The 138,675-nt window shown below is 39.2% G+C and overlaps 3 protein-coding genes across 10 annotated transcripts; 2 read left to right on the forward strand and 1 right to left on the reverse strand.

Annotated features, from left to right (window-relative positions):
• Positions 1-4,953: 4,953 nt before the first annotated feature.
• CCDC80 (coiled-coil domain containing 80) lies at positions 4,954-40,955 on the forward strand. The gene is made up of 8 exons (XM_077884329.1): positions 4,954-5,858; positions 6,278-8,118; positions 16,005-16,161; positions 28,170-28,306; positions 30,136-30,284; positions 36,724-36,827; positions 39,337-39,417; positions 40,452-40,955. Exons 2-8 carry the CDS (start codon positions 6,289-6,291, stop codon positions 40,796-40,798), a joined length of 2,805 nt encoding a protein of 934 aa, XP_077740455.1. The 5' UTR covers positions 4,954-5,858; positions 6,278-6,288; the 3' UTR covers positions 40,799-40,955.
• On the reverse strand, positions 36,561-72,564 carry SLC35A5 (solute carrier family 35 member A5). Of its 8 annotated transcripts, XR_013372489.1 has the most exons (10): positions 72,295-72,563; positions 71,115-71,263; positions 66,849-66,947; positions 65,435-65,568; positions 62,825-62,892; positions 54,677-55,457; positions 52,925-53,226; positions 45,545-45,651; positions 37,729-37,827; positions 36,561-36,884 (listed from the first exon to the last, which is right to left on the reverse strand). XR_013372489.1 is itself a non-coding variant. In XM_077884331.1 (7 exons), exons 2-7 carry the CDS (start codon positions 71,242-71,244, stop codon positions 53,158-53,160), a joined length of 1,278 nt encoding a protein of 425 aa, XP_077740457.1. In that variant the 5' UTR covers positions 71,245-71,263; positions 72,295-72,564; the 3' UTR covers positions 51,764-53,157. The 8 variants fall into 8 exon arrangements, 4 of the variants coding, with proteins under 4 accessions (XP_077740457.1, XP_077740456.1, XP_077740458.1 ...); XR_013372488.1 differs by lacking the exon at positions 37,729-37,827; XR_013372487.1 differs by lacking the exons at positions 36,561-36,884; positions 37,729-37,827 and adding an exon at positions 42,319-43,499.
• A 321-nt stretch (positions 72,565-72,885) lies between these two features.
• Positions 72,886-99,202, forward strand: ATG3 (autophagy related 3). Its single transcript, XM_077884334.1, has 12 exons — positions 72,886-73,081; positions 76,669-76,710; positions 80,613-80,662; positions 83,555-83,625; positions 84,927-85,034; positions 88,579-88,628; positions 90,854-90,935; positions 94,361-94,395; positions 94,645-94,800; positions 95,579-95,706; positions 97,241-97,309; positions 98,932-99,202. Exons 1-12 carry the CDS (start codon positions 73,010-73,012, stop codon positions 99,011-99,013), a joined length of 945 nt encoding a protein of 314 aa, XP_077740460.1. The 5' UTR covers positions 72,886-73,009; the 3' UTR covers positions 99,014-99,202.
• Positions 99,203-138,675: the final 39,473 nt, after the last annotated feature.

Here is a 138,675-nt window from a genome sequence, read left to right on the forward strand (position 1 = left end):
AAGCTGTGGGGCACCGGAAAACAGCATGTGCTCTCACCTTCCTCTCACCGCATCAGCTGGTCCTCTTCCATGTCCTCGGCTCCTCGTCTTTTAAATATTGTGCTTCAGGCCACAGGACTCTTCCTCTCCACGAGTACTCACTCCTTGAATGACTTCTTCCAGCCTCATGCTTTAAACAGCCTCCCAAATTTACAATTCCAGCCCCAATCCTCCTTGACGTCCAGACTCACATACCAATTGCCAGCTGGACCTCTGTACCACAGTGTCTAATAGGATTTTCAAACATAACATTTGATTGTTTCTTCCCCAAACTACTCCCATAAGTCTGTCTTGAAAATACATACCGAAGAGGATGACTTTTCTGTACCCATACTCCTGCAGCGGCCTAATTTAAGCGACCACACTTGCTCTAGTGTGCTTAAGTGTCACTTGCTCTAGTACAATGTCTTCCTAACTGGTCTCTCTGCTGCCATTCTCTATTCATCGTGTAGCACCCATAGTTATCGATTCAAATTGTGTATCAGTTCTGGCCACATCCTTGCTTAAAATCCTTGAAACACTGCTCTTCTGCAACACACTTGGGTAACAGAGTTTGCCTCAGTGACTGTGTACCTGCTATTCCCTCTGCTTAGAATGTTCTTCTCCTCCCCCAATACTTGGGTGTCTAGCTCCAGTAGCTTCACTTAAAACCATTATCCTTGACCCCTATCTAAAATGGCCCACCCTCCCTTCAGCAGTTTTTAATCCCTTCTCTTTAAAAAAAACCCTTCCAACCACTTATCTGAGTATAGGTATATGTATATTTTTTTATATTTTTGTTTCCTGTTTCCTACCACTGGAATAGAGTTTCCATGAGGTCAGGGAGTGTTTGTTCATTGCTATATCCCTTGTGACCAGAGCAATGCCTGGCACTGAATAAATATCTGTTGAATGAATGAACTGCCGTCCTGTTGGTTATCCCCTCCTTACGTAAGGTGGTATCCTGAGTGATGTGATCAAAATCCAGAGTGCAGGCTCAATACAGAGAAACAGCAAGTGAAAGATGGGGCAACCCTAGAAGAGCAAGTGCAGCAGACAGAACCAAGATGGGGACCAGGAAAATGAAGATGGAAGGACTGTCAGGTAATCCAGTGCCACCCAGTTTATCTCGGACTCTCGCAGACTCCAGTCCACTCTAGAGCCTATGAAACATACCAAGCAAGATTTTTCAGTGCCACATAGTAACTCCTCTTTCTGGGGAAAGCCTGCTCCAGGAATCTAAGGAGCAAACTCTCCAACAGGAATGGACTCTATGCATATTGGCTGCAGCCATAGTCAGCACTGAACTTTTTTTACAAGAAAGTTGGCAGTACTGCTGTGGAAATATAATTGATATTTGTTTAATTTCTCCAATGGGCTGTGAACTTCTAAGGGGAACAGACTTCCTAGTTCGGTACCGTTCCTGATACAAAGTTTGCACTATTGGCAAACATTCCAGAGAATGGCTGAAAGAAGGGGGAACAAATGGTTCAGTGATCTCTTCTTGGCTATACCCACAGGTGTGAAGAGCAGCATACTTAGAGTTTACCTCTTTAAACTAGACTGATAGAAATCTTTTGCATGCATTGAATGGCCAATAGTTAAGACTTTGAACATGGTACTATCTATCCCTTCCCAACACAGAACTAATGCTCCGAGCAGCAAACTGATATGCCCACAAATTTACATCTATTGCACAGACAGAATGGCAACCAATGTAGATCTAAACTTCAAATTATTGACCTTAAAGATTTACAATAAGCTATTAGGTTATTCGCATAATTTCTTAATCTCTGCTAGGGCAAGATCTTTCAATTTGTTCTAAGTTAGGAGTTCAAAATTCTCTTCATTAAATAACTTTCCACTTGGAATAAAAGGGGGCCCTTTATGGCTCCCTCAACAAGCTCTAAAGTAAAATAAATGAATAAAAAAGAATATTGATGGCTATTTCCCAATAGCTTTGGCCATTATCCTGTCAAGTATTCCTTACTTTTATTTATTTTTTAAAATAGACCTATTTATCAACTGTGGATTGAACACATGACCCTGTTGACTTTCCAGAAACAACCCCAGATTGTTTTTTCTTGGGGATTAGCCTTTCTCAGAGCCTCTCTGGGTTGGCAGTTTCCTGAATTAACACATTGCTGGCTTTCTCCTGGACCGTGTTGTTTATTTCTTTCATTATCTTACCCTGTGAATACTGAGAAAGAGGATAATTCTTTTTCATTCTGAAGGACATACATGTGGTCTTCATTCTTAAGAAGGAACGTTTGATTAAGGTCTGCAAATGAAAAGGAAAAGCACAAATCAGTATCTTCAATGTGCAATTCGATGTCTCTGCCACAAAGGTGTGATGAAATGGCTCTGTTATTTTCCAGAGTCTTCATCCCAGGGTGCCGAGCCTTAGGCCAGTGTGTGACTGACCAGTTAGCACACCTCCTTCTGGATGCCTCTTTACATTTATTCCAACCACCAAATAATTACTGCTACCTTCATGTCGCTAAAGCCATTCTGTTTCACACACTCATTTCCTTTCCTTCCTCTAAATTACTGTGCAACCGGTGTCAGGCAGTTTCAACACAGTGAAATTCCCAAACTAGCATTTCTAAAATCTACTTTCAAATTTGATTCCTTTTACCTTTGTCTGACTCAACAGTCATCTCTTTGAAATCTCTTTTCTCAGCTAATGGGTTAATGTTTCTTTTTTAGGTTGAAGAAAAAAATGGAAAGATCTAAGTGGGAGGGTTTTTTTTTTTTTTTTTTTAATACAGAGCTCTTAAAAGTCTTGGACTAGAGCTTGAGAATCTTTAGAAACCACATATCATGATAGGATTCTCCAGAAAGGAATGGATGCTAACCTGCTTCCTAGTTACTTTTATTAAGTATGTGCTCCCTGGACTTCTGAGGTCTCAGGGAAGACTTTAGGTATTGAGGTGGAAAAATCCTGAACAGGTAGAGAAACCCCACATTGCCAGTCTGCCTGTGAGGGGGATGGGGACCTCTGGGGAGACGTGGAAGTGGTCTAGTCAGTCCCCTCCCACCTGTGTGTTTAGCGCGCCATCTAGTGAAGCTCGCAGAAGGGAGAAAGCCTGAGGGCCGCAGGAAGACACACTCAGCTCAAGGTTGGGCTGTCTTCCCCTCTGGGTCAAATCCTTTGGCAAAACTGTGTTTCAACTCTGCCAGTGCGCAGGTGATGAATGTTGTATGCATCGTTAGAAGGTTGGTGAAAGTCATGGGATACTTAAGAAGAAGGATAAAAGATATTAAGGACTTATTAAGAAAGGCAAAAAGTACTGCTATACAGTCATCCCAGAAAGTAGCACTCGAAAATTATAAGTACTCTGGCTAAGCAAACAAATAATACTTCTGTATGAATATGAGAAACACAAAAAAGGAATTGAAGGAAGGGAAAAAAGAGAAGGCATGGGGAGAAAATGAGAGAGGCATGATGCTTTCTAGGTAGTTCTAAACCTGGGTTCAAATTTCAGAGCTACCATTTGCCATTTGTGTGATGGTAGGCAATTTACTTAAACTTACTAAGCTTCAATACATTCATCTGTAAGGTGGGCATCATCCCACCTATCTTGTAGGGATGCTGTGAGGGATAGATAAAGGAAGGTATGAAAGCACCAAGCCCAGAGACCCAGGTGAAAATGCTCAACAAATGGTAGTGCTACTAAAGGGGAAAAGACAAAAGGAAAAGAGAAGAAAAGAGGTCTCAGCAAAGGATAGTGTGGAACACAGTATGATCTGAGAAAGGAAATAACATCTGGGACTGTCCAACTTTGCAGAAGGCATTGATTTGGTCAACTTAACAGGTGAATCCCATGAAAGGGGATGTCGTCTCTGACTCCAGTGGACAGAAGGCCTCCGTCTGAGGTCCACCTTTGTTACTGCTCACAAGGGTCAGAAAGGGCTCCACAGGAGAGCCCTTCTTGTCACATCTCGTCTCGGTGAGCTGAGAAGACTACACTCAACACCCTACAGGTCTTTAGCTCAGTGCTGGGAGCTTATGTGAAGGAAAGGTGAATGTGACCAGTCAGAGATGGGGCCGATCAAGGGGTAGCAATTAGGAATCAGTATTTAGCCGGTAAGGGTAGCCACTTACATGGCCTAGCTTGAAGAAGCCTTCTGAGAATCCTGGGTTGCCACTGTCTGTGCCAGTTAATACCAACTGAATGATGCTCTTTGAGACTGGAAGAAGTATCTGTGTGCCCTGAGAATATTGAGATCATCACCAGATGAGAGATCAGATCTCTCATCACCAAAAGCTGAATGCCCTTGGCAGAGCCAGGAGGTGGATACACAGAGCTGCCTCAGTCTCTCTTTTGGAACCTGATCTGGTGACTTCAAAGGATGGCCTAAAATCCTCCAGACTCCTGAAACCTCTGGAGAGCACAATCAATCCTGTGCTACACTCCCACAGCAGCCTCCCTCCCCAGTCCCATCCTCCGAGGAAGCTCCTAGCCTAGCATCTCTAGCCAGAGCCCAGAACTGGAGATCATAATGCCCTTCCCTTGATGTAATGCCAACCACAAGCTCAGGGGAACAGCAGCCATTGCCTGCCATTTCTAACCTTTTCCCAGCTTCCTTCCATGCCAAGGAGAAAACGAGGAACAAGAACTCAGTAATATGATCCCCAATTAACATAAAATAAAAACAACCCAGTCATGTTTTCCATGGGCTTTTCCAACCTCAAACTAAACACATAAAAGGAGGAGAAAGAGATAAAAATATACACATGGAACTATAAATATATATGCTGTCCGCGGATGTACAGCCAAGCACCCTGACCCAAATGAGTATCTGTCTCTAGGAAAACTGAGCAGCCAGATGCAGAAATCTGAGAATTTTCCGTTTCCAAAGTGCAGTGTGATTCCAGACAGGAAGGGAAAGTATCCTGATTCCTTGGCATGGAAGGGGTTAAGTCCTCAGCCATCCTATCCTAAAGTGATTTATGATGATGTGTAGCCTTTCAAAACTTTCCCCCACCCCAAAGCACAGCCCTCTCCTTCCCCACGGAGTCCACTCTCAACGTGCTGAAGTGGGAAGGAGGTGGTGTTTTGCTGATCTGTTAAATTCTTAGCGAAGTTTCCTTGATTTCCAGCGGCTGCTGTTGTTGGGAGTTTGGTTTGGATCAAAACTGAGGTTGTCCTGGCATTTCTGGGACCGAGTCCAGGCAAGAGGAAGAAGAAAAAGAAGGAGAAGGAAAAGAAGAGGAAAGAAAGAAAGAAAAAAAAAAAGGTGGAGAGACGTAAAGGAGGGGACAAGCGCAGGAAAAGAAAAAAAAAGTCCTTTTTCAACATCACATTCCTGTGTTTTCCCTCAGCCTGGAAAACATATTAATCCCAGTGCTTTCACGCTCGGAAACAAAGGGACTCAGCCAGACTGTGGGGGAAAGGGTGATAAGAAGGATCCTGGAACTCTAAAGAGAGAGAGAGGAAGATTGAGGAGTAGCTGGGACTCCACTCTCAGGGGCCCCTGCGTCGCCGGCACAGGGGACTGGCACACACAGCCACTCGGGACGAGCAGAAACTACAGACAAATGGAGATGCAAAGCCTCGCAAGGACAGCTCCTTTCCCCTCATCCTACTTGTCAAGAAGGTGAAAAGACAGCCAGGGGAAAGAGGAAAGCAGCTCGGCCGGGGTCAGGACAGGCGGTGGCCGGTGGCGCCTTTGGGAGCCGGAGCTGCCCGCACCCCCCTTTGTGCTGCTGAGCCTGAGCCGGGCTGCGGAGAAGGAGGCTTGGGAGGAAGAGGATCTCATGTAGGAGACCGTCCTGGGACCACGCCTGGGATTGCCTTTTAAACCCTCTGCATTCCATCTCCATGAGCCACAACGTAAGTGTGCAGTCCCTTCTGTCCTTGGGGTGCTTGCTTGTGTCTTTGTCGCTCATTTGAAGGCACGAACTAGGAGTGTTGTGATTCGTGTGCCCAGTGTGCCTTTGCCCTGGAGCATCCGAGCGCCGGCCCTGCCCGGCTGGCCTTCCTGCTTCCTGCGACTGTCCCTGTGGAGCGCTACAGATTACCTGGGTTTGAAAGCAACAGGCTGTCACCCTTCTTGCCAGCGCCTGACCTCCCTGCCTCGCCTCTCACCGCCCCTTCCCCCCACCCCCCACCCCTTGGCCAAGACAGAGAAAGAGAAAATGCCCAGTTCTGTTTGCAATTAAATGATTTTTCTTTTTCTTCTCTCTCTCTCTCTCTTTTTCTCTCCATTCTCCCTCTTCCTCCCCGCCTTCCGACCCTGCTGCCTTTCAAAGCGGATTGCACAATGACATGGACAACGGCACTCAGCTTTGCCATGCTGGTGGCAGTGTGGCTGGTGTGCGGCTCCGAACCCCACCTCCCTGCCGCGAAGAGGGGGAGCCACGGGGCGCGGGGAGCACCCCTGGTGTCCCCAGCCCCCAGAAGGCCGGCCCGGCTTCTGAGGCACGCGGGGAGGTCCCGGGGGATCGGGAGAGGCGCCCTGGAGGAGCCGAGCCTCCCGCCCCCCCTAAGGAGGAGGGGTGTGCCGGTGCCCAGGGCGGCGCCCCCCGCGCCCCCCGCGCCCCCCGCGCCGCCGCGCATCAGCGGGGCCCCCGCGAGGCCTAAGCAGAGACCAGGGGCCCCCAGGTCTCCCCGGGACATGATCCGAGACGAGGGGACCTCGGCTCGCTCGAGGCCCTTGCGTTGGCCCGCGGGGTCCGGCTCGCCCAACGTCCTGGCCAGCTTTGCGGGCAAGAGCAGGGTGTGGGTCATCTCGGCCCCTCACGCCTCCGAGGGCTACTACCGGCTCATGATGAGCCTGCTGAAGGACGACGTGTACTGCGAGCTGGCGGAGAGGCACATCCAGCAGATCGTGCTGTTCCACCGCGCGGGCGACGAGGGGGGCAAGGTGCGCAGGATCGGCAGCGACGGCCGCGTGCGGGAGCAGCGCCTGGAGCCGGGCCTCGTGCCCAAGCTGATGAGCTTCCTGCAGCTGGAGCACGGCAAGTTCGGCATGGTGCTGCTGCGCAAGACGCTGCAGGTGGAGGAGCGCTACCCGTACCCCGTCCGGCTGGAGGCCCTGTACGAGCTCATCGACCAGGGCCCCGTCCGCAGGCTGGAGAAGATCCGGCAGAAGGGCTTCGTGCAGAAATGCAAGGCCTCCGGGGTCGAGGGCCAGGTGCTGCAGGAGGACGGCAGCGACGGCGGCGGCGGAGCGGGCAAGCAGGGCCGCGCGCCGGGGCCGCCCTCCAGGGCCGGCCGGCCCACCGCGCCCCCCGCCCCCGCCCCGACCCCGACCCCGACCCCGACCCCCAGGGCCGCCACCCCGCCTCCCGCCGCAGCCCCCGGCCGCCCCGCGAGCCCCACGGCCCCGCCCGCCACGCAGAGGCCCGGGACCCCCAGGGCGCCCCCGTCCTCCGCCGCCCCGCACGGCCTCTCCCCGCAGCCGCGGAGGGAGAGGCCGCAGGGCGCCCGCAGGCCCGGCAAGGCGGGCGGCTCGGAGAGCCTGGCCGCGCCCCCCCCCACGGCGCCCGGGCAGGGGCAGGGGCAGGGGCAGGGGCAGGGGCAGGAGCACGGGCAGGGGCACGGGCAGGGGCACGGGCAGGGGCAGGGGCAGGCCGCGCGCGCCCGGGACAACCGCACCGACCGGCGGGAGCACGGCCCCCGGGGCCCCGAGGGCGGGCCCGCGCACCCCAAGCCCGCCAAGGGCAAGGCCGCCCCGAAGAAAGGCCAGGACAGAACCGGGAGCAACGAGTACGAGAGTAAGTATGACCCCGGCAGGCCCGGCGCCTCTCAGCGGGACCCCGAGCTGCGGGGGGGCGACGGCCGCGCTCCCAAGGCCAAGGCCAGGGAGGCCAAAAAGCACGAGAAGCTCGAGAAGCTCGAGAAGCTCGAGAAGCCCGAGAAGGAGAAGAGGAAGAAGCTGAAAAGCGAGAAGGCAGACAAGTTGCTCAAGGCGAAGAAGGAAAAGGCTGAGAAAAAGAGCCGGCAGGAGAAGGAGAAGAGCAAGAAGAAAAAGGCAGGTAAAACGGAGCAGGAGGGCTACCTGACGCCCACGGCGCAGCACGTGGCGCACAGTCCCGGGAAGTCGGTGACCCACCTGCTGGGGTCCTTTGAAGGCAAGCGGAGGCTGCTCGTAAGTAATCTTCTCCCCAGCTTTGTTCTGTGGGCTGACGCAGGGCAGGGGCGTATGGGTGCTTTATTTATTTATTTATTTAAAAAAATTTTTTTTTTCTAAAATCATGTTGCTGGATGGCAGACTGTGGCTGAACCTGTGCCACGTCCGGGAGATCAGGAGGCTTGTCTTGAAAGGGCTGCCAGGCCAGAAGCTCCTCTTGGTTTGGTGCTCTGTGGCCCCAAGGTTGCAGACTCAGTGGCCACGGGCCCTTAGACCTAAGCGTAAGGAAGCACCTCTGCTGGGGTTCTTCCAAACCCGTCCTTACCCATCCCCCATCCTGAGCTCTCTCTTCCAACGGAGAGTTCTTATTTTATTTTATTTTATTTTATTTTATTTTATTTTATTTATGCATGAGAGACATAGAGAGAGAGAGGGAGAGAAGCAGAGACCCAGGCAGAGGGAGAAGCAGGCTCCATGCAGGGAGCCCCACGTGGGACTTGATCCCAGGTCTCCAGGATCAGGCCCTGGGCTGAAGGCGGGGCTAAACCGCTGAGCCACCCGGGCTGCCCCCCAACGGGGAGTTCTGAGTATAGCCTCCCTTTTACCAAGTTCAAAGAATAAAAGAAGAACAAAGGAGTTCCTAAAAGGGCAAGCGTTGACTAAGGTCACAACTTGGGCAAAGGATTTATCTCTTCGTGAGCTTTGGAACTAGAAGCATGCGCATGGGGAACTGGTCAAGGTTTTTCCTTTTTCTCCTGGTTAGGTCTATATGAGAGTGGAAGCCTCAAAGAGGAAAGTAAGGCAGCTTGGGTGGAGAGTGGGCATGTATGACTGGGAGCCGGGAAGGGCCCTTGTCGGTGTGACCCTCCCAGATACTTTAAAACCAGCTGGTTGAAGTCTTCTCCCCTCCAAGACTGCCTCTCCCATCACTGTCCAAGTAAGAGGCCAAAAAGACAGAATGGGGAACTGGGTTACTTGTCCAATCTCCAGTACGCTAGAGACAGAGGTCAGTTTGTCCTGTGTCTCTGTCAAATGAGTGTGTATGTGTGTGTGCGTGCGTGTGCACGTGCGTGCTTGCATGCAGGTGAAAGGAGATAAGCAAGTCTTGCTTTCACTTTGCCTTTCAGTGTTCCTGAAGCCACTGATACTGAGCAAGCCATAGGTCCATCTCAAGAGCTCTCTCTCTTTGGGTCATTACTTGCCTCCATCCAAAGAATGATAAAAGAATCTAGTCAAGCCCTGGGAAGCCTTTGGAAAGAAATCAATCCCATCCTAAATGTAAGGGCAGTTCTCATCAGCCACGTGAGAGTGGCTCCTTCTCCTCTCCATGTCTCCTTGTCCCCTCTTTTAGTGCCCTTCCAAGATCTTTACCCCTTCTTAATGCTGTCATTTTACTTACTCCAGGCTGTCAAGGGGGAGAAGGTGCAATACAATCATTGCAGAGAAAAGGATCAGTAAATTAATGTCACGCAGTGTGGGTCAGGAACGATTTTTTTCCGATACATGGGTGGGAAGGAGACATCTCATGCCACTGAGGACAGCATTTGTCCTACTAAAGGCACAAGGTGACCGCAGCCTGCATTATCCCCATCCAAAGAAATAGACACTCTTCTCTCAAGGCATCTCTCAAAGGGGCTTTTACTTTTTCCAGTCTGGTCTAAATTTGGATTAATGATCTGAGCAGAAAGGCGCTGGTGTCCATTGATCGTTAGCGGTCTCAAAAAATTTAAATTTGCATTTGAAATGTTACTCAGAGCAGAATCCCTGGTGGTGTTTATCATGGGTGGGGTATGTCCCAAAATTCTCTTATCAGGTCCACAATGATGTACCTGTGTATTAGAAAAAAACTCAAGTTTTCATTGATTCTACAGGTTTGTGTGTGTGTCTGCTGTTATGTATTTTTTTTTTTGTATATTTTACCCATTTTTAAACAGAGCTTTAAAGTATATAACGTAACTAGCAGAGGATAGGCTGTATGCTAGAGCAGTTTGACAGCTACTTGGTTATTTTCAGAGTACATAAATTTAAATGAGAATATTTTAGTCAGAGCCAAAGGAATCATTCATTTCAGAGGAGCATTCTATCCGGTACTTAAATGTTTGTTACAGAACCCCAGGGAGCCAACTGCTCTCTTTGTGGTGTGGGCAAACCTTACTAGTGTGCTGCTCCTGAGGACCTAGGACTTTGTCCAGGAGGCTAAAGCACATCACCCAAGCCTGGCCATTCAGGCAACGGGGCAGGTGAAGTGTTCCTCTGGGCAGCTTTTAAGCAGGGGGAAAATAATCATGGGTAAAATATCAGGATTGTAATTGTGCACCCATCTGGCAAATACTTCCATTGCCCCTGGTTTGTGAGTCAAAAGAAAGAGGTTTTCATACTCTTTCCCCGATATTAGTCATGCCTTTCTTTTCTCCCCTTTTGCTCTACTCCCTTAGTCAGGGATTTGAAAGCCCAGCTGGGTATTTTCTGCTTTAAGCAGTAACCCTGATCATAAATTTCTAGCAAATGAAATTCAAGCGACAGCCTCTGCTGATGTCATGTGAGGCAAAACAGAACCCAGCTGGGATTGCTCATTGCCATGAGCAAAGAGTGTTGCTCTTTGGGGCTGGCAAGAGAACCGGGTTTGTTATTAGGAAGAAAGTACCAATAGGAGGCAGTTCAGTCTTACCATCCCACATGTGCCCAGCTGATGATCATATCAGAAATGTGTTTTCTGGAAAGCTTATATCTAAAATGCGAATGGATTAGAAAAGACAAGATGAAATAAAAAAATGATACGATCTCAAAAGACGGAGAGAAAAGAAATCTATTTCACCAGGCAGAGAAGAGACTTGGGTTTCTGGGTGAAAGTGCTGGTTGGTGCCATGTATCTTTTTTCCACTCATTTTCCCCATGAAACATGCTGATGTTATTCAGGAAGTTTGGTGATTCAATTAATATTCACTAAGGCTTACCACTCTGCGAGCTGTAAAAAGACCCTGACAACATGCACCTCCAACTGGCCTCGGCCTACTCCGTGTGCTCAAACCGAAATGAGGTTAGATGCCAAGAAATCATGCAGGACTTTTAGCTCATCTTCCCAGTTTTTCAGTAACCTGATGCCCAAACTACAATATATCATACACTCCTAGGGCTTTACATTTATTTATATCATTCTTTGGATGTGAAAATATCGTGTAGCTGCTCCTTACCCCCTTTTTAGAGAAACAATGGCCACAGTGGTGAACAGCATCCGAGGGGCCTTTCAAGGAGCTGCAGGTAGAACCAGGTGTTCTATTCTGAGGCCAGAGGTCAGTCCTTCAAACCCTCTGCCTCTCAGTCTATAAATCAGAAAAGGGCACATCCCGCAAGGTGCTTTGCCGAAGCTGTGAGGTTTAACTGTCACAACAACCCTATGAGGAAGGACTTATTAACTCCACTGTACAATCAAGAAAAAAAGCTTAGAGAGTTTGAGAAGTTTCCCAAGGTGTGTAGCTAATACCTGGCAAAGTCAGAATTAGAACTCAGGTCTGTTTAATTTTAGTTCATACTCCAGCCACTCTCCTCATTCTGCCTTCCTATGGGTGTGAGCCTCCATGGTCATATGCCATAAAGTGGAGGGGAAACTGAGATACTATCCTGTTAGTTAATCAATGCAAATGTTTTAGAATTCACTTTTAACCTTAAATTACTCAGATAAATGGGAAGGTCTATCAATTGTCAACATTTTGTGCTAAGCAACAGTGTAGAGACTCTGTCCTTAATACCCAGCTGGTTCTCTTCACCTGAGCTCTCTGGCTTGTCCGGGGGTCAGTCGAGAACGACAGAATGAATCCCAGTTAACCCGACCCCTCAGACTGGTTGGTGCCAGTTCGGGGTTGACAACGGTACGGATATAGAAGAGGCATTTATCACTAAAACATTGGACTACGTGGAGTAGAGCTGAAAAGCCATCAGCTTGTGCCCTGAGATGTACCCACTTGTCATGAGCAAGAGGCCTCATAATGCAGAATTACAGACTCAATTTCAACTTTAAGCACACTGGAGACTGAATCTCCTGTAATTCAGTTGGGTTCATACATTTAAACTTACCTCAGAAATTTGGGTACTGGGAGAATAATCAACTTATTTGGTTTAATTTTAGAAAGGGGTATTAAGCTCTGCTTTACTAAGGCGTACTACTAGCTTGAATGATACTTTCAGAGTCCTGTAAAGATCTAGTGCTTTGAGCCTAACACAATGCTTAGAATAAGCTGAGACCTAAAATACCTTCCCTCTCGCATCTCCCCATTCTGGTTTGCTCCTTTCACTTATGCAGACTGGCTTCATTATATTCTGAGGCTCCTTGTGCCAACGCACCAGTTGGAACAGAAACGTAAAAAAGAACCACAACGCAGTTCTGAATTCATGATACGTGCCCTGATTTATCACCACCAAACTGGAAAGAGGCCAAGTGTCAGACAATAATGTTTAGTGAGAAGTGCGAGGATGCTCTTTTTACGAAGAGGGGACTGGACACGGTTACCATTTCAAACACCATTTGAAAGACTGCCAAACTCAACAATGAATGGGACGGAGGTGTCAGTACACAAGGAAAGAGTGGCTGAAATATGTTCCCCTGGTCAGCCTCTTCTACTGTCCCTGAGGCAAGCTAGAGAGTAGATTAAATGCAAAAGAGGGGTGGGTCCTTCAGCAGCTGGTTTGCAGGCGGCATCTGGCATCTAGACATTTCTAAGCAGGGGACCACCCCTCCTCTCCTCTGTCTGGAGTGATCTATGGAACCTGAGGAACAGAGGCCAGCATTTGAACAGCAATTGAAAGGAGCAAGTGGCCATTGTGGGCTAGGAAAGATGTTAAGGAGGATGCTGCATTTGAAGACTGCCTGTGTGCCATTAAGGTGGAGGGGAGGGGAGAGCGTCCTGGGTGGAAGAGGTAGGCGCCAAGGCAGAGGAAGGAATGAGAGTCAGCTCCTCAGAGGCAACACACACCTAGGGTGCTTGTGTGCACACAGCCTGTATATATTTCTCTTCTTTCTTTCTTTCTTTCTTTCTTTCTTTCTTTCTTTCTTTCTTTCTTTCTTTCTTTCTTTCTTTCTCTCTCTCTCTCTCTCTCTCTCTCTCTCTCTCTCTCTTTCTTTCTTTCTTTCTTTCTTTCTTTCTTTCTTTCTTTCTTCTTGATTCTCACTACTATTATCAGGGAAGTTGTTTCATCGTAAAGATGCAAAGGCCAAGCTTCATGAGGCTAAGTGGCCTGGTGGAGGCTAAAGCTAGCCAGCGTTGAACAAGGAACAAGTGCAGACCCTGCCACTTTGACTACAGTCCCCCTTTCTCTGTGCCACTCTGCCCAGATTCCTTTCATTTCATAACTGAGACCAATCTGGCCATGGAGTGACGAGGTCACGTAAGGGAGGAACAGGAGGAAAGGTTAGCAAGGGGGAGCCTGGGGCCAGGTTGTGGAGGGAGGAAATGAGTCATGCAAAATAAATGTCACCTCATGGGTAGGTTAAGGCATCCCTCAGCACAGGTCCTGAGGTGAAAATAAACATCAGGGCTCTTTATTTATTTATGTCGCTTCCCACTGGGTACCCAGTGGCCTCAGGCTACTGTGTTCAGAGGTTCTAAGAGAAGCTGCCAGGCGGGGTGGGGGGAAGGTCCTGTATTATTCTATGCTGTCTGAAATTCCCAGTTGTGCACAAGAGGGAGAAACAGACCAGAGGGAGCTTTGAGGAATCTTGTAATCCCGTCCTATCATGATCTGGCCACGGGCTGTAAAGGTCCATGGCAAAGTATGACAAGAATGAAATGGAATCTCTGTATGGCTTTGAAGTTACAAAGGCAGGTGATTATCAGTCATCTAGCACGTGGGCAGCTGTGCCCTACAGACTCCTCTAAATATATTCTAAATACAGGTATATCCTTCGCTTAGAGAAGCGAGTCCAAAATCATTACTAGTAAATCTTACCTTTGTTTCTATTTTGTGTTTTCACTTAAACATTCATTTATTTCAAAATAGTGCGTTTGTGAGCAAAGAAAGGCCAGAAGGAAAAACCTAAAACCAACCGAAAAGAAAGTTCCATCAAAACCTGGAAAAATATGTTCAAATGTCATAAAACCAATTAAACTGACAAAGAAAGCAAAAATACCATCACCATATCTTTTTATAGCCACTTCAAATCTCTCTTAAGGCTAAGTATGAATCCATGAATACATTTAGCGAAATATTATTTTTCCTCTTGGGAAATTGCATTTCTAAAATAAGCATGTTCTACCCACCTTGGTCCTCTGAACTGGCATGTAAACACAAACTCAAAAATAAACAAAATCATGGCTACTTAAATAAATAACAACCTGAGGGAAAAAAATAACTTCATCCCAGAAGAATCTTTGTTAATGTTCCATTCAAAAGTTATTGAACACATGATTTCCACGAGGGGTAGTATTTTGTCAAGCACACGGAATTTTTAAAAGAGAAAGCCTGCAGGCAACAATAAACACATCTCTGACAGAGAAGGATAAATAGCAGTATCAAGCTGGGAGCAGATTTACTAACCATTCTGATAAAGTCTTTGGAAGAGGTTAACTACATGGCACCTCCCCCTCCCCCCCCCAAAAAATGCCAAGCTAATAGCCACAAACTTCAGAAATATTTTGTAAGGTTTGATGGGTAAGTAGAAAAGTGGCTGATAAATTTGAATGTGGTCAGGTTTGAGAAAGTGTATAGAGAGGCTGGTCTCGAAGCCAAGTGATTAGTTAGCAGACAGTGAATCGACAGTGTTCATGCAGACAACAGCCTAGTGAACTATTTGGAGTCAGAGAGCTCAACAAAGACCTGGTGATCATCAGAATGAAATTTCACGTCCTTCCATCTCCAGGGTGAAGAGCACCATGCCCGCTCACTCGTGGCGTGTGGTACATAGTTATGGTTTCCGCCCATGAAAAACCTGGTAAAATTGGAGAAGGCTCATTAAAAGTCTACAAAAATAACCAAGGAAGTAGAAAAGCTTTTATATCCAGTTAGATGGAAACATTGAGACATTCTTAGGGCATTCAACAGGAGCCCTAAAAATGGAGGGTATCCTCCTTTTTATCCAAAATTACAAAATATGCTTTCCCAGATGGCTCTGGTAACTGCAGCATCTCTTTCTTTTGCTCTGTCTTTCCTCTTTTTTCCCCCAGAAGTCAGGGATTCAAAGTGAGCATGAAAGACACACAGGGGCTAGTTGATAAATGCCAGGTCTGAGTTATATATAGAAGGCTGAACTGAAAGAGTAAAATCCATCCTGTTAGGGGTCTCTAGCATCAAAGAGGTCTGCCACAAGCTCTGTACAGGCCCAGTGTGACAAAACATAGGACATAAAGCCATCCCAAAAATTTTCTGCAAGGTTGCCTAGAAAACACTCTTAAATCGTTGAATGTTCCATAGTGCCCGAGGCCTGGCTAGGAAGCTCTGTCAACCCCGTGGGACATGAAACAAAAGAGTAGTAACCATTGAATTCACAAATGTCTGAGCACCCAGTTAGGGTAATAAAGACCAAAGGAAGGTAGGGGGTTAGCACTTATGGAACAATGATTACATGTCAAGTACTCTGTAACGTTCACAACAGCCTTGCAAAATAAGTATTCCTGTGCCAAGTTCACAAATGAAAAACCTAGGATGGCTGAAGACTAGCAATAAAGATAACTAGTGGGAATAGATAACTCTAAGGTATCTGGAGCCATTAAAAAAAAAAAAAAAAAAGAAGGGGACCTTTCCACATGGCCTGTCTTGGCCCTCATTATGCTAACTGCCCAGTAGAACACCTTGGTTTAGTTGACTTTAGTGTCAGTCACTACCCAGCCCCCTATTCCAAATCATCCCTTTGGATTTTGCCTCTGCGGGCAACTATCATTGTGAACTAATGTTTGCTTGCCTCCACCCACCTCTAGCTGATCACGGCTCCGAAGGCTGAGAACAACATGTATGTGCAGCAGCGAGATGAGTATCTGGAAAGTTTCTGCAAGATGGCCACCAGGAAGATCTCTGTGATCACCATCTTCGGCCCTTTCAACAACAGCACCATGAAAATCGACCACTTCCAGCTAGGTTCTCTTAAATATTTTAATTGCATTATTGTTTTTCTCCTATTTAAGGTAGGGCAAACTTTATGGGAGAGGTCAGCGGGGAATGAAGAGGAAAATTCAGATATTCAGAGGGTTCTTTCCTTGTGGTAACAAAGGTCAGTTTACCTCCTATTTATGTAACTATTCTGGATGGTTTTGGTGTAAGATTTTTGGCACTTTAAAATGAAAAAACATGCAAGCATTCTATGATTTGAAAGTCAATAATGTGGAGAAAAATCAGAGAAGCAATACAGTTGGTGGGAGAGCCGGTAGGGTACGTAGACAGTTTCTTCTGGATGCGGAATCTTCTTGCCTGTGAATAATACCATCTGATCTTCCTGCTGCCTTCATGCTGCAGGTGACTCACTCACAGATGGGGACCTGCCAGACCCTTGGAAGCACTTGACTCTGGCAAGCCTGGGGAGGGCTGAGAAAGGCTATTTAGCTAAATGAAAAGTCACTGAAAATATGGACTATCCTGCACCCAAGTCTTTTGGAGAGCCAAAGAATTTGGCTCAATGTAGAGTTTTCACAATTTTTCATATTAATGGTGCGTGTGAGGCTCATGAGGCGTACAGCTCAGCACTGGGCAGCTAACTCCTTGCAGTTCTCATGGGAATGTTGCAAGAATTAACTGTGAATAGTTTGATCGCAGAGTCAGAAGCCGCAGATCTGACCCACCCAATTTCTTTTACAATCATTACATCTCTGGGGCTTTATGTTTAAAAAAAAAACCAAAAAAACAAAAAAACACAACTTTTTCCCTTCATGCATTCTCTACTTTTTAAACTTTTTATTTTAACTACAACGAAAGTCCTTCATACTTTACCAGTTGCATATCCTGCATATTTTTCATAAAGTACATCTCCTCTGAAAGAATATAAAACATATTTTCCCTATTAGTTAACATTTAACTTCAATATATATGACACATTATCTCACAGATTTTTCTGTCATGTGATCTTGATGTAATAGAATGCATAGCAGTCATAATTATGTCATGACAATGCCAATTTGATTTGAATATTGTCTGGCTTCTAAATAATATTTAAAAAAAACTTTTTTTTATATTTTAAAAATTGTACCTAAGGGGCATCTGGGTGGCTCAGATGGCTAAGCATCTGACTCTTGGTCTCAGCTCTGGTCTTATTCTCAGGGACATGAGTTCAGGCCTCATGTTGGGCTCCACATGGGGCATGGAGCCTACTTAAAAAAATTGTGGTTAAAACACATGATCCAACCTTTTCTTTCTTTCTTTCTTTCTTTCTTTCTTTCTTTCTTTCTTTCTTTCTTTCTTTCTTTCTTTCTCTTCTTTCTTTCTTTCTTTTTTTGAGGGAGAGAGACAGAGAGACAGGGAGAGATAGGGAGGGTCAGAGGGAGAAGGAGAGAGAGAGAGAGAGAGAAGCCTAAGTAGGCTCCATGCCCAGTACAGAGCCTGACACGGGGCTGGATCTCACAGCCCGGAGATCATGACCTGAGCTGAAATCAAGAGCTGGATGCCCAACCAACTGAGCCACCGAGGTGCCCTGAGCCTGACCTTCTTAACTGATTTTTAAGTGTACGATACAGTATTGGTAACGATAGGCACAATATTGAACAGCAGGTCTCTAGGTACATTACGACTCTGGGTCAGATTCAGATATGAAGTTTCAGTTATGCATTCTCTATTTTTATTAGCTCACTTTCCCCTGAGTTAGCTCCAAAGGAAAATAAATACCATCCTTTCCAATGCCCCATCATAAAACACTGCAAATCAGTGATTGGTTTGTGGACATTAATCCCTGTGCTGCATGTATGTTTGGGAGGGAAAGCAACAACAACAATGAAGCCCTTAACCATGACAACAATAATCATACAAACAGAAGACACAAAAGAAGTTCTAAAGTCAAACAGACTTTAGAAACAAATAATTCAAATCCACAGTCTCCACTTACTTGTTGTGTGACTTTGGGCAAGTTGCTTCCTAAGCCTCAGCCTAGAAGATAATTACATATATTTCATGGGCTACGGTAAGGATTTCGTAAGATAACACCTATGAATATCTGTCATATAAAAAATACTATTGTGTGGTCATCATCATCATCACCATTTTTTCTGGCAGGCTTCTGGAGATCAATGAGCTGTCACAGGGACTAGAACACCTATAGTTAAAAAGTACTTGCAGTTGCTTTCTGCTAATTACAGAATGTTGACGGGGAACCCCCACAACTGCCCTTCCAGGTGACAAGGTACATTACTACTCCGGGTCATAAAACCAAAGCCCAAAAAAGACTAATACTACAAAGACACATATTTAGTGTTTAACTGAGACTCAACCATTTGCTTCTGGATTTTCAAATAACAGCAAGAGCCAGTGAGCTTAATTGCAATCCAGATGACTAGAGAGGAAGTAGGTTTCCAATCCAGTGCAGAAACTGGTGCTGGCTGGCGATGAAAGGCCTCCTCCGCCAGGCGTTCCCGGTGTCAAATGTGTTGCCCACCAACCCTTACGCAAAGAATCCTCATTCCTTATTTCAGAGAAGTTTGGAAAAATCATTATATGTTCTACTTCAGCCTCTATGTGGTCCCAACTGTTATAAGCATCTGGTGCTGCCTTGGCAAATTTTTAGCATTAAACCTGCTGTTTGTTAGACATCTGGATTGAATATGAGCTGTAGAGGCACTGAGGGGATTTTTCCTGCCCTATTGGAAGTCAGGTATTGTGCGTTGGGTGTTTGCCTCTCCCTGGATGGCAGCTCGGACATGATCTGAGGGGACTTCTATTTTGTTCCTCATTTAATTCCTGGAAGGCCTTTTTTCCCTTGTGTTATGTCCCAGCTTACCCTCCTTATGGGAAAGGCCATAGTACTTTTCAGCCAAGACTGGGAGCCAGCCATGGGAAAACAGGAATTGGCGTGCAGCGCGGACTCAGTGAACCAAACTCTAGCCTTGACCGATTTTCAGCTGGAAATCTATCAGATGGCCTTACTTTCCTTAAAAATAAATCAAGCACTCTCTACTCTTCCAGACTTTTACTGGGCCTTAAAAACAGAAACCCACATCCAACTACACTGTGGGCTGTACTCACCAGCTGGTCCGTCCTGCTAAATGTATTTGAACTATAGATGATGGGCTTACAAATACCAGGAAATTTACCTTAAGATTTCGGTCATTAGCTTAATGAAAGTCACTCATGCCTGAGCAAATTGCAACCCAGAATAAGCCCATCTGGTTTTGCCATCCAAGATACCATTATATGTGAGAATTTAGAAAGACACAGCACATAACAGCATTCCCAATTGTTAGTGGTATTTAAAATATCAATTGGATAGAAAAAAAAATGGTGTGTAGGTAAAGAGGATGGATTATAGACAAAGTTTGCCAGGTAGGACAAAGTAGTTGGCTAAGGGCACTTTACTGGAAAATCTCAAAAGAGAAATGAGGGGAAAACATTGTGAGCATGTTTCTCTCTTAGCAAAACAGAGGGATAAAAAAATATTAGACACGGATATTCAATCATCAGCTTTTAAGGGCTAGAATATACAGGACATTTTTATGGGGCAAACGGAAGTCCTTTGATAGCTTCCTTTAAAGGAAGAAGAGTTTGAGAGTAATTGATGAAAAAAGGAGGTGGAAAGTTGATGGGGATGTGGCTAGACTGTAACAACAGGAGAGAAAGTGATTCCATAGTCATATGAATAAGGAATTCATGAGTAAATTTCTAAAATACCTTTTATAGGTGAGAACGATAGACTCCATTTCACCCTAATATTCTCTTTCTGTCTTTGATCTTGTTGAAGAGAATTGTTCTTTATGGACAAGCCGCACTGGCTCCATACCAATGCAGAAATGTCACTTTCCCTCAGGAGCACTGAAAAATTTGACCCTTTGCCCCAGCTCCTCCTTTTATCAGTGGTGACAATGTCTGGCAGCTGCCTTCTCTGGACTCTGTGCCCTTGTGCTGGGAGGGGAGGCTGGGTGAGTGATCAGATTTCCAGACACTGGCTGGGTGTCCCTCTCTGTTTATTCAGTCTCTGATTATCAATCACTGTGGCCCTGGAGGCTGGGGAGCCTGCCCCCAGCTTGTTCAGTCATCCCATTTCACTGCCCTCCTGCCTATCAAGAGTATCAGTGTCAAGATCAACCTCTGATGATCAGAGAATGTGGAAAGCACCTAATAAGTCAACCATACAAAACAAGTGCTTGAAGAATGTGGTGGAGGGAGATAGGCTCTTCCAATTGATTGCAGTCATTAGAGAAGATGTAAGTATCAGAAAATGTTGAAAAGTGGGTTGATTTATTGGAGGGGCCTTGAAAATGGAGAATTTTTTTGATAGTGACGACTCTATCAAAGTACTTTTTGTTTTTATTTTATTTCTTAAAGAGATGATGCATTTTTTTGTATCCCAAAGTCAAAACTACATAGAGAGGTACAAATAGACAAGCATTATGCCCATTCCTGACCCCAGGCCCTATTAATTTCTGCCCCATAGGTAGTTTATGATTCCTTATTGATAAACTTATATAAATACATATAAGCAGCTATATCCCCCCTTTTAGTACAAAATATAGTATTTATAATACTATGAACTTTGCTTTTTTTTTTTTTACCTAAAAAACATTTCCTGAAGACCTTTCCTTATGAACTATAGAAATTGTCAGATTCTACAACAGTTTATTTAAGCAGTCCTCTTGTTAATGGACACTCAGATTGTTTTCAATATTTTATTATAAACAATTTCACAGTTATTTACTGGGCCAAATGAAAAATGTATTTAGTTTTGTTAGATATCACCAGATTTCTCTCAACACAAGGTGTATCATACTGCCATCCCACCAGCAGTGTGTAAGAGTGTCTATTTCCCCAAACCTCTCCAAAGGAGTGTATAACCAAACTTGTGAATGTTTTTAGCCAATGCGATATTTGAAAAATGATATCTTAGTGCAGTATGTTGTTGGGTTGTATTTTTCTTTTTATGAGTATGATTGAACATCTTTTCACATGTTTAGGAGGAATTTATATTTTATTTTTAGTGTCCTTTGCCTATTTTTCTACTGGCTTGCTCTTTTAAAAAAAAAAAAAAAGATTATTTACTTGAAAGAGCATGAGTGGGAGGGGCGGAGGGAGAGAAAGAATCTCAAGCCGACTCCATGTCTAGTGAGGAACTCGATGCAGATCTCGATCTCACAACCTGAGATCATGACCTGAGCCAAACCAAGAGTTGGATGCTTAACCAACTGTGCCACCCAGGCACCCCAGGATTGTTCTTTTTAATCCCAATTTATAGGTACTCTTTATAAATTAGAATGAAAGTTCAGATTCTGGCCCTCTTCCCCATTCCAAGATACTGAGCCACTTTGGGGATAAGGTCCAGGAATTTATATTTTTAAAACGTTGCTCAAGTGGTTCTGATTTGTAGCTAGGTTAAGTGTAGAACAGAGGGAAAAAGAGGTTGGTACCAGATTTTAGAGGATTTCAAATACCAGGCCAGAGAATTCAAACTTTATTTGGTAAATCATGTGAAGTCATTAAAGATTTCTAAATGTATTTTTCAAATACATTTTTAAAAAAATTTAAGTTTTGGTAGAGTGAGTCTGTGGGACAGACAAGAACCTGGCAGGAGACTTTGTTCATAGATGAGTCAAGTTGCTCTTTCTAAGATCAAGTGAAAGCAGCAACTTTGTGATCAGGAATGGCCAGGCTAGTCCCATCTATAGATTTAATCCAGACATTCCTCTCACAAAGGGCTGGTAGGCAGGCAACCAACCCACTCAAATAGTAAAAGAGGAGCAGGGGAATCAACTATGAAGTCATTTAAATTGATCTGTTTCCAATCAAAAGAAAGTAAATCCCATCATTGGAGGCCAGGGTTATCCTAACTGAGATTAGTCTACTACAGATGCCTCAGCAATCCCAGAAATATTCTTCAGATCAAAGCAATTCAGCTTCTTCTGGAGTCTTTGCTTTCAGATTTATCCACAGCTTTGGCCTGTGCTGAATTCTTGAATAGGATAGTTCTATTTTAAATACCATATAACCATATAAACACATTTTATCTATGTTGTATGTGACCCCGGACAGGGTTTATTAAGGTATGGTGGTAAATGGGCATCACAGTGAATGACATCCAAAATACCAGAATGCCACAGAAAAATAGAATATGTTGCTCTTGGGCCTCAGACAGGAAATGGCAGCATACCTCCCGGGGCCACAAGAGGTCAAGGTTGGGTCAGAAAACAGAAGCAAGAGCAGAGGGGAGATCTTAGGTCACTGCCTTTCCTGGGGTTTCCAAGAAAAAGACAAGAGGGGACAGGATGAACAGTTTCTGATTGGCTAGTTTGAGTGATCTCAACAGGCTTTGGGTTATAGGGGTGGACTCTAGTTGCTTGATACCTGAACTGAGGATAATTAAAGCAGAGGAATACTGTTTCCTGGGGTGCATGTGCCAGATTGAGGAGGTAGGGCATTCAGTTGAATGGCTTACATTTCAGAAAGCTACTATCGGCTGGACCTTTTGCTGTCTCTAAGAATTGAGTAGTCTTGGGAAGAGCAGTCTCTCTCCAGTCAGAAAGGGTTTTTAAGATCTCAAAGGATCATAATATATAGAAAATAAAAAAAATATGATTGATACAATTATAAGACTTCTTAAGTGAAAACCCAAATTGAGAAAATAAATCTATATGATGAGTTTTTTCAAATTACACTTAGACTGGCTGTGTTGTTGTAGGCTCATCAGATAAAGGAAGTGTAAGGGTTTGATGATGGTTCTTTATAGAAACCCAGAATTTCTCATCTTATTTATTCTATCCTTCACTACTATCTTTTTTTTTTTTTTTGTACATGACATCTTTCTTAGGGGAGAGATTTATGATTACCAAATCTGTACCTACTGTTTATGTGTGCCAGGCTACAGGGATTTAGAAGATGATCAAACATTTGTCCCTATTGATGAATTGCTCATATCTGGTGGGAAGATAGATGTGTAAACAACTGGTGGAAATGTAGGTGATAAGCATTATTGCAGAAGTGTGTGTGTAAAAGTGTTGTGAGTGCCCAGATGAGATAAAGACAGGTTGACAGGTAGTTAGTTCCCATATGGACAAGGGTAGGGGTAGCATTCCAGAAAGAGAAAGCATATTTCTAGAAACTGAAAATAGAGGCTGGAGCACAATATCTGGAAGAGTTAAGGAATCAGCTAACTAAGATGGACTGAGTCCAGGACAGAAATGGCCTTGGTTGCTCTGCCCAGGATTTGGATTTTATGCTGTCCTTGTTCTCTGTTCTTAGACAGCATAACAGTCACCTAGAAAACCTGCTAAAACGCAGATTCCTGGGATGCCTGGGTGACACAGTTTGTTAAGCTTCCGCCTCTCATTTTCAACTGGAGTTGTGTGCTCAGCGTCATGATCTCAGGTTTGTGAGACTGAGCCCTGAGTCAGGATCTTTGCTCAGTGTGGAATCTGCTTGACATTTTCCTTCTCCTGCTGCACCTCCTGCTCATTCTCTCTCTCTCTCTCCCTAAAATAAGTAAATAACTCTTTAAAAGAAATGTAGATTCCTGGGCCTCACCACTAGCAACTCTTTTTTTTTTTTAATTTTTATTTATTTATGATAGTAACAGAGAGAGAGAGAGAGAGAGGCAGAGACACAGGCAGAGGGAGAAGCAGGCTCCATGCACCGGGAGCCCGACGTGGGATTCGATCTCGGGTCTCCAGGATCACGCCCTGGGCCAAAGGCAGGTGCCAAACCACTGAGCCACCCAGGGATCCCTAGCAACTCTTATCTAATCGGTCTGGATCCAAGGATTGTGATTTTAGCAAGTGTCCTAGGTGATTTTGATGAAGGTAGACCGTGGATTGTGCTTTGAAAAAATCGCTGGAGGAGGTAAGAAACTCCTGAAGCAGTGGGAGACATGGTTCAGGGACACTGATGGAATGCCTAAAAGTCAGGTAGGACAGGGTGGGAGGGGTAAATATACCATGGATATCACAGAGAAGAAGCCATCACTGATGGAAGCTTCCAACATAATGCCTGGCACATGGTTGATGATTACTAAGTTGTGGCTGAAGCTGAATTTTTCTGCAGTGTCATTGCTGTCTGTAGTCAGACACGGAAGAACAGATACATGAACGAACCTACTTATTACCTGAAATTGGCCACTGACTTTTGTAATCGAGGTCCTTCAAGGTTGGAACCCCTGGCTAATGCCCCCACTTGCAGAACAGGTCCTTGCCAGTATGTAACAGGGTTCACACCCCCTTCTGTCCCTCCTCAGTCATTTTAGGTCAGGGACAAGCTGTGTGGAATAGCCAAATCCCACCAGATGGGTCTGGATCTGTGAATCTGTTTGCTGTATCAAGACCATGTGGACTGTTTATAGGATGTATCCAAAAGAATGTTTGCTTCTAAGCCTTACGAATGAAGAGTAGAGCTTTGGCAAAACTTGGATAAATGTAACAAGAACCTGCCAGATTTATGCTGCATTTCCAGACTGAGGAGCACCTCGTGTTCACCCGGTCCTATCTCAGCCCTGCTGAGACAGAATGCAGAGCATAACAGAAACCTGGGACAGGGGTAGGCAGCCGGAGGTGGGAGTTCATCTAGCACATACCTCGCTCGGAATTGGACCAGAGGGGAACTGCTGTCTTGCAGTAGAGTTGTGCCCATCCTAGAGCCACCGTTGATCAGTGCTTCCATTGTTTTTGTAGGGCAGATTCTCTTCCTCGACACAAATGTTCATTTGGGATGTAAATATCCTATAATCTGGGGGTGTAAAATGTTTTATTTTTAATGCCAGGGCAAAATGTTTCAGAAAATATTTTAGTTGAAAGGTGAAACCAGACCATGAAATTGGTTTCTTGACATATCCCGTTAGAACAAAGTTTGGCTTAAATCTTGGTCCTAGGTCCTCTCTGTCCTTGAATGGGTCTTATTTTGGTAAGCTAGAGAGAACAGTGGAGAAGAGCGAGGTCATATTAAATCTGAGGCTTAACCCTCACTCTGTTACCAGCTAGTAATGTGAACTTGAGCAAGTTGCTTCCTTCCTGGGCTCTATGATAGGTTTATCCTTTGGGAAAAAGACTCTAGACTCTGAGATTTGCATGTGTGACGTTAATTGGGAAGTATTCTCAGGAACAATCCTTGTGAGAGGTGAGGATACGAGAGAACAGAGAGGGAATTTTAATCATAATGCAAGCGACCCTTCAGCGTGGCTCTCTAGGAGGAGACCGGGGCGGTGGGGGGGGGGGGGGCATCTTTTAGATCTACGGCCTCCCTACCTCATCAACCATTGAATGTGGGCTGCCCCCTAGTTATAGTGTGACTTGGGGGAAAGGCAGCTCTTTTCTAGGGAGAATGATTTTCAGAGAGGGAGTCAGCTGCTAACCTGCACAGTGACCTTGCTTCTGAAAGTAGAATCTGGACGGCGCGCCACAGTGTCTGCTTCAGTTCCTGTTTCATATGTTTCCTATATTATTGTTTCTCAATAACATGACTGGGTTGTGCCAGATAATGTCTGTATCACTTCTCTTGCCCCAGTAAGGCTTTGTGATGAAGACTTGCACACTTCAGTGGCGTATAATTATTAAACGGTCAGTCACGGGTCTGTAGGGTTTGGCTCATCTGGACTAGGCTTGGTGAGTCTTGGTAAGGCTGGTCCATGTATTTGCTGTCAGCTACTGGTTGGCTGGGTGGTCCTGCTGATCTTAGTTGGGCTTGAACACTTTAGGGGTCAACTGGTGTTGGCTGATCTGGAGTAGCCCTGTCCAGGCTGAGGACAGGGTTACTTGGTGTAAGTTTTCCTTCAGAAGGCTGGTATGGATGTTTTTCTCATGGCCAAAGTAGAGGCAAGAGCAATCCCAAATGCACAGGTCCAATTCTAGCCTCTGTCTGTGTCACTCATGCCAACATCAGCTAGCATTGGCCAAAGCAAGTTGTGTAGATGGGCTCAGAATCAAGAGGCAGGACAGTTTACCTCATTCACCTTGACAAGGAGCTGCAATTACTGAGCAAAGGGTATAGGTATAGAGAGGGGTGATGAATTGGGGCCATCTTTGAAATCTACTACAATCTCCAGCTTCCTTCCATCTCAGCCATTCAGTGGTTTTTGTAACTTTCTCTGTTAAGTAGATATAATGGTCTCATTTTGATTCTAATTAGAAACTTTAACTCTATCCAAGTTGCTGATCTCTGAATCCAGGGCCCAGCATAGACTAAGCACTGACAACAAAATATTTGTTGAATGAACAAAAGTAAAAATGACTGTATGTTGGGAATTAAAAATAGTAATCCCTAGGGTCAAGATAAAATCTGGTTTGTAAAGTATTAGGGTATTTAGCTGCTATAAATATTTTAAATTAATTTTTAATGATTTACATTATTATTATTATTATTAATTGTAAAGTATGTTCCTTGTTAAATTTTAAATATGTGTGGAATAAACAGTGAAAATTTCCACCTCACTTTTTCCTTTCCCTAGAGGCAGCCATTGTTACCAGTTCTATGTCCTTCTGGACATTTTCCAATGTCTATTCCTAGGCAGATGTGTTTTCTTTTGTTTGATATCGTTTTAACCAAGAATAACGCCTACTATCCATTCTCTTCAGCAACTTGCTCTTTTTGCTCAATGAGACATATTAAACAAAAACCGACATGAATCTCGAAATTCTTTTAAATTACTTTGTAATTAATTAGGCAGCAAAAATGTAAAAAATGGCAGCAAAAATAGGTCATATTTTATATGAACTTCATATGGATGAAGCGTATCATTTTTCATTTTGCAGACAGTGCTTGGTCCTCACATAACTATCTATCAGCTCCCATGCCTTTGAATCGCCTCCACAAAGAGCTGTCACAGTTTGGGGGAGGAATACAGATTCTTTCTCCTCGAGTTCTGATCTGCTTTGGGGGAAATCAAGTTCCTTGTTTGTATACATTCAGTGATCCTAATCACATAAACCAAAGGAATAGTTAAATTGTAATCATCCTTTTTTTAAGAATAAAAGGAAAATGGTCTATGATGCTCAAGCTCTGTAACCTCCGTATCTACAAAACTGTGAAACTGTGGTTGTTTCTGCTGTGGTATTACTCACTGAATAGCAATGTTGATAGTAAGTGATAGACTCTTTTCACTAATAAATCTACTATCAGTTATTTGCTGATATTAATTTTTCACATTTATTATACAGGGGATTATTTTGCAGGGGAAAATTTTAGTGCGGTTGAGGGAAACACTGTGACCTGTCAGGAAAGAAAGTAGCATTTTCATCTCAGAAATGTTAAAAGTATTTCCAGGGACATAGAGTTGCCATGTTCATACTTCCCATCAACCTGGGGACATCTTCAAGAACGTTTCAAATTGTAATAATATATTCTTAGGGCATGGTTTTAAAAAATACATAATAGTTAAAAACTTCTGTCCATTTAGTAACATTTGGCTTGAAATTGTATTCACTTACAAAATTTGTATTATGAAGAGCCCTACATTTTTGGAGCTAAAGCGAACCTGTGGCCAGGTTTGAACATAGGTTTATTTTTCTCTATAGCAATGACATAGTTCACTCAGTCCCAAAGTGATTCTAAAATAAAAGTGAAGAAGAGATACAGATTTTAGACTCAACTAAATAAATAACTAGAACTAAGATAGATTTAAAAACTCCTTATTGAGGTGGGGTGACTCATCCCCAGGGTAAAATTGGCAGTCTTCTTCCAGGGATGACTCAGCTGCCTTCACTCTCACTTTGCTCCTTCTGATTCACTACTACCAGGGTAGGCAGAGATGGGGCTTGATCATCTGTAAAAGACGGACTTTCAAAATTAACTTATTCATTTATTTCTATATTTACTTATTCACTTGTAAAACTTTTGTTTAAACAAAATGTTGGTTAATGTGTGCAATTAATGAAAGCTGTTCTAATTCACTCAGAATGGAGACCCAGAGCCTTCACTCATTCACTTCCCACTTATTTCTGTCTTGTCACACTCATATTTATTCACATTTCATTTGCCTTAAGATAATGAAAAACCCATGCGAGTGGTGGATGATGAGGATTTGGTAGACCAGCATCTCATTGGTGAGCTGAGGAAAGAGTATGGAATGACCTACAATGACTTCTTCATGGTGCTCACAGATGTGGACCTGAGAGTCAAGGTACAAGTTTTCTGTTTGAGATGATACATTTCTACTCCTTAGAATAGCAACTCTGGGAATTTTTTGTCAATGAACTGATTAAATATATGAATAAACACAAATTACTTTATACTTGGGAAGGCTTTAGAATGGGTCCGATATTCCATGCTGCCCCACAGAATGTGTACCTAGAAATGAAGTCTATGGAAAGAGCTGGGTTGGATGCTCTCCTGTGGCCCAACTGTTTGACTCAGACTAAATTCAGTGCCATGCAGTCATCAGACACCGGTTGAATAGCTATCATGTACCAGGCCCAAGGGATAAAAGGTGAAGAGTATTTGGCTTCTTCCTTCAGGAAAGCCAGATTTAACATAGACCTACTCTTTTGGAAGGCTCTGGAAGTTTACCTCCTGATCCAACATGGACAAGACAGTAGGGTTTTCTACCTACTTTCCTCCCATGCTTAGGGAAAGAAGTTCTGAACCATAAAAAACTGTGCCATGTAATAACACTAATAATAATTATCATAATAATAACAAAATATCTAACTTTATTAAGTGCTTTCCTCATGCTAGGCACTCACCTCAACCCTTTACAATCCATGACTCAAACCTTTGAGATAAATAACAAGTATTATCTATATTTCACAGAAGAACAAAGAGAGTCCCAAGTTCACCCAGTTAGCATTGCACTCCATACCCATACAGGTGGGCTCCAGATTGGATGTCTTAACTCTTCTGGTACACCACTAGCATATCATGCTTACCCAGAAATCGTCAGGGAAAAGGTCACCCGGGCTAACAGAACAGCTGATCCAACCTGCAGTATTCTTCTGGATCTGAAGAGAGGTCCTTTTATTAACTCCTTCCTCACTTGTGTTGCCTCACCTCTAATGTGAGGGGCTGGATTAGATGGGCCTGAAGGTCTCTACCAGCTTTCACATTCTGGTTTACTGAACTCCCACTGGGTGCATAGCTCCAAGCCACGTCCAGACTTCTCTCTAGTTTACGCTGCCTGTGCTCAGCCGGCTGCCAAACCCATCTTAGGTTGCTGTTGTAAGTCCAGACGGCTATGACCCAGGAAACTGAATTGGATTATCTTTAAGTTAGATTCCAACTTTTTTCTGAGACTATATATAGAAACAAGACCTAATTTTAAGTGACGCTCAATAAAACAGACTCCATGAATTTCAAAGAGTTTATGTAGATTCCTGATGACCACAGGACAGTCCCCCTTCTGGTGGAAAAAAAATTTTTTTAAAGATTTTATTTATTCATGAGAGACACAAAGAGAGAGGCAGAGAGACATAGGTAAAGGGAGAAACAGGCTTCCTTTAGGGAACGCAATGAGGGACTCCATCCCAGGACCCTGGGATCGTGACCTGAGCCAAAGGCAGATGCTCAACCACTGAGCCACCCAGGCACCCCTTCTGGTGGGAAATTACCCTTATTGTTGAGGTCAGATACTTTCACAGCTTATTCCATTTCTGTGTTGGTTATAGCATTTCTTACCTTCTCCCCAGTTGTGTAGTGAAAAGAAACAGTTTAGTCCCAGAGAGAGAGAAGCGAACCTAAGATAGTGTGATGAGGAAGGCACAGACCCTTTCCAATAAAAAAAAAATGCAGTTAAGAAATGTTCATAAAAGGTAAGGGACAGTTGTCTCATGGATTCTAAACCTCAAAACCTCAGCAGAGGTACTTTTGCAGACAAGAATTTATAAATCAATGAACCCTCCAGGTTCTTATTTCCTCCCTGTTCTCCTGAATTCTCCTGGGCCCTCCTAGCCTCTGAACAGAGGGAAGAAATACCCTAATGCGTTATATACATACTTTCTATTCTTTCTTAAACAGCAATACTATGAGGTACCTATCTCGATGAAGTCTGTGTTTGATTTGATCGATACATTCCAGTCCCGAATCAAAGACATGGAAAAGCAGAAGAAGGAAGGCATTGTTTGCAAGGAAGACAAGAAGCAGTCATTGGAGAACTTCTTATCCAGGTACCCCACCCTTGGCGTCCCCGAGGAGCCAGATGGGAATGTGTTGTGGGTAAGCTAAAGAAGAGGCCAAGGAAACACAAAGTAGATCTGTGTGTAGACCTTCCCTGGTGAAAGGTCTGTCTGCTTCATAGCCCTCTGGCCACTGGGCTTAGTCTTTTCCTGTTGAAAGGGTTTGGTCACAAGTTTGGGGTCATCTCCAAGCTTGAATGTTGATTTGGTGGCTTTGGATAGATCTTTTCTCTCTTTTCTGCTCCTTTTGGGCACAGAATAAAGAATTCTGACCTGTGAGGCTTCATTTATTCCATCAGTGAATTTAGAGGGCTTTGCATACAGCATTTTTATTTTACATATTTATTTATTAGGCCCCTCTGGTTCCAAGCAGGATTTGGAACATTCTGCGTGATTTTCTGCTTCCTCCTAACTCTGCAGAAGACAACAAAAAGCCCTCTGGGACTTCAAAAGGATAAATCCTCTTGACCCAGCTCCCTGATTCCCTGGGGAATAGGGTTTATCGAAAAGTGTTGTAGGAAAACTTCAGTAAATACACAGAGAAGACTGTTTTTTAAAAAAATTGCTCCACGTTCTCCCTTCTCTGTCCCTTCCCCCATGTTGGATGAAAATTGTACAGGGCCTTTGGGGCCCTGAGAGGTGCAAAGCTGCAGAAATTCCACCCACAACAAATAAATACGGAGAGATCTCAGCATAACATCTCCCCTTCTCACCCCCGACACTAGCAGTACTGTGTGGCCAAGAGGCTTCAGAAACAGAGCAAGCATTTACTTGGGGCTCATTAACTCGGAGGCTGTTAACTTCCTTACTTGTGTCTATAAAGCATCGTCTCCATATGTGAGTTGGAGAATCAAGAAATTCTATGCTTAGTAAGTAGATAGATCATTTGAATTCCTCTAGATTCAGGATGCTTGGGTCTCTTAAAAGAGAACCTCATGATGTGTATGTAACAGGTATAGGACTTGTTCATCCAAGTTTTGGGTCTGCAATTTACTAGCTATGTTGATTTCTCTATGTTTCTCAATTAACCTGCCTTAAAAATCTCACCCATAAGTAAGAATATTAGCAAGTAGCCCTGACCCCATCCCAGGGTTGCTGAGATCACTTTTTTTTTTTTTTTGAGAGAGAGAGTGCACACGAGGGCAGGTCAGGGGGCTTGGAGGTGGGAGTGGGCAGAGGGAAAGGGAGAGAGAGAATCTTAAGCAGCTCCATGCCCAGCATGGAGCCAAATAGGGGGCTCCATCTCATGACCCTGAGATCATGATCTGAGCCAAAACCAAGAGTTAGATACCTAGCTGAGCCATCCTGGTACCCCAAGGGATCATTTTTTGTATGCTCACCTTTAAGCCAAGCACCTCATTTTCCTTCCAGAGTTTAATCTTTACAACAACCTAGGATCTGAATACTGTAACTACTGTTGTGTTGTAAATGGGACAGGTGAGGCTAATGGAGATCAAGTAACTAACTTTCTGTTATCACTGAACTAGTGTCAACTCTAAGACTCAGTGGCCCCAGGAAAATCTGGGTCCCAAAGTCTGCATTCTTATCTAATACTCCTTTTGAAAATATAATGTGAATTATTTTTAGTCTTGGACCCAGAAGGCCACAAAGTGAAGCAAAGGGAGATATCCCTAAAACCACAGGATTTCAGAGTTGAAAGGAACCTGAGGTTCTTCCTTCATTCAAATTTTCAGTGCAGCGGAAGCATCTGGAATGGAGATGGAAGGGACATGTCTTTATAAAGACTTGAGTCTCAACTCAGCCTTCAGGCCACTCTCTTGGCTGAGAAAGGGCTCTAACACACCACTGGGCCAATGGCTCTTTGTCTAATCTTGGGGGCACTGAAAAATCAACTTCTGATCTAAGCTCAATGACTTAGAAGATTGACGATAAAACTTGTTGCCCTTGAGGTGTTTTTCATCCTTTTCCTTCCTTCTCCTGCTCTCCCTCGCCCTCCTCCTTCCCTTTCTTCTCTCCCTTCCTCCCTCCCTTCCTTTCCTTCCTTGTTTCTTTTTTACTTACTTGCCTTCCCCACCTTCCTCCCTCTCTCCCTCTCTCCCTTCCTTTTGGCAGATAAGATTCTTTAGAAGTTCACTTTAAAAAAAAAATTATTTATTTGAGAGAAAGAGAGTGTGAAATAGAAAGAGAAAGTGAGCATCAAGTAGGGGGAGGAGGGGATCCCCGGGTGGCTCAGCGGTTTAGTACCTGCCTTCGGCCCAGGGTGTGATCCTGGAGTCCCTGGATCGAGTCCCACATCAGGCTCCCTGCATAGAGCCTGCTTCTCCCTCTGCCTGTGTCTCTGCCTCTCTCTCTCTCTCTCTCTCATGAATAAATAAATAAAATCTTAAAAAAAAATAGGGGGGAGGAGAGCAGTGGGAGAGGGAGAAGCAGACTCCCTGCTGAGCAGGGAGCACCAGGTCGCGACCTGAGCCAAAGGTAGACACTTAAGGGACTGAGCCACTCCTAGCAGTTCACTTTTGATTTTCACAATTAGTGTTAAATATATCCAAGTTATAGATTTAAGACCACAGCTCTCTCTTAAACTTTTAAGGTTGGCTTTTAAATTTTATTATTCTATTTATAACCTAACACATTTAAGCTATCACTTTTAAGGGGCTTTGAATAAGGTTTGATCTTGCTTACAAACTCAATAATTGAACAATCTTATTATTTCAAACATCTATTTTACGTTTAATATATATTTTTGAATTGTTCAAAAAAAATGAACAAAACCTTGCTGAGTTATTAAATGATCCATTGATCTCATAAATACAGTGAATCTGAAGTTTTCTCAGATGTCGCAATAACTGCACTCGACTTAAAGCCATACATGTAAGCCAATTACTCAATTATACATTCTAATTTAAAGTTCCAAGGTTGCCATTTTATTAAGCTAAATTTTCTTAAGTTTCACAAGAACGTAAATGATATATCTATCTATATCTATATCTATATCATGAAGACCAGGATCCTTCTTAGAAATACATATTATCATTATGATTCTTTGAAAACTTTTTCTTCTTAGTTCTAAATCTTCCAGGACTAAAGCATATCTGCAGAACCAATCTCATAAACTCAGGCTGCCCATCCTTGACAGCAGACAGTTAACCACCCAGTTCACTGTTATTTATAGCCAAGGATTTCAGCCCTGAGACCTGCAGCTACAGACATTCTAAGAGATTTTTCTTACCATCCCCAGGCAGGCTTCTTACAATTACCATGTCATGGGTTTCAAAACTTGACAGAGAAGGCTTGACATTATCTCAATGTTAATCACACACAAAGCTCGCAGCGCTCATTCTGGTTGATTATTGATCCTAATGGCATATCTTTGATTTTTAAGACTTGTATGCACATTTTTCATTTAAAGTCTTTTGTACTGGATAGGGCACTATGATAACGTAAGTGTGTTTTCCTTCTGACGTCAGAGCCTTATGGGCTTTAATATTCAGTACTATTTCAGGAACAGGTATTTGTTGTGGATACTCAGAATAGACATGATTATAATTTGGATGTCCTATAGCTCTGTATGATTTATCGTCACAACTCTTGGAATCACTTTGCTAGTAATTATCATTGACCTTAAAAGTTAAAGTGGAATCCCGTATTACCTAAAGGCATGAGTAAGACAACCCTGAGTTTGATTCCTGATTTCTCCACTTATTAGCTGTGTGACCTTGGGCTGATTATTTAACCTCTCCGGGTTTTAGTTTTCTCATTTGCAAAATGCAGATAATAAGTATATCTATTCCTAAGATTGGTGAAAGGTAAATTCAATACTAAAGGTAATGATGGTGCACAGCCTGGTACAAAGTAAGTAAGCAATGAATGCTGGCTATCAGTAGTACTGGGACCAGTCATTCAGCTCCTAGTTCGAGAACTTTGTCATGAAAGGAGAAGTAGGAGGAGATTTAGTAAACACATCAGGATTGAAACCCAGGCAAAGAGAACTGAAAAAAAAATTTTTTTTTAAATAGCAGTTCTATAAATAAATAAGTATCCAAATGGAAATTTTCCTTCAAATTTGCTGAGTTGTTGGTGAGTCTATACAGCCTGGTTTCAGCTGACCAGACTCTGAAGCCAGTCTGGTCTGTAGTGACACTCATCTGGTTCAGGCTATAATTACGTTCCTCTGAGACAGAAGCCCCAAAGAGTGGGCAAATGCGCACTAATTTGGGAATGCCAGTTGAGAGAAGCAAACACACACACAGCTCATAGAATTTTTATTTACTGATAAGTTAAAGTAACAGGAGAACACGGTCTGAAATAAGGATCTGGGCCGCATTGACATCTCTTGTTACATCCTATGGAAGTGATTTCCTTCAGTGTCATGAGCTGGAGCCTTATACTTTAATGTGAAGGTCCATGGGAGAAAGAATCATTACTTAGGGGAAAGGACTTTCGCCTGGTTGTGTCTGCGACGGGGAGTCTCAGATCCTGTCCCTGTCCAATCAGGACAGCGTTCAGTCGTGCACACAGGTAAACAAGTCAAAATATACCTCACCCAAAATAGCTCCTTCGAGGATACCCTACGGCTCTGTGTGAGGCCAGGAAGGCTGGCCTGGTTTGGATGCTGGCTGGGGGGCCAGTGCTGGGCTGGCATGCCTCCTAAGGAAGCAGGGAGGGTACAGGAGACCGTGTTTGTGATCCAACAGCAGTTCCCTTTCCCAGGAGATCTCAGACGGTCTCAGACACTGCTCTCCCCTCCTCCATGCCAAATACATTCATCTCCCTATCTTCAGTGGAGATTTTAGTTTTTCTTTCCCTTTGAAGAGAGACAAGCAGAGGAAGCAAATGTAATGTCACAGCAAGCAGTGCTTGGCGAGCCTTGCTACAGGCATCCATTCAGGGGTTATATTTCATCAGACTATCATTTACTCTCATTCACCCAAACCACTGTTCCCTCAAGAGGCCATTTTCTTTGGGCTTGAAAACTCTCGTGTTCACTGTGAGGCTAGAATGGGCACAGGGAGAGAAGTCACGAATAGAATCAACTGGCTTCTAGCTTAGTGAGTGTAGTAACACTCCACAGTTGTCTGCAGAACTCAGAAAGCAAAACCCTGCCTCTATTGAAAGTGGAATTGGAGAAAACTCCATACTGTTACTCCTTGGATGCATACCCTCTCTCCTTCGTATGTCCCGAGGGACCCTGACTGTGTCAGCCACACCACAGGATCTCTGAGGGTGATAGACTAGGGAAACCATTGACCTGGGAATCAGGGAAACCTGTTGTTTTGGTACCACCTCTTAGATTTACTAGTTAGGCCAATTACCTCTCTTCTCTAAGCCCCACTTTGCCATCTGTAAAATGAAGACAAAAGGCTGCACCTTCATTGACCTCTAATGTTGTCAGTGTAGACAAACTCAGCTATGAAATGATACGAATGTAAGGACTGAGTCACTTACCATATGGCATTATGATAGACAAATGTCCAAGGTCTATTAATAGACAAAGTTCTATATCTAGAAGCCCACAGAACAAGCCACCATCTATATCCATGCTATTCCATGGACGACTTACACTGATGGGTGTATTTTAATTCTTAGTGTTATTATCTCTTTAAAGTAGATGCTCTTTTTGGTTCTAGAGATAAGGAAAAATTGAGAGTTGGATGAATTTAGTGACATGCTCAAGGAGCCCAAAAAGTTAGCAGTGACAAAACACGAACTCAGGTTACAAGACAAAAGCTCTTTCTACTCCCCAACAGTGCTGGAGCAGAAACAAGTTTACCATATATGCTAAATTCCTGGGCTCTGGGTGTAGTCCCATCCCACTTCACAGGAAGACTCTATAATGTTGGTTTTTCCTAATGACAGTAGGCTACATTTTAGAACTTCCATTTGCCTCTGGAAGAACCACTGGCTCTGGAGAAAAATACCCAGGGCTTTGCTTTTCCAGGAATCCTCCTTGACCCTTTGAACCACTTCCCCATTTTCCTTCTTCATGTCACTGTCACTCTGTCACTGTCACCTACTTAAAATTTCACCTGTTTTCTTTTTCTACTCTATTTCCTGTCCATACATTCAATTCTCAATCCTCTCCAAGCCCTAGCAAAGTCTACTAGCACTTGAGTTCTCTTCAGTTACCTTCCTCTTTCCTATTTCTATGGCTACAATAGACCTTGCTATTTTGGCCAGTCTTCATTGCATCTGAGAGCTTCGTGTCTCCCCAAGTGACTTCATCAGGCGTGGTGGCCAGATGCCTGATGTTTCATGCAAATGCCACAGTAGGCAGACCGTGAAGTTATAACAGAAAAGCTCAAGAAATGTGGAAATGCAATTTAATGGTTTTGAGGAGCTATGAGGTATTTCTAAGGGCCAGTGTTTTTTATTCTGGGCACAGGAACACCCGACAGCCAAAGTTACTGTGCCTTCTTACACTAAGCCTCTATTGTTTGAAGCAGTAATAACGGCCTCCTGCTCCTTCCAGGTTCCGATGGAGGAGGCGGTTGCTGGTGATCTCTGCCCCTAATGATGAAGACTGGGCCTATTCACAGCAGCTCTCAGCCCTCAGTGGCCAGGCCTGCAATTTTGGTGAGTGGGAAGCCTCGTCATCACTGTTTTCCCATACCGCTCTCTTCCTGGTCAACTCTAAAATGGAACATAGAAGCTTAGATCATCCAAATATTCCTCAGTCCAGACTGGAGATTCCCAGACACTTACTCAGTTGTATTGAGTATAAAGTTGCTTTCAGACTGGAGCCTTAGTGAACTGGAGGGTTTTTTTGTTTTCCTTTTTTTGTGTTTTTTTTTTTCTCAATATTCTCCCCTCTTGGGTTCTTCACCGAAATGTTTGAAAATACCTACTGCTTTACTTTCAGTGATCTGTATTATATGCCTTATTGTTTGTTTGCTTTTTTAAAAATTTGTCTCAACACCATAAAACTCGGGTATCATCATTTACTTAGGTAATACTTAGGTCCAAACACTAGGTACTTCTCAGTAGATTAAATGTCGTTGGTAAAACAGGAATGGCTTTGAGAATTAATATATTAATGGAAGCATGCTATACTATATTGCCACTCCCTTAAAAAGGATTTTGGTCTATCATTGGGCTCCAAATACAGCAAGACCTGTTAAACAGAATCTTATTTTTAGGACAAATAGGTCAAAGAGAAACATAGTTTATTATTTATTTTCTTGTAGTGAACGGCTCAGTGTTTTGAAGACTAATATTTTCTTTACCTAAATTATTAGTGGCCTTAAGTATCACTTTAAAGATTATTTATTTATTTGGGAGAGAGAGCATATGAGAGAGAGAGAGAGAGAGAACGAGCGCATGAGCAGAGCGAGAAGCAGACTCACCCCTGAGCAGGAAGCTGATCCCGGATTATGACCCCAGCTGAAGACAGACACTCAACCAACTGAGCTACCCAGGTTCCCCGTAAATAAATATGGACACGCAAAAAGGAAAATGCATAGTACATAGGACTTACTACTAAATTCAATGGTGAACCAAGGAGGTAAGGGCAATTTCAAAAGTGGAATTCCATTCCCAACTGGAATACAGATGAGTCAGCATTATTTTGATACTTCTGTTAGGAAGAAGAATCATTTATGAGATAAAACTGTGCTTGATTGATACAAAGATGAGGTTATAAGTTTTGTAAAGTATTAACAGAGCCTGGGTCCTTACTATGACCCCATATCTGTAAATTTTAAATACACTTCAGTTTGAAGATGTGAAATAGTAACTCCAAAGCAAGCAGAAAACAAACTCATAAAAGTAAGAACAACTAGAAAATTCATGATTTTTTTATTAAAGTTAATAAAAGTTAATCATTTAAGACTTTATATCAACAGATAAGATTTTTTGTATCTTTAAGTATATTTTAAATCATTTATAGCCATCAGTGTTGCTAGGAAAGGCAGAAATTCTTAGAGCAGTTAATGGGCCTTCACAATAAGAATGTAAATAAAATCATGGCTTGTTAATTTTCCACAGACACCTTTGGAACAGTTATTAAGTGGGGTTTCATTTCGTCTCTGCACACAGAGCACAAATCACATTAGTGCAAGCAAATCCTTTTGTAATATACAGGAAATGTAAACAAGTCATATTTTCCAGGAATGATTAAATTCCTGATCTTTCCTCTTGAAAACATGACTCAACAACATGTAGAACAGAATGCTTCACTTCTCTGGGAGAAAAGCAAAGACCACAAACTTTTTTTTTTTTTTGAATAGCCTTTTGCTTGGATTTTAGCTCTTCCGTAAGACAGCCCCTGCCATGGCAACTTTCAGTTCTCCTCCGAACAATAAGCACCATCAATATTCGTATTATTGGTCCCAAGTTATGACCCTGACTAGGTTGGCATTTTGTCTAACGCCATGAAGTCTTGATATGATGAACTGACAGCCCCTTCATCCTCCAATTTTTTTCCTCCGGAATCCCTTCATGTGTACTTCATCCTCAAAAGAATTCCAGCAAGCTACCAAGGCATGACCTTCTCTCCTTTCCTGAAACTTTAGCTGAGGGTGGGAAGCACATGGTGCTTGCTTAAGTGCTTCTCCTTTGAATCCTCTGAATAAGTGGTAAGAACCTGCTCTTTAAGCTGACAAACTTTTGTGCAAGAAAGCCAGAACTATTCCTTTAGCCATCACAGTAGATGGGTTCTGCTGTCTTTTCTCTGAGAGACAGTTGAATTATCTGTGTAAGCTGTTATAACCTCAGGCATGACTCTTTTTCAGCACACTAATCAGCTCAGATCATTCCAGATATTTTAATGTTCCTATGGCTTCAATTTTGTTTTGTTTTCTTTAATAGAACCACAGTTTAAGAGCAAATTCTTGTATTTCCATCTTCAAACAAAAGAAAATTCACATCTGACCCTGTTGTTAATTCTAAATCTGCAAGTGGTCTTTTTCAAGGTTTTAAAAGTATTTAATTACTCTTTTTTTTTTTTATGGAAAGAAATGGATTATTTTACCTAACCAGGTTATGTTCTATAATCTTTTTAATGTAGTGATTTCTAACTGTCAGATGTCGGCCTCTGGAGGTAAAAGAGGACTTACTGATTCTGTGGCTTCCTTTTTTCTTTCAGGTCTGCGCCACATAACCATTCTGAAGCTTTTAGGGGTTGGAGAGGAAGTTGGGGGAGTGTTAGAACTATTCCCAATTAATGGTAAAGTGCTATTATTTTAAAATAGTATGAACTACTGGTTAAGTTCAATTAAATTATATTAAACTGCATGCAAGCAGTGGGTGTTACCTGTAAGATGAACACAGTTCACTCAGTCCACCCCACCTTGTGTGTGTGTGTGTGTGTGTATGTAAACAAGCAGGAAATAAAGTACAATCACTAATATTGTTTTTGATATAAAATCATTCATAAGTGACAGTAAAAATACCCATTTCCTTAAGTAGAATACTGCTTTTTGTCTGCATAGGACTTTATAATTTACATAGATAATTTTTATCTATACCATTTCATTTAATTCCCAGAATAATTTTATGAAGCACATGGGTCATATCTTACTGATTCCCTTTCAATACATGAGGATAAATGCTGAAAAGCTCAGAGAAGCTGAAAGAAAATGAGTAGTGACTCAAGTTTTCAGAAAGCAAACAGTCCTTCCTTCCAAGATCAAGATGTTCACAAGAGATAATGTGCATAAACTCGCTGGCACAGAAAGTGTCAGCACCTTCCCCCTTCCTCTTCTTCTTTTTGCTGACCATAATAGTTTAAATACATTTATCCACATCTTCATAATTGGTATTTCACTCCTTGACAGTGAAATAAGCTTTTTGTTATAATAAAAAGTATCAAAAGGAAAGCCATATTTGCAAAGAAGTAACTAAGCTAATTGGAACTAAACTTAGAAAATATAAACAATATAATCTTTGTTTGTGACAAACTTGAAACAAGTTGATCTTGCCAGAACTGAATTAAAGGACTGGTTTTATATTTCATAACATTCCCTATAGAATAAACATCCTGTCACCTAACATTTGACGCTAATAATGTTGCAGAACATGTGGGATGTTTAATTTGTAGTGGAAAAACTCAGCAACCTTCTTTATATGGATTTTGAACCAAAGGGAACAGACTCATGGGTCCTCCTCTCTCTATTCTCAGAGTGACTTGTTCTCATTTTGATGTTTGCTTGAGGGCTGACTCTTCAATCCACTAACAACAGCTTTTCTAACCCTTTCTAGGGAGTTCTGTTGTGGAGCGAGAAGACATACCAGCCCATTTGGTGAAAGATATCCGGAACTATTTTCAAGTGAGCCCAGAGTACTTCTCCATGCTTCTAGTTGGAAAAGATGGAAATGTCAAATCCTGGTATCCTTCCCCAATGTGGTCCATGGTGATTGTGTATGACTTAATTGATTCGATGCAACTCCGGAGACAGGAAATGGCCATTCAGCAATCACTGGGGATGCGCTGCCCAGAAGACGAGTACGCAGGCTACGGTTACCATAGCTACCATCAAGGATACCAGGATGGTTACCAGGATGACTACCGTCATCATGAGAGTTACCACCATGGATACCCTTACTGAACAGAAATACGTAACCTTAGCCCCAGCCAGTTTCCCCTGCAGCTGTTAAAGCCACAAGTGGCCAGCTACGTAAAGAAGTTTTTCCACACTGCCTACATTCCTTGCCTTTTTCTTTCCGTGTTCTTCCAAAATTAAATAAATAGCAAACTTTTGCCTATTCGTGAGTTGTTATTGAAGCCTTAAGTCATAAAGATATTTAAAAGAATTGTTCATTTCTCTTATTGGAGGGGATCTGGTGCTGAATGGATATTTTCTTCTTCTTACATGATAGACATTATTTGGAATACAAAATTCTATGGAAAAATATTAATACCTCTCATTTAGTTTTTAAAAGTATTCATTGGTAAGTAAAACCATGATTGTTAAAGAAAATTAAAGATCACAGCACAGATGTTTTCAGGAAATGTCTGAACACATGTAACAGAGGAAACAGCTTCTTAACACTTTTGGAAATGTCAATCTAAAAATGAGTGAGATGCCTCTGCTTTATATTGTGAGTTTCTTTCATAAAGCCTGATACCATGGGAGTCTAATGATATTGGCCACCAAAGCCAGGAAAAGCACCAAACCCAGCTTTGCTATCATAGCCATTTCCTGCCCTGTTTTTCTTATCTTATTGTCTTTTCAGAGATAGATCAGAAGGCCAGGAAGAGGAAGACCTAAGTCTGGCACTGCAGCCAGAGGTGATACTTCCAAGAGTTTTAGCAGGTGCCATGGAATTCCTGCCAGGGAAAACCTTAAACCCCTCACACTTGACCCCTCTGTACTTACTTGTTAATGGACCTATTACCATTTTGGCATCTTATATAAGACAATTACAAAGAAGGAGATTACATCCAAGGGTTCTTTTTGTTTTCTGAGGTAAGTGTTACTAAGTTATAAGGGACAGAAGTGTAGCTAGAGGGCAAAATACAATCTTTATCTTTGTAAAAGAGCATTTATTTTTTAGATATGGCAATTCAAACTAAATATGCTCCCTCCTTCCCTTTCTCTTTCCCTTCCTTCTTTCCTACTTTTCTTTTTTTCAACAAATAAATACCAAGTAATGTTACCAACTAATATCTGTGAACTTGCCCTGAGGTAGTTAGTCGGATTCCCAGGCATGTAGCATCCTAGGTGCTAGCCTCTATCTATAATGAGGATGTTTATTTTTTTGTCTCTCTTACTGATAACTAATTCTCCAAATCATCTTGGTATTGGTCATTAACTCTAAGGAGCATAGATATTAATAACTGCGTTTAAGCCACCTTTGAATATTAGCTATTAATTTATCTGTGCCTATTTGCACAATCCATCTTATATTATCTGGACTTTGTTATACATAATTATATGGTAAAAGTGGAATTTGTAGCTCAATAAACTTGAGAAATCACTTGTTTTGCCCTTTATTCTCCATGAAGACCATTCATTCTTACCTGATTAGGGAGCTGAAGTCCATATAGTTCAAGTGACTTTAAAACTTAGTTCTCCTATGTAAATTATGCTTCCACTCCCCTCCCCTCCCATGGTGAATGAAGAGCTTTCTTCCTCTCTCTTTTTAAATTTTTATTTATTCATTTATGATAGTCACACAGAGAGAGAGAGAGGCAGAGACATAGGCAGAGGAAGAAGCAGGCTCCATGCACCGGGAGCCCGATGTGGGATTCGATCTCGGGTCTCCAGGATCGCGCCTTGGGCCAAAGGCAGGCGCTAAACCGCTGCGCCACCCAGGGATCCCCCTCTCTCTTTTTAGAACAGTCTACACCAGCTGCTCAAAGTGTGCAGGTAGGAGGACCAGGATGATGTACTTGCTCTTAAATATTTGCCAAGGTGATGCTTAGCTTAAAATTGCCAATAAAAAATGGATTTATTTACCATTGCTTCTGAAATTATATAGGGACAATTTTTAAGTACGAGGTCTAAATAGTCTCAATTTCAGGAAATACAATAATGAAGGAGTTTCATCTCCCAAGGAAACCAAATGGATAATCATAGACAATTTACTTACAGAATAATATTAGCAAAGTTCTAGTTTCGGCAACCAAAGAAAGACAATACTTTTTCATAATCTGAGATTACTTTTCACTGGCACTGAAATAGCAATGTGTCTGAACTCTCTTTCCTTTCATGGCCAAGAAGCCATGAATCATCATTTGGGTGCTGTAGAATAAGCCATAGCTCAGCAAAGGGACTGAGACACAGGCAGAGGAAAACACTGTTGGGAAGTGTCCTCGATTTCTCTAATCTGGAAAAGCACAAAGTACATTTCAGTAAATGGGAGGATAAGAGAGTTAGATCACCTGAATCTCTGTCTTCTGGGAGTACAGATCAGATCATTTGAAATCTGGGTATTGTTTTGTTTGTTTGTTTTTTAATGAAAGTGTTTCCTTCCAAACAGCAGCAACAAAGAAGATAAAGTTTTTGAGAATTATTATGGAATTACACTATTTAGATTAAAAAGTACCCAGTAGAGTGAGAGAAATCTGGAAGACTCTGAGGAGGACAAAGTTGCTGATTGTCACAATTCACTATCGTGAATTTCCAGGAATTGTTTGTCGCTGGAGAAATCGCAGGGCTCTGAGGTGAACATTCGGCAGAGAGATCCTTCCCCAGATACAGAGGCAGGCAGTCCACACACAGTGGAATCAGTAGAATCCAGCTGGTCTCATTTTCTGGAGTATAGTTAACATTGAAGTTCACATACCTTCTCAACTTGTAGATCCTTGGTGATAAAAAAACAACTCAAGACCAGGGTGAATGATGGCTTTACGGCCCCTAATTGATGATCTCAGTATTCAATAACATAAGGAAATTCCAGAAAAAGAAAAACCTCTTGAAAAGAATCTCTGTTTTTCTGCCACTACTAACTCCCCTTTCCCTGTAGGATTGCTTTCCTTTCCTCCATTCTCCTTGGCTGCTCTGTACTCAATGGTTTGGGGTGTGCAGATAGTGGGGTGTGGTTGATGAGTACTCTTAACTTCATGACAAAATGAAGCACAGTTAAATGCTAACTATTTCTCTTCAGTTCTCTCATAGTTGGTGCAAATCTCCCAATGCCAAACTTTTCTTAGTTTTGGACATGTTATTAAGAACCAAGTTTAGGGCAGTGAGAGGCACAGGGCCAGCTGTCACAGAAGTCAGGAATGTCATAAAATGGCCACCAGACTTGGGAAAATGGTTGGTCCTCACTCTGCCACAGACTGATCTGTGTGACCTGAGGCAAGTCACTTTACTTTTGGGACTCAGTTCCTGATCTACAAAATGAGAGAGTAGTAATAAATATCTAAGTTATCATCTAACTCCATGGTGTTTATGAATCTTTCTTGGCCTTTAGGAGCAGGATCCTAAACTCAGAGGTTTCCTATGGCAGAGCTAATGTTAAATTCTTAGAGAACCCAAACTTCATAGTTCAGATTCTACTTTTAGATGTTTATGGGAATAGGGCAATATATTGAATAACTTCTTTCCAGCATGGTGCATTGGGGCAGCTGGACCCAACAGGTTCATCACCTCTAAACACAGGAAACCTCATCATCTCCATACAGCCAGAATGGAACTTCCAAGGACATTCAAGCTGTCAAGGACTGAGCATCCTGAACATTGATGGAGTCCCTCCAACAAGGCATATGTTTGTTCTCTGACACAATTTCCTAATGTGGCAACCACATGCATCACCTCTCTGATATCCCGAAGTTGAACAAACTGGGCTATCCTTGAACAGACTGCAGAGACCTTAAATATTAGCACTTTCCTTCTAGAAAGCAAAAGAATGATCTTCATTCCTCCAATCTATCGGTTAATACATGTGGCAAAGATGTTGGGTGAAGGGATGGGATGATTTTAAGTAGCTAAAACTGACCCTGGGCAAAATTTTCTTTGGCTTTCCACCTCCTCCATAAGAATCTTTTTCCTCTCACTTGGCCCTTTTCCAGGCCACTTTCCCATGATCCATTCCAGCTCAGGCTACAACCGGTAGGCTATAGGTGCCACCCTTTCTAAGAAATCTAAAAGTGCAAAAGGAAATCCTTGAAGCAGAGAGGTAGGGAACAAACCACTTCTGGAAGACTGCCAATCTTTGGAAGCAAGGCTTGCTTCCCTTCCCAAAATGTTAGAGAAAGAATAAATTCCTCCTGTAGACTTCACCATCATTCCATTTGTCTCCTTCAGTCCTCTTTTCTATCTTTAGCTTATTTCCTTGTGATAAACACTCCTTAGAGAGTCAAAGTAGGGCAGGGTAGGCAGAGGCCCTCAAATTTGGCAAGTCCTGATCCATAATAGCTGTATGCAAAGAACCATCTGGTCATTCTGGTTCTTAATCCAAGACACTAGCTTGTAGATTAGACTCAAATTATATGATCATTCAAACATTAATTAGTATAAATACAATTAATAGTATAAATAGTATAAATACTATAAATAGTATTAATAAATAAATAGTATAAATACTATTTCCTGGGTAGTCTGCTAGAAAACACGAGTATAAAACAGAAAAAAAAAATTCCCTGCACAGAAGCTCGCAGACCAGTAGAGAACAGTCATACACTCAGTTATTTATAAAATGCTGCGTATGGATAATCAATATTGGGTCCTCATGGGGGGTGGGAAGGTTAAGGGCACAGAGGGGAACAAGAAAGATGAGTGGTGATAATCCTTCAGTCTTTTGGAATCTAGAATTATAAACTGTTCTTCCTGCCAAGCTCCACATGATGTGAGCAAGTGCCTCATATTGTCTCCATTGTCACCATGATCCTGTCTTTGGATACTCACAATGCAAGCACCATTTCTTCTGGGAACTTCCCTCTCCCAGATTTAAGAAGTTGTCTACATATCCACGGGAATATGGTGGCATTGATTCATTTGTAAACACCCTTTCCCTGAAATAAACCAAAATGAACAAAAATTAGTGAGTATATAGAAGAAAACTTCATCAACATTGAAACTAGGGGTGATCCCTGGGTGGCTCAGCGGTTTGGCACCTGCCTTCAGCCCAGGGTGTGATCCTGGAGTCCCGGGATTGAGTCCCACATCAGGTTCCCTGAATGGAGCCTGCTTCTTGCTCTGCCTATGTCTCTGCCTCTCCCTCTGTATGTTTCTCATGAATAAATAAAAGTCTTAAAAAAAAAAAAAAAAGATTGAAACTAGGGAATGGCTTTAATCCTACAGCATAAACTTTGAGTAAACTATCTCCAACTTGGGGACACTTGGCAGGAGGAAAGATAAGTAATACATTTGTAGTCCATTGCCCATATAAGGGTCAGCTTAGAGGTCAAAGATAGTGACATGGCTGTGTCCTTATGTTCCCCCTTCTGACTCACCTAGCTTTCTAATTGGAGGAAGGAGGTTTGGAGGTGGGGGTGTCTATATGGAGGACAGAATTGGTTTACAGCTAGGCTTGGAAATGCTTTATCTTTATCTCTGGGGAGATAAAGATGTCTTATTTTTGACTCTTGGCCAAGATTACAGCAGTGGGATTTATGAAGTGCTGTTTAAAGTCTGGAATTACTCTGGTGATCCCTAGGGTCAGTTTCTTCAATGATGGTTTCCAAATGGCCTAGAGATTAAATAAACCCAATTGATTACATAGCCAGCAAGGCATAAAAATCCTGGAAAATTCTGCTTTGAGCTCTCCCAGAGTCAAGATTCCCCACACAGATCTTTCAGGCAAGAGACAATGGAGACGGTGTGGTCTGTATGAACAGAGGAGAACCCTGTAGAGCTTAGTCATGAGCTCTCTCTCTCTCGGACCTCCAATGTCTATGTTCCCCCTTTCTTGCTGCACTGTATCCATTGCCTCTAAATAAAAGTGAGTGTACTCTGTGGAGTCTGATGAGTTCTTTCAAATATAAGAACTTGGGATATCTTTGCAGGGTGGTGTGTGTATGTATATATATATATATATGTATGTGTGTGTTCATATATGTATTTATGTATTTGTATACATATATGTGTGTATATATATAATTTGCAAAGTATAAAATACATTTTATATAGCATATTAGATGTATATAATGTATTAAATATAATATATAAAATATTATGATATAGAAATATTCAATATAAAAAATCTAGCAGTAAATTTTACATCAGTAGAGAAAGTTCACGTGCTACTTTCAAAGCACTTCCCTTAACCTGGCTTCTTACCAAAGCAGGGCGCTCCATCTAAAACAGAGGAATAAACTAAAACTCAAGTGACACCCCCTCCTCACAGATGGGAGACAGTATTCCCCATCTTTATGGGGCTGGCCCTCAAAGCAGAAGTTTCAATCAATATAGAAAAAAGCATCATCTGCAAAGTTTCCTCATTGCAACTTCTATGGTCCCTGCTTCCCAGTATCCAGGTAAAGAGCCACTAGGTTAAGGAGATTCTACTTATACCATTTTGTGGTGCATATTTGGCCCCCTTGGAGTATTAAACTTTGTTTAAAGATGAGTACACAGAAACCTTAAAGAAAAGACCCATATAATAGCCAATCACTGTTCTTCTAGGCTTAAAAGACAGCTCCCCCCCCCCAAACAAAACAGCTCATATATAAAAGGAAAAAAGATACACATACACACATCAATACACAACAAAATAGCAGGGAAACATTTAACGTCTTGTAAAACTAAATGGTAAAAAAGAGATTTCTGATAGTAAAAAAGGGTGACCAAGAAATATTTTCCAGACAAGCCGTTATTTATGTTCAGTGACTACAGACAGTAATAAAAAGAAATGTAAAACCTGCTTGAGCAATGCGACTAGAAAAAGTGCTGTTAGTAAATAATTGCTAGATGCTTAAAAAAAAAAAAGAAAAAACAAACCCAAATCTCAGGGAGTGTATCAGCCAAAAGCCCTTGCAGAAGAGAAAAAATCTATTTCACGGCAGCTTCCAGTTGAGAGATAAATTAGCATTAAGAAGTTATGAATGAGGAAATTATGTTATGAACAAATTAAGTTTAATTAGCTGTGATAATTAGAATTAGTATTAATTCTTGAAAGAAAAGGTATATAACAAGGAACAAAAACTGAATGAACTTCCAAATTTCACCATGTCTATGGCAGCATTAATTCCGAAAGGTATCAATCACTATTTTATGTCCTCACTAAGAAAGGACACTCTCAATTAAACATATTTTTTGTGACTTAGAATTTTTACTTTATATTTCTTTAAAGAACTCTTAAAGACATACCTACCATTTTCTGGTTACACAAAAAGGGAAACTGGAAGTTAAATAAATTAATTAAGCTATTTCTAAAACACCTTTCCATTTTGAGCCAAAAATCTTTTGAATAACATTCTGGCGCAGAGCTGCAGATGTCTGAGGTTTCCAGAGTTCTCTGTGCCCTTGAGAGAACTGATCATGATGTAGCATTTCTTAAGTTTCTCTGTCTCCAGGGTTTTTAAAAACTTTCAAGCTATTGACACTCAATTTGTAAAATGTAATGCTGGTATGTTCCTGATCTTACTGGGAGGTCTCATTGCAAGATTTTCAGGCAACAACAGGACTCTTATGCTCTCCTCAAATGGTTTGGGTTTTTTGAGGGGGGCAGGGAGGAGGGTGCAGAGGAAGAGAGAGAATCTTAAATGGGCTCCACACCCAGCACAGACCCTACATGGGGCTCGCTCTCACAACCCTGAGAGTATGATCTGAGCTGAAATCAAGAGTTGATGCTTAACCAACTGAGGCACCCTGGCACCCCTCTCCTCAAATGGTTTTTAAGTGGTTTGTTGACTGAAACGTTGTCCAGTCACACCAAATGCCTGTATGTGCAAGCAAAGACAACTTCATTATTACACCACAAAGCAGCAGTCATTTTAACCTGCCATTGCTAAAGGTATTCCAGTTTCAGAAATGGTAATGTGAAAACATAGGAGTCTTAGAGAAGACAAGATGCAGTATAGCAAACCTGGATAAAATCCTCAAGCTTATTAGAAGAAAACTGAGAGTTGGGAGGAAATATCCTAAGTTCCTCATCTCAGTGAAAGGAGTTGATGACTATATTTTAATTTTTCAAATTGCTAAGTTTATAAATAAGGTTCTAAATTTGCTTTTTTAAATGTAAAAGTAATTACTAGTGATGAAATGGATTAGAAAGAGAAGTAGAATAAATGTCAAATACTACAAGAAACTCTCAGACTGGCTCAAAATAACAAACCAATACCAACTTTCTCAAAAAAAGTTATTGTGTACTGAAGGACCAGCCAAACTACACTTAGTAATTCAATAAAAACATGCAAACAACCATAGAAAGAATACAGATCTCATTTTCTAACTAAATGTATGAAACCAGAAATTAACGAAAGTATGAATAGAAACCTCAACCCCACAATTCTTGACTCAAAACAGACTAGTTTGAAAATAATAATACCATATTTTAAGGTCTGTGGGGGTTGGCCTAATATGCATTTATGCCAGGAAATGTTTCTACTAGTTATAAAAATGCTCATTAACAAACAAGAAAGGAAATAAATGTATTTCAAGTACATAAGATGGAAAAAGAACATAAAACAAATCTTAGAAAAATGGAACACAAACTTCAATAAAATAAAGATTATAAACTGCTTGTTAACTTATTTTAAGAAAATACAGAAGCCATTCACACACAAAATTAAGAATATAGAACTATAGTTACAGAAAATTAAAAGAATTATGAGACTGATTCAAAAATTCCTATGCAAATAAATTTGAAAATCTGGATGATCTTTTAGCAAAATATAAGTGACAAAGTAGACCCAGAAGAGGACAAAGGATAAATAGAAAATGTTGGGGGGGTGGGGGGTGAGTACTCAAAAAATGCCAAGCTGAGGCAATTCTATTGGTGAGTTCTTTCAAAACTTTAGGGAACACATAAAGCTGACGTTTTAAAAATCTTTCCAGGGCACCGAGGCCAATGGGAGTTGGCAGCTTGACCCACACCACATCCGTATGGGATTGTCAGGGACATGGGTTGATAAATCCCGGCAGGATTAAATGCATTACTGGCAATGTCAGCAGGTTTTTATCTTGGCAGAGACAGGATGGTGCTTGAAGCAAGTAAAATAGCAAAAGAGGGCAAATGTTCTGCAGGTTAAAGGGCTTTATTGTGATTTTATTCGAGCAAAACAACCCCTTCTCATTAAACTCATATTTGAATTGGAAGTTTATTGCTTTTATAGCTACGTTCCTATTTTAATTTACAAATTTGTTTTGGTTTTCATATAAACTATGAGCAAAAAAGTTTATACTTCATATTATGTTTGTATGAATTTATATAACAGCAAAGGAGAAAAAGGTCAAAGTTGAGATCTGTGAGAAAAAAAATTTTCTCTTAAAAGAGGAATATACATTACTCAATTTCAGAAAGTCAGCTCTAAGTGTCAGAGAAGGAGAACCACTGTCTTTCCTTTGAGTTTGGCTTTCTCTGCCTCTTCACATTGGAGTGGCAAGAGTTGGTGGGGAAAATCAAGATTTACATATAAGGGAGAAGAGCCAAGGAGGAACCTGGGCTGTCTTGGGTCAAGCCTGTTAGGTCTGTTCAGAAAATTGAAGGGATTCCCTGCAGCTCCAGTCTAATCCAACTCATATGCAATGGGATTTCCACATGGGGATTGAGGCAAGCCTTAAGAGTTGTAAACAAAATAATCTGGCCCCGAGTCTCCTCTGCATGTGGACTCTATGCAGCAGGACACAGCTGGCCAAGGATCTGGGATCCTGGGTCTAGGCCGTCTTTCCCTCTACAAGCAGCATCCACATCCTGCTTCCCCTCAGGATTAGGCACATTGCTGGACCTAAGTTTGGTCCTGGGGCCAGTGAAAGAGCTGGAAGCAGGTCACTGCAGGCCATACCCGTGGCCCAATCAAAGGCTATTTGGAAGCTGTGAAGCAAACAGATTTAGCACATCAGTTATAGAAGTTTTAGATGCTTAACAGAGCGTCTAAAAATAAGAAGGGCCTTCAGAAATCACTTAGGCCAACTTCTATACCCATGAAGGAATCTCTTCTAAAACATCCTGATGGTACAGTCTCTCCCTGAAAACTTTAGTAATTGAGAATTCACTACTACTCTCTACCACTCTGCAGGAGGACCTTTTCTACTGTTGAAAAGAATCATTTGTCAGGAGGGTCTCACTTGTAAGGAAAGAGTAACCATCACCCTAAAATTTTCACTACACTTTGGTTCTTTGGAGTAGAAAAAACTACTTTTTCCACATGACAATTGTTCTTCTCCCCAGGTTATACACTGTCTCCAAGAGCACCTGAGGTGATAAACTATGGTTTCAGGACCTCTGACCTTCCAGTTAGTTATTCTCCTTTTTAAAGCACCAGTGCCCGCAAAGTATTGCAGCACACCCACATCAGAACTTTACATTTTACTTCTTTTTATCCTATTAAGTGGTCAATTAACACAAGTAAACCTGTAATTACAGATAAAGTCATTGTAAATAAGAAAATCAAGCTCCACGAAGTAGTAAAATCCATTTTATGTAATGTATTTAGTGTAGGCAATACCTTTGCCAATAATACTGTAATTTTTTCTGTTCCATAAGATAGATTATTTTAGGGATCCCTGGGTGGCGCAGCGGTTTGGTGCCTGCCTTTGGCCCAGGGCGCGATCTTGGATACCTGGGATCGAATCCCACGTCGGGCTCCCGGTTCATGGAGCCTGCTTCTCCCTCTGCCTATGTCTCTGCCTCTCTCTCTCTCTCTCTGTGTGTGACTATCATAAATAAATAAAAATTAAAAAAAAAAGATAGATTATTTTACATTTTTCCTAAAAGTGAGGTCTTTCTATACCTGATTTTCTTTCCTTTAATGTGAATTGCCATATTAATGTAATCTCCCTCTTTCACAACATGGAGGGCTATACGTATGATAAGGTGAACAGTTTCTCTATTCTCAGAAGTCAAGATCTACTGAAAAATAAAATTTCAAAAGTTGCTTGGATTTCTTGCTTTGCTCCATTTTTTTTAAATGAAAATGAAAAAGAACTCTGCGTCCCATCTCACATGACAGTGATAACTCAAGATAAAGGTTTAATAATTATTTTATTTATATATTTCCACCAACTTTTGCCTGTCGTATTATTCCAGGTATCACAGATGGATTATTTACAGTATTATCACATGCTCATCTGCATGAAAATCAGGGAAAAGAAGAGATATACAGAGTACATGAAGATGACATCTTATAGTTCACATTTACAGTGTAGTGCTTTGTAAACATACAGGTTATAAACTAGGCCTGTCCTATCATAATCCAGCTGCATGACTTTGGGTAAGTCACTTCTGTTTTCTCACTTTTAAATTATCTATCACCTTACTTCTCTACCTCATACTTAATTGGCAGCATGCAAAAATACCTAAAAAAATATCATGCATTGAAGCGTCAATATAATTACTGTACTTTGTTATGTTTCCTCATTTTAGAGTAAGAGTACCCATATTTCAATGAAAGGCATTTGTTTGCAAAGTGATCCTTTTAAGAGAACTCTTAGGCATTAATCTTACTGACAGTCTTAAGCCAATGCCTCAATTCTTAGTAACAGGATATGATAGTGAGATACACAACAATCTTAAGTTCTAGTTAATAACTAATACAATGAAATGACTCAATAGATCCCTAAAATACTCCAAAAGTAATGAGGTAAAACCCAGGAGAAAAAAAGTCCATCGTGGCTTACTTAAATGATTTAAATCCAAGTGAGAATCGTGGTAATTGGGAACCAACTTTTACCTAAATTGAAGCTTATTTGTGCAGAAAAACATCAAAAGATAATCAGTGAAAATCATATTCTCTATGAATTTCTGAAAATTAAAATTCTAACACTTTTGTTTCTGAAAAATTGCTTCTTTGTCAAAACATCTGGCACAGACTACACTGCCCTCAAATCAATGTTGTAGCCAGATGGTAAAGTCCTTCGGTCAAATTTTTTAGAAAGAGTCACATTGCTTTTTAACTGTAAAGTGAGTATCTCCAGGGTTTCAAAATTCAAGGTACAACCTGGAGGATATTTATAATGATATGTAAGGGAAGACTTTAGCATGCTGAATGGAACTACATAATTATGAATATCTGGCAAACCGATCGCTATTTGTGTATTTATAGGGTAGAGTCAACATGATTATTATGAGTTTTTGGAACCCTGGAGGAGAAGGGAAATAATGTGGGAAGTGTCTTGTCGACTTACCAAGTACCATTAATGCAGTCTCCAGACTATTACTCCCATCAGTTCCTTAGAACATTTTAGCCTTTGCGGACTCTAAGCCTTGGATGGAACTATTCAGGGAGTGGTTAGATATATGCAAACAGTTATTATGCTTGAGAAATGTTCTTGTTTATCAAAGTGAAAAGATAAACATCACACATGCTGAAAATGTGAAAATAAGGGTTTCTGAGAGTTGTCAATCATTTCGGTACCAATTAAAAAGTATCTTCATCTGATTCAATGTCACTTTTCGGTTTGGTAAGTCTCTCCAGTTCTTCTCCATCCTAAAAGAAAGATGAAATCAGTAATTACAACAAACCTAGAATTGTGTAATTTTTAATGATTACTAAGGAGAAACACTGACAAATTTATTTCACTAAACTACTATAATCTAGTCAAATGAAATTAAATAACTACTCATGTTCTTAGAAAGTGAATTTTAGACACATAATGAGATTACAAAAAAATCGATATACATCTCAGTACTTGAATTCCAAAGTTAACAGGAATGCAGTAAGGAGCACCCTCTGCTGTTCTTGAAGGGAAATAACTAGTGGTTTGAGAAAGTATAAACTAGGTCATTACCTAAATCTGTATATATATTTTTTTACCTGAAAAGTAGGGCAAGCAGTGTTATCAGACCACTGGAAAAGAATACAGGACTTTTGAAATTATACTCTGGCCAAGATCAGGGTATTTGGGACTCACCCTTTTAATAATTTTTTCATCTTAAGAATCTGCTGTATCACCACTTCAGAGACATCACTGATGGAAAGCTCTACTACGAATAGGCAAGAGATTTTCCCAAAGAGAAATGTTCATTTTGCTAAGTACTTAATATTTTGTGTGTTCATGAAAATTGTAAATTTAAAGCTAGTTAGAGGGACACCTGGGTGGCTCAGCAGTTGAGTGCCTGCCTTCGGCCCAGGTCGTGATCCCGGAGTCCCAGGATCTAGTCCCGCAATCGGGCTCCCTGCAAGGAGCCTGCTTCTCCCTCTGCCTGTGTCTCTGCCTTTCTCTGTGTCTCTCATGAATAAATAAATAAAATCTTTAAGAAAAAGAAAAGAATTATAAGGAACTTGCAAAATAATACTTATCCAGGGTCACTGCATAAGTATTTTTCTAGGAAATATTTTTCTCTTACTCATGAAGACCCTTTTCAAAAATCACCTTCTTAATGAGGTAAGACCTAGCCTTCTGGCACACTGGGGTTTTAACTCAGGGAAAATCAAGGAGCCAGGCCTTCCATTTATATTTAACAAGACTTACTAATATCAAAGATCAACTTTTCTTATGAATGAGGTATATTTTCCTGATGATGGTGGAGTGGAAAGAGTAATGCACTAGGGATCAGACCTCATGGGTTTAGTATCTTTTTACATCCTTTCTATAACCCATGTAGTCTGAGTCTGTTTATTTATTTACCAAACCAGAAAGACTGGCCAGGGTAACCTGTGGGACATCTCCCAGCTCTGTGGCTTTATAATATTCTAAGATACAACTAACACAGAAGGTCCTTGAGACTGTGATTTATATTTTTTCTCCACCCCTAACAGCATTATCACAAGCCCTTGAACATGTAAAGCCCAGTGAATGTTAGTTGAATAATTTTTAAAAGTCACAGAAATCCAATGCATCCTTTGATAAAATAAGCACTGACTGATTTCTCTCCTTGTGTAACCATGTGTTGAATTTAGGAAGAATAGGCAAAAGGCAGCATCCTCCCAAACTTACCCCAGAGGAGCGCTCCCAAAGACTGCCACCTAGATCTCGGACTCTTTCTTGCCTAGGTGCATATTCCAGACCTTGAGGCTTGCTGGCTTTGTAAATAAATATGGAGAGAAGAACTGAGGGAGCTTCTAAGAAAAATTCTAGGGAGGGCCTGAAGTCAAAGACCAGCACAGACACTGTTGTGATGATGACAGTGGTGACCTGGGCCATCAAGACATGGAACATGTTATCCAGGAACTTCAGGATAAAAGCCACGGAGAGGCCCTGGAATGCAGTCACAAAAATAAGAGCAACTGAAAACACATTGTGGCCATAGAAAACCCCGCAGTTCTTAATCTGATTACGGTTACTGCCCTGAAGGCCCAGCGTCAGTCCATTAAAAAGGATGCCAAAGAAATAGAGTTTGCTGTTCTGTATGAAGATGCTTTCGGTGAGCTGGTTCCCTTCCTTCAGTATCTTTTCATTATAGATGTTGGCCATTGAAGAAATAAAACACTGGACGATGATCAGCACATGGCCCAAGCCGAGACGGATGTGGCTAAAAACCATGGCTGTGGCGTTCCACTTAGCTTCAGGAAAAGTCCATGCCTTTTCCGTGCAGTTGTCTTTTCTGGGACACTCACTTCTGAAAAGAAGGCAGGAATTGGATGGGCTGAAGAAGGCATCGTGATGAAATCCATGCCCTGCCAGGTTATGCTGGGACGTTTCGGTCCCAGCAGTGAGAGCCACAATGGACAGGAACAGAATCAGGAGGGAAGCCCATTGTATCCAACTTAGATGCCTCCTGTTCAAAGAGGAAGAACAAGATTTTACTACTGGTTCCCTCCCTCCCTTCGCCCTGTCGACTTTCTACTGAAAACTCAGACACTTGAAGTACTTGGTTGAATAAACTAGACTGTTTTTGCTCCCCTTCCTGATTCAAGTTCAAAGGAAACCTGTTGGTGTCTCTGCTTCTTAAGCTTGGTATTTTTTTATTTACCCCTGTAATAATTGCCCTTTAATGTCATTCAGTCATTTCACCTCATTGTAAGTTTCCTTTTAACTTTAGATTTAACTAAGTCTCCTTTTTGCCTCCAGAGCTGATCTTAGATCTTTGTGACAGTAACTTTTTGTCTTGCTATGAGGTAAGTTATGGCAGAGATTCTCAATCCGATTTCCACGAACATGAATTTGGAGCTTTAGAAATTGGCGAATCCTTGCAGTGAGTGCCAATTCTGCTGTACAGGTGATTTCCCAGCCCCACCCCCATCAATCCCATAGACTCTTCAAAGCTCTGTCAAATTTCAAAGGTGTTTGTGACCCAAAAACTATTTAAGGAGGGAGGCTGCTCTTAGATCCATGGCCTAATCATAAAGCATTTTATAGCAAACTACTGGTTGGGATAGCACGGAAAAGAATATTTTTAGTGTTTCAGTTTACAAAGTCTTAACAATGCTTTATCTCTTTACTTATTTTGCCTAAACACAAACCACAAACTTGTGTGATATAGAAGACAAACATATTGTCAATCTGTTCTGTGGATTCATTCAGTTCAAAAGACATTTAAATAAGCAACTACTATGTGCCAGGTTACTATGTGCCCGGGGAGATAAGACTTGATCTCCATCCTCAAGGAATTTACACTTTAATAGGGGAAAAGCCATGAAACTAAATAATGCAAACATAATATGTGACAAGTGATACATAGAACCATTAGGTCACAATAAGGAAGGAACCCTTGAGTCCATAAATGGAGTCGGGTATTGTTTCAAAGAAAAAAAAATGACCCTTGAAGTGAAACATAAAAAATAAACTGGAATCTGCCATGTGAAAAGGTAGTTGGTGATATATCCAGCCAGAGGGAAGTCTATACAAAGACAACAAATGTACAATGTTGACTAAGGATAGTGGAGTAGCTGACACAGGTTGGGGTAGATAGGGGGAACAAATCTTCAAGTTTAAAGATGAATTAGTCAGATGAAGAGGGAACACACACAGAGAGAACATAAGTAAAGGAAGAAGTGTAAAGCACCAGGTAAGAAATGGAAGTTTTAAGACTTTTGGAGCATCTACTGGATACCTTCTATGGGTCGGGCAATTTCTGTTCTAAGGAAGAAAACAGTGCTCTGAGAGGTTAACAGACTTCCCTTTCTTAAGGTCATGTATTTATGAAAAAGCAAGGAGGGAATCTGAACCATGGTGTGCATGTCTTCTTTTTGGACCAATGCACCTCTAAGGCATAATGTTTAAGGAGAATGAGTTCCCAAGGAGCATATATACAGGAAGAGGTATCTGATATCACTAATGCTTTCACAGAGCGTCATGGATTGAAATTGATAAATGCACACAAACCTAGACAGCAGCACGCACGTGCACCCTATCATGCCTTCTCATGTATGCACTTTCAAACAACCAGACCTAGCATTTAGTTATGAGGCTACTATGACAGGAGGTCAGAAACTATGTACTAATTACATAAATTTCTACAGGTGTAGCTGGTATGCGGTAAGTGGTAGAAAGCAAATTGACTGGAAATAGAAAAGAGACATGAAAAGTATATGCTGGGCAGCCCGGGTGGCTCAGCGGTTTAGCGCCACCTTCAGCCCAGGGCGTGATCCTGGACACCGAGGATTGAGTCCTACATCAGGCTCCCTGCATGGAGCCTGCCTCTCCCTCTGCCTGTGTCTCTGCCACTCTCTCTCTGTCTCATAAATCAATCAATCAATCAATCAAATAATTTTTTAAAAAGTATATGCCCAATTTATAAAAACCATTATATAACCAATTATTGGATATTAAGACAAATAAGGTAATAATATAACTATAATTCCTTTAGAAGTTTTCCATTCTGAGAGCTATAGATTTTCCACTAATGCTGACATTGAGAAAAAAAGAATAAAATTAAAGTCTTAAACAAGTTAATCAGTACTACTGTAAACATTGTTCATTCAACATAATGATCCAGAAGAAGGTAAAAATTATTAAGGGTTAGGCTGAAAATGGTAGATTTTCAGCAAAGAAAATAAAGCTTAATAAATTATCCCATAAAGTCAGCTGATAGGTGCTCTTATAAATGACAATTCATGAAAGAATTTGCTTCTCACAGTTTAGTGGATACAACTGGTAGAAACTCACTTAACTGATTTCTCCACTGCCCCAGTAAATAATTTGTAAACCATTTGGATTTTTTTTTAGAATAAATGTTCATTTAATTTCAGTATAATAAAGACAAAAAAAAAAGCAACTAACTTGTCACACTGCACAGTAACTTTAACATAAAAGGTTTAAACTTATTTTGTCAACATTTTCTTCATTGTATACAGCTTTAAAAAAATATCAGAAATTTGTGATATAGATTTACAAACAAGGCAAGAACATATACTCTCACATTCCTGGTGAGTTAATTCTGCATTAAAAGGGCTCAAGTTATTAGTAATAAGATAGAAATTACAAGAAATCCTTTGACAGAGGTAAGAAACGATTTGAGCTGGAAATCATGATGGTCTCATTTCTTCTCCTAGATAGGCAAATCATATGTCTAAATACTTACTAGAGCCAAATCTATCTCAAAAGTTTGGGATATTAATTTTTCTTTGTTAATATTAAATGAGAAATGAACACTTAGAATAAAACTTTTTCGGGACGCCTGAGTGGCTCAGTGGTTGAACGTCTGCCTCTGGCTCAGGACATGATCCCGGGATGTGGGATCCAGTCCCACATCGGGCTCCTTGCAGGGAACCTGCTTCTCCCTCTGCCTGTGTCTCTGCCTCTTTGTGTGTCTCTCATGAATAAATATGTAAAACCTTAAAAAAGAAACAACAAACTTTTTCGATGAATAAAGGATAGTAATATCCACCTTTTGAAACTGAGTGCTTACAGCTAGAAGGCTATTCTATCTGAGGGCTTCTGCTCCCAAATGAACTGCTTGCTCACAAAGAGTCTCTGTTCCTAACTGTGTTTTTGCCAGGTGACCTCATTATTGTAATTAGATATTTTAATGATTACATAAATGATAAATTATGAGCAAAAGAAAAGGACTGCTGTTTTTATGAAAAGTTGCTTTGGGAAGACTATTTAAAGGCAAAAATTACTTCCAAGATAATCTGCCATCAAACTGGGTACAGATGAGCTAATTTTAAGATTAGAAAATAAATAATAAAAATCTACAATAATCTACTTTAAAAATATTTTTTTAAGAACTTGCTCTACTTTAAAGAAACTGAAACCAGAAAGCATGGATGATGTATAATGAATGTAGCTTCAAGAAAGACGCCAAAAAACTCCAATTAGTAAATCTCACAAATTCTCAAAGGCCTGAGTCCTTCAAAAGAATGAACGGACATTTACATTTTAAGCTGTTTAAAGTATCTTGTTGTTTTAGTGATTGATCACTTTGAATTTTCCTAATAACTGACAATTAATTTCAAATTCTGTCAGATAAGAGCATCTCTACCATTTTGGTGATAGTAAAACAGGACAGAACATGAAAATAATGAAGTGGAAAGACTCACAGGACTTAAAAAAAAAAAAAACTGTACATATTTCTTAGTAGCACAGTGACCAGAATTATCAAGTGAATGATTTTGGAGCAATGCTCGTACCAGTGAGTGGCACTTTTATTTTTCTGCTGATTTGGAGAGTAACTAAATGTTATCATAACTTCTAAGACACCCATCACGTATCAAAATGTTTTTCATTTTTTCCGAAACAGCTTCCTTTTGAAGATATCAGAGAAATTTATACATATTTTTTAGATGAAGGTGCTTGTTGTCTTTTGCCCCCAGATCTCAATGTTCAGGTTGATACTACTATTTCCTAAAGTCTAATTAAACAAGATAATACAACTTTGCCATGCCTTAAGAGCAAACCAGTAAGACTCCAAGGCAAAATGCCTGTCACCAGTTTCCACTGTGGACCAGTGGCTACACCTAAAAAACAAAATCTACACATTCATATGGGGTTTCTCTAGAGCATCCATTAAGACATTTGATTGATGTATTTCTTTGTACCACACTTCCATATTTTTCCAAATTATTCTTGCATTAGTCACTGGACTTTTTTCCTAGACTGTGTAGACTTACACTCTTTATCTATAGGAGAAAGGTATTTGATGGCTCTGCTAAAGTCAAGTGTAAGACAAAAGCTTTAATATTCTAAATGTAGGTGGGAGGAGTGGGTAACAGGGTGATGGGCATTAAGGAGGGCACATAATGTAATGAGTACTGGGTGTTATATACAATTAAGGAATCACTGAATCTACCTCTGAAACTAATAATATACCATGTCAAATGAATTAAATTAAAAAAATGTAAAATGAGTTATTTATGGCAAAAAACATTAAGAATATGCGGTAAGACTCAAGCTGCTACTCCTGAGTCAAAATTTTATTGCTAAGGGTAAAAGACCATTAAGTGGTTCACAAAGGGCAAGACTGAATAAGGAAAGCCAAACAAACAACATTTAAAATGTCTTAATAGATAATACAGTACTTGGAAGACATTCTCATAAAAAGACAGTATTGGATTTATTATATTCTGTTAGCACTATTAAAAGTAGCTTTTGTGATGATTTGTGAATCAGTCAAATTAAAATTCCCTGTAGGAGCTAAGTTAGTGTCTGTAAAAATAATAAAAATGGAGTGATTTTATTGTCTGTTTAATTAACTTCAAAGGATTCAAAAAAGACATTTACAACAAAGCAAACACAGGTCTAGAATTTACTGCTCTGAATATTAAAAGTAAAAATATGTAAAAAAGCTTTTTGGAACTTTAGTTCCTAACAAGGTTATTATTAAAACCAGCAACAATACAATTAATTTTATTACAATTAATAGTATTAAAAGCAAACATTTTCAGTTTACAGTAAAACCAGATTTGGACTTGGTTACACTACAAATTAACTTTCTTAATACAAACAGTTAAATGCTTAATGCTTTAGCAGGGCCATCTCTGCCATGTGCTAGTTCTCTGCCCTGAAAGGGGCAGTTAGTTGACTTTGAACTTGTCCCTCTGCCTCAAATCCTGCCACCCCACATGCTCCCTCCCCTGTGGTCAAAGCCACCTAAATGCTGCAAAATGCCCGGTGGTTCTGTGCACAGACTCAGATTGGGATGAATCTACTGATGAACAGGGACAAGAACTTCTGCCTCCTAGGGTTATTGTGGGGTAAGTCTAGATAGAAGAAAGGTCCTTGGTTCAGCCGTTGGCCCTGAGGAGTCCTTACTGTGTTATCTTTTTTTTTTTTTAATATTTTTTATAATTTTTATTTATTTATGATAGTCACACAGAGAGAGAGAGAGAGAGAGAGAGGCAGAGACACAGGCAGAGGGAGAAGCAGGCTCCATGCACCGGGAGCCCGACGTGGGATTCGATCCCGGGTCTCCAGGATCACACCCTGGGCCAAAGGCAGGCGCCAAACCGCTGCGCCATCCAGGAATCCCCTTACTGTGTTATCTATCTTCTCACTGTTCAGCTGAAAGCCTGCCTCCCTGGTGCCTACAAACGAACGGGCCAGCCCTGGATAAAGCCTTTCTGGGAGGCCCCCTACCTGACCTTTGAGCCTCAGCTCATGCTCTGCAGTGTATTAAAGAAATAAATAAAAATATTATATACAATTAAGGGCACAGCTAGAACTATAGGCCAATTCTAAACCTGGAAATACATACTTTGCATATTTTTGCTTTGGTAAATTCAATTTTAAATAGCTGTAACTTTGACATAATAATAATGTATTATATAAATACCATGTGTACCCATAAGCTGTCATTTCACTGGGAAAAAAATTTTTATTTAGAAAAGCCCAACATGTGTTTGAGACCTCTTTATGAGACTCTCTTATTAAATAATGAACTTTTTATTATGTGGCAGAGCCAATTTTTTTCTCCATGGACATGTCTCTCTAATTTTATGAGAGGAATCAATATAAAGATATTACTGTTTAATTTCTCAGAAGTCAATTTTTTATCCTGTAAGATGACTTTTATGTTGATTTTAAAGACTTCCAAACATTTTTGGAATAGCATTTTGGAATAGTTGAATTATTGTCACAATTCATAAATAAAATGAAGAACCTGATGCAAAGCAAACTTCAGTGCACTCTAACATTTAACCTGGATGAAATATGACTTTCATTTTTCCCCCCCTCTCTCATGTCAACAGTTAAATTGAAGACTTCCTCAGGGTAAAAAAAAGTCTTTCAAGAACTCCATATAATTAAGGTACTGAATTCATCATGGATTCAACAAATATTTACTGAGTATCTATGTACTAAGCCATTCACCCTTTTGTACACATAAATTATGAAAGCACATATTACGACATGGCATATTGAGAAATAAGAAATTAAAAGGGAAAGTGAACACAAAATTAAAAAAAAAACAATCACAACAAATATAACAAGAAGTTAATTTTATTTTTATCATCAGCATCAAGTAACAAAATAAATTGGAGTCAAGTACCCAGATCCCATTCTACCTTAGAACATTTTGGCCTTTGTGTGGCAGCAGAGCCTATTTACCTAAAAATGTTTATTTTATTCAAAGGTCTTCTTGGAGAAAGGAAACACTGGTGACAATATTTTTAAAAGTTAAAAAAAATCTATCATTCTTATTAATTGTAATTTTGACTAGATTCCTCATGAAAATCCTCTGCCTATCAGAGCTCAAATTATGCACTTTGAGCATAATTATTAACTATTTGAGATGAGTATAGTTAATAGCTAATAGTTAATAGAGAATAGTTAATAGTTAATAGAGAATGTACCACTCTTTATCATCTCCAAACTACAAATGACAAATGTATTAACAATATTTAGGACCTTCTTGGTTCCCTACCAAAGTATAGAGATTCTGGGAGGAAAAAAGGCTCACAAATTCTTTGTTGAAAATTTGGCACTAAAAATTAAAATAAGCCAATTACCTTTTGTCTTGTTTTGTTTTTTTTTTTTTAAATGGTAAGAAAAAAACTTTTCATACATCTAGTTGCAAAGATTTAGACGGGCCAGCACTGGAGTTGCTTTCTAGACGGGTTAAACAATTTTGTCCAAAACACAAAGCCAGTTAGGAATAAAATCCAGGCCCTGGGACTTGGAGGGTTCAGTGCTCTGGGTATATCATCTGAAATAAGGCTGCGCTGTTTTAAAGTATGATATATGCTTTCAGAGCAAGTTACTTACTTCAGCACTATCCTGAATAGAAGAGCTGTTGTTATAATGCTAAAATTTGAGAAGATAACAGCCATGGCCTAGAAAGAAGAAGAAGATAGAGTTACAATCCAAACAAAGTAGTGACCTCAGAAATCTCCCAGTTTGCTGGTTTACCTGACAAAAAAAGCTTTTTGGTCAAGAACCTGAGAGGTTACCAGGGCAGCTATTTCACTAGAGGATTAAATTCCATTTTTATTGGGTGTTAAATTTATGCAGATATGACCAAATTATTGTACAGGCTTCAAAAACATTTTTAAATTCAGTTTAATAATCTGTATGTACAGATCTGGAAATGCTTAGAAATTCGAAATGTCCAGGTCTAGAAATAACAGCTACCTTGTTTATGAAGCATCTTTTTCAAGCTCCTCAAGTGCTACTTTTCACACTGTTTCCAAAGGTATAGGGAAGGCAAGTACTATTAGACCCATCTATACATTAAGAAAATTGAGGTACAGATTTTTAAACATCTTTACTATTGCAGGAATTTAATCAGTTCTCCTGGCTGAACTGCAGTTGACTTTGTACCAGTGATTCAATACCAGACTCCTATTGGATAGTCCTTTTATTTATATTGTTCTAAACACTTAGAAATGGGTTAGCCAGATTTTATAAAGGACTCTTTTTGTGCATTCAGTCATATTTCACATATGAGAATATTAGCCTGAACATGTATATATTTTGGCTGGTAAGTATGAAATTTCATCATTGCTCCCCATGATTGGATCTGACAACCTTAACAATTTTTAAAAACAAATCCTACGTATTGACTTCACTTTGCTTTTTTCCTTGCTGTCAGTTTAAATTGACTAAACTCCAAAGAGTATTTTTCAATAGTATTATATAAGCAGCAAACATGGCTAATGTGCTGGTGAATTAAAGAAATAAGAATAAACCCAATAAAAGCCAGCAAAAATTCCAAGAACACAACATTGTTGTTTTCCCACTGAATTTTTTATGGGAAGCACTATTTTAAAGATTTCTCAATGTCCTCCGGAGATGAACGTTTATAAACCCCTGGGTAAGGGGAAGATGAAGAGCTGATTGGGAAAGTAAGTGGCTGGAAGAAGGAGGAGGCAGTGGCTCTGATCAGTCACAATAATGGTGCACACATATCTAACACCAAGCAGCCTGGCTGACCCATGAATTCTAAAACTGCTTTCCAAGCAACAGCACAGAATAAACAAAGCACCAGAGCTCTTTGCCCCAAAACTTCCATGCGTTATCTATTTAATTCTTTCCAACTAGACTTGGGCATGGCAATACACAGAATATACCATGTGACTGATTTTGTAATATCTGTGGTTGTGCATAATGGGGAAGGAAGAGAAAGGAAATAAGCTGGAAGAAGAGGGAAGCTGCAATTTGCTTTCATATTGGTGATGTGGGAAAGGGACATAAATATAGAGGTAATTTAAATAAAATACAACAGACATGTACTCATTGATGTGAATAATCATGTTGTTGGGTACAGGAATTCTCAGATCTGAAAAACAAAGTGGAAGTAAGAACTTACGAGAGAACACATTCTTATGTTCAAAGTACTTACTAATAATAACATGGATCACAGAGCTGAAAGGAACTTCAGGTGATCACAGGGCCCAGGTTCCTGCCTTGGGTTGGTATGGTAACGTTATCCTATTTTACAGACAGACTATTGACACTTACACTAGCTGGGGGTTGCCTGGTTACACACCTTCCTAATTGTGCAAAAGAATCAAATTCCTGTTTTCTACTTAGTGCTCTACTGGTTCCTCTTTCTTGTCCCACTCCCAAGCGGATCTGGCTATATCTAAGAGGCTTCACATAGAGAACTAGTGCCAATGAAAATCCTATTTATCATCAAAACGCCTAAATCTATTCTTTAAAGAAATTTAAAACACATTTTGGCAACAATGGCAACAAGAATTTTCATTTTATAAAACATTAGGGGGAAAACACACGGTAGTACTGAAAAAAGGAAGACCAAATTTTAATTCTGATTACTAATGATTTCTCAATTGGCATGGAGGATGCCAAGAGAGATAAGAAACATCCCTAGTATTATCAGTTATAGACAGCATTTAAAGCTGGGAGAATGTATTTTCTACCCCTAAAGACCTTGCTGCTTAAATGACAGGACTAACAGGAAAAAAGTCATGCAAACAGAATGCATATATCGCATGAAAGTAGATATAGGAAATAGTAGTACACGGAGTATACGATTTTCTGAGTTCATTGTGGACACCTGTTTGGAAGTCCTGAATGCTGAAGTTAACAGAGGTTGGTGACCACAGGACGGCTAGGAAACAGGCAGACTGACTAAGGTTAAACAACGAGAGATGACTTCACACTCATTGCCAGGGGGCAAGTCCTGCAAAACAGTCAGCACAGCTTTCTTCAGCAACATTTAACAGCGAGAAAATGCGACAAGCAGAGTGGTAATTCAGTATTCAAATGATTCCGATGATTCTAGTCAAACCTCAGGAAGACCACTGAGGGCAAAGAGAAACTAACGCTGACAATGAAAATGATAAAAAAGATTAGTTCTGGGATTCATTTCTCTACGTTTTCCCAAAGCTGTTTTCTATCATAATTACTTACAGGCTGAAGGTAGGAAATGACATAGAAGACAATCAAATTATCCAGGAAATAAAGAAAGGCGGGAATGGACCACTTCATGAAATTACAGAATTCCTTCCAGGAAGCACATCTCAAGTTTCTACTTTGATGATCTTCTAAAGAAAGACAGACAACAATAAACAAAGGATCTTGATGAGAATGCCCATATTTTTAGACGAAGTAAGTTGTATTTGATTACTGATATAATTCTTTGAAAGAGGCTTAATGAATTTGCTTTTATCAGTGACTATTAGCCTCAAGAAATCAAAGGCAATATAAGATTTCATTATGGTCTTTCTTCAACCTACCACCATGCTCAACTGATAATCAGCAACACCCTCAGGAATACCTAATTCCTGTTAACTTGAAACATCACTTAAAACATCTCAGGATACTTACGGTTTCCCTTACTACTATGAGAGCCTAAAGCCAAGGGAGAGAGAGCAAGAAGCTAGAATATAGAGAAAAAAAAATTCCCAGCATAAATCCAGAGGGGACCGGGAAAAGACGCTACCAGGTAAAAATTTACATATATGGGAGTAAAGAAAATTAAATTTTACTAATCCCAGTATGAGTTATGATCCCATCTCTAGATTTCCAAAAACTTAGGAAAAGGTATTGTAACAAGAAAATGTAAAAGAACATGCAAAAATAGAAAACAATTTAAGTATAAGCTCTGCCAATAATGCATAAATTTCATGAGATTAAGAAATGTATTCCACCAAATAGAAACTTTTAAGAATAAAAAGAAATCTTCCTGGAAAATACCTTTAATACTCTAAATTCTACTTTACCATACATGTGAAGGCAGATCAAAGAATGGAGAGCTAAGGCTTAATGATTGGGGAATCAAGGTGGAGAATATATAGTACATGTGAGGAGCCACAGACGGCCAGATGCTTTAGATGTGAGGAAAGGATGGGTATCCTTGCTTGATAACTGATGAAACTGGAACTCAGAGAAGTTAATATAATCTCCCCCAGAACATTGTGTCTCTGCCTCTAACCCACTATACTACCTCCCCTGTAGGAAATGAGGACTGTTTTTACAATATGCTACGTATTAAATCAGACAGCAGTGATTTAGAAAATCCTAAATTTGAATAAAAACTAACTATCTATGTGACCCAACACAGGAAGTAGAGCAATGGCCAAGACAGTAGGAAAACAGGAGTTGGAGTCCTGGCCCTGCCCCCTCCTACCCACCACTGCATAACATTTTCTCTTTGATCCTGCTTCTCCACTTGCAAAACATGGGTAATCATACCTACGTTTGTATCTTAGCGTCCTCATATATAAAATTAGTGGGCTAGACTAACATCGAACGTTTCTTTTAGTTCTAAAATGTTTTGACTCTCTCATTTTTAACAAGTATAGAGTACCACTTCAAGACTCACCTTTCTTTACAACCCAGAATGACACAAGCACACAGAAAACTAGTTTCACCAATTCTGAGCACACATTCACGGTAGTTGGAAGATAATCATACTTGTTTTCTGAAAAGTAACAGAAATTTTTTTAACTATAAATTTTGTTCTATATAATGCTTATATGCAGTTGATATTTTATAACTGTTTTAAAACTTTATCCAGCTGGCTTGTTTTCTCTTGGATTTTTTAATCAATTCACCTAATATTGATTTTTTTAATCAATTCACTATCCCCACCGCATTGAGTGTTTTATTATTCTTGAGTTTGATAAATAGGCTTCTAATGTTTTCATCCAAGTTGCTGATAAATATGGGGAAGAGGCCAAGGCCTCTTTGGGGTATGGCATTAGAGATGGACTTTTAAACTGACCATTAATTAGCACTCAGGGACTGACTCATCAAAAGCTATGAATTTATCTGGCTGAATTAGGACCCAGGCCTGGTTCCTCCTGTGTCATTTGCTAGAATCAAGGTACACTGTCTGTTTCGCATCCTGGCATGTACAGAAAACAGCATTTGTTTGGCACTCTGGGATAAACAGCACATTGGCGTAAAAGAAGGAAGTTATTAGAGGCAAGAGGCAACTGCCCAGGGCTCTGGCTACCTCTAGGGCTGAGAGGAAATATTTGACATATCCAAACCCACTGACAAGTTGGGAAGATAGTTCTTAACTTACAAGTCAATTTAATTAGGAAATGAGGTGAGGTCAGTATGCCTTGGTCTTAGTTATCACCTCTGTCTATTCCAAATGCTGACAAACAACTTGCTGTATAATTTTGCTACGGACAAACATAAACTTTATTAGGTCCTATTTTAAGGAATGCATTTCCCCCGCTTTTGAAACATTTGCTTGTTTCCCTTGGTCATGATATGAAAAACTAAAACTGGCCAAGTACAGGGGAAAAATGCCAGTTCAACATTCTTTCTATCCAGAACATTTTTTTTTCTTTTTTTCTGTGGTTTCCCTTGACCTTCTCAACCTAAGCATAGTCAATTCTTTGTTCATCTTGGATCTTGTTGCACTTCCTATAAACCTTCATAACAGTACTCATCATGCTGTATTATAGTTACTTCTTCTGTGTATATCATACCCTTAGAACGTAAGCTCCTTATGAGAACAGGCCCATGTTAGTCATCTTCATATAACTGGCAGGTAACAGTATTCTACATCTAATAAATGTTCACTTGAATTTAATACTTGCCTGTTATATTTTCTCCATCATTCGAAGCCTAGATAAAGTATCTCCTGTTCCCTTCTCTGAGCTTAAAGCTAGGCTGAAATCATACTCTGCTATCTGCCAATAATACTTTGCACTGAGCTCTATGAAATACACAAGAGCAAACATCCATACAAGAATGAGGGGGGCTTCAGGTTACAACTCTCAAACTCTAGCCACTGCTCGAGAACTCACTTTGGCTTTTATTCATTTATTTTTAAATTCTATTTCTGTCATGGTAGATCCCAAACTATGACTCAGCATCACGTCAGACTTCCTTCCACATACCTTCTGCCCTCACTCGTATACCTTATTTACATCGCATCCATCCTTATCCATCTGTTTAGTCCAAAGAGGGGCCATGATCCCCCTATGACCCATTCTTCCCTTTAAACCTTTCCTTTCTCTTCAGGAACTTTGCTCCAATAAATACTTCCTCTGGATTCTATTAATTGGTTTCCTCCCCTTGGCCCATAGTATGCTCAAACTGTCCCATCCAAAAATAAAATTTAAGATCCTACCCCTGCCCTAGTGACCATACTTTCTTTTTCTTCCTAAAATAGAATCAACATTCATTATCTCCATTTTATCCACTTTCCATTCAGGGCTAATTCCCAAGCAATCTGGTTTCTGATCCCAACACTTTATACAAACTTCCTAGTCTCTGAGATTATCAAACATCTTCTAATTACTAATTCCAAAGGGCATGTTTTAATCCCTATCTTATTTGATGGTGCAATTTCCTTTGCCTCCAAACTCATTTCCTTCCCTTCTACAAGTCATGAGCATTTAGTTTTCTTATTTCTCTAATGATTCTTAACATCTAAGTGTCGGTATGGCTCTTAAATGTTGGCATTCCTTGGAGTTCTATCCTTGGCTCTTATTTTCTTATTCTGTGTGTTCTGCTCCTATGGTTTAAATGTCAATTTAATATTAATGTCTCCAAATCTGTATCCTGGAACATTTAATGCTCACTAAACATATCCACACAAATAACTACCTCCTATTTATAAATTTAATTGGTATTTCCTTCACATATGTGATTTGCTAGACAGCGTAGAATATTGCAATGAACAAGGACATAGCTCCCGGCCTCATGGAAGGTACCTAACTAAAATTCTGTAATCTTTCTGAATTCTGTCCAACCTGCTTTTTCCTACTAGTAGCTTCCATCTTAGCTAAGAACACCATCAATCAATCTACTTAGGATCCTAAATCAGAAACTTTTGAACTATCCAATATATCACATCCTTTAATCTCCACATTCAATACATTCTCTGAGTCCTGTCTTTTCTATGTTTAGAGTATTTCTTGAATCTATCCTCTCATCTCTATCCCTACCTCCAAAGCCTTGGTTAGTCTTCATCTGTGGCTTGAATTTGCAATAATCCCGACTGGCTAATTTGCCTCCAGTCTCTTCTGAGTCCACACTCTAACCAGCTACCGTAACAGTCTCTCTCACTTTGTTTACAATCCTTCAAGCATGCCCTATCCCCTAGACTCTAAGGCCTAGAGAATAAAGTCAAAGTCCCAGCTCCTTAGCACATGAAGTCCTTAGGTATCTGATCATGACTTTCCCCTCTGGTCAAAGACCTCTTGCCCTTTTCCTCCAAGTCCTTAAACTTTCTGCTCAGTAATTCTAAAGTAGACATTCTTACAATTCATCCTTTTTTCTTTACGTATCCATTCATTTCTATGGATTGTTGCTTCTGTTTTGAATACCCCTGCCTACCTGTCCTCTTGTGGATCAACATCGCCCTATCAGGGAAGTGTTCCCGGATCCCTTTGCACTCCACGTCATCGTCTCCCAGACGGAATATATCACTTCCTCATCTAACCTATCTGCATCTTTGGTATAGAACTGCGTTTATTCTACTGTATTTTTAGGATGTTTCACACGTATGGCTTTCCTAATTAACTGAGTTCTTGAGAACAATGTCTAAGTCTTACACACTTTGAACACTGCTACTAATACTTGGCCTTGTGCCCAAGAGATAAATGTTAACTGAAGTAAAGACTTATATACACATCTGTCTCCCGAAGCAGACCATTAAGGGTCATAGTGTGATGACTTTATGTGTCCTCAATAACTAGTAAGAGGTTCTCAATACAGCTTTGTAGAATTAAACTTTAAATACTAAATTCTTACATAAAACAAACAAACAAACACAACACCAGAAGGGGTACCCGGGTGGCTCAGCTGGTTAAGTGTCTGACTCTTGATTTCAGTTCAGGTCATGATCTCAGGATCATGAGATCAAGCGCTGCATTAGGCTCTGCACCAAACATGGAGCCTGGTTGAGATTCTCTCACTCCCCCCCACCCCCCCCCCAAAAAAAAAAAAAGGCAGCCTGGGTGGCTCAGCGGTTTAGTGCCGCCTTCATCCCAGGGCGTGATCCTAGAGACCCAGGATCAAGTCCCATGTCAGGTTCCCTGCATGGAGCCTGCTTCTCCCTCTGCCTGTGTTTCTGCCTCTCTCCCTGTGTCTCTCGTGAATAAATAAAATCTTAAAAAAAAAAAAAAAGATTCTCTCTCTCTCCCCCTCTGTCTGCCCCTCCCCCACACTGTGCACAAGTAAGCTCTCTCTTAAAAAAAAAATACCTGTTTGGCTAATAATTTCAAAGCTAATAACCTCTACTACCACACTGATGTAGTAATTAAGACAACACCTCACAAATGCCAAGTGACCACGTATCTATTTCAAAGTAATTTATAATTACACATACTGCTACAGACCCAAAGATACCTGTTGATTAATGCAATAGTCAGATGTTGAGACCTGTTCTCTAAAGGGTTTGATGCTGTACTTGACTAACCCAAATTTCACTCAGTTTCAAAAATTTTTCTTGCGGAGGAATGAAGCGTTACAGAATCAAATTTAAACATGCCTTATTGTTTACATGAAGCAGCGTACCTGAAAGGGTATTCTCTCTATTTTACAGGCAAGGAGACCAAAGACAGGAGGCAGGATGTGTGATTGCATGGAAGTGCTTCGTATATTCCAAGTCTTAACTTACCTTCATTGGCCGAATATTTTACCAGTAGGATTCGACTTGAACTTAAGGCAATGAATACGGTGCCTAGCAGGAATGTATACATTGTTGACCAGGAGCAGAACACAGGGCGGCCACAGCACTTGCTTTCCATTGCAGTGTTTGTTAATTGCCTTAAAAAGAACATCTTGGTGAGCAATGCTCCAGGCAGATAAAGCATAGCACAAATATCACGGACAAGTGAAGAATGGAAAAGGTATTTTGTAGATGTCTGGCTACAGTTCTATCAAAACCAAGAAAATTGGGCAGCCCGGGTGGCTCAGTGGTTTAGCGCCGCCTTTGGCCCAGGGCCTGATCCTGGGGACCCGGGATCGAGTCCCAAGTCGGGGTCCCTGCGTGAAGCCTGCTTCTCCCTCTGCCTGGGTCTCTGCCTCTCTCTCTCTCTCATGATTAAATAAATAAAATCTTAAAAAAAAAAAAAAAGAAAAGAAAAGAAAATTGAGGACAAGACAAACTATGGGGAAGGGGGGTGGGGAGGGAATGAAAAAGAGTCCCAACTGGATAGGAGGGGCAACCTGAGAGACAGAAAGAAACGGCAGTGCCAGATCTTAAGTGCTGCCCAAAGTAGCAGGTGAGCAAGCGACACTCGGGGACCGCGCAATTCTGCAGGGAGCGGCTTCAACTTCCATCCCTATTAGCAACTTTGCTACAGAGGAAGAGATTTTCAGATTTCTGTCGCTCTCCTCGGCGGCAGCTCTTCCCTAGAAAGATGGGGGGCGGGGGGGGAAGAGCTGGCTGGGAAAGATTTCGTTACAATAATAAGCAGCCAAATGCAAGTATTTGGAACAAATCAGAGCTGAGAATCTGTACTCGTGCTGAAAGCAAAAAGAGAACTCAGAAATCAAGGGGCTGGAAGATCGTCTTTTGATATGTTGAGGAAACTAAGCTCTGGGCTGGGTCACTTGCCCAGGGCCTCTCAGAGCAGGGATGATGCCCCGGGCCTGGGAGGCCGGGGAGAGACGGACAGCCCACCTGCGCTCCAGCGTGGAGCCCTAAGAGGCGCCTCCCTAAGCAGGGAGGCAGGATTCCCTCGGGGGGGGGGGGGGGGGGCGGCCCGCTGGTCGCACATGCGCAGTGGCGATCTCGAGCGGCGCGCGCTCCCCTCCTACGCACGCGCACTTCTCTGCCAGCCGCCTGAGGTTACCTCCGTCCGTCCGTAGGGCTTCTGGTAGAGGAGCGCACGTCCTAGAGCCGGGGTAGTGGCCATGCAGCTCCGCAGAGGCGGCAGAGGCTGTTAAGGTCCATAGCTGCGGAAGCCATGGGGAGGAAGGAAAGGCGAAAAAGCCTCGGCCCCCGACCCTCCTATTCCGGAACGAAAAGCATAATAACGTCCGGACTGGGAGAGAGCGGCCCCGGCACACAGTGCGCACGCGCGCCCGGCGTTCCGCTTCCGGGAGGAGGGGCAGGAGCGTCCTGAGCCCGCCCCAGCGCGCCCTTTCTCGCGTCACGTGTCGGGGAGTCCTGGGTCACGTGAGGCCCAGGTGGCGGCGGAGCTACGGCGAGAGAGAGAGAGACGGGGAAGCCGGAAGGGGCGCGAGTGCCGCCGAGGGGAGCCGACAGCGCCTGAGAGGCGAGGGGTGTGCGTGCGCCCGCCGCCCGCCGCCCGCCCCCCTCCCTCGCCGCCCGCCGCCCTCCCTCGCGGCCCGCGCCGCCGCGCCTGCCTGGGTGGCCGGCAGCGCGCGCCCTGCCCTCGCGGTCGGCGCCGGCCGCCCCTCCCCCTCGTCCCGTCCGCGCCGTCGCGTCCAGTCCCGTCCCCTCCCGTCCCCTCCCGTCCCCTCGGGCGCCGCGGGCCGGGGGCCGATGCGCGGCGGCGGCGGCGGCGGCGGCGGCGGGGAGTTCCCGTGAGTCCCGGCCCCAGGATGCAGAATGTGATTAACACGGTGAAGGGAAAGGCGCTGGAAGTGGCTGAGTACCTGACCCCCGTCCTCAAGGTAAGCCGGGCCGGGCTTGCCGGGGGCGGCCAGGTACCCGCTGCCGTCCGCGGGGACGGGGGACGCCGCGGTCCCCGGCGGGGAAACGTGCCGGCGGGCGGTAAGGGGGGACGCGGCAGGGGGTGCGGCCCGCCGGGGGCTCAGCTGCTCTCCGGGGCTCTCGGGCCCTGGGGGTCAGCGTGGGGCGCCGCGGGGTGCGCACTGCTGCCCCCCCCACCCCCCCCTCCGGGACCCGGCGCGTCCGGTGCGTCCAGCCCGAGGGGGGAGGGGGTCGGCAGCGGGGTACATCCCACCCGGGAAGCCCCGACCGTGACATCCGAAGTCTGTCCGACTCTTTAACGAGGGCTCTGCTGATCTTTCAAAAAACGGAATCCGTATTGGGTACCAAAATGACACATGTCACTGTTTTCTTTCATACTTCCTAGGAAAGCCCTCTTAGCATAAGGAGTTTGAAACACGAAGTGGTGACTGAGGTCCTGGGGTCCTCCCTCTGTTGTTAGGATTTCAGAGGAACGAGGTGAATTGCAGCATTATCGCTGTGGGTATCCTTGATCCCAAATAACAAGGGGGAAGCGGTTTTTAAAAATAGCCGAGAAACTGCAAAGCCTGGACTTCATTGATGATAAGGAGCAAGCAGCCCGGCCCTCCGAGATATATTTACCTTTTTTTTTTTTTTGTCTTGTCAGTAATACGGCGTCTTTAAAGTGGAAGTTGTTACAGATTAGCTGTGTGACAGCAGTGACTTTATGTTTGAGAGAGAAATTTCCAGAAGTGCATTCAAGTTTTTAGAAGTGTTTAAAGTTTGTGTCATTGTGTTTTTTTTTTTTTTTTTTTTTTCCCTTTCTGGTAAGTGTGCAATGAGAGGAAATGAGTAGGGAGTTCTTGCTCAAGTGCTTTTATTTTATTTATTTATTTTTTTAAGCGTTCAGTCAAAATTTTGCAGATTTTCTTTTTAAAGATTTTATTTATTCGTCAGAGACATACGCAGAGAGAGGCAGAGACACAGGCAGAGGGAGAAGCAGGCTCCATGCAGGGAGCCCGACGTGGGACTCGATCCCGGGTCTCCAGGATCAAGCCCTGGGCCGAAGGCAGGCGCTAAACCGCTGAACGGGCCCCCCCCTTCCCCCCCGGGTGTCCCAAAATTTTACAAATTTTACTGTGAAGATGAAATATCCTTGGATATGGTTGGTTCCCTCTTCAAATCTTTGTTCCGGTATGCTAAGCACAGTGGAGAGTTGTACTTTGCTCTCTTTCCATGAAGAAGGGAAGTGTTGGTCCTGTATTTATATGTATATATATATATATTTATATATATATATATATATTTTAAGATTTATTTATTTATTTATTCAATTTATGAGAGAGATTGAGAGAGACCCAGGCAGAGGGAGGAGCAGGCTCCATGCCGGGAGCCCGACGCAGGACTCGATCCCGGAACTCCAGGATCACGCCCTGGGCCAAAGGCAGGCACCAAACCGCTGAGCCACCCAGGGATCCCCTTTCTTATATTACTAAGACTGATTTTAAAATGATAACTTTTGGGCCAAGTTAAAAAAAAGACAGAAAACTATAAGAATTCAAATTCTTGCTATGCTTATATATTTTTTTTTACTGTGAAATGTCTCGTAATTAAAATTAGTCAACTTAGAAGATGAATTTGACGTTTGAATCAGATGATTCTTTTGCATATCATGGCATCTTTCAGAAACCTGTCTACCTATATCTGACATTTAAATAATGCACAATTACTAAACTTTTTAGAGAGGAAAATGAAAGAAAAAAATTCCCAAATTAAATATTAAACTGCTTGCCACATTGTTAGCCAATCGTGTTTTATTGAACTTAAAATAGAATTGTGTTTTGAGGAATCATTTTATTCTCTAAACTAAAAAGTCAAGTGTTAGCTTGTCAGTATGTACTTGTCAGTGTGTATTTTTAGTAATAAGGAGAATTATTGACCTTCTCCTTGCCTGTCTCTGTTTAAGAGAGAATCCTTATAGAGGCAAGGAGGAAAAACTAAATCCCTTGGAAAGAAACAATGACTTAACCTAGCAGGTAGAAATTAAGAAAAGTCATGGTGCAGTAAAAGCCAAAGTCTACAGTGATCTTCAGGCCTCTGCTTGATTGGTAGAGAGGCGCTTATTTCCACTACTACTTTTTCCTTGCTCACTTTTGCTGCAGCCAGTCTGAGCTCTTTGTTACTACATTAATGCTCTCTTACCTTGTTTTTTTTTGTATTCCTGCTTCATCTGCCTAAAATACTCTTTTACAGCATTCTGGCTTGTTCATTTTTTTAAGGTATCTGCTCAGTAGTCACCTATCAGTGAAGCCTTTGTTTTCTTACCATTCTATTATGTTTATTTATTTAAAGTGTTTTGTTTTGTTTTTTAATTTTAGAGAGAGCAAGGGAAGGGGGGGGGCAGTAGAGGAAGAGGGAGAGAGAAACTCAAGCAAACTCCACACCCAGCATGGAGCGCAACGTGGTGCCTGATTTCATGATCCTGAGATCAGACCTTAGCTGAAACCAAGAGTTGGATGGTGAACCAACTATTGCCACCCAGGCATCCCGGTTTTTTTTTTTTTTTTTTTTAAAGATACTTATTTTAGAGAGAGAGTGTGTGTGTATGCAAGTGTGGGTAGGGTCAGAAGGAGAGGGAGAGAGAGACTCCTCACGCTGACTCCCCTCTGAGCTTGGAGCCTGTTGTGATGTGGGGACTCCATCCCAGGACCCTGAGCTCATGACCTGAACAGAAAGCAAGAGCTGGCCACCTAACCAACTGAGCCACCTAAGCACCCTACCATCTTATTTTAAATCTCTCTCCCCACCCCTGACCAGTTTCCTAGCTGCCTCATTTTTCCTGGTGGTTTTCATTACCATTTGGCTTTTCTCCCTCCGCTAGACTTTAAATGCCTTGTGAGGACAAGGATGAGTTTGGTCTATTTTATGCACTCCTATATCCCCATTACTTGAAATAGTGCCTGGCACATAGTGGTTATTCAGTAGATACTCATTGAATGAATAATGTTCATAAATGAATCCTTTCATTTTTGTAATCTGTACTACAGAATCTTACATTTAACTTAAAATTTAGCAACATTTGGAAAATAGCATCTTTGCTTTAGAGAGGAGAATATTATATCAATATCTTGAAGATAATGGAAAGGATTAAATGATTTATGACTTCTAGGCTTGGTTTCTAATATTATTCAATTGAAATGAGATGTTGGAGATGTTGGCTTAATAGTAAGCTAGCTAAACATTTTTAAGACATTTTTACTGTTCCGTAAAATAAAGATATTTGGTCATTTCACAAAATCATTGTAAGGCTTAATGTTGTATAAACCTTTGGATGTTTTTCCAAAGAGCTTTGCTCTGTTACAGCACTGATCTAATTGTATTGTAATTATTTTCATGTCAGTTTCTTCATTAGACTTTTGTATATTCCTTGGGGTCAGGTATCAGTGATGGGTTCTTTTTTGTATGTGCTCTGTTGCTTGGAAGGGTGCTAAGTGAATACTTGCCCACAAACATTTTTAGTTTGAAAGTGAAAGAGTATATAATATGTTATTCTTTTTGCTCTTTTTAGGAATCAAAATTTAAGGAAACAGGTGTTATCACCCCAGAAGAGGTGAGTGTTAAAAATATTCTGAAACTATTATATTTTATAATTATATTTAACTGGGTGGGGTTTTTTGCTTTAAGAAATCTTTAAGAGATGTTTAAGAAAACAAATTTCAATCTTGATTTGAATAAAATTAGATTCTTTTGACTTTATTAGCAATTTTATAGGGATTTCTACTTCCTCTTAAGACCATGTAACTTCCCTCTCAGTTTGCCACTTCTCATATTTCTCTGTAGTTCCTCTTTATTTAGAAATGGAGGTGGGAGAGGGAATGGAAAAGATTCCTATGGTCATTTACCCTTCACTCATATTTGTATTATATTGAAGTTGTATGATGGGCTTTGTGGTGTTGGCTGTTGTCTTGCCTCTGTCTACATCAAACATGAGTTTTCATGGCTTTTCATTTGGAAACTGGCTCACTGCTTGGATATTAAGTTTCTTTCAGTATTTAGCTTAAATATTTTATTGCTAGATACTGTATGCTGATTTTTTTTTCACAATTCTTTCACGTTTTCTACTAACCAAGTAATGTTGAATCTACTTACTGCTGAAACTGAGGTCTATTTTATAGGTTAGTTGTATTTTATTCAACTTTTAACCTAGAATTATGTTTTGAGGAATCATTTTACTTGTTCACCAAATGTATAGAATAAAAGCGTTCTCTTAGGTAGTTTGTTATCCTTACAGAAATGCTGTTGTAGAAATTCTTTCACATTCTAGTTGTATGAATAGTTATGGTTGCATCAGACTTATTATTTTAGTCTTAATAAATAGCAAAGAATTATTTAAGCTTCACCTTTAACTTTCATTAAAAATACCACTTATTAGGGCAGCCCCAGTGGCCAAGCGGTCTAGTGCCGCCTTCAGCCCATGGTGTGATCCTGGAGATCCAGGATCGAGTCCCATGTCAGGCTCCCTGCATGGAGCCTGCTCCTCTCTCTGCCTCTCTCTCTCTCTGTGTCTGTCATGAATAAATAAATAAAATCTTTAAAAAAAAAAACAACAATACCACTCATTGGTGATAGAACTTTACTTACTCTTTTGAAAGAAACATTTTGAGTTGGGCATATTTTATGATCTGGCTTTTGCTGTAAATTTTAAGACCTCAAGCCTGAGAATTAACTGATCTTTCAGTTTTCAATTGTGATGGAATATCTTAAGTCCCAAATCTTTGTGAGTTCTGAGAATGGTGTGCTGAATTGATCTTTTATCTAAAATTATCTCTATTTTTAGTGAAAACACATGGTAGTATAAAAAGAACCTAGGAGATCTCCCTTTTAGACCCATTTCTCTTAGTCTTCTGACTTGGGCAAATTGATTAAGCTATGACATAGGCCTCATGTTTCCTTGTCTGTAAAATGAGGGATTTTGGCTAGACATTATCTGAAAGACCTATTCTACCTTAGGCACCATGAGTTTAATACCTTGAATGCCACATAAAACTAAGTTTTGATATTGTTAACTTTCTTGCCAAAGGTATAATTTAGACTTGGCTCTTAAAACTCTGAAATCAGGAGCAGGGATAAAAGTATGCTTTTCTTCTTGTGCTCTTTGGTTTTATCTATAGGAGGATGACTAATTGGTAAATAGATAGTTGGAGTTAGAGATACAAGTCTGTGGTCATTGGATAGACTTAAGCTAATTTTTAAAACAGCTACTAACCGTAGAATGAATAACACTTAGCTGTATCATTAAGCGGTTTTTGAGTTTCTTCCTTTTTAAAAAAATGCAAGGCTAAACTAACTCAGCCGGGTACCAACCACATAATGCTGGATTGAGGTAAAGTACAGTTGCAGGACTGAGTTAGATTAGAATGAGTCTAGAGGAGGAAAACGACATAATTGCTTTAGGATAAATGATATACTGAGTTTATTTGTTTTCTCTTACTGTTTTTGGGCTTCTGGCTGTTACCCTCCAGCTCTCTCCTCGTTTTCATTGAGAGGTGTTGGAAGTACTGTGTTTAAAAAGAGGGGTAGGCATTATCTAAGAGAGTATTGTCTAACTAAAAATTATATATATATAAAATATATATATATGACTTGATTAAGTGTAGAGTATTAGTAGAATAGCTTGAAGGATAAAGTTGCTGACCAAAATCTTAATAACTGCTTCCATCTTGGAGTTATTCTGCATTGTCACCAGGAGAAAGCTACTACAAGCAATACTGAGAATTGAGAAAATTGAGTCTGCCTTACATTTTGTTTCATTTGAGCATATGAAGCCTGCAGTAATGGTCATTACTAGTGAGGGCAAATGTACACGTGTGCTAATTATCTGTGCAATTCTATGTTCTTTTGTAGGTTTTCTTACCTTCTAGTGTTTTGTTATTTTTAAAAATTTTTTATTTATTTGAGTAATGTCTACACCTAATGTAGAGCTGAAACTCAAAACCCCCAAAAAAGATTTAGATATCCTACTGACTAAGCTACCTAGGTGCCCTTGTTATTTTTTTTTTTTTTTAATAAATGCTACTGGAGGCGCCAGGGAATAAAGTGTTAGTCTTGTGACAAAGCAATATCATTAAAGAATTTTTAAATTTTTAACTCTTTGTTTTGCTTGCATTTTGTTGAATTAATACCTTTTTTGGTGATGATAAATTAATTCTGGTAACCACAGAGTTAAAGGTAGCATTTGGTAGCAGTGACCTAAAATGATTAAAATGTGGGGAGACAGTATTGTTTTCATTTGTTTTTGTTTTTTCCTAACTAGTTTAAATAATAAAATTCTTTGAAATAAAAGAACAGAAACATTTGAAAAGTTGCTGTTGGGAATATGCTCCTAAATTTTATCTTGTTAATGTACATTCTTGAAAGAACTTGCTCTTAGAAAACTTATTTTATAAAATTTTGCTATCTTAAATGAAAGTAGAGTATTATATGTAGACCTTCTTTTCTCAAACATTGGAGATTATTTTATTTTATTTTATTTTATTTTATTTTATTTTATTTTATTTTTTGCTGTGTAGTAAACCATGAATGATACGTGAATTTAAGTTAGAGCTATTGTGAAATAGAATTGGGAAAGTATGTGTATATATTGCCTGAGTTGGGACACTGCAGTTATGCTTAATGAGACCTTAAAGAAAGGTCTCATTTTCTTTAATTTTTTACTCTCAAGAATAAACAAGGATTTTTGTTATACTTACAGTAAGATCAGTTCATGCTCATATATAATAGACATTCTCAAAAGTTTGAACTTTCTTCCTGAGTCTGTTTTTGATTTCTGAAGAAAAACAAAAACTTGTGAAATGTTCAACCCGCCCAGAAAGTCTAAGGTGTTAAAGGATTCGATTTCTTAACTGTGTTGGTACTTTCTGAGTCAATCCAAAAGCTTCTAAATATTTCCCCACTGTTTCGCATTGCCTTTCTCACTCTTGTTAATGTGAAAAAGCTTTCAAAATGGGCCTTTACCTAAATTTAAAAAGAAACGTACACTGTGATGTCAAACTATTGTTACATCATAGGCTTGTATCTATTTAGTAATTTTTCTCAAAGAACTTCATTGAGTTTTCAACCAGTACCAGGAATATCTCTTCATCTTAATTATCCACAAAATGGATTCAGCATTTTAAATCCTTCAGCATTTTAAATCCTGCATTAAATTATTCATTTAATGATACTGTATCCTTTTGGCATTATTTAATCCAATGAAAAAATTTTAATTTAAAATAAATAGCACTCAGTGTTTTTTTCTTCAGAATTTAAATTTTATGGATATAAAAATTTTTGCAGTTTTAATAATAATCAAAAATCATTGGAGTGGTAGAGATTTGATGCTGTTTGCATTTATATGATTATTGGCTGTCAAGATTACACAGGATGATCACTTTGGCATTTTACCATCTTACATTCAGTGATGTTCAATTTTTCTTTTCCCTTTTCTTTATATTCCTTTTAAATCCTAAATAGTTTGTGGCAGCTGGAGATCACTTAGTCCACCACTGTCCAACATGGCAATGGTAAGTAATCTTGAGTAAGAAATAGAAATTAGTACAAGGTATAACTTTATAATCCTGGCAGTTTGCAAAATGGATTAGGGTATGAATTTTAGAATGACCAGCTTAACTCTCTTCTAGTAGCTTTCTCTGTTCAGCAGTGTGCCGATGATATTTAAAGTAAAATAAAGGCTGACAAATTGGTGTTATACCTATTTTATTTTGCTTTGTTAGAAAAAAGATAGACTTTTTTGAGATCTATGCCTTTACTTCCTTTATAGTGTCTAGACAGATCTGATCTTGTGGTGGATCTTTAAAAAACAGTGTTCAAGAGTTTAATAAATTTGACTAGTTCATTTTTTTTCAAATTAAAATGTTTACTGAATATTTTTATACCAATACAGACATTTTGCAGTCTTAGGTTTTTTAATCGTAAGACCTTTTTTTTTTTAAAAAAAAAAAAAAGGATTTTATTTATTTATTAGAGCACAAGCAGCAGGGAGGAGGGGCAAAGAGAGAGGGAGAAGTGGACTTTTTGCTGTGCAGGGAGCCCAGTGCAGTACAGGACCCAATCCCAGGATGTTGGGATCATGACCTGAGTTGGAGGCAGATACTTAACCGACTGAGGCCCCTAGGTGCCCCTAATCATAAGACCTTCTATTAAGGTTCAAAAGTATGCTCCCATTTTAGGAATTAGCTGAAAAGTTAAGAGGAACATTCATGATATTCATTAAGGTCTTAACTGAAAATCTGATAGTAATAGACTTTTTACATTTTTTTTCATTAACTTTTTTTCATTATGAAATTAATTTAAGCAACTTAGCAGATCTCATAACCTATTTTAAATATTCTGAATAATAACAAAATGTTTTAAAACATAGGCTGTTTCATTACATTCAAGTACTTATGTAGGGCAAAACCCCTTGACTGTAGCTGAAAAAGTGTGGCTCTCCCAGTACTGGCAGAGCTATTTTAATTAGGCTAGAATTGTTTGGGAATTATCATCTTGTTTGGATATAGGTGGTACAACTTGTTACATTCTTTTTTCTTTAAATTCTCTTAATGACACTTTTTCAGTTGTGGTTGACAGGTACAGTTTTGATTTGGGAGCAGGGGCTCTAAAATTAATAGAACTGATAATGTTTTCCTTTGTTTCTAAAGAGCTTAGATACTTAAAACTATTTTAAGCCAAAATTGGAACTCTCTTTTATCTGTGGCCTGTTCTCTTCTTTTTATATTTGAGTCATACCCAGAATAGTTTTACTGCTTTTTATCAATTGCTTTTTATCTTTCAGAACACTGTTCCTTAATGTACCAAAAAAGGCCAAAATGTCAGGTTTATTTAATTTCATCCTTTGTCTTCCTTATGTGTATTTCTGTTTCATATTTAAAATTGAGTTAATATCATAGCAGCTCTCTGATTTAGTAAGAATGATTAATTTTTTTGGATTATAAATTGTTAAAATTCTACTTAACTTGGTTCTAGTCTATAATCTTTGTGTATTTCAAGTCAGCTATATACAATTTAAAATAATATCCATTTTATAAAAGGAACCAATTTAGGATTTTCTTCAATATAATGTACATTTTCTTCGGGTTTCTTTGTCATAGTCCTTATTTGTCTAATTCAGACATACGGTTTATAGTATGGTTATAGGGATATGCATATATGGACAGGATCTTTTTTTTAGCAGGTAGTTTATAGTTTCACTTTATGAATTGTGACAGTTGAAATAATTTTATTGTAACAGAGCTCAGCTATACCCTACTCCAGTGTCCACACTTCTGGCTGAACACTGGGGCCAAAGGAACAATTCATTTTAAACCAGTGCTAGAAACAGATTATTTCCCCATTATAGTTTCATGTCTACAAGTGCCATCATGACCTTATTGTATATTCATCATTCAGAACTTCAGGCATTGCCATGTCATTGTTGAATTTGACAATTGAGAATGGTCTAAAGAAGCCCAGAAGGCTATTAAAAGGTCATTTCCTGGCTTTATTTTATGCTCGTATCTAAGGTTTAAAATTTAGACTGAAGCTTTGATAAAGCAGTAGACTCAAAACTTTTGTTCACATGTTTGTGACTGACAACACATGCCATTCTAGCTCTGCCAGTTCCATTAGGTGACCCACAAAAGAATCCATGAGCAAATTCTTAGTAAGGTAGTCCATACTAGCAATGAAAAATCAGAGAGGGTATAGCTGGCTCTGATCCACAGAGGAAGTAATGTTTAAGCAGGAGCCCTGGATTCCTTTGCTCTTTTGTGTTCTGGTTTTCTGACCAGAATATGAGCAATCTGACTTCTTTAAGCTAAAACGGGGAGATTAATATTACTTACCTCTTAGGGTTCTGAGGAGTAAATAAAAATAATGCATGTTAGAGTTCTAAGTCTATTTTCAGTCATTATTTTTAATATTATTATCTTGTGATTCAGAGCATCTTTTTTCTCTTAGTTCCAATTTTACTCAAGTGGCAGGAACGGGGATCTTGCCAACCACCTACTTTGTTATATAATGTCCTACAGTTATTTTTCTGCCTCCTCTTCTTGAAGATGAGCAGTACTTTAGAATTAAAAGTCTGAGATTATACTCCCTAAGGAACAACATTTTCTTTTTGTTTAGAGGCAAGCATAATAGTTGCTTAATAGTTCTATATTATTCTTTTTTGGTCTGCTATTTAATCTAAATTCTCTTAGGTCTGTCTGTGTCTCTTAGTACATTTCACTTATAATGCTATGCTCTTCCATGCCCTAGCATACAGCACTTAATGGTATCCTTCCAAAACTAGTCCTTAAAACAGTTTCTTAGGAGTGTGGATTGTGTAGTTTTGATATTTGCATGTGATATCTTCTGTTCTGTCTTTGCCTTTTAAAATAGTTGTTGTATTTTGGTGCTTTTTGCTCTTTTTAAAGGGCTACAGGGGAAGAATTGAAAGTGAAGGCATATCTACCAACAGGCAAACAATTTTTGGTCACCAAAAATGGTAAGAATTAATGTTGCATATGTTAATAAATTTTACACAAAGAGTTATGTTAAAAAACACAAAAATCCTTAGCATTTACTGATCTTAATTTATGTTTGAAGCCATACGTAAACAGCTTCTCTCAGAAATTTGGAAATTTGATGGAACTCTGGGTTTTCCATTGCTAGAGCATTTTTTTCCTTATTTCATTTTTACCTCCTTCCTTTTTGTTGCTTCTTTTTGCCAAAAAGATCTAGTTTTAAGATGTAGAGGGAAAGGGCCCAAGCAAATTTGGAATTTTAAATGCCTTTTTTTAAAGTTGACTTCATAATCAAAAACGTTTTAGCTATTTGATTTTGATCTTCTTTAGACTTAAACATTTGTCATGAAAAATGAAATTGAACTACCTTTGACATCTAAAAGCTCCAAGCTGAAGATTTATTATCCATTGTGTCTTGAAAGATTGCCTTTAGAAACAAAAAATGTTTTTGAAACTGGTGGTATCTCATTTATGAAGTTAATTTGAAAACAGCATCAGAAGGTTGTTATAGTCCCCATCTAATCACATAATAGTACAATGGTTTTTATTTTGATTTATCTATAACAGGGAAAATATGTATAACATACCAGTTTTTTTCTTTCCTACAGCATATGTTTTATTATAATTGATCAGTTATATCCTTGTTTTTTAAAAAAAATCAAGAGATAACAGCTATTTCTTGACTCTACATCATCATGTTTTTACCTTATAATTGTTCAGTTATAGGCTTATGTGAATAATACCTGTTAATTGACACATACACTATGAAAAGCTTAATTCCAATATTGTATAAGATAATGAAATGTAATAGTTTAGTGAATTTTACACTGGCTTATCCATTATGAATAGCTGGAACTTAAGAATTATGAAGTACATATTAAAAGTTAATAAAGCAAACTGAAGGTCACCTCTACCACCCCTGAGAATGACAGGTGGTGCCTTCCTGTTTTGAGAGTAAGGCTATTAATATAAAGGATTATTATTCATTAGCCTGAAGTTGAGCAATTTCATCTTTGGCTCTAGCCTGCTGTTCTTCACAGACCATCAGGGTAAAAAGTACATAGAAAATTTCCAGTAGAGCCTTTCTACTTGTGTTTTGACAAGGCTATTTAGGGAGAGAGAAATGTGGTCATGAATGTGTCTGTAGGCTGAAGGTAACTCTTTAATCATTTTTATTAGAAGTGAAATACAATATTTCCTTAAAATGGAATAAACTCTTTTTCCTGATTTATAGGAAGCAGATTATGTACTAGTAACTGTATTTGCCATTTTTTTTTAATAGTGCCATGCTACAAGCGGTGCAAACAGATGGAATATTCAGATGAATTAGAAGCTATCATTGAAGAAGATGATGGTGATGGGGGATGGGTAGATACTTACCATAATGCAGGTAAGAGAAGAATGGAATACTATATATTAGTTTAAATTGTTTTAAATTCTTACAGTCTTTTATTACAGTGTTGATTTAAAAACACCAACAAGAGCAAATATAAGGCACAGTTGTCCCAATAGACTTTTACCTGAAAAGAAGCAGTGAGACAAAATTGGAAAAAAAGAAAAAATGCCCTTAGAGTATACCAGATTTCTATAGTACTGCTACTTCAGCAGCCATTTGAAAATATCCATATCATATTATTTTAAAGAAACAAAGATGATTAGAATTACTGAGTGTGCATACTGCTTTGCTTTAGAATTCCTTATTTATCTGTCATTCCATTACTGAATGATGAGCTTTGGGACAGGAACTATAGTTACATTTATTTTACTCAGAGACCTGGCATTTGAAAGTACTTAATAATTATTTGTTGAATGACTAAGAGTATTATAAGGACCACACTACATGAAAGTAGAGATTCATTGTTGAATCCTCAATATCTATCATAGTATCTGATACAGCAATTGTTCAGTAAATCTAAAGGAATTCTAAAGGAATTGACTAAATTCAAGCCTTTCATAAGTGTATGTTTGCAGAAGTTGTTTCTAAGTCTGAATATGATTTTTTATTTCTAGTTGTAAAAACATTTTGCCACTACATTTATATGTCAATGCAGATTAGTATATACTGCTATAGCTATACTAACTTAACAAGAGCAGCCTACTCTAATCTACATTGACGTGATTATATATAGTTATATGATATACAGTTGTATAAATTATTAGTTAATAGTTAACTATTAGTTCATTAATAGTTAATTTACATAGTTATATACTATTTATGGCTTAGCTTTAATGAAGAAAATGTGTTCTGAGTTTAACTCTAGGATACTAAAAAATAAATTTTCTCCCTCTAATTCTAGAAAGTAGCAGGTGTATCAAAAGTAGTATTAGAGCAAGGTTTCTCAGCCTTAGCACTACTGACATTTTGGGCTGCATGATTCCTTGCTATAGCATTTCCTGTACGTTGCAGAATGTTTACAGCATCTCTGCCCACTAGATGCCAGTAGTATGAACTTAATTGTGATAACTCAAAATGCCTCCAGGCAGTGCCAAATATTCCACAAAAAGCAAAATTGCTGCCACCATTTGAGACCCACTGCAGTAGTTGGAAGGCTAAGTAATCTGCACAGGAAAAAGTATCTTGTTAGGTCAGTTTCCCCCTCTAGTTTTAGAAAGGGACACTGCTATGCGTTTATGATGATAAAGGCATAGATTCAGGACTTGGGTTTCTTGATTTGAAACTCATTTGTTTCTTGATGAGGTTGAGTGTTAACATTAAGGCCTTGAGAAAATAGTGGATTGAACAACTTTTTAAAATAATTTTAAAAATCATGCTATTTCTCCACTGAGAGTGCTGGATTTCTTTATTTTTGATCTTTCCAAAATTGTTCAGGTACTCTGCCTTAGTTTTCCTGTGGTGGAAGATGTGGGCAGCACATCTATAAGAAATTGTTGACTAACTAGAGCCATTAGTTATAACACTGTATTTTTGATGTCAAGTAAATGACTTATTCTGTTTTCTGGTTGTATTCTCTTTCATAATCACTAGGTCAAAATCTAGATGCATATTTACAGAGCCTTTCATTGCAGAAATAATAATAAGTAGGTGTCAGTATGATTGGATTAATAAAAATCTATTACAAAAATTCAACAACTGAAAAAATGTTTGCGCTGCTAGAGAGAATTTTAGTTTAAACTGTATCGTGATTTGCTTAAAACAGCATGCAACTGATGCAGAAGGTCATGTGCCTGGTTTCTTATTCACCTCAGTTCTCTTTGCTTCATCTTTGCTCCTCATAGGTTTCCTTTATTTCTCTTAGCCCTTGTATTACTCATGGTTCTCCAGAGAAACAGAAACAATAAAATCTAGTATATAGATATAGATATAAGTATAGATAGATTTATTTTAAGGAATTGGCTTACATGATTGTGGGAGCTAGTCATTACTGCATTTTATAGCGCAAACTGGCCGGCAAGCTAAAGACCTAGGTAAAGGTGTCAGCTCGAGTCTGAAGACAGTCTGAAAGCAGAATTCTTTCTTTTTCCTGAGCACCTCAGTTTTTTCTCATAAGGCCTTGGATGAGGTCCACCCACATTATAGAGAGTAATCTACTCAGCCTGTGGATTTAAATGTTAAAATCTAAAAAAAACCCACAACAACAACAACAACTAAGAAATACCCTCATAGCTACATCTAGACTGATATTTGACTAAGAACCTGGGTATGATAACCTAGCCAAACTGACATAAAAATAACCATCGCAGGTCTTGAGAATGTTACCCTTATTAGAGTCATTTGAGTTTTGGGGGTTTTTGTTTTTGTTTTTTGGCCTGTATATCCTATTTTTAGAAACGTCTAGTTTGGTGGGATACTATTATTATTATATTTGGACAGATTGAAGGTGTTTATTTTATTTGTATCTGTGTACTGGATTCAGTGAATCGTTTTTGTAATACCAATTCAATGTGTTAAGATTTTTTTATTATGAAATAATTTTATAATATGAAATTTTGTGAAATAATATCTGTTATGTAGTAATTTGAAAACCTATGAAGTAAAAGCTTTATGCTAGAGCTGTGGATTGTGACATTTTCTATTAGTAAAAGTGAGTTATTCTTTGGTTTGAAGATGTCGAACAGATCAAGGTTTTAGAAGATTAACAGAGGGGCAGAGCTTATTTTGTATATATAGGGTTTTTTTTTTCTTTAGTGTATTTCTTCTTTGTTGAACTATGGAATTAAAAACACTGGCATGTATTTTGAATTAGAAATACTGTTTAACTGACTTGTGCTACCATCAGCTTACTGCCATCTTCATCGAGACAAGTAGATTCAAGGTAGTTGCTTAATGGGTGCAGTGGATAAAACATTGAACTAAAAGCACATGTGGATTTGAATCCCAATTTCTTCACTGTGAGACTCAAGCAAGTTATTTCATCTCTGGAGACTTCATTTCTTCTTCTGGAGAAATGATTACCTAACTCAAAAGATAGTGTTTGTAAGGATGAAATAAGCTATGGAAACAGTAAGATAGAAAACCCCATATAAATGTGGTATGGTATTTACTACTTCTCCATGTCCTAGATTTCTGAAACAAATAACATTAATACCTTCTTGAGAAAATTCTAATGCAGTTTTGAATAAAATCAATGTGTGTCCTATAGTCTCTTAATGTGTTTACTCTGAGAATAAATATGTATTGGATAAAAATCCACACCAGGAAAGGTAAATGAAGAATAGTAGATGAATGATAGAGTAGAATAATTCATGGTAAAATATCACATTGGTATTTTAAAAATTTTTTTTTTTTAATTTGAGAAGTGCTTTTAGTGTAATTTTTCCTATTAGAGTTCATTTGTAAAAATGCTGCTAACATTGCCTCCTCATTTCAAAGAAGTGAGAACTTAGGTAATTTGAAGTGTTTATATATTGTTTGAATCTGGTAAATAGAAGATGTTTACAATTTAATTTTAGTTATTTTTTTGAATTTTAAACAGGTGTTACAGGAATAACTGAAGCAGTTAAGGAGATTACATTGGAAAGCAAGGTACTGGTTAATTAGTTCATTTGTAAATTCAATGACATAGTTATTTGTATATATATATATTCTTACTTAAACTGATTAGTTTTCAAGCTTTTTGAAATTCCAGTTATTTTTTTCTCCTCTCAGTTTTCCATGTCAACATATCAAAACTACTACTTCCCAATGCTTATTTTCCTTAGTCTGTTGTATGGTTACAAAAATTTTGAGATTAAAGCTGGAAAAAACTAATTTTCACCAATTGGGAAGGCTATAGGCTACTTTAAAATAAATAACTTTTTATCTTTTGGTGTAAGTACCAAATATTCTGTAAATGGAGGTTTTGGGGGAGGTTTATGTACTTGCTGGTTAGTAGATACTAATGATACATTATTTAAATTTTATAGTTCCTTAATTTACTGCTATTTTGAGTAGAAATTTTGGTTTTTGAAAATTTAGAGGTAAACTTCAGTTTAACATCATCCAAAATGTGATATATTTTGACTGAGTGGAAGCTGAATCAGTTAGGTTTTATTGTATGGTTTATTGTGGGGAGTTGGGTAAAAATCTATAACTGGAATTTTTCTGCTTGAAAATTTCAATTCAAACTATCATATCAGCTTTTCATTTCTAAAAATGATTGCAGTTATTTTCATATTATTATGTTTGCTTGAAATGACATGAAAAAATACAAAATACCTTTTCCCATATCTTTTCTTAATTATTTTGTTAACAGATCTCTTAGAGGATAGACTCTTTGGACAGAATAATTGAGTTTCTTTTGTCCTTATGAAATATTTTCTACAAGAGTTACTAGTTTAAGATACACTTTTTTGTATGGTTTTGTCATTTGGATCTTTTGGGATTTGTAACTGGCTTTTAACAGGAAGTGTTAGAAACTGAAGCAAGTTTTTGCGTTGTTTCCCCCCCCCCCCCAATGTATAATTTTTTGCTTGCTAGGAATTAAGATTCATTTGCTTGGCCCGAAAATTCATCCATTTGAAATTACACTTTTTGGAGAATTTGACAACTGAAGAAAAATTACCAAAATGGCTTTGCTACTTTAGGAAATCTTACTTATTACTCTGGCCATAATTGTATATGCTTCAGACTTTGAAAATGAAAAATGGCAGAGTACTGTGGATAGCATTTTTTGATAGGTTTATAGTAATTCTTTCAATAATTTTTTTTTAAATGCAGTACTGGTTAATATGGTCCTTGGTATCCCACTTAACATCCTTATACTAAGGGATGAATACTCAGAATAATGTACAACTTGAATGTCTTTCTTGTTATTTCCTATTTAATGTAGAATTTACACTATTTTTTATAATTTAATGCTTCCAGTACTTGTCCAGACCCAAGTATTAATCTTTCTTGTTGATTTCTGCTGTATTCTGTTTCAAGTACGATCACCATAACAACAAAATGATTAAAATTTCCCTTAATGATCAGTTTGTTACATATTGGCTCATCTAATAATTATCGACATACTATCTTTTTCTATGGTTTCACATTTTGGGTGCGGTAATGATACATAGAATTTTTAAGTTTCTAGTGGTAAATAAAATCTTCTCTAAGTAAAATTATAAATTAGGTGAAACTAGATGTCCAGTTTTTTTTTTTTAACTTTTCATTGACTTCAGATTTTTAGAATATTGATTTTGTGAAATGATAATTATATATTAGACTTGTCTTTGGTTAGTATTATTATTTCATTTCAGTGCAAATAGAGTTTAAAAACTGAACTAAAATCTTACATTTTATAATAACTGTAAAGTCCGATAATTTTGCTTAATTCAGTCTAAGGTATTATTAACAAATTAGAATATAATAGTGTTTGGTTTGTAATAATAAGCTTAACTTACAAATGTACTATGATTTATAAATACATATCTTTTTTCTCCTTTATGTGTGCAAATTATAGCTCTAAACTCTAAGCTCTAATATTAACGATTAGTTAAATAAAAATACTATTTTTTTGGAAGTGCAAAAAACATTAATTGTTAGCTTTGATGGTACTTGGTTCTTCTCAGATACTTTTTATATTTTTCAGTCATAGCACTTGTACATCACTTTTTACCATTTGGTTATGGGTTTGTTATCTCCATTGGAGTAGGAAGGAGTTTCTTGAGGATAAGAACTATCTTTAGCACTCTTATTTTCACAATGGTTTGCACTGTGCTGACACATGAGTACTCAGCGTTTGAACTAATGGACATATTTAAGTGACTTTAAATATAATTTCAAAGGACAGTATAAAACTTCAAGATTGCTCAGCAGTATGTGAGGAGGAGGAAGAAGAAGATGAAGGAGAAGCTGCAGATATGGAAGGTATTTTGTGTTCTAGATTTTCTTTAATCATACTAGAATGTTGATTTTGGAATATTCGTATTTGAAGTAGATAAGAATTGTACTCCATTGAGTTCTAGATTTTAACATTTAACAGCCTAAAGAGGATTTTGTTTAGTTTAAATTTAGTTAGCGCAGAGCTTACCTTGGTCTTGAACTATTGTTGTATTTTACCTAGAGCATAGCCTTGATTTCTAGTGGGATACATTTTAGTCATAAATCTTTAATGGTAGGTACAGTTCTAAGACACAGATTCTTAAGCTAATTCTTTTTTTTTTAAAGATTTTATTTATTTTTTCATGAGAGATACACACACACACACACACACACAGAGATAGGCAGAGACACAGGCAGAGGGAGAAGCAGGTTCCATGCAGGGATCCTGACATGGGACTCGATCCCTGGTCTCCAGGATCAGGCCCTGGGCTGAAGGCAGCACTAAACCTTAGCTGAGCCACCTGGGCTGTCCTCATAAGCTAATTCTTAAAAACTATTTCAGAGCAGAACAGAGCTTGCCCAAGTACTGTATATTTTCTTTTTTTTTTTTTTTCTGACGAAATATATAGAATTTATGGTGAGACTGAAATGCTCTATAGCATGCAGAAGTGGAAGATGGTGCCAAGTGGAGTTGAAGCATTATAAGAGCAAGTGGTTTGCTAATGAGGAGGTGACAGCCAAATTGCCAGAGTAGCCTTGACTCAAAGTACCTTTTTTTTTTCCTTTTTCTTTTTGAGAGAGAGAGAGTCAAGTGATGGAAGAGGAGCAGAGGGAAAGGGAGAAGCAAGACTCTCTGCTGAGCAGAGAGCCCACCCAGCTTGGGGCTCAATCCCAGGACCCTGGCTGGGTTCATCACCAGAGTCGAAGGCAGATGCTTAACCAACTGAGTCACCTAGGGCTCCCCTCAAAGTACTTTTCAGTTTTGTTTCCTAAATTACTTTTGAGTCCTCCTGAAACCTAGCTGTATATCTGTTCCTGAATTCTAGTAAGAGTTTATTTTTATAGTAAACTCCCATCCTTTGAAGAAACCAGAATGAGTTACTGGTAACCAAAATTGCTCACAGCAACCTTATATACCGTCGCTGTAATTGATTTCATGTTTAAATCTCCAATCCAGATCTCCTGAACTTCAAATGTACTTGTTTAGTTTCATTTGCACCTGAATGTGTCATAATTGTCAGCACCACCTCCTTGCACAAATACTTTCTACATTCCATCTGTCTGAATGGTGTACAGTTACCCGAGCTGGGGCGGAGGGTAGGAAGAGTACTGTGAGTAAGGCACTGCTTTTAGAGTACAAGCTGTGGGACTGCCTTAAATATCTGACAGCTTTTTAGTGTGTTTGTTACATTTCCCTTGGCTAGAGCTAAAGAAAAAAAATGCTTTATTTGGAATTTTGCTTAAAAAACTGTTGATGATATAGCAGGTAATATAACAGCAATTAATATTACAGGCAATTTTCACTCCTTATTCAACAAGTATTGGGCAGTATAGTATCTGTGTGTCAAGTACTGTCCTTGGTGCTAGAGATGAAACAGTAGACATGTTCTAGTTATAGGAGAGGAAAAAAGAACAATAGGTAAGCAATATATATGCTGTTTTAGATGGAGATAAGTATCAAGGAGAAAAATGAAGGGATGGGGATGGGACAGGGAGTCTTGGGGAGCAATGAGTATTATTTTAAGTACGTTTGTCGAGAAAAACCCAGTTGAGAACATGAGTTTTCAGTAAAGCCTGGCAGGAAGTGAGTGAGCAAGCTATTTGGATATCTAAGGAAGAGTGCAAAGGCCCCTGAGGTAGGAGCTTGTGTAGCTTGTATAAAATACTGAGCAGGGGTGCCTGCCTGGCTCAGTCAGTAGAGCATGTGACTCTTGATTTCAAGGTCATGAGTTCAGGCCCCACATTGGGTGTAGATCTTACTTAAAAAAAAAAAAAAAAAAAAAATACCTGTGTTCAGAGAGGCATAAGGGCAGAGTCAGAGAAGTAAGGCTTGGAGTCAGTGAGATAACCTTGGGACCAGATCATGTAAGGACCTGGCTTGCCTCAGTGAAATGAGAAGCCATTGGAGGGTCTTTCTAAGTAGAAAAGCAACCTAGAGTAAGATTTAACATTTTAACAGAATCACTGTGTGATTGCTATATTGAGAACAGAATGAAGAGGTTTAGGGACAACAGTTGGGAGGCTCTTTTGATGATCTGATTAGGCAAGATAGCAGCTTGGTCTCGATAAGCAACATTAAAAAGTCATGAGAAACAGAATTGTGGACATATTTTGAGGGTAGGGTCAAAACAATTTGCTGCTGAGGTGGAGTGGCATGGGAGAGACAGAGTAGTCAGGTGTGATTCCAAAGATTTTTGACCTAAGTATCTGGAAAGATGTCTTCAACTGAGATGAGGAAAATGATAGGAACGAATAGCTTTGGAGGAGGAGTTTGGGAGGTCAGTTTTGGATATGTGCTGTTTTTGATGTACATTAGCTATTCCGTTGGACCCATAAATAGACAAATACCCAGGTTTGTAGCCAGGGATAAATTTGGGAATCATTATCATTTAAAGCCATTGAGACTAGATGAAATCATTAAAGGAGTAGTGTGGATAGAAAAAAGACAAAAAAAAAAAAACCCACAAGGTCCAAAAACTGAGCCCTTGGTTACTGTTGAGTTTTAAAAAAGAGAGATGAAGAACCAAGCATAGAAAATAGTAAAGGAGAAGCCAGTGAGGTGAGAGACAAAGCCAGGAAAATAATAGTATTTCAACAGCCAAGAAAAGTGTTCCAAGAAGGTGGGACTAAATCATCCAGATGGCTCTGTGAGAGATCAGTGAAGATGGAAACTGGGAATTTACCCTTGGATTCAGCAGAGTGGAAGCCACTGATGATTTCAATGAGCACATTTTATGCAGTTCTATAAATAGCCTTGTGTATGTGATGGAGTCACTGAGGTTCTACAGTATCATTATGCTGTTTGGAATTGCTAAAAGCCTGAAGCTTGGACCAGGCCCTGGCATCCTAACTTTCTCTGGCTCTGTCAGGTAGAAAATCTGCTGTTCCTTTGGAAGTATAAAATTAGCTCCTTCGGGATCCCTGGGTGGCGCAGCAGTTTAGCGCCTGCCTTTGGCCCAGGGCACGATCCTGGAGACTCGCGTCGGGCTCCCTGCATGGAGCCTGCTTCTCTCTCTGCCTATGTCTCTGCCTCTCTCTCTCTCTCTCTCTCTCTCTCTCTGTGACTATCATAAATTAATTAATTAATTAAAAAATTTTAAAAAAAATTAGCTCCTTCATACCTATTCAGTATCTTCAGTTAAAAAACAAAAGCAAAAACCCAGGTTTTGAATGATACTCTGAAGTAATATATAGTTTGGTTTAGGAAATTTTCTTGAACTTGATTAATCTTTTGTTGCTTTTTATAACAGAATATGAAGAAAGTGGATTGTTGGAAACAGATGAGGTTTGTAAATTGAGTTTTTAGTTAACTTTTACTGAATAAACTTGGAGATTAATATTTCTAATAGTATTTGATCTTTCCATAAACTTTTTAGTTATATGTTTGCATTGGTTATATAGCATATAATGTTTTAGCTTTGGCTTTTAAGTTCTTTTTGTTTTTGAAAAAAAAAATACAGGATGGGAAAAATACTTTCTAAGTTGTCACATTCATTCTGATTTTAATGAGTGTAAATTTCTCTCCATATTCCAGGCTACCTTAGACACACGGAAAATAGTAGAAGCTTGTAAAGCTAAAACTGATGCTGGAGGTGAAGATGCTATTTTGCAAACGAGAACTTATGACCTTTATATCACTTATGATAAATATTACCAGACACCACGACTATGGTTGTTTGGCTATGATGAGGTAAAAACAAAATATATTTTAATGTAAATATCTTGAGTTGTTGGATTTAATTCCTTTGTGGGTATATATTATGGGCATATATTATGGCCTTTTATTTAAATTTTAGAAATCATTTGTTTTACAATTTCATGATTAATATTGAACTACTTATTTTGAAGAAATTATTAATTATTCAGTGTGACAATAACACTACTAAGAATCAAACAAATAATCTGTTACATATTTATTACTTGGTCCCTGAGGTTATTCCTTCAAAATATAAGGGAAATTGAACTCTATTATATTAAATTTATTGGGCATTAACATTTGTTGAATGTATAACAGAATGATCATGTTGGCATGTGTGTTTTTTTAAGACAAAACCTTTTTTTTTACTCATTTACTTAGTAGAATTAAAGGATAACTGAAATAAAACTGTTTTAACCTGTCAATCTTATGACTAAAAGTGGGAAGTAAAAAGATATAAAACAAAATAGACCCAAAAGATGAGTTATAAAATGTTTTGATAGCCATGAACTTGCTTTTTTGTGGGATCTTTACTACATTAGGTGGTGGCTGAAGTCACATAGCCTTGGTGTTCAGATTCTTCCCTCCCTCCTCCTTTTCTTAGTTATAAGTGTATTGTAAACTCTCCCCCAAATAGTCTAGTAATTCTAAATAGTCTGGAATTCTATATTGCAAGTGACACGGAAGATGGGGATAAATATATTTTAAACAGAAGTTTAGGCCTAAAAGGTTTTAGACAGTGATTTTAAAACATTTTTTGTTGTTGTTTCAGCAAAGGCAGCCTTTAACAGTTGAACACATGTATGAAGACATTAGTCAAGATCATGTGAAGAAAACAGTGACCATTGAAAATCACCCTCATCTCCCACCGCCTCCTATGTGTTCAGTTCACCCATGCAGGTGTGTGTGTGTGTGTGTGTGTGTGTGTGTGTGTTGTGTACTTCATGGATTTATTACTTGAGAATCTGTAAACAAAGTGCAGATTTGTGACAGAAACATTATAATAAGCAAGTACGTACTGTTCTCTTTTGTCTTTCTTAGAAATGTTCTTGTGCTTAAATATAAAAGAAACAGGAAAAAGTCAATTTATTTTAAGTTTAATTCATTAAGAATATATTTTGCTCTTTGTGTGTTCAGTTATAGCATAGATCTTTGTGATTTTACTATTTTTAGCTCCAAGAATCATTTAGAAAATGCTTCTTAAATAAAAAAAGTACCCATCATTTAGACATGGTTTGCCCTACTGTGATGTATCTATTAATGTGGAGTATAAAGTGATCCTTGTGTTTTTCTAGGTGACTTATTTATCTCCTTTTATTGGTTAGTGAAGGGAGACGTATGCAGAGTTCTCTTTTCCTTTACTCTTAAGAGATGTTCAGCCCAACTAAATCAAGTGCATTTTATGATTTGGGGTTTTCTTCATACCATTGTGTGTTTTTCAAGGCCAAATGAGTGAAGCTGAGTCCATATGCATGATTTGTCAGTTATTTCTAATGAGTAGCTTTCACAAACCATTGAGGAATTCTGGTAACAATATTTTTGAGATGAAAACTTTGGTATTCCGCTAATTAGATGCAACATTCCAGTTTTAAAAAGTTGTTTAATATTTTCTCATTTTTGCAGGATCTTGATTCTCAGATTTTATTACATAGAAAGCCTAGTTCATTTTTCCAGTTTATCGAGAGTTGTTAATGTTGCTAAGTGAAAAGTAATTCAAGAGTCATTAGTTTTAGTTTTAAATTATCTAAAAGGTTTTCATTTTATTCTCTTCGCTTCTGTGATGGTTGGAGGGTTTAGGACAGTGCTTGTCAAACTGAGGCATGTCTCAATTCTAAATAGAATAAATAAACTCTAAATAGAATCAGATGGATTTTATAGTATGCATTAGGACAAAGAAAAAAATATATATAAACTTCTTGACTCTAACCAGATTAGCTTTTTTAAAATTCAGTTTTAGCTTATTCTCTGCCAAGTATTTGAACAGTCAGAATCACAGCATTAGAAATATCTGTTTTTTGGATTAGCTGTTACCATGTAGCTTTTTTGAATTTGCTTGGTCTGGTTCTTGTTTGTTTGTTAGAGCCTACAACCCTTGCTCTGCAATTATACTTTGGCATGATTTGCCTTTCTCTGGCTTTCTACTGTACTACTCCACCCCCAAGTCCTTCTACCCCTGTTATAGGAACACTAACAAGTGGTATTGTGTTTGTGACTACCATAGCTTTTAAAATTTAACCTGTGCTCCAGTAAAATAGTGTATATGATTCTCAGCAATCTGACTTGTTGGCGTGTAGGGAGGAGAATATTTTATAATACAACTATTATGTTAAAATTAATTCATTGACCCTAATAAGATTTCTTCAGAGACAAAAACTTGGCTATTCCTATTTTGATCTAATATGTTAATAAGATTTATTTGTTCTTTTGCTTTTAGGCATGCTGAGGTGATGAAGAAAATCATTGAGACTGTTGCAGAAGGAGGGGGAGAACTTGGTGTTCATATGTATCCTTACCTGTATATGTCGTTAGGGGCATATTTGCTCTTAGGATTTTTTTTTTTCCCCTCTTTGGGAAATGTTGGTACAATGTTAATGCCCCAGTACCTGTAACTTGTTTTAGCCCCTCCCTTATGTGGAAGTCTTAGTAGGAGTCTTTATTTGGAAAATGTTATATTGTGATAGTTCTGCTTTGTTCAGTTGGTTAGCACATGTCCTTGTTTGCACCAGTCAGCTCTGCCTTGTTACAGAGCCTCAGATAAATATGTCTTTTCTGGCAACAGCTTGCCAGTTGATTTCGTTTGTCTAAAAGGCAATGGCTAAGAGTATGTGAATATAAAACCATTGCTCTTGATGGAAAAGAAACTCAATGGGCTTAATTTATTGATGAAAGAAGGGTAACCTACTAATTTAGAAGATATCACATGAGTATCTTTTCCCTAAGTATATTTCCAGTTTAACTGTTATAAAAACTGTGCTTCCCATCAAGTAAAAGTAAAATTACCTCCTATCATTCTAAAGTCTCTGAAGCAAAGAATTCAGACTAACAAATCGGTTAATTAAAAAGTAAAGCACACAATGCATTTTTTATTAAAATGTAATATTTTTATATTTCTCCAGATGAAAGCAGGAGATTTTATATCTTCCTGTGGTTTTCCTACTTAGTTCTCTGTGATTGACGAGAGAAGTAAACTAAGTAAACTGCTAGATCCTGAAATACATGTACTCATAGCATGGATTCATCCGAAGCAACCAAAGTCAATGATTTAGACGCAAATAGTTTGAATTTATTTGGTGATAGATTGATGTTACACTTGGTGCTTCATGCCAATCAGCATTCATTGTAGACTGTGAAGGGTCACCCCTTCTTGCAGTTACAAATAACCTAAGAATTGCTAATAAAGTGTATCCCTCAGAGGAACACTGGTCTTATTTGACATTGAAAGAAACCAATAACTTTTGGTCCAAACTAGATTTACTTCTGAAACCTTATTACACATAATTTGAGCATTCATTGCTATTGTAGGCTATGTAGTAACTTAGAAGATTCTGTGTTTAATAATTGATTCATCAATTCCTTCAATTAAAATTGAGTTCTTAATATTTCCAAGTACAGTGGAACATAGAAAAAAAATCATGATCTTATTAGACAGTCCAATATAGTAGATTCTATGGCAAGTACATATACTAACTTAGAATCAGTTCATGGAAGGTTTCCACTTTATTTTTTTCTCTTTTCTCGAGTGCGTTTATATTCTTTATAACATAAAGTGCGTTTATATTTTCTAACATACCCTAGCAAACTAATAGACAATAAAGGAACTATTTCCTACTCATTTAAACATGAACAACCTTGTCCTTATTTTTATATCAAAATAATTGGGCTCCTGTGAACTCTTACTTCCAGGAAGTTTCCATCCAAATATTAAATGGGACTAGACCGAGCAGTCCTGAACCTCATGTTGAGGAGACACAAATTTGCATGGGTGAAATTTTTAATATATTTGATTTAAGATTTTGTCTTACATGTTTTTTTCTGAGAAATCATTGCTTAATAAGGATAATTACAATGTTAGCTGAAATCATAGTACCATTTACCAATCTGTTTTCCTTAGCTAAAGTCCTTTAGGTATCTTCTAATTTTCTTGAAGTTTGTACAAGCTGTCATTCCAACAATAGAATATGACTACACAAGACACTTCACAATGTAACGAAGAGAGCATAGAATCTATCCTAATTATTGTTTCTGATTTTTAAAGAATTAACCCATAGATGTGACCATTGACCATATTCACCGATATGTACAATTTCTCTAATAAAGGGACTTATATGTTTATGCATCAAATAAAAAAAGTTCCACTACCAGCCTTATTTGTTTAATAAAAATGAGTGTAAAGAGACTGTTTTTCTTGCTTCTTATCAAAAGATGATAGTATTTTCTTTGAGGATTCTGGAAATGAAGAATTATCTCCTACAATATGATAAGAGTATTTTTGGTTCATCCTAATGAGGAAGGCATTAAATGTGTTGTAATAGTGTGAACTAGGACTAAAAAATACTGCAGGCTAGACATACCTTCCCTTTCTCTTCTGTTCTTTTTGTTTTCCTTCTCCTCCCCTCTTCCCAAGTTTCTTATCTGCTAATGGCTAATATTTATGAAGCACTTACTGTGTGGCAGGAAACATGCTAATACTTTGTTTCCTGATTGTTTTAATAAACTGATACCAAAATTATTTCATACTAAGGATTCAAGAATAGATTGCATGGTACAATATTAGCCTTTAAAGGGATCTCTTTGTTGTATGACATGAATGTGTAGATCTGGGTGTAGGAGCTCAGAAAGATCAAATTTATTCTACTGTGGGACAGTCAAGGAGTAGGACCAGAATGCCCATTAGGACATTCTCTTTGTATTTTGCATCTTGTCACTGTTCTTTCCATTCTGCGCATAATGCAGTGGCTAACCCTGCCTCTAAGGAGTCTGTTTTTTTTTCCTCTCCTCATCATTCAAGAATACTCTACTTACTTTGTTTGGCTTTGTTTTAAGATTTTATTTATTGGGATCCCTGGGTGGCTCAGCGGTTTGCCGCCTGCCTTCAGCCCAGGCGTGATCCCGGAGACCCGGGATCGAGTCCCATGTCGGGCTCCCTGCATGGAGCCTGCTTCTCCCTCTTAAGATTTTATTTATTGATTCATGAGAGACAGAGAGAGAAAGGCAGAGACACGGGCAGAGGGAGAAGCAGGCTCCATGCAGGAGCCCAACGTGGGACTCCAGGATCACGCCCTGAGCCGAAGGCAGACGCTCAACTGCTGAGCCACCCAGGCATCCCACTCTCCTTCCTTTGAGTGCTTGTTTACTTTTTTCCTTTGTCCAACTGTGGTTCAATTTTTGTATTGCAAGGAAATCTCCATAATAAAGATAGTGACTTGGTAAAGGTAAGGTGCTATCTCTGATATGGTGTAATATGGAGATAAAACATTTGCATCGTCCTCTAAAATACTTCAGGTATCCTACTTGCTCAGAAAGCCAGCAAGCTCTTTTTCTTCCTTAATCTTCCAAACTGGTTTTACTGAAATACTCTGTTTTTGAATACTTTTAGTCTTAACTGATATCTATTATTAGATATTATCACATTATTCACATTTTTGCCCAATTAAGTCTTATCAAAGTACATATAACCTCAAATCTTTTTAAGTCAACAGTCCTATTTATCTCGGTCATCATTGGGTGGCATAAATAATTTCGTTGGTCAAACCTTTTTAGTTTCAGACCTTTTTTTCAATTGAAATCTTTATAAGGATCCTTAATAAAACAAAAATGGATCTGTTAATTATTGTAAAACAATATGTTTTTGTAAGTTCATAGGAGTTTTATGATAATGGGTTGTTTTGATGTATTGAAAATCGTTAGAAAGTCTTACAAGCGTTTGCAGTGTACTTTTTATATTATGCTTCATGGTATTTTTAAATAACTGATTTGCATAAATAGTAGCCTATGGAAATAGTTTTTTTTTTATTTTTTATTTTGAAATAATTTTGTATTTACAGGAGTATCACAAATCCTGTAAAACCTTCACCTGGCTTCCTGCAGTGTTAATATCTTACATAACTATGATACGTTTATCAAAACTAAGAAACTAATATTGATACACTGTTAACTGCAGATTTTTTATTATTATTTTTTTATTTTTTTTAAATTTATTTTTTATTGTGTTCAATTTACTAACATACAGAATAACCCCCAGTGCTCATCACCCATTCACTCCCACCCCCCGCCCTCTTCCCCTTCTACCACCCCTAGTTCGTTTCCCAGAGTTAGCAGTCTTTACGTTCTGTCTCCCTTTCTGATATTTCCCACACATTTCTTCTCCCTTCCCTTATATTCCCTTTCACTATTATTTATATTCCCCAAATGAATGAGAACATATAATGTTTGTCCTCCGACTGACTTACTTCACACAGCATAATACCCCCCAGTTCCATCCACGTTGAAGCAAATGGTGGGTATTTGTCATTTCTAATAGCTGAGTAATATTCCATTGTATACATAAACCACAACTTCTTTATCCATTCATCTTTCGTTGGACACCGAGGCTCCTTCCACAGTTTGGCTATCGTGGCCATTGCTGCTATAAACATCGGGGTGCAGGTGTCCCGGCGTTTCACTGCATCTGTATCTTTGGGGTAAATCCCCAACAGTGCAATTGCTGGGTCGTAGGGCAGGTCTATTTTTAACTCTTTGAGGAACCTCCACACAGTTTTCCAGAGTGGCTGCACCAGTTCACATTCCCACCAACAGTGTAAGAGGGTTCCCTTTTCTCCGCATCCCCTCCAACATTTGTTGTTTCCTGCCTTGTTAATTTGCCCCATTCTCACCGGTGTGAGGTGGTATCTCATTGTGGTTTTGATTTGTATTTCCCTGATGGCAAGTGATGCAGAGCATTTTCTCATATGCATGTTGGCCATGTCTATGTCTTCCTCTGTGAGATTTCTCTTCGTGTCTTTTGCTCATTTCATGATTGGATTGTTTGTTTCTTTGGTGTTGAGTTTAATAAGTTCTTTATAGATCTTGGAAACTAGCCCTTTATCTGATAGGTCATTTGCAAATATCTTCTCCCATTCTGTAGGTTGTCTTTTAGTTTTGTTGACTGTATCCTTTGCTGTGCAAAAGCTTCTTATCTTGATGAAGTCCCAATAGTTCATTTTTGCTTTTGTTTCTTTTGCCTTCGTGGATGTATCTTGCAAGAAGTTACTGTGGCCGAGTTCAAAAAGGGTGTTGCCTGTGTTCTCCTCTAGGATTTTGATGGAATCTTGTCTCACATTTAGATCTTTCATCCATTTTGAGTTTAGCTTTGTGTCTGGTGAAAGAGAGTGGTCTAGTTTCATTCTTCTGCATGTGGATGTCCAATTTTCCCAGCACCATTTATTGAAGAGACTGTCTTTCTTCCAATGGATAGTCTTTCCTCCTTTATCGAATATTAGTTGACCATAAAGTTCAGGGTCCACTTCTGGGTTCTCTATTCTGTTCCACTGATCTATGTGTCTGTTTTTGTGCCAGTACCACACTGTCTTGATGACCACAGCTTTGTAGTACAACCTGAAATCTGGCATTGTGATGCCCCCAGATATGGTTTTCTTTTTTAAAATTCCCCTGGCTATTCGGGGTCTTTTCTGATTCCACACAAATCTTAAAATAATTTGTTCTAACTCTCTGAAGAAAGTCCATGGTATTTTGATAGGGATTGCATTAAACGTGTATATTGCCCTGGGTAACATTGACATTTTCACAATATTAATTCTGCCAATCCATGAGCATGGAATATTTTTCCATCTCTTTGTGTCTTCCTCAATTTCTTTCAGAAGTGTTCTATAGTTTTGAGGGTATAGATCCTTTACATCTTTGGTTAGGTTTATTCCTAGGTATCTTATGTTTTTGGGTGCAATTGTAAATGGGATTGACTCCTTAATTTCTCTTTCTTCAGTCTCATTGTTAGTGTATAGAAATGCCACTGATTTCTGGGCATTGATTTTGTATCCTGCCATGCTACCGAATTGCTGTATGAGTTCTAGCAATCTTGGGGTGGAGACTTTTGGGTTTTCTATGTAGAGTATCATGTCATCGGCGAAGAGGGAGAGTTTGACTTCTTCTTTACCAATTTGAATGCCTTTAATGTCTTTTTGTTGTCTGATTGCTGAGGCTAGGACTTCCAGTACTATGTTGAATAGCAGTGGTGAGAGTGGACATCCCTGTCTTGTTCCTGATCTTAGGGGAAAGGCTCCCCGTGCTTCCCCATTGAGAATGATATTTGCTGTGGGCTTTTCATAGATGGCTTTTAAGATGTCGAGGAATGTTCCCTCTATCCCTACACTCTGAAGAGTTTTGATCAGAAATGGATGCTGTATTTTGTCAAATGCTTTCTCTGCATCCAATGAGAGGATCATATGGTTCTTGGTTTTTCTCTTGCTGATATGATGAATCACATTGATTGTTTTACGGGTGTTGAACCAGCCTTGTGTCCCAGGGATAAATCCTACTTGGTCATGGTGAATAATTTTCTTTATGTACTGTTGGATCCTATTGGCCAGTATCTTGTTGAGAATTTTTGCATCCATGTTCATCAGGGATATTGGTCTGTAATTCTCCTTTTTGGTGGGCTCTTTGTCTGGTTTTGGAATTAAGGTGATGCTGGCCTCATAGAACGAATTTGGAAGTACTCCATCTCCTTCTATCTTTCCAAACAGCTTTAGGAGAATAGGTATGGTTTCTTCTTTAAACGTTTGATAAAATTCCCCTGGGAAGCCATCTGGCCCTGGACTCTTGTGTCTTGGGAGGTTTTTGATGACTGCTTCAATTTCCTCCCTGGTTATTGGCCTGTTAAGGTTTTCTATTTCTTCCTGTTCCAGTTTTGGTAGTTTGTAGCTTTCCAGGAATGCGTCCATTTCTTCTAGATTGCCTAATTTATTGGCGTATAGCTGTTCATAATATGTTTTTAAAATCGTTTATTTCCTTGGTGTTGGTAGTGATCTCTCCTTTCTCATTCATGATTTTATTAATTTGAGTCTTCTCTCTCTTCTTTTTAATAAGGCTGGCTAATGGTTTATCTATCTTATTAATTTTTCAAAGAACCAACTCCTGGTTCTGTTGATCTGTTCCACAGTTCTTCTGGTCTCGATTTCGTTGAGTTCTGCTCGAATCTTTATTAACTCCCTTCTTCTCTTGGGTGTAGGATCTATTTGCTGTTTTTTCTCTAGCTCCTTTATGTGTAAGGTTAGCTTTTGTATTTGAGTTCTTTCCAGTTTTTGAATGGATGCTTGTATTGCGATGTATTTCCCCCTTAGGACTGCTTTTGCTGCATCCCAAAGATTTTGAACGGTTGTATCTTCATTGTCATTAGTTTCCATGAATCTTTTTAATTCTTCCTTAATTTCCTGGTTGACCCTTTCATCTTTTAGCAGGATGGTCCTTAACCTCCACGTGTTTGAGGTCCTTCCAAACTTCTTGTTGTGATTTAGTTCTAATTTCAAGGCATTATGGTCTGAGAATATGCAGGGGACAATCCCAATCTTTTGGTATCGGTTCAGACCCGATTTGTGACCCAATGTGTGGTCTATTCTGGAGAAAGTTCCATGTGCACTTGAGAAGAATGTGTATTCAGTTGAGTTTGGATGTAAAGTTCTGTAGATATCTGTGAAATCCATCTGGTCCAGTGTATCATTTAAAGCTCTCGTTTCTTTGGAGATGTTGTGCTTAGAAGACCTATCGAGTATAGAAAGAGCTAGATTGAAGTCACCAAGTATAAGTGTATTATTATCTAAGTATTTCTTCACTTTGGTTAATAATTGATTTATATATTTGGCAGCTCCCACATTCGGGGCATATATATTGAGGATTGTTAAGTCCTCTTGTTGAATGGATCCTTTAAGTATGATATAGTGTCCCTCTTCATCTCTCACTACAGTCTTTGGGGTAAATTTTAGTTTATCTGATATAAGGATGGCTACCCCTGCTTTCTTTTGAGGACCATTCAAATGGTAAATGGTTCTCCAACCTTTTATTTTCAGGCTGTAGGTGTCCTTCTGTCTAAAATGAGTCTCTTGTAGACAGCAAATAGATGGGTCCTGCTTTTTTATCCAGTCTGAAACCCTGTGCCTTTTGATGGGGTCATTAAGCCCGTTCACATTCAGAGTTACTATTGAGAGAGATGAGTTTAGTGTCATCATGATATCTATTCAGTCCTTGTTTTTGTGGATTGTTCCACTGAACTTCTTCTTAAAGGGGAATTTTAAGAGTCCCCCTTAAAATTTCTTGCAGAGCTGGTTTGGAGGTCACATATTCTTTTAGTTGCTGCCTGTCTTGGAAGCTCTTTATCTCTCCTTCCATTTTGAATGAGAGCCTTGCTGGATAAAGTATTCTTGGTTGCATGGTCTTCTCATTTAGGACCCTGAATATATCCTGCCAGCCCTTTCTGGCCTGCCAGGTCTCTGTGGAGAGGTCTGCTGTTACCCTAATACTCCTCCCCATAAAAGTCAGGGATTTCTTGTCTCTTGCTGCTTTAAGCATCTTCTCTTTATCTTTGGAATTTGCAAGCTTCACTATTAAATGTCGAGGTGTTGAACGGTTTTTATTGATTTTAGGGGGGGATCTCTCTATTTCCTGGATCTGAATGCCTGTTTCCCTTCCCAGATTAGGAAAGTTTTCAGCTAGAATTTGTTCAAATACATATTCTGGCCCTCTGTCCCTTTCGGCACCCTCGGGAACACCAATTAAACGTAGGTTTTTCTTCCTCAGGCTGTCGTTTATTTTCCTTAATCTATCTTCATGGTCTTTTAATTGTTTGTCTGTTTTTTCCTCAGTTTCCCTCTTTGCCATCAACTTGTCTTCCATGTCACTCACTCGTTCTTCCACCTCGTTAACCCTCGTCGTTAGGACTTCTAGTTTGGATTGCATCTCATTCAATTGATTTTTAATTTCTGCCTGATTAGCTCTAAATTCTGCAGTCATGAAGTCTCTTGAGTCCTTTATGCTTTTTTCTAGAGCCACCAGTAGCTGTATAATAGTGCTTCTGAATTGGCTTTCTGACATTGAATTGTAATCCAGATTTTGTAACTCTGTGGGAGAGAGGACTGTTTCTGATTCTTTCTTTTGAGGTGAGGTTTTCTACTAGTCATTATGCTCAGTGCAGAGTGGCCAAAAGCAAGTTGTATTGGGAAAAGGAGAAAAAGAGAGGAGAGAAAGAAGGAAAGAAAAGAGAAAGAGAAAAAAAGGAAAAAAAAAACGAAAAAAAAAAGAAAAAGGAGAAAAAAAGGGGGTGGGGGAAGGAAACAAATCAAAAAGCAAAACAAAACAAAACAAAACAAATCAAAAAGCAAAACAAAACAAAACAACAACAAAAAAGAACCACGGGGGAGTATCTTCTGATTCTGTGTACTTTAAGTCCCTTGGCTTCCCCTGGAAGTTGTCAGTCAGTCTAGCTGGTCTTCTGGGGGAGGGGCCTGTTGTGCTGATTCTCAGGTGTTAGCAGTTGGGGGAGCTGCTCAGCGAAAGATATTTAAGCTGTTTATCTGGTGAGGCCACTCTGAGGCTCAGTGGGGGTTGTTTACCCCTTGAGGCCGCAGGAGGAACAACCGCAGTGGCAGGGCCAGCTCTGCAGCCCTGGAGTCAGCTCCTGCAGTAGCTCCGGAGCTCTCCGTCTGCAGGGCCTGGAGGCTCCGGGGCGGGGCCGCTGATCTGCTCAGCTCGGGGCAGGAGCGTCCTCGCTGTCCTGGGCCCTCCCGGCCTCTGTCTGTCCCGGGGGGGAGGCCGATCCGGGCTGTGTCCCGTGCCCTGTGCTCCGGAGCCTGCGCTGGTGGATTCGCGCTCCCGGGCCGCGCAACCCCCTCCGCGGAGCCGCCGCCAGAGCCCCCCCGAGCTGCTCCTGGAACCGCGCAGCCCCCTCCGCACGGAGCCTCTTCCTCTGCCCGAGCCCCTCCGAGCTGCTCCGGGTCCCGCCGGGTTCCCCGTGCGCGCTGCAGCCCTTAGGGAGCTCGGCGCACTCTCCCGGGGCGCAGGTGCCTGTTAGTGTCCCCAGGAGCCCGAGGGCCTCCCCGCCCTCCTGGGTCCTGCTCCACCTCCCTGGAGCCCCTTTCCGCCCGGGAAGGTCGGTGCAGCTCCTGCGTCTCCGGGACGGGGCTCTCCTGTCCTGGGGACACTCGCCCCGGCCTCAGCCCGGCTCCTCGCGGCCCCTCCCCCTTGGAGGCCTTTTGTGTCTTTATTTCTTTGTCCCCGTCTTCCTACCTTGATAGAAGCGCGAACTCTTCTCACTGTAGCGTTCCAGCTGGTCTCTCTTTAAATCTCAGGCCGAATTCATAGATTTTCAGGATAATTGGAAGGTTTTCTAGGTAATTTGGTGGAGACAGGTGATTTGGGGACCCTGCTCTTCCGCCATCTTGCCCCTCCCCCAACTGCAGATTTTATTCAGATTTGCCAGATTTTCCACTTAGTGTCTTTTTTCTGTTCTGGAATCTAATCCAGGATTTGAAATTAGTTGTCATGTCTTGGTCTCTTCCAGTCTGTAACAGTTTCTGTCTTTGTCTTTCATGACCTTGATACTTTTGAAGAGTAAGGGTCTTTCTTTCTATAAAAGAAATTTTATACAGTGTCCTTCAATTTGGATTTATCTGATGTTTTCTCATGCTTAGACTGAGGTTAAAAATTTTGGGAAAGAATACCACAGAGCTGGTGTTCCCTTCTCTTTGCTAAGGTGATGTCTGCTAGGTTTCTTAGTTTCAAATTCCAATTGTTTACTATTGATATTAGGACTACAACTGGCTTTCTTATAATGATGTTTCAGCATCTTTACCAAATTCAGTTTTAATTCCTGTTGTTTATTGCCAAGTCCTAGATTTTCTACATAGATAATTATATCATCTGCAAGCATAGTTTTACTTCTTTCAATCTATGTATCTTTTATTTTTCTTACTTCATTGAACTGGAGAGGACTTCCAATATAATATTGATTACCTGTTCCTGATCTTTGGGAGAAAGCACTCAGTTTCTCACCATTAAGTAAGATATTAGCTGTAGCTTTTGTATATGCCCTTTATTAAGTTAAAGAATCTCCCTTCTGGGATCCCTGGGTCGCGCAGCGGTTTGGCGCCTCCCTTTGGCCCAGGGCGCGATCCTGGAGACCCGGAATCGAATCCCACGTCGGGCTCCCGGTGCATGGAGCCTGCTTCTCCCTCCTCCTGTGTCTCTGCCTCTCTCTCTCTCTCTCTGTGTGTGACTATCATAAATAAATAAAAATTAAAAAAAAAAATCTCCCTTCTACCTCTGGTTTGCTGAGTTTTTATTATAAATGTTCGATTTAGTCAAATTTATCTTCTGTATCTATGAAACAATCATAATGTTTTGTATTATGTCTCTAATACAGATTACATTGATTATTAAGACAACCTTGAATTCCTCAGATGAACTACATATTATTTTTATAGACTACTTGATTCAATTTGCTGAAATTTTATTGAATTTTACATCTGTGTTCATGAGGGATATTGCCAGTGGCTTTTTTCTCATGTCTTTGATTTTGGTTTTACAGTAATGTTAGCCTCATACTATGAGTTGAGAAGTGTTCCTTGTCTGTTTTCTTGAAGATACTGTATAGAATTAGAATTTTCCTGTGAAGCCAACTGGGCCTTGAGAGTTTTTGGAAAGTTTCAAATGCAAATTCAATTTCTTTGTGATATATTTATTCTTGAGTTTGGTAATTCGCATCCTTAAAGGAATTTTGTTGTATAGTAGAGACAGAGGGAAAAGATCTTTGTGAAGTTTCTGCCCCTCATGCATAGCCGCTGTTCCCCTACCCTACGTCTGTACCACAGTAGATACTTCTTAGGGCTCTTTCTGATCTTTTCTGTGAGTGCCAGGTAGAGTTCACGGACTCCCCAGTGTGGATTTCCCCAGTATTTCTGACCCCAAGGATTCATAGTACTCTGCCATTCTGGAGCCTGCCTTCACCTGTTTGCAGCTCTACCAACTGTACATATCTCAGGTGGGCTTGTGTTACCTCTCCTTTTTCCTGTAGGAAAGATTTTGGATCAGTTGTTTCTTTGCAACCTTGGGTCTCCTGTGGATTCACGTAAAGTCTTAAATTTGAAGCTAGTTTTGTTCTTTTTTTGCTCCAAGGTTGGAAGAAATACATTTTCCAGGTCTCTATATCTTGAGGCAAAAGTGGTTTTTTGGGGTTTTTTTTCCAAGTGTTTTTTAAAACACCAGTTTCAGGATATACTCCGTTAAACCAAATGGTGGAAGAATGTTTATTCTGTCCCCTGCACATGAATGATTTAACCTGGAAATACAGGATAGTGTGATGATGACTTGAGAGCTCCTGAAGCACTTGGCAAAACTCAGTTGTCTACAGAATGCATAATTTATTTTGTAGGATTTGGACTTCTACTTGAAGTAAGGAGAGACAACCAAGCTACTGAAGCCTGGATTTTCCCAAAATATTAGGTAAATAAGAATTAGAGGCTTGTTAGAAGGAATTCTTTAAAAGCACATGAGCTCTAGTAAGTTGATTCATAGGTAAAGGATATTACTTGTTAAGCTACAGGATGGAAAATGCTTTGTCTTTATAATTTCAACTCTTTGTACTTCCAAACAAAAATGTGAAGGAACATATTCTTGCAGTGAAAAATTATATATGCCTGAATTGTGGTAAACCTGCTCTGATGAAAATATAGAAGTAGGCCAAAAAACACCTGTAAAGGATAAAATTAAAAACTTTCTAGAAGAAAATGTAGGAAATATCTTGCAGCCTAGGATGTAGAAGTTTTAAATGCCAGTCCTTCCCCCTACCCAGCATGAACCATAATGCAGAATATAGATTAATTTTGCTATGTCAAAATTAACGGATTTATTTTCAAAAGACAATATAGACAAATTTAATAGACAAATGGTAGTTTGGAAGAGGATATTTATAAAATCTAAAGCTGACAGGGGACTCATCTTTTTAGACTATTCAGGGAAGTCCTGCAAATCAACAACAGAACAATCATGGTGTCAATCTTTTGTATAACAAATTACCCCAAAATATAGTGGCTTAAGACAATAATATGCACTCACTGTCTCGCACAGTCTATAGGTTAGGAATTTGGGAGTGACTTATTTCTGGGTCAGCATCTCATGATGTTGCAGGCAGCATGATGGCAATTGTTGCAGATCCTTGAATGCTTGACTGGTTCTGGAAGATGCATTTGTAAGATGACACTGTCTTGCCAGTTGACCAGCAAGTTGGTGCTGGCTAGTGGCTATTTCTCATCTTGTGGACCTTTCCATGAGGTTCCTTGAGTGTCCTCAGGATATGACAGATGGTTTCTCCCAGAGCACGTCATCTAAGAAAAAGAAACCACAGTATCTTTTATGACTTAGTCTGAGAATTTACACACTATAATTACCTGAGTGTCCAATTGATTAAACAGGTCAGTTCTATCCAGTATGGAAGGAAACTACACAAAGATGTGAATGCCATGAGGCAAGGATCATTGTGGGCTATCTTATGACTCAGTCTACAGCCAGGAATTAATTTTTTTTTAAAAAGATAAAATATATATAAATAGGCAATTATAGGAGAAAAACCACAAAGCTAAGAAGTGTGTTAAGATACGCAAACTTAACCAGAAAGACGTTAAGACGCTTTATACCTATTCAGTTGGCAAACATTTGGTTGGATAATGGCAGGCATTCAAAGACATGCAAAGGTAGTGGAACCAGCCCTGTGCCCTGCTGGAGTGTAGATTGGTATAGCCATTTTAGGGAAGAATCTGGTAGTACATAATAAAATTAAGAATGTCTCACTTCGGAGTGTATAGTCAAAGGAATGGATGCAGAAGACACTATAAGGATGTATTAGACAAACTCAGTTTTCCACCTGTGTTTCTCACGTAGAACACTTCTAGTCACCAAATGTGTAGTTTTTCTCCCACACCAAGCAATTTTCTATAACACCAGTTGGATGTCCTGCAATTTAACTCCATTCTTACTGCCTGGAGATAGACCAGACTCAAGGGCTCAGTCTCACAAAACTGCACACCCAATAGCACATCCCAATAGCAAGCAATAGGTCCCATAATAGGTTACAAATTATGTCTGACTTAGTTACAAATTAAGGGTTCCCACAATGTCTCCTCAGATTTGATCAATCTGCTAGAGTGGCTCATAGAACTCAGAGAAATATTTTTTGTCAACTGGTTTATTAAAGGATATGATAAAAGATACAAGTGAACAGCCAGATGAAGAGATTAATAGGACAAGGTCTGGGAGGGTCCTGAGTACAGGAGCTTTTGTCCTTGTGGAGTTGGGGTGCCTCACTCTCCCAGTGTGAAGATGTTTGGCCAACTGGAACGTGTCTGAACCCTATACTATTGAGATTTTATGAAGACCTGCTCGCATAGGCATGATCAATCATTAACTCAATTTCTAGTCCCTCTCCCCTCTCTGGAAGATGAGTGAGAATGAAAATTTCATACTTTGAATCATGCTTGGTCTTTCTGGTGACCAGCAGCCAACCAAGAACCCATCCAGAGTCACCTCAATAGAACAAAAGATACTCTTAGTGTTCTTATCACTTAGGAATTTCTAAGAGTTTTAGGAGCCCTGTGTCAAAAACTGAGAGCAAGGACCAATCTATATAATGTATTTTTTTACAGGGGACAGTTAGGAGGTTGCCATTGCTATATTGAGGAGTTGGAAGCAGTCTGGCCATTTTCATTGGTAGGGTCACAAGGTCCTATGCAGCACTTAGAAACGCTGGATAAACATGACACAACATGGTTAGATTTTAAATGCAGTTCTGAATAAAAAAGGTCTCAATTATTTCTTTTGTAATCTCTGCTGTTGTCCATTTTTATTTGACTATCTGTTGGACCTTACAAACTTAATATGTCAAAACCTGAACTCCCAGCTTTATAAAATCCACTGCCAAACACCTAACTACCACAACTGAGCTGCTGACAATAAAAATCTATTATCTTCGTCCAATGTTCCAGCTCAGTTAATGTCATTACTACCAATCTGGTTGCTGAGCTGAAAAATCCTAAGAATATCTTTGCTTCCTCTTTATGTCCACCCCTACGCTACTAACGCATACCATGTCTCAGTAACAAGTCTTGTCCTGATTCCACAGTACATCCTGGTGTCTGGGATTCTGTACATGATTCTAATGCAGGAGATTCATGGATCACACTTTGAGAAGCCCTCAGAAATACTGTCTTGCTCTTGAGTAAACTTTTTTCCTTTTGGACTAATTCTGAGGCGTAAGAGGGAAAAATTAGAAGATATTTGGGCTTTTTAGAATAAAAGTCATTTTCTTGATTTTATTGTTAATCAGTGGATCACCAGGTCTCAAATGATAATACCTTTCCAGGTTTATCTCCAATACACCTGATAGCATGAAAATTTATATTTAGTGAACAGGAGATAGCTAAGAACTGGGCTCTAGAGTTAGTATTTAATTCCCAGTTCCCTTACTTTAGTTGTATAAACTTGGTCGGTTTGCTTGCCTTTGAACCTCTGGTCTCCTTACCTACAAAATGAGATTAGCATTTTCTAGCCATAGAGTTATTCAGAAGGTTGAACCTGATAAAGCACTTAACACAGAGCTTGACCTAGAGTGCTGCTCGCTACTAGTATGATGGTAATGATCACTATTTCTGCCACTAGAAGTTTTGAGGTTACAGGTATTACATACATCCAACAGAGGGCAGTAGAATAGCACAAGATTTAGGTAATTAAGCCTACTGGCAATGTCAGTTATTAAAACTCCCTTCTCCCTCTTTCTCCTGATACTTTTTTATTGTAATGGAGGAAAGAAATGAATGATTTTGGTGAACCTCCTCTATTTTCTCATGCCTCTATTTATTAAAGAACAGCAAGGCATCCAGTTTATTTTGGTGACAACCGCTTATCAGCCATGTGGTTTGCAAATATTTTTGGTTTTGGTTTTGTAGTTATTTTTGCCGTTTCAATTTCCTAACACTTTTCCTGTCCTTCATATCTACTTTCTAAAATGAGGGAAATGGACTAAATTATTTTTGTCATATCAAGGTATATAATTGATCAAATAATGATGTATTTAAAGTGAACTGGGGCAGCCCGGGTGACTCAGCGGTTTAGCGCCACCTTCGGCCTAGGGCCTGATCCTGGAGACCCGGTATCAAGTCCCACGTCTGGCTCCCTGCATGGAGCCTGCTTCTCCCTATACCTGTGCCTCTGCCTCTGTGTGTGTGTGTGTGTCATAAATAGATAAAAAAAATTTAAAAAGTGAACAAAGTGGGGGTGCCTGGGTGTCTTAGTCAGTTGAGCATCTATCTGACTCTTGATTTTAGCTCAGATCATGATATCTGGAGGTGGTGGGGTTAGGTTGCATTGTGCTCTGCACTTGCAGGAATCTCTTGGGATTCTCTTTCCTCTCCCCCTGCTCATGTGCTGGCTCATGCGTGCTCTCTCTCAATAAAAAAATAGGGGGACCTAGTTGGCTTAGTTGGTTAGGCGTCTCCCTTGGGCTCAGGTCATGATCTCAGGGTCTCAGGATGGAGCCCCACATCAGACTCCCTACTCAGCGGGGAGCCTGCTTCTCCCTCTCCCTGCCACTCCCTCTGCTTGTCCTCTGTCAAAAAAATCTTTTTTTGAGAGTGCACAAAGTGATGATTTGATATGTGAATAAACTGTAAAAGGATTCTCACAATTAACACATCTATCACCTCACGTATTTCCCTTTGTGGGAGGTGGTGAAAACACTTAAAAATCTACTCTCTTACTTAAATTTCAATTATACAATAAAGTATCAGCTACTATAGTCACCATACAATACATTAGATTTTGATACCTTATTCATCTTATAATTGAAAGTTAATACATCTTTTCACTAACCTCTTCCTATTTCTCCCGGTCACTGGCAACCACCATTCTACTCTCTGGTTCTATGAGTTTCTTACTTTCCTTTTTTTTTTTTTTTTTAATATTCCACATATAAGTGATAATGCATGGTATTTGTCTTCTATCTGGCTTATTTTGTTTGGTAAAATGCCCTCCAGAGTTATCAATGTTGTTTCAAATGACAAGATTTCCTTCTTTTTAAAGGCTGAATAATATTCCAGTGTGTGTGTGTGTTTGTGTAAAACACATATTTTTCTTTATCCATTCATCCTTCAAAGGACAAGTTGTTTCAATATCTTGGCTATCATAAATAATGCTGCAGTGACCATGAGAGTAGTTATCTCCTCAAGATAAGGATTTCATTTCCTTTAGAATGTGGGTAAAGATCTTTTACCCCCTTAGTTAAATTTATTCCTAAATATGTTACTGCTCTTGATGCTATTATAAGTGGGATTGTTTTATTAATTTATTTTTTAGGTAGTACACTATTAGTGTATAGAAGCACAACTAGTTTTTGTGTATTAATTTTGTATCTAGAAACTTTACTAAATTTTTTTATTCGTCTAGTAGTTTTTTGGCAGTCTCGGGTTTTCTATATATAATATCCTATCATCTGCAGACAGAAGTAATTTACTTCTTCCTTTGCTATTTCCATGCTTTTTTTTTCTTTTTCTTGCCTAATTACTTAGTAGGCCAGGACTTCCACTACTATGTTGAATAGAAGTGGCAAGAGTGGGGATTCTTGACTTGTTCCTGCTCTTAGAGGAAACACTTTCAGCTGTTTACCATAAAGTGTGCTGTTAGCTGTGGGTTTGTCATAGATGACCTTTATTATGTTGAGATGCAGTCCATCTACACCCAATTTGTTGAGAATTTTTATCACGAAAGAATGTTGAATCTTCTCCAATACTTTTCTTCACGCTTTGGGATGTTCATATTATTTTTATCCTTAATTTTGTTAATGGGTTGTAACATATGTGTTAATTTGCATATGCTAAAGCTTTCAGGAATAAATCTCACTTGATCATGGTGTATGATTCCTTTAATATACTATTAAATTTGTTTTGTTAACATTTTATTGAGGTTTTTGCATTTATGTTAATCAGAGATGTTGGTTTGTAATTTTCTTCTAGTGTCTTTGGCTTTGATACCAGGATATTGTTGGTCTTAGAAAATGAATTTGGAAGTATTCTCTCTTTATTTTTTGGAAGAATGTGAGAAATATTGGTATTGTTTTTTCTTTGAATGTTTGGTAGAATTTATCAGTGAACCCAGATACTCCTGGGCTTTTTTTTTTGTTGGGTGATGTTTGGTTAGTGATCAATTTCCTTATTCATTATTGGTCTGTTCACATTTTCTATGTCTTCATGATTCAGTCTTAGTAAATTGTATATTTCCAGTAGATTATTCATTTCTTCTAGTTTAATTTGTTGACACATAAGTGTTCATAATAGTCTCTAGTATTTCTGTGTTATCAGTTGTATTATCTCCTTTCATTTGTTGATTGAGTCATCCTTGTTTTTTCTTAGTGTAGCTAAAGATTTTTCTTTATTGTTTATCCTCTTAGTTTCATTGATCTTTATAAAAATTGTATTTCTAGTCTCAGTTTCATTTTTTTCTGCTGTGACCATTGTTTTGCCTTCCTTCTACCAACACTGAACCTAATTTGTTCTTTTTCTAGTTGTTCGAGGTGTAAAGTTATTGTCTATTTATTATCTTCCTTCATTTTTAATGCAGCCATTTATCACTATCAACATCCTTCTTATTACTGCTTTTCTTCCATTTTGCTATGTCTTTTTTTCATTTTTGTCTTGAGATGTTTTTAAATTTTCTTCTGATTTCCTCTTTGACTTAATAGTTGTTCAAGAGTTGTTTAATTTTCATGTGTTTGTGAATATTCCAGCTTTCTTGCTGCTATTGACCCAGTCTCATTCCATCATCTGATGCATACATGAGAGAGATCAGGGAAAGGCATTCAATTAGTCTGTTTGGACTGCCATAACAAAACACCACAGACGGCGTGGCTTAAGCAACAAAATTAAGTTTCTCACAGTTCATGATCAAGATATTGGAAAATTCAGTTTCTGATGAGGAGTCTTTTCTTGGTTTGCAGATAGCTGTCTTCTCTCTGTTTCTTCATATAGCCTTTCCTTTGTGGTGTGCAGAGAAAGTGAGAGAGATTGAGAAATGCCTTCCTCTTCTTTAAGGATATCAGCCCTATCAGATTAAGGCCTCATTGTTGCTTTTCTTAACCTTTATTACCTCCATATAGGTCCTGTCTCCAAATACAGTCTATTGGGAGTTAAGACTTTAACTTAAGAATTTGGGGAGGGGGACACAGTTCAGTCCAAAGAGGCATTTTTTTTAGAGATATGAATCACAATTCCTTTAGGAAATGACCGGAAACAGGTAATTTCTTCACGGAATAAGTGTTAAGGGGACACTGAAAAAGAAGTGTCAACCTGGGGTGTGGAAAGCATTTGAAGGATAGAAGATATTCACATTCATTCATTTATATATTTGGGAGAGAGTTTTGGGGCATCTACTGTATGCCTAGCACTATGTTTGGCATTACCACAAAAGAACAGGATATGATAAATGCCACCGACCATTGCAAGTTGGCTGGGGCATGTGGAAATGCGCACACTGTAGCCTAGAATCCTGAACTGGTTAATCATGGATCCTGTTTTGTAACATGGGGCCTGTGGTTCAGTTAAGGTTTTTGTTTTAGATTTCCTGTGGTTTTGATGTGCTGTGATTAGAAAAAAATAGAGATTAGCTCAGAGTAGTTTTGCAGAAAATCTGGCTCCCTGGAGTCCTTCTTCCTGACCAGCCTTCCAGCCTCAAAACACAGCAATCTACTTCAAAACATAAGGAGGAGGAAAGGCTCCCAGGAGAAGAAAATAGCTCTTTCCCACTTAGGTGTGGAAGTGAATATGGGCAGAATGATAATGTAGGCCATCTCAGTGTCAACTAACACTCAAAACACCCTACAATCTAGACTTTGTAGGGATAATTTAGTCATCTTACTTTACAAACAAGGGAATGTAAGACCAGAGGTTAAGAGGCTTGCCTATAGTCACAGTGCTAACAACAGAACTGGAAATAGCCTCCTGTCTTGGTGTCAGTTCCTCTTGGCGCTACTTGGAGATGTTGGTATTTATATTTACCATGATGTAAGGACAGAAATTGAAAGTAAGCTTTCAGAAAATTTCACAGGTTGACCTTGCCAAAACATCTAAGCTCTTGATCTTGTTTTTTTGGTGATTAATTCATATTGATTTTACAAAATTATTGATTCTGAAACATTGGAAAGAAAAACTGGTCTTTCAACATGGGTTGTGAAGTACTGCTGTGCAGTGTGCCATCCCTCAAGTAGTGGCTGGTAGGAAGGGCGGATTGATACTGTCACACTGTGGGGCAGCCTGAGCCCTGGGAGACTGGCATACGCCAGAGAATTTGCACCAGGTCTCTGCCCTACTCTCCATTGATTTCTCCTGCCCTCACCAAATGTCAGTCTCTCCCAAAGGCCTGTCACTGATTCCATTTTTTTCTTCCTCTGCACTCCCCTTGAGTTCTCATTTACTCCCCCCAAATTGCATTATGGGCCTGTCTCACAAGACTGCTTCTTGCCCAACCCCTCGATTCCAGTTTCTCATTTCAAATGTCCTGCTCCTCCTAGTCAATATACTTTAAGTTTAGGAAGCACAAAAGTCTCTCCTCTCCAATCATATCTCTCTCCAATCATGTAGATTCAGTTATCCTTACCTGCTTTGGGTTTCTCAGTTCTTTATCTAATCATTCATCAAAAATCTACTTTGAGTTTTCATTCAAAATATTTCCGGCACCTACTTCTTCCTTTCCATCCCCACTGTCACCATGGCAGCTCAGTTCTTTAATGACTGCAATGGCCTCTTCACTGGTCTCTCTGCTTCTGCATGCCTTTTCTTTGAACATATCCTTCATGTACCATAAAATGCTTTTTCGTTGGTAGGACTTTATCCCATTTAAAAACTTTCAGTGACTCTCTTTTATAAGATAAATTCCAAGCCTTCACACTGATGACAAAGGCCCATCCAGTTGCCTGGTCCCAATCCATCTGCAGCCTGTCTCTCACTCCTCCAGCACATACCTTCCTCTCCAGACAACTGAAATTTCCTATTGTGATATAAGACAGTGCCCCTACTTTCCTACGCTGAGTTTCCATTCCAGCTGTTTCCCCAGGCTAGCACAATCTTCCTCTCATCTCTGCCCACCAGCGCAACTCATCCTCTAAAGACCAGCTCAGAACCTACTCTTCTCTCTCATCATTGTCAGAAGTGATATTTCTGCATACTGAACTAACAAAATTTTGATTGTGTCTCCATCGTAGCACTTATTTCCTGCTATTTTATTTTACATCATACTTATTTGTATACATGTAAAATCTTTCCCAGATTATCTGCTTCAGGGGGACAGAGTTCTCCTATTTTATGCATGTAACTGGTATGTTGAATAAACAGTCACATAGATTATAACCAACACATCACTTTATTTTTATCCTTCGCCATTCCTTTAAACTTTATTTAGTGGCAATCAGCCTGCCTTGGCTCTGGATAAAGGTTTTGGCAGGCGCATGGCTATTCTGATCTTTCTTGAAAAATAGACTATCCTAGAATCATGTTTGTAAACACAGTCATCATCAGTATCACTGTGCTCAATCCACTGTAGAAGACAAAACTCTCGAACTAGCATGAAGTTTTCTCTCCTGGTCTTACTAGAATGGGCACCCCACTTTCTATTCTCTCCCTGCTCCCTTTTTTCTTCACACTTGAGATATTTTAATAAATTGCAGTTATCTGTTTAGATGCTCAATTGTTGGGGCACCTGGGCTCAGTCTCTTTAACTATCTGCCTTTGGCTCAGGCATGATGTCCAGGTCCTGGGATTGAGCCCTGCATCCAGCTCTCTGCTCAGCAGGGAGTCTGCTTCTCTCTCTCTCTCTCCATCTCCCCCTCCCTCCCTCTGCCTCTCTCCACCATTCATTCTTTCTCTCAAATAAAATCTTAAAAAAAAAAAAAATTGCTCAATTGTCCCACCTTTGGCCATTAGGAACCTCTTCAAGTTTGCTCCAAATCCTTCTGATATAACCTAGTAATCTTTCATAGCTTTTTTTGCTCTCTTTCTGACAATACGTTCTACGTTTTTGTGTTTATTAACACGTTTACGTTTCCTGTCCCAGGCCCTGAATTGACTGTTTCTCCTACAGGCCCTAGTTTTTGATTGTTGTTTTTGTTTGCTTTGTTTTAATTGGGAAATGGTATGTCAAGACCACAATTCTGGTATTAGAAATGCTCATTGCTACAGGATTTGTCACAGTTTTTAGACCCCTTAGGTGGATAAAACTTGGAAAGATCTCCTTCTTTCGTTCTCTCCCTTCTGTTGTTTCTTCTTCTCCTCATCTCTTCCCTCCTTTCTTTCCTTTTTTTTTTGTATCCAATTATCTCCTAGCTCTATGCTTATATATTTACATATTTTAGGATAAAATTATTTAATACTTCCATCCAAAATTTAGGAATACTACAGAGTCTTTGACCTCCACATTACATTTGTATCTCCCTTCTTTCACAGAGACTCATGGTTCTCAGAGACATAGGAATTGGTAGGATTAGGTTATCCTATAAATACATACTTACTTTATCCCACATTACACAAATCATAGTCTTTGATGACAATGTTTTGTTTATTTCAGGAAAACTGTTTATATTTTTAAGTATTTTTCTCTTGTTTTGTTTTTTTCTTCACCAAGGATTTATATTAATCCTATATTAGATCTTTTTCTGTTTGGGTTTTTTTTTTAATTTTAATTTTAATTTTTAATTTTATTTTAATTCCGGTGTAGTTAACATACAATGTTGTATTAGTTTCAGATGTACAATACAGTGATTCAACAATTCTATACATTACTCAGTGCTCACCATGATAAATGTACTCTAAATGTCCTTTACCTATTGCACCCATCCCCCATCCACCCCTCTGATAACCATCAGTTTGTTCTTCTTTGTAATTAAGAGTCTGTTTTTTTGTTTGTCTCTTTTTTTCCTTTGGTTTCTTTTGTTTCTTAAATTCTACATATGAAGGAAACCATATGGTATTTGTCTTTCTCTGGCTGAGTTATTTTGCTTTGCATTATACTCTCTAGATCCATCCAGGTTGTTGCAAATGGCAAGATTTCATTCATGGCTGAATAACACTTTGTGATATATATATATCACAAGGAAGCTGTGATATATATATATATATCCATTCATCTACCGATAGACACAGGCTGCTTCCATAATTTGGCTATTGTAAAAAATGTTACAATAAAAATAGAGGTGCATGTATCATTTTGATTAGTTTTCCCATCTTCTTTGGGTAAATACCCAGTTAGTGTGATTACTAGATCATATGGTAGTTCTATTTTTAAATTTTTGAGGAACCTCCATACTGTCTTCCTCAGTTGCCACACCGGTTTGCGTTTCTACCAGCAGTGCACAAGGGTTCGTTTATCTCCACATCCTTGCCAACACTTATGATTTCTTGTGGTTTTGACTTTAGCTATTCTGACAGATGTGAGATGGTATCCCATCATGGTTTTGATTTATATTTCCTTAATGATTAGTGATGTTGAGCATCTTTTCATGTGTCTGTTGGCCATCTGTATGTCCTCTTCAGAGAAATGTTTATTCGTGTCTTCTGCCCATTTTTACACTTGATCTTAGCCAAAAGGCCAAGAAGTGATTACCCATTTTTAATTGGTTATTTATTTATTTATTTATTTATTTATTTATTTTTTATTTATTTATTTATGTGTTAGGTTGTATCAGTTCTTTTTTTTTTTTTTTTTTTTTTTTTTGGTATCAGTTCTTTATATGTTTTGGATACTAACCCTTTATCAGATATGTCATTTACAAATATCTTCTCCCATTCAGTAGGTTGTCTTTTAGTTTTGCTGATTGGTTTCTTTGCTGTGCAGAAGCTTTTTATTTTGATGTAGTCCCAAAGTTTATTTTTGCCTTTGTTTCCATTGCCTCTGGAGACATATCTAGAAAAAAATTGATGGCAGATGTCAGAGAAATTACTGCCTGTGCTCTCCTCTAGGATTTTTATTGTTTCAGGTCTCATCTTTAAGTATTTTATCCATTTTGAGTTTATTTTTGTGTATGGTCCAGTTTTGTGTAAAGTCCAGTTTCATTCTTTTGCATATTGTTGGCCAGTTTTCCCAACACCATTTGCTGAGGAGAGTCTTTCTTCCATTGCATAGTCTTGCCTCCTTAGTCAAAGATTAATTGACCATATAATTGCGGATTTGTCTCTGGATTTTCTATTCTGTTCTTTTGATTTATATGTCTATTTTTCTGCTAGTACCACACTGCTTTGATTACCACAGCTTTAAAAATGTGAAATCTGTAATCATAATACCACAGCTTTTTGTTTTTCAACATTGCTTTGGCTATTCAGGGTCTTTTATGGTTCCATATAAATTTTAGGATTGTTTGTTCTAGTTCTGTGAAAAATGCTGTTGGTATTTTAATAGGGATTATATTAAATCTGTAGATTATTTTGGGGAGTATGGACACTTTTAACAATATGTGTTCTTCCAAGCCATGAACATGGAACATCTTAACTTATCTCATCAATGTTTTTATAGTTTTCAGAGTACAGATATTTCACCTCCTTGCTGAAGTTTATTCCTAGGTATTTCATTATTTTTGGTGCAATTAGAAATGGAATTGCTTTCTTAATTTCTTTCTGCTGCTTCATTATTAGTGTATAGAAACGTAATGTATTTCTGTATATTGATTTTGTATCCTGAAAAATTACTGAATTCATTTATCAGTTCTAGTAGTCTTTTTGGTGGAGTCTTTAGGGTTTTCTATATATACTATCATGCCAAAGAGTGAAAGTTTTGCTTCTTCCTTACCAATTTGGATGAGTTTTATTTCTTTTTTTCTTGTCTGATTGGTGTGTGTAAGACTTGCAGTACTATGTTGAATAAAAGTGGTGAAAGTGGACATCCTTGTCTGCTCCTGACCTTAGGGGAACAGATCTGTTTTTCAGTATTGAGTATGATGTTAACTATGGGTCTTTCATATATGGCCTTTATTATATTGAGGTATGCTCCCTCTAAATCTACTTTGTTGAGAGTTTTTATCATGAATGGATGTTGTACTTTGTCAAATGCTTTTAAACTGCATCTATCGAAGTGATCATATGGTTCTAATCCTTTCTTTTATTGATGTGGTGTGTCACAGTGATTGATTAGCAAATACTGAACCATCCTTGTATCCCGGGAATAAACTCAATCTATCAAGGTGAATGATATTTCTTAATGTATTGTTGGATTCAGTCTGCTAATATTTTATTGAGAATTTTTGCATGTTTGCTCATCAGACATATTGGCCTATAGTTCTCTTTTTTGTAGTGTCTTTATCTGGTTGTGGTATCAGGGTAATGCTGGCCTCATAAGATGAATTTAGGAGCTTTCCATCCTCTTCTAGTTTTTGGAATACTTTGAGAAGAATAGGTATTAACTTGTCTTTAAATATTTGATTGACTTCACCTGTGAAGCTGTCTAGTCATGGAGTTTTGTTGGGTGTTTTTATAATTGCTGGTTCAATTTCATTGCTGGTAATCAGTCTGTTCAAATTTTCCTTTTCTTTTTTCTTTTCTTTTCTTTTTTTTTTCTTTTCTTTTCCTCTTTTCAGATTAGTTATTTGGGATGCCTGGGTGGCTCAGTGGTTGAGCATCAGCCTTTAGCTGAGGGCATGATCCCGGAGTCCTGGGATCAAGTCCCAATTGGGCTCCCTACATGGAGCCTGCTTCTCTCTCCATCTATGTCTCTGCCTCTCTCTGTGTGTGTCTCTTGTGAATAAACAAATAAAATATTTTTTTAAAAAGATTATTTATTTGAGAGAGAGAAAGAGAGGGAGCACAAGCAGGAAGAGCAGAGGGAGAGAGAATCTCAAGCAGGCTCTGCAACAAGCATAGAGCTGATGCAGGACTCAATCTCACAACCCTAAGATCACAATCTAAGCTGAAACCAAGTGAGACACTTAACCAACTGTGCCATCCAGGCAGCCCATGTTCTGTTTAAATTTTCTATTTCTTCATGATTCAGTTTTTGGAAGTTATATGTTTCTAGGAATTTATCCATCTCTGTTAGGTTGTCCACTTTGTTGACATGTAATTTTTCATAATATTTTCTTACAATCTTTTGTATTTCTGTGGTGTCAGTTGTTAGTTCTCCTCTCTCATTTCTGATTTTATTTAAATCCACCCCCCTCTCTCTCTCTTTATGAGTCTGGCTAATGTTTTATCAATTTTGTGGATCATTTCAAAGAACCAGCTCCTGGTTTCATTGATCTGTTGTTCTATTGTTCTTTTAGTTTCTCTTTTGTTTATTTCTGCTCTAATCCTTATTATTTTCTTCCTTCTACTGATTTGAAGTTTGGTTTATTCTTTTTCTAGCTCCTTTAGATGTAAGATTAGGTTGTTTATTTGAGATTTTTCTTGCTTCTTGAAGTAGACCATATTGCTACAAACTTCCCTCTTACAATCACTTGCTGCATCCCAGAGATGCACCATTGTGTTTTCATTTTCATTTGTCTCCCTGTATTTTTATTTCCTTTTTTATTTCTTGATTGATCCATTCATTGTTTGGTAGCTGTTATTTAACCTCTGTGTATTTGTGTTCTTTATAGATTTTTTTCTTGTGGTTGATTTCTAGTTTCTTAGTATATGGTCAGAAAAGATATGTGTATGACTTCCATCTTATTGAATTTGTTAAGATTTCTTTTATGGCTTAATATGTGATCTATTCTGGAGGATGTTTCATGTGTACCTGGAAAGAACGTGCATTCTGCTATTTTAGGATGGAATGTTCTGAATATATCTATTAAATTCTTCTGACCAATGTGTCATTCAAAGCCATTGTTTCCTTGTTGATTTTCTAATTGGATCACCTGTCCATTGATATAAGTGGGGTGTTAAAGTCCCCTATATTATTGTATTACTATCAATTACCTCTATTATATTTGTTATTAACGGTTTTGTGTATTTCGGTGCTCCCATATTGGTTACATAAATATTTATGATTATTATATCTTTTTAATGGATTCTCTCCCTTATTATTATATAGTGTCCTTCTTTGTCTCTTGCTATAGTCTTTGTTTAGTCTGTTTTTTTTTTTTTTGTTTTTTTTTATTTTTTATTTTTTTTTATTTTTATTTATTTATTTTAATTTATTTTTTATTGGTGTTCAATTTACTAACATACAGAATAACCCCCAGTGCCCGTCACCCATTCACTCCCACCCCCCGCCCTCCTCCCCTTCTACCACCCCTAGTTCGTTTCCCAGAGTCTGTTTTGGGGCACCTGGGTGGCTCAGTTGACTAAGTATCCAACTCTTGATCTCAGCTCAGGTCTTGATCTCAGAGTTGTGAATTCCAGCCAAGCATTAGAATCTAACTTAAAATAAATGAATGAATACTGAATGAATGAATGAATGAATGAATGAATAAGATAAATAAAATTTATTTTGTGTGATATAAGTTTTGCTACCTCGGCTTTCTTTTTTTTTTTTAATTTTTTTATTCATTTATGATAGTCACAGAGAGAGAGAGAGAGAGAGAGAGAGAGGCAGAGACACAGGCAGAGGGAGAAGCAGGCTCCATGCACCGGGAGCCTGATGTGGGATTCGATCCCGGATCTCCAGGATCGCGCCCTGGGCCAAAGGCAGGCGCCAAACCGCTGCGCCACCCAGGGATCCCCCTTGGCTTTCTTTTCACATTTATTTGCATGAGAAATATTTCTTTATCCCTTCACTTTCCTTTTTATTTTTAAAAAAGATTTTATTTATTTATTCATGAGAGACACAGGGGGAGAGAGAGAGAGAGAGAGAGAGAGAGAAATAGGCAGAGGGAGTGGCAGGCTCCCTGCAGGGAGCCTGATGCAAGACTTGATTACAGGATCCTGAGATCAGGACCTGAGCCAAAGGCAGACGCTCAACCAGGAGCCACCCAGGTGTCCCATCACTTCACTTTCAATCCGCAAGTCTTTAGGCCTGAAATGAGTCTTTTATATGCAGCCTATGGACAGATCTTGTTTTTTTTACCCATTCCATCATCTTTTATCTTTCGATTGGAACACTTGGTCCTTTCACATTCAAAGTAATTATTGGTAGATGTGTATTTATTGCCATTTTGTTACTTGTTTTATGGTTGTATTTGTAGTTTTTCTCTGTTGCATGTTGGATCTTTTTTGCCTACTTGGCTACTTGCAATGTTGTTACTTTCTAACAAATCCTTTTTACCTATTGATTTCTTTTGAATTTAAAACTTGTCTCAGATTCCCCTTCTATGTCTTTAAAACATTCTGTTGTGCTAATTTATTCTTTTGTTCTTTCTTGTTCAGTCTTTGTTTTTGAAATAAGTTTTGTTATTTTATTTCTAATTCTATTTTGAATCATCACTTCGAGTTTTTCAGATCTAAATTATGTTGTTCTTTCATGTCTTGTGTTATTTAATTTTTTTAAGCTCTTTTTGAATCTCTCCTGTAAACATGTCTTTGTTATGCAATGCTTTCATTGTTTGTGATGAAGTTACTCCTTTTTATTCTCTTTTCTTATAATAACTTTGTATGGAATTTGACCTCAATACTTTCCTGTTTCTTAATTAGTTTTTCCAAATTTTTAAAAGGAAGAATGATTCATTATAGCTTTTCTAACTTCAGAATGCTCTGTTTTCTTTCTCTTTTTTTTTTATAGAATTCAAAAATATTGTGGTTTGCTTTTGAATTCTATTTCCCTTCCCACCTTCATAGAAACATTTTTTTTCTCTTCATCTTTATCATCTCTGTCCTATTCTGCTCTGATGTCATTCCTAATAGCTACTAATCAGCATAGGACTCCGTTGTGGGAGGGATATGGGACTTTTGTTTTGAAACTTCATGGGGACTTGACTTCCCCAGCCCTCTATTAATGGGCTTCTAGGGTTTATCTGCTGATGGAGTGGGCACAGCCATCCCAGTTTCCACTGCTGTTTTCCATTTGGCCTGCTATGTGCTCTAATGATTTAGTTCTGTTAGCTATTTGGGGGCTCTCTTATTCTCATATCTGAGAGATACGTATCCCTCTTATTCCTCTAGCACAGAGCTGATACCATGTAGATTTATGCCGGTTGGTAGTTTCTCTTCTCTGTGACCTGTAGGAAAGTGTTATCTGGGTTGTTTTTTTTTTCAAAGGTGGCTTACTTTTGAATTTTGTGTCTTTCCTCCACCTTTATGTGAATATATTTTTACATATAAACATTACATAGGTGTCCTATGGTTTTTATCCTGTTATCCTGTTTTCCTCCATCCCTCCCTTACTTTCTTTCCTTCTTAAACCAAAACAAAAACTAATAAAAGGGTCATGCTTTCTGATTACTGACTTATATCGAAGAAGAATTGCAGCAGATGGTGTCTGAGCCTGCCTATATCCCTCACTCTCACCCCTTTGGTGAATACTGCTGAATTTCCAAGTGCTGACACCTATACTTTGCTTACAGGCTCTCCCTGGCCATCAGAGCCTTCTTGGTTTCCTGAGCAGCAGGCTAGAAATGCCAACGCCCCTCTTAGGAACAGTCTTCAACTAATGACTGATGAGAGCAGATGTATATAGTAGAAAAATGGCCCACTCAAAGATGTCCACATTCTAATCCCCTAAATCTACAAATATGTTACTTTACCTGGCACGAGTTATTCTTCAGGTGTGACTAAACTCATGTCTTTAGAAAGATTATCCTGGATTAACCATGTGGTCCCAGTCTTATGACATGAGTCCTTAAAACTGAAAGAAGGAGGTCGCAGTCAGAGGGCAATTGAAGATGCTATGCTACTGGCTTTAAAGATGAAGGAAAGGGATACCAGCCAAGGGATGCAGTAGGTGTCCAGAAGCTGAAAAGTTTCTCCTCTACAGCCTCCAGATGTAGCTACAACCCATTTTAGACTTCTGATCTTCAGAACTGTAAAATAATAAGTTTATGTTATTTTAAGCCACCATGTTTGTTATAGGAGCAATAGGAAACTAATAAAATGGTTAAATGCCCCAGTTCCCTCAGTTCTTGAGTGGGATGACTAGGAGGCATCTGTTCAATATTGACTCTCAGGGTTCCCAGAGTGAGGATTAAGTCTCTTATTAACAGCAGCAACTTGCTAGAAAACAAACTACATATAAGCTTACTTTTCTTTCCTGTCTTCTTCACTCCCCTACTGTGTTGAAAACACCCCCAAATCAACTGTTTGTGCTTAAGTCCTCAAATTGGGATTTGCTTCAGGGGGAGCCCAATCTAAAACAACTTGAAATGGCTTTGATGAGAGACTGAAATAGGTACTTCGGGTTTGAATCAAAGGAGAGGAGAGTTTTATATTTACTATAAATTTTCATTAGTTCCAAGATGCAGTAATACAGGAGATTTGGGAAGTGGGGTAGAAGCCTGAAACTCAGGTAGTCACAAAACATAGACTCTGCCTTTGTGACAAAACCTTTTTTTTTTTTGGACATGATCATTGCGTGGTTCTTTAGCACTTAGTATAAGACTCTGCATTTTGAGTCTCCGGAAATTACTTCTAGGGCCTCCACTGCCCCCCAGGGAATATGAATCTAAGGAGGAAGTTTGAGGCAGGTACTGCAGATTGGTCCATTCTGCACCAGAGTTTCTCAAACTTGGCACCATTGACATTTGGGGCTGGATAATTCTTTGTTGTGAGTTCTGTCCTGTGTATTGTAGGATGTTGAGAAGCATCTCTAGCCTCTACCCACTAGATGCTACTATTACCCCCACCCCAGTTGTGACAACCAAAAATGTATCCAAACATTGTCAGATATCCCTAAGAGACAAAATTACTTCTTGGTGAGAAACATTTCTCTATATAAATCCAGCTCCTTTGTTTCCTGCCTTCCACTATTCTGGAGGCAGACAAGCTGAAGACCACATTCCCCAGACCCTCTTACAGTTAGGATTCTGGAACATGGAAGTGAATATCATGAGGCAGTGGCCACGTGACTTTTCTGAGAAACACCAGCATGGGGGTATTTGTTTTTTGTTTTGTTTCTAGAAGAGTAATGGAGAAGATCTACTTTCTGGCTTCACAGACACTGACTACAGTGATAACAGTGTGATTTTGTCGTAACAACTCTATTTGATAACTAGATATGTTTTTGGTATTTCTTCTCACTATGTAGCACTTAAGTTAGTTTTCTGGTGCTTCAAGAAATTTGAAATGAATCCTTTCTTTATCAAACTAGCTAGAAACAATTCTATTATGTCAACTACAGTCATTTCTATCAGAATAGTGCACAGAGAGTGTCACAACCTAAACTGTAGCTTTGGCTACAAAAAGGAAGTAGGGTAAAAGATTCTAAGGATTTAGATTTTGTAGCTGGAAAACTTGTGAACCAAGTTATATGTGGAACAATCCTTGAATGGTAGAGCCCATGTTAGCTATACCTGTAACATTAACCAAAATGTTAGGAAAAAATCAAAATATTAGTATAAGTGTGCTGATTCCTGCTGCTTTCAGCAAAATCCTGGAGAGACACAGATCAACTCAGGGTAGGGGTGGAAGGAAATGGCACTTGGCTAAGAAAGGCCATGAGTTTGTGGCCTGCAATCTAAATAGATAAACCTTAAATAATTTGGAATTTTCAGAATTAAACAAAAATTCACCTGTGGCATTTACCCAAGGGAATTGAAAACTTATGTTCACCCAAAAATCTGCACATAGATGTTTATAGCAGCTTAATTCATACTTGTGAAAACTTGGAAGTAGCCAAGATGCCTTTCAGTAGGTGAATGGATAAACAAATGGGTACATCCAGGCAATGGAATATTATTTGGCATTAAAAAGAAATAAGCTATCAAGTCATGGAAAAACATAGAAGAATCTTAAATGCAGATTATATTAAGTGAAAGAAGCCAATCCAGAAAGGCTACACACTGTATGATTCCAACTACATGACATTATGGAAAAAGCAAAACTATGATGACAGTCGTTACAAGAGGGTAGAGAGGAGAGAGGCAGAGATAAATAGTCAGATCACAGTGATTTTTAGGGCAATGAAATTAGTCTCTACAATACTATAATATCATTATACACGAGTCAAAACCCATCGAAAGTACAACATTGAATGAATCTTAGTGTTAATTATGGGCTTTGGTGATAATGATGTGTCAGAGTTGGTTCATCTATTATAACAAATGTACTGCTCTGGTACAGGATGTTAATGGTGGGGAAGGCTGTACTTGTGTGGGGGAAGGGAGTATGTGGGAACTTTCTATACTTTCTACTCAAATGGAAAAAGGACCAGAGGCTATGATGCACTTCCAGATTCCATTCAGAACTGAAGGGCTTACTTCTCCAGGCACTGAGAGTGTTCCTAGCTGAGAGTCCTCAACTGTCAGTCTTGTCTTAGAACTTGCTAAAGAGAAGTATTTCACCAAAGAACCTTTTCTAGAGACAGCTTAAATCCAGTGATTGGTCAATATGGGGGTGAATTGACCGTATTCAGGGGCTGAATCAGTGTCAGACCTCCCTTGAGTGGCTGAAGACTTTGCTGAGACTACATCACAGCCTGGGGGCTCCTTTCTCTTCTCTGGTTCTGCACTCACTGATCCCTAGAGCACTCTGTAATAAATTTCCTGTATCCTAAACTCTGCCTCAAAATCTGCCTCCCAGGGAACTTAATCTTCAGAGACCAGGAAGAAATTGCAGAGGGCAGAGGCTGGGGCACCAGATGCACTAAACAAGGAACCTGCCACAGTTGTAACAGGGCACCTTCGCTCTTGGCCTTCATTTTCCTTATAAATTTTTCTGTGTGTGTGTCTTTTTTCTAAAAACTGAAAAGAAATCACATTGACACTTTTGCCCTTGGCTTAAAGTAGTCTCCTACATAACATGGAGCACTGATGCACCATGGTCTAGAAAAAAAGGTGCAGAAACATTATTTTTGTCAAAATGGACCAAATATTATCCAATTAGAATTAATTACCATCATATAGTAATTTAAGCTATGAATACTATATTCTTTCTTATTTTGGAACACTAGTTCTAAAAGTGGGACTCCTTTATGTTATGTTTTATTATTATAAGAAACTTCACTCAACAATCAAAAATTGCATATGAAAATTTTTAAAAACACTTTCATAGGAATCTTGGAAACATATAACTTGCCTTTCAGGTCATAAGTCATGGAACCATGAGAAACTACATACAAATCTGATGGGGAGAATATGTGTCTTCCACATTTTGGCTCGGACAAGGTAGCAAGGTGAAATATTGGTCCTGTCCCTTTGGGAGAGAGGAGTGTGTTTTTCATGATTATTTAGGTGGCCAAAGTGGTGGATGTGGTACAGACAACTTCAGCCTGTCTTTCTCAGTAATGGAACTTAGAAATTTAGTTGGGCATTTTTTCCTTCCCAGATAGGTTTTATTTATAAGTCTTCCTTGCAGGAAGATGCGGTCATATGCTTAAGTCAGGGTTAGTGTGTTGTAGGTGAAAGTCTGGCATCAGATTTCCAGAAAGGGTCTCACTCATCCCCACAGGTTGCCTCTTTTGACGTTCTGCCTCCCACTTTAAGCCTACAAGTCAAATATGATGACTGGAGTTGAGACCATCCATCTTGGACAATGGACCCAGAAGACAGATGTCAGAGTTAAGAAATGAAGCAAAAAGACAGATGGAGATATAGTCACTAATGAGTAAGATGCCAACATGTTAGCCCCATCCTGCTTACCTCCAAACCTCTTTTGCATGTGAACCAAACAATCTTGTATTTTATTTAAGCTATCACAATTTTGGATTCCCCACTATATATGCTGAACTTAATTCAAACTGATACAGAATTCAAGTGATATAATCCTAAAATAGCCTCTTGATCTGTTATTGCTCTTCCAAGGGAAAAAGAGGGATGTGCTGCCTGGGGGCCTCCATAGTTACTGGATATACTGAGATTCATAGGAGATAATTAGGCCCGAAAACATCATAGTTTCTTACAATTCAGCCACATAACACAATTTCTAAAAGAAATTCCATGAAGGTTCTATAGTGATGCAAATTTCTTCTTGTATTCACGTAGAATATTTTCTAGACAGTAAACATTTTGATATTTCCTGGGAATTTGCATGATGGAGAGCAAAATGACATCACTCATTACTTACCTATTGCCACTGTAACAAATAACCACAAACTCGGTGGCTTAATAAAAGAACACAGATTTATTCTCTTACAGTTCCAGAGATCAGAAGTCCAAAATAAGTCTCCCAAGGTTAAAATCAAAATGTCCAGTAAGTGGGTTTCCATAGTGTAGTGGTTATCACAAAATGTCCAGTAAAGCTGATTCTGATGGCTCCAGGGGGAGAATCTCTTCCTGGTCTCTTCCAGCTTCTAGAGGCTGACATTTCTTGGCTTGTGGTCCCATCTTCTCAATCTCTGCTCCTGTCATCACATTGCCTTCTCTTCCATTTCTGACTCATATATCTTATAAGGATCGTTCTGATTACATCAGGCTCATGGGGATAACCCAGGATAATCTCTCCACCTAGAGATACTTAATCAAATCTGCAAAGTAACTTTCATCATCATATAAGGTAGCAGAGGGTCCAGGCTTCCAGGTTTTAGAATGTGAACACAGTTGGGAGGCTGTTATTCAACCTACCACATTCAACTAGACATCTTGATTTAGAAATCATCCAAGAAATATTTTTTCTAATTTAAAGGGAACAGAAATTATTAGATACAGTTACTTTTTAAATGCACATTCTATAAATCAAAAGCCACTATTAAAATGTTAAAAGGCAGAAACAGACTATTTGCTGAAAATATAACAGGCAAGGTGACAAGTGTTTAACATTGTCAATATATACATTTTTTTTAAAGATTTTATCTATTCATGAGAGACAGAGAGAGAGAGACAGAGACACAGGCAGAAGGAGAAGCATGCTCCACGCTGTAAGTCTGATGTGAGACTTGATCCTGGGTCTCCAGGATCAGGCCCTGGGCTGAAGTCACCAGTCACTGAGTCACCTGGGCTGCCCAATATATACATTATTAAATTAAAAAAAAATAGTAAGAAAGCCACTGACTCCAGTATCTTGGTAAGCAGTTAATTGCGCATGAGTGGCAACTCACAAATGATAAAACATACCAACATCTGTTCATCCTCATTAAACATAAAAACACAGAATAAAGCAAATGTCGTACTTTTAAAACTATGATGATCATAACAAGACATTTCTAATGGTAAGGGTGCAGTTAAACAGATCTGGATAATCTCATAACTTGTCTCTAGGAATGTACATTGGTCTTTGAAGTTGTGTTGCGCTAAATATAAAAAGTACTAAAAACGTTTGTATCTTCATTCCAGTAATTACTCTTTAGGGATATCATCCAAGATGCAGCAGAGCAAATGTGTTCATCTTTATGAGAAAAATTGGAAAAACCTAAATGTCCTATCATAGGAATATGGGTAAATAGTCCTATAATTATAAGTCCTATAATTATAAGAGTATATAAGAGTCCTATAAGTCCTATAATTGTAAGATGGCATATTATGCAGCCATTTAAATATATGTTCCTGGAATGTATTTTCTTCTAAATCACTTGGACATGCCTATGGCAAGGTCAGGAGAGCAATCCTGCCAGGCAGCCGAGAAGACAGCTAATAATGCACATAAGGATCAAGAGAACATGCCTCCCTGGGCTTTCTGAGTTTCCATTCAAATGATTATGTTGGACAATTTAGAATTACATTTAACCCTTGAACAGCATGGGCTTGAGCTGAGCAAGTCCACTTACATGTGGAGGTTTGTTTGTTTTTTTTTTCAATAAATATATTGGAAAATGCTTTGGAGATTTGTGACAATTTGAAAAAATTCTCAGATGAACCCCGTAGCCTAGAACTATAAAACACACACACACACACACACACACACACACACACACACACACAAGAGAAAAGCATTAGCTACTAGTCTAGTTTATTATTTACTACTATTAAATATGCATACATGTATAAACAAAGTTAAAATATATCAATACTCACAAATACTTAACAGGCTGGACATGGCACCATGCACAGCTGAGAGAAATGTAAACAAACGTAAAGACCTAGTATCAAATCATAACTGAATAAAATATACTATAGTGCTGGTAATAATTTCCTAACCACCTCCTGTTGCTATTGCAGTGAGTGGAAGTGTTGAGAGTATCCACTTAAAATTCCCTGTGAGGCTAATCATCTCTGTGTGAGCAGTTCCTCTCTCTCTCTTTCTCTCTAGCATTGTATATTGCAATAAAAAGTGGTCTAGGCCACCTGGGTGGCTCAGTGGTTGGGCATCTGCCTTTGGCTCAGGTCGTGATCCCGGGGTCCTGGGATCGAGTCCTGCATCAGGTTCCCTGTGGGGAGGCTGCTACTCCCTCTGCCTAGGTCTCTACCTCTCTCTGTGTATCTCTCATGAATAAATAAATAAAATCTTTAAAAAAAAGTGAAAAAAAAAACAAAAATAAAAAGAAAAGTGGTCTCTCCTGATTCTTGCTATTAATAGTTAAGTTTTGGGAGAGTCAAAAGTTACATTCAGATTTTGGACTGTGTGGGGGGTCAAAGCCCCTAAGTCCCATGTTGTTCAAGGGTCACCTATACAGTTATTTGGGCTTATCAACATGTACTAATCAATATTAAAGGGATAAACAACCAAAAGGTAGTCCGTTACCATTGGCACAGAGCTACCAGATGTTAAAATATGAATACTGCACTTCTGGACCAGTTGGTAAATAGCAACTAGTTGCTGCCCTGAGCCCTCAAGTACTCCCTGCTTCTTCCTTGACTTTCTGAGACCCTTTCTTGAGACCTCTCATTTTGGATCTTCTAATTATTGAGCAACTAAAATGACTGACACAGTGGGGCTTCCAGAAAGCTGTTCCAGCTCTGTAGCCCCCATGTGGTCTGACTGGTACCATACTGAATATTATGTGTGTGTGTGTGTGCATGTGTGTGTGTGTATTTCATTTCAGGGCAAACTTCTCCTGAATTTATTTCTTAGAACTTACTTCAAAATAAAGCTAACTCCATTGTGTTTTGCTTCAAATTACTGTTTACTTCATTTGCATGGCTTTTTCCCCTCCAAAAGCCATATAAATAAAGAGAAGACAAATGTGAGTATGTGCAGTGCAAAAGCTTTTCACTGTTTTTGGTCCAATTCCCACAATGCTCTTACTTTCACTGTTAGAGTTAAATAAGGTGAATTTTCCACATTTCTTTCTCTTTTCTATGGCTGTGTTTTTGCTATTTTCTCCATCGATTTAGCTGATCTTTACAGTTTCTCCCAAATTGACTACCTTAATCCTGCTACTTTTACTAACTAGATTTCATGCCTTCCCACCTTTTATAGAATAGATCCCCTCACCTATGAAGAACACTACCCGCTGAACAAGGGATAAAGGGAAGCAAAATAGGAAGCTGTATATTCCATATTGTCATAACCTATGCAAAATTAATGTATTAGACCAAGTTCTCCAAATGCAGGCTTCAAAACAGGATAGAAAATATAAGGATTAGGAGAGATGCCTGTGAGAAAAATGGGGAGTTATGAGAGAAAAATGGGGTGGGGAGAAGACCACAAAGTAAGTTTGATCCTAGTGATCGGTGGAAGCTTCCTACTGTGCACCCTAAGGAAGGTTTGCCAAGGCTATAAGGAAGTCCTTAAGCCAAAGTCTGTGATTAGAGGAGTCCTGCTTCTCAGCAGTGGACCTGCCCTGGAATATCCATTGTCTTCAGTCACTGGCTGAAAAGGATGGCTCCATGGCACAAATGGGGTAATGGATTTTGGCATGCAGAACCTGGGGCTCCTGGCCCATGACACTACTTATAGTTGGAAATCTATAAGGTGTGCCACCCTTCTTTTCCAGATAGTACCCCAAATTCCTCCTGGAAGAACTAGTTAATGGTTTCAGACTCTAGTATTTTGTTGAGATCTGAAGCTGCAGGCACATCAAAGCATATGCACATCCACAAAAGTAAAAGATAAAACAATTTGCAAAGCCATGATGTATCCACAAGTTGGTTTCATGAGGAAGCGATGAGATAAGTGTACACAATAGCACAAAAATATAGTACAAATAAGCACTATAAGCACATACAAATGTATTACACACAGGTGCATAGGATATAAGAGAAGTCAACTTTCTCTCTCTGTCCAGTCTACAAAGATACCAATAAACAAGACATAGGAACACCATATTTTTCTGTCTGAGTGAGATAAAGAAAGGAAAATGCATTTGTCAGGATCCTAGTTCTGTGCCAGGCACTGTGGTAGGTGGTTTCATGCATGCTAACTTAAAATATATAATACTATTTAAATCCCTTATTGAATACTCATAACAACCTTTCAGGTACTTGTTATTCAAAGAGGTAATAGATTCAGAGTTAAATAGCTTGCCTGAAGTCACACATCTAGTAAATGATAGGACCAGAATACATCCACATCTGCCAGGAGGGAAGAAAAAGGAGAAGGGCATTCTTGGACCTTCTCAGTACATACATTTTAATTTCTTTTTTCCCCCAAAACATCTTCGGTCTTTTAAGTTCTGCAGCTAAGGGTATTTTATATCATGTTTTGTGTCAACCCTATCCACCTCACAGTGCAGGACCAATCCTCTCATCAAAGGGATACTCTTAAGGAGCAAAGGGGAAAGGCTCAATATCATGTTGGCCTTTTTGCCTATCTTGGGGTGTGAGGAATGACTGAACCTTTCTGTATTCTAGTTTCAATGAGTGGTCCTTGCCTTGGTTACCTGCCCAACCCTCCTCTAGTCCTGCTGTGACAGTACCATTGCTTTGGCCCCTTCCAGTCTTTTGGATGCTTAGAGCGTTTTCCCAATATGGGCCTGTCTTTACATCCCCTGCCCTCAGACTTCTAATTCTTTCTGCCCTTTACTTCTGAGACTTTCCTGAATGGTTGATCCATCCTTGTAAATTCCGGGGGGGAATTCAGACCATCTTTAATCTGCTACATTTCTTTGCTAATCAAAGCTTTGTTACGACATTTATTCAGAGTCTCAATCTCCATGCAGCAATAACTCACATTAGCAAATGAACATATTCAAATGGCTCCACCATTATTTTTTGGCTTATTAACATAGGGCATCCTGGTATCCATCTTGTCCAAATTAAAGCCCATCTTTGGTTCAGGAATAATTATAGATACAATTTACTGATCACTTTGCATACATTATCTCATTTCACCAACATAACAAGTAGATGTTAATATCATCAGTGTTCTACAGAACAGGAAATTGAGATGTGGAACAGATTTGGTTCTCTGGAAGCAGACATTAAGATAGATTAGCAATCAGCACCTGTGAAAGTAAGGGGGGCAGAAGCAAGATTGAGCAAGAGGAAGAAGTCAAACTGTGATATAGGCCTGACATAACCTTGGCTGACAACTAGGAGCTTTGGGTCAACTATTGCCCATCAGCTTCCCAAGGGAGACCCAAAAGGCCAGCATTTTATACATTTTCCTTGCTCCATCACTGGATGCAGGCTGTCAATGAAAAGTATGACCTTGGACAAGGTGAGTCCCAACTGGACAGGCACTAAAGAGGTTTACACCTAGAAGCTATCTGCCGACTACATTCTCCATAGCCAAGAGCAAATCTATCCTTGAAGGGGTATCCAAGTGGTACGTCTCTGTGTCTACTACAGGCTCTAAGAACCCAGGAATTTATTAAAGATTCCACAGCTGTTAAACGGTAAAGATTTGGTACCAAGTCTTTGGTGGCTCAAAATCCATGTCTCCCATCAATTCATGCTTGGTTTCCAAACATCCATTCAAATCAGCTATCAGAATCACTTTGGGAGATTTCTTTAAAATAGAGATATGTGCTCTCAATCCTGTGAGATTCTAATTCAATGGACGTAGTTGGGATCCGGCAATCCCATCCAGTGTAAAAGGTGTCCAGACTGATTCTAAAGTATGAGCATATTTGGAAATCATTGCTATTGCGATTGTGAGGAAAGGACACCAAAGAGATGACCGGAAAGGGTTTTAAATGCTGGACTACATTTGTGGCAGAAGCTTTGCAATGTTTTTGGGGGTGCTAAAAATATTAAAGCCAAGATTCATCCCTCTGGGTTGATGTTGTCTAATGTCAGTGGTAAGCCCTCTTTAGGGTCCTGCATCTGTTTTGTGTTTATATTTCTCTGACCCCCTTGAAGTAAAAATATTGGAGAAAGTATAGTTGCTTCGTGATTCATGAAAGCACCTGAAACTGTAAGTTAACTGAAGAATTTGCTCTGTATGTAGCTCCTAAGATGTTTAGAAATGAATGTTAAAAATCCAAATTCTTCTTTGCTTTTTGTCTTTCACAATAAAATTAGAGACATATTCATGTTTTTAAAATTATTCTTAAGTGGGTGCCTGTGTGGCTCAGTCGCTTAGGCATCTGCCTTCCACTCAGGTCATGATCCCAGGGTCCTGGGATAGAGCACTGTGTTGGGCTCCCTGCCCAATGGCAAGTCTGGTTCTCCCTCTCTCTGCCCCTCTCCTTGCTTGGGTTTGTGTGTCTCTCACTCTCTTCCTCAAATAAATTTAAAAAAATCTTTTTTTTTTTAAGGAAAAGTCATTTATTAAAAAATAAGAATAAAAGATAATAAAATAATTTCAATCACTTTTGAAAATGTAGTAAATCCTTTAAATTTGCACATTTACATAAAAAGTATAATTTTTTAATCGAACAGTACATGATTATAATGGGACAAGGGTCAGGATAGAAATGTAATTACTAGATGAGGTAGAAATTTAAAGCCGCAATTAACTTGTAGTTAAGCTAACAAAATTTGGAGCCAGACTTCTTTCAATTTTTTTTTTTTATTAGAATGAAGACAGGAGTCAGATTCTGAGGGAGGGTTCTATCTACAGTAGGCCTCTCAGGACTCCATTTATGGAGGGATAAAGAGCCAGTCATGCTGAAAAAAGGAACAAAACAGATATCTTAAAAAATACACTAGATGTGACATAAGGTTTTTTCCAAATTTTATTTCATTAGCAGTGAATTTTTTATATGAAAAAATATCTTTAGAATAGTACATCAAAAAGATTTTATGCTGAGATAAATAAAGTATATATGACTTGTCTCTGGTTTGGGACAATATCCTGAGATCCTTGCCTATGGTATGATTGTTGACTTCTGGGACCATTTTAAAGGGATAATGAGTCTTGCTTCAGCTGCCACAGGAAGTTTGCATTCCACCTTGAGCACGGGAAAGAAAGTTATGTAAATCCTGGATAAATATTTCACAGGATGTTTATTCAGTAAGTAACGGATGTTCTAGGATGGGTACAGTAGCTGTATGTTAAACTGTAGTGGTTGAAATACACACATATTTCATTTCCAACACTAATGACAGATATGAGGAGATTACAGTACTGGTTCACTGAGCTTTTTAAAATCATTCATCTGGGTGCCCCTAACCACCACACAATGTCTGTTTGAATCAATAAATACAATGATAACTTTTTTAAACTTATGTACTTAAAAGCCATTGAAGTTTGGCCTTGGAAGAAAATCACCAGCCTCTGGGAGAAAGACTTACAAAATCAGCTTCTGTCAATGACCACAGATGTCACAAATCTAGATTTTTCATTTGTGGAATCTCATATGGGTGAATTTAATTAGCTCCTATAATTAGAAGCACAACTAATTATTATAAGTGGCCTTGGAGAAAACAGTCTCATCTTGACCCTGAGGTAGCTGATCTTGAACTTTTCCATTTCTTCCTTTTATTGTTTCTCTTCTCTTCCTCCAGACAATAACCACATGAAGAATGTTGAAAATGAAAGTTTCCTTTAATTGATATTCAAGATGTCATTTAGCTCGGAACTTTATTATTTAGAGAGAACATGTAGC

Source organism: Canis aureus, chromosome 35 (genome assembly GCF_053574225.1).
Source record: "Canis aureus isolate CA01 chromosome 35, VMU_Caureus_v.1.0, whole genome shotgun sequence".
Lineage (NCBI taxonomy): Eukaryota > Metazoa > Chordata > Mammalia > Carnivora > Canidae > Canis > Canis aureus.

What these genes read in the sequence shown, in the direction of transcription:
- CCDC80 (XM_077884329.1), top strand. Translation starts at nt 6,289, where the DNA reads ATGACATGGACAACGGCACTCAGCTTTGCCATGCTGGTGGCAGTGTGG. An exon ending in AATCGACCACTTCCAGCTAG is followed by an intron (nt 16,162 to 28,169) that starts GTTCTCTTAAAT and finishes ATTTGCCTTAAG; the next exon opens with ATAATGAAAAACCCATGCGA. An exon ending in TGGCCAGGCCTGCAATTTTG is followed by an intron (nt 36,828 to 39,336) that starts GTGAGTGGGAAG and finishes TTTTTCTTTCAG; the next exon opens with GTCTGCGCCACATAACCATT.
- SLC35A5 (XM_077884330.1), bottom strand. Translation starts at nt 71,244, where the DNA reads ATGGAAAGCAAGTGCTGTGGCCGCCCTGTGTTCTGCTCCTGGTCAACA. An exon ending in TCATTTCCTACCTTCAGCCT is followed by an intron (nt 62,893 to 65,434) that starts GTAAGTAATTAT and finishes TCTTCTTTCTAG; the next exon opens with GCCATGGCTGTTATCTTCTC. An exon ending in TTTGGGAGCGCTCCTCTGGG is followed by an intron (nt 53,227 to 54,676) that starts GTAAGTTTGGGA and finishes TCTTTCTTTTAG; the next exon opens with GATGGAGAAGAACTGGAGAG.
- ATG3 (XM_077884334.1), top strand. Translation starts at nt 73,010, where the DNA reads ATGCAGAATGTGATTAACACGGTGAAGGGAAAGGCGCTGGAAGTGGCT. An exon ending in AGATACTTACCATAATGCAG is followed by an intron (nt 85,035 to 88,578) that starts GTAAGAGAAGAA and finishes AATTTTAAACAG; the next exon opens with GTGTTACAGGAATAACTGAA. An exon ending in AGATTACATTGGAAAGCAAG is followed by an intron (nt 88,629 to 90,853) that starts GTACTGGTTAAT and finishes ATAATTTCAAAG; the next exon opens with GACAGTATAAAACTTCAAGA.